Below are 144179 nucleotides of genomic sequence, written 5' to 3'. Positions count from 1 at the left end.
TGTGTACTGGCTTGTCCTTCATGAGCTGCGGGTGCTTTGTGGTCTGGGACTGCTCTTGATCTCCCGTTCTCTCCAATACAGGGGATGCACGTGAGGCTCCAGAGAGCTGAAGAAGGAATGAATGGCAAGGCTTCCTTGGTAGACACCTGTTATATTTCACAGTGTCTGGCCTGAAACAGGTGAAAAATATCAGCTGCTAACATCCATCCCTGCACAGTTCTGAGGGTGCATTGCTAAGCGGGCAGATTGACAAAACGGGGTTCAGGAGGGATACAAAATGGCACCTGGGACGTTTCCGGTACGATGCGCTGAACTGACCATCAGGGCGTTCATTACATTCACTTCCTCAGCTCTTAAAGGGAAAACTGGCAGCTGAGATGAAAGCTTCACAATTTGTCAATTGCTCATAATTGATCTAAAATCACTGTATCTAATCAATGGTAACGGCATGTCCTTTATTCCTCAACATATATAGTCTATCCTTCAGATATCTCCAATCCTTAAATGGAGAGATGCATTCCAAAGTATTTTTCTTTTACAGAAGGCCTGGGAGGGGTGCCTGGGTGGCTCAGTCGATTGAGGGGCTGACTTCAGCTCAGGTCGTCATCGCATGGTTCGTGAGCTCGAGCCCCGCATCGGGCTCTGTGCTGACAGCACAGAGCCTTCTTCGGATCCTCTGTCTCCCTCTCTCTCTGCCCCTGCCCTGCTTGTTCTCTCTCTCTCTCTCTCTCAAAAATAAATAAAACACATTTAAAAAAATAAAGAAGGTCTGTGAGGATACTTTTCAGGATCGTGTTGGGCTCGAATCTGTCCTCCACCCCACTCACAGCTTCTGTTCATCTTTGTGCATACACATAATCTGTTTTATAAATCTCTGATCCTAAGTCTGTTAAATGGGGCAGGGGTCCTTACTCCCTAGGTTTAATTCCACCTTTTCTTCCAGTGTCTCTGCTGTTACTTTCTTACCTCGCATACATCCATATTTCTTCCACCCTTGGTCTTTTCCTAAAACTTCTGTCTATAGACCAAGAGGAAAATTGGCAAGGAACCCAAAACTTGGAATAAAGACATCCAATTCTAAACCCACCTTGGCCTCCTCACTTCTTTCCCCTGCACCTGGCTTTGCCTTTTGCAAAAATGAGGGGCTCAGAGTAGGTCGGCCCAGGGTCCTTTGCTGCTCTACTGTCACCCTCTTTCTACCAGGGAAAGCTCTGCCAAAAGAGCTTGTTTCTTTCAAGGGTTTCTTATCCAAACTTTTCAACAATTGAATCTTGTCGGTCCCTTTTTTGGGCAAAATAAATAAATAAATAAATAAACCATGTTTCTTGACACTCAGAAAAAAAGTATTTCAAGAACATACCTGATTATTCCTTTGCCCTCCTGTTGGAATGGCAACCGTTGGAGAAGAAAACAGAAGATTGTAAGGATCCCTTCAGAAGATGGGAATTTACTTCTTCCCCCTTTATGACACTGAGCAGGTCACGTGACCTTGATGATTTGATTTTTCTCCTCTCCAAAGGTAGAAATAGTGCTTTCTCTGGCCTATGTCAGAGTAGTTTTGGAAGATCCCAAAGGAGGATGTGTATCAAAAGAGTTCGCAGCCCAGAAGTACTTAAGTGACAGTCACTGTCTCCAGTCCGTATCTCTACAGCCCGTGCGTGATTTGGCTACAAGTTTGATTGTTGGAAATCACAGATTGGGTCATACCATTTCCTGGCTCCCGTCCACCTTCAGGATGGCGGTGGCTACCCGTCCGTCCCCACCTTCATCTCCTACGTCTTCCCCACCCAACAAGGAGCCTGTTCCCCAGCCACAGAGTCATCTTGTGGTCTCGGACAATGTCATGTTCTGTACATCTGCACACCTACACTTTCATATTCTTTTCCCTCTGCCTGGAGTCTCCTTTACTACTCTTCCCATCTGGTTAAATACTTCTTTTCCTTTTAGTAACTCGGTTTGTACGAAGACCTCCTCCCCGTCTTTTGTGTAAACAACAACAAGACACTACAAATATAGTTGAATTCTCCTGGTCGTCTTCACTGATCTCATTTCCTTTTCTCCCCAAAAGTAAACACTCTTCAACATGGCGATAATCAGTCCCTCGAGTAATGTTTATGAATGCCTAAATATGCGTGTTGCCATAGAAGTTGTGTTGTTAAGCATGCTTTAAAATTTATATGTATGTTATCAGAGTGGAGGCCTAAAGATCAAAATGCTTGAAAACCCAAGTTTTTCTCCATAATGTATTTGGCAGGAAAATGTGTCTTCACCTGAACCCATGAGGTGGCAAAACATGGCCGGAACTGATGTGCAGCTACTCAATATTCATGTTTTTTTTTTTTCCCTACAGAAATATTAGTATGTTTGGTTTTATAGTGCTGGCCCAGATTCTGCCGAGGGTGTTATCAAAATACAGATCTATGTCTCTGTGAAATGGAAAAAAAAAAATTCTAAAACACATCTGGCCCCCAAAGGTTTTGGAAAAGGAATTTGGACTGGGATGTTTTTGTGATCAATCCATGTTGATTCATAAAGCTCTAGTGCATTCATTTTAACAGCTTTAACAGCGTGGTAATATTACACTGTATAATATGGCTCGATTTACTTATTCAGCCTCCGGTTCACGGACATTTAGGGTATTTCCAATTTTTGGCAATTCCAAACAGCGCTGCAATATGACTCTTGAGTATGAATCTTTGTACAATGAATAGAAATTTTCTAAAAGTAGAGGTGGTGATGCCTAGGGCATATGCTTTTCTAGTTTTATTAGTTATCGCCGAATTGTTCTCCAAAATGGCTGTTTCAATAGAGACATGAACTGTTAGGTCATGGAAGATTCCCGGGCTCCACATCCTGGCAAACACGGGGGATCTGTGGTCTAGGAAATGGTCGATTTTTGTACCGTCTTCATGCATGCTCAAAATGAACACTTCCTCCCTAATTTTGAGGGTACAAGGTTCTATATATTTCATTCTATCACACTCAGTAATTATGTTGTTTGAATATTCTAGATCTTTATTATTTTGTTCCTGAGATATCAGTTACTGGGAGAGGCATATTAATTTCTCCTGGTATGATGTTAGATTCTTCAGCTTTTTATTGCAATTTTGTCATTTCTTTTATATAATTTCAAGATATATAATTGGATAAATGTACGTTCTGAATTGCAATACCTTCTTGATGCATTCTTTTTCCCTGTAATGCTTTTGGACTTCAGTTTATTTTCTCAATATTAAAATAGCTACACCATCTTTCTTTTGGTTCGTTTTGCCTAACATATATTTTCTCAACCTTTCACTTCCAAGTTTAATAAGTGATTATATTTCTCTCTCTCTCATCCAATCTGACAACTTATCTTTTAATTTGGAAAGTTAAACATTTATATTTATTAGGACTACTGACATATTGAGATTTGTTTATAATTTCTTACTTTATGTATTCTATTTATTATGGTTTTTAAATATTTTTTCTTTCTGTCTTTTTATTGGATGGGTGAAATATTTTCCATTTCCTTTTTCTCTAAGCTATAACTTAACCATCCTATTGCCATGCTTATATCATCTTTTATATTTGATTAAATGCACTCAAAAATAAAAATCAATACCTCTTCTCACTCCTGGATTAAGAGAAAGGCCCTCATTTTAAATATTATTGTTCAAAATTTCAATACTACATTGTTTCTGGGTGTGTGTGTCTGTGTGTGTGTGTGTGTGTGTGTGTGTGTGCATGCACCTTTCTGACATGCACCTGTTAGTTATTCATTCAACAAGGTTCTGTTTCTAGTATATTCTTATTTGTCTGGAAGGCATTTATTTCACCTTCACATTTGCATGCCAGTTTGGCTGGTTATAGAATTCTTGATAGATTCTTCCTCTGTCCTGCAATCTGAAGACATGTTCTCTGCTCTGACTCAGTTGACTGTTGTTATTGCCAATTACACAGGTCATACAACATCTGTCCTCCAGTTCACCAATGCACCTGATTTGAGTCTGCTATTTGACTTCTCCTTCGAGATTTGAATATCACAGTTCTAGGGGCGCCTGGGTGGCTCTGTCGGTTGAGTGTCTGACTTCGGCTCAGGTCATGATCTGGCAGTCCGTGAGTTCTAGCCCCGTGTCGGGCTCTATGCTGACTGCTCAGAGCCTGGAGCCTGTTTCAGATTCTGTGTCTCCCTCTCTCTCTGACCCTCCCCTGTTCATGCTCTGTCTCTCTCTGTCTCAAAAATAAATAAACGTTAAAAAAAATTAAAAAAAAATAAAGAAGAATATCACAGTTCTAATTCTTACTTTTATAATTTATGTTTGGTTCCTTCTTACATGTTCTGTTTCTTTTCTGTGTATCTAGTTCTTTTTGTTTCCTGAACCTTTATTTTTATCAGTCAACTACTTTTTGGTCTTTAGTAGATTGGTGTTAACTGAATTTCTTTGGTAGTTTGTCCTGTGATGAAAATGCCACTTGCCAAATAGACCAAAATAATTATTCATTTGTTTGATCTCACATCACACATATACAATACTCTCAGAAAGACAAATCCTACACCCTTACCGGCAACATAATTACTAAGTACCTGGAGATTTTACTTATGATCATATTTAACCTTTTACCTTCCCCAATTTATTTTAGACTTGCTGTATGCATTACATCTATATCTTGAAATAACATCACAATTTCTGTGTTCAACATTTATTCATGTTTTAAGTCATTTAAATGGATAAGAACACTGTATTATACACCGAAATACTTGCCATTTCTGCCCTTCCAAGTTTTCCTCTAACATTAATCTTTGGCTGTTCCTATAAACAATTTCCTTTAGCAATCCTTTAAAAGATTTACCAATGACACCTTCTCTTAGTTTACCTTTATCTGGGAATGTCTCTATTTCGTCTTTATTTCTGGTGGATGTAAAATCCTAGGTAGATAGTTCTTTTCTTTCAACACGTAAGAAATGTTGTGGTATTGCTTTCTAGCTTCAACATAATTCCTGAGTGTGACAGAATGAAGTATATAGAACCTTGTACCTTTGAAATTAAAGATTGAAAGTTGCTCTGTGAGGAGCGCCTGGGTGGCTCAGTCGGTTAAGCGTCTGACTTTGGCTCAGGTCATGATCTCATGGTCCGTGAGTTCGAGCCCCGCGTCTGTCTCTCTCTGTCTCAAAAATAATAAAATAAACATTAAAAAAAAAAGTCGCTCCGTGATCGATGGAAAATCCAGTCCTCTTGAATTTTTTTTTGTATGTACTTATTTCCCTCTCTAACTGCTCTAGAGTTTTGTTGTTGTGTTTGTTTGTTTGTTGGTTTGGTCATCTATCTTCAGTTTTCAGCATTTTGTTTTGTTTTGTTTGGCTTGTTGTTTTTGAACTTGCTTTGTTAACGATTTTTTCAAGTTTTGATTTAAATTCCAGTTAGGTAACATACAATGCAGTATTAATTACAGGGGTGATTTAGTGATTCAGCACACACACGTACACGCACACACATTTGGCCCGTTTCCGTAATTTGGCTACTGTAGATGTGTTGCAATAAACATAGGTGCATGCATCCCTTTGAATCAGTGTTTTGTATTTTGGGGGTAAATACCCACTAGTGTGATTGCTGGATTGTAGGGTAGTTCTATTTATAACTTTTTGAGGAAATGCCATAGTGTTTTCCACAGTGGCTGTACCAGTTTGCCCTCCTACCAACAGTGTAAGAGGGTTCCCCTTCCTCCACAACTTTGCCAGCACCTGTTGTTTCCTGTGTTGTTGATTTTGGCCATTCTGACAGGTGTGTGGTGATTTCTCCGTGTAGTTTTAATTTGCATTTCCCTGATGGTGAGTGATGCTGAGCGTCTTTTTTAAATGTCTATGGGCCATCTGGATGTCTTCTTTGGAGAAATGCCTGTTCATGTTTTCTGCTCAGTTTTAATTGAATTATTCGTGTTTTGGGGTGTTGAGTTTGTGTTCTGTGTTCAGCACTGTAAGCCATATTTCTCGGCATGGTTTTCTTTCTGCTTATCTTGCTTCAGTTTTGCGGAACTACCTGAATCTAGAAATCGATGTCTCAAAATTGAGCGTGACTTTAGAGCCATAGTTTCTTCAAACATTTATTTCCATACCTATTTCTCTTCTTCTAGGCTTCCGATGGCATGAAATCACAGCCTTAAAACTTTTCCATGGGTCCCTGAGTCTCTGCTTATTTTGAAACTTTTCTCTCTGTTCTTTGGACTGTGTGATTTCTAGTCATCTTTAAGTATGCTAATTGTTTCTTATTTTATCTCCATTATGCTCCTGAGACAGTTTAGTGAATTCTTTTATTTTCTGTATTGAATTTATCAGTTCTAAATGTCCATTTTGTACCTTTTTATTGCTTCATTTTTTTCCTCAGAACTTAAAAAAAAAAGTTATAATGTTTGTACATTTTTGACAGAGAGAGAGAGAGACAGAGCATGAGCGGGGGAGGGGCAGAGAGAGAGGGAGACACAGAATCCGAAGCAGGTTCCAGGCTCTGAGTTGTCAGCACAGAGCCTGACATGGGGCCCAAACTCACAAGCTGTGAGATCATGACCTGATCCGAAGTCAGACGCTCAACCTACTGAGCCACCCAGGCGTCCCTTCCCCAGAACTTTTATCTTTACATTTGTTTCAAGAGTGTTCATCTTTGGGGCTCCCGGGTGGCTCAGTCGGTTAAGCGTCCGACTTCGGCTTCAGGTCATGATCTCTCAGTCTGTGAGTTCCAGCCCCGTGTCGGGCTCTGTGCTGACAGCTCGGAGCCTGGAACCTGCTTCGGATTCTGTGTCTCCTTCTCTCTCTGCACCTCCGTTGCTCACACTCTGTCTGTCTCTTTCTCAAAAATAAATAGACATTAAAAAAAATTTAAAAAAAAGAGTGTTCATCTTTGCTTCAAGGATGATTTTACAATAGTTGCTTTAAAGACTTTGGTAATTCCAACATCTGGCTGATTTTGGAGTCAGAATCTGATGATTGTCTTAGCCCTTTGAGATTGGTCAGATGTGTGTGTGTGTGTGTGTGTGTGTGTGTTGTTTTTGTACATCAAGCACTTTTGGAGGGTATCCTGGATATTTGAATCTTATTTTGTGAGATGCTGGATTCTGCTAATATCCCCTGGACAATATTGATTTTGTTTTAACAGGCAATCACCTGATTTGCCTGACCCTGCAAGTTCGATCTGACCTTCTGTGGTTGGTGTTGTTAATGTCAGTTAAGTTTTCAGCCTTTAAAGTCTTTGCCGTGGTGTTTGGTCTGTCTGTGCCTGTACCACCCAGGGGTTAGTCTGGGGTTTCGTCTCTGGTTTATTTCACAGGCCAGTTCTGAGAGCTTGGGCTATGCTTCTTGGGCTCTGCTTCGTCTAAGCAGTAGCCAGGAGGGAATCTTGGACTTATGCAAGTGCATATGTAGAAACCAGGTGTCCCCTTCTCAGACCTCAGCTCTCCAGACTTTTCTCAACACGAGCTTCCAGAGGCCGGTTTTCCCAGTCCCTCTGGCCAGAAAGATAGGATTCTTTATAGATATTAGCCCTGCCAGGCCATTGGCTAATTGCATGTAACTGGGGCCACCTTCGGTGTATTGTAGTGAGAAAAGAAACCAAGGATTTTCTCCAAACTACATGGACCTCTTTTTTTGGCACCCCCTGGGCAGAGAGCAGGGTGTCATCTCAGGGTTTGGGATATCTGTGGGATATCAGTTCCGCTCCAGGGATTGCCCTCAGAATGTGACTGAGAGAGAAAAACAGATTTCTAAGAAGGGGAGGGGAAATTTTTCCCAGACTCTCTGACATGTACGGATTTACTGTCTCCATCCTCGGGCTAGAAATAGAGGATTTCCACAGAAGTTTTCCTTTCCATGCCCACTGCACACTTGGTGATGTGACCCATCCTTGAATCAAAGCAGGGAGGTGAAGGGGGTGGGGCGGAAATAATCCCAAACCTGCAAACACCATTCCTGTCATGGAAAGTTACTCACGTGGTTACTTCAGTTTATAACGACCTCTTATTGTCCAATTTCCAGAATCTTCGGCTAGTTTTATTTTGTATTCTGTTCAAACATTTGAATTGCTATCAGACGACGGTTGACTTATTCCATCTTGGCCAACACCAGGAGATTTATTTTTTTTTATCATTATTTTATGGTTAAGAATTGCTTTGAGAAGTTTTGATCTAATTTTGCTTTTAAGTATATAAAATCTTTCCCCAAAATAAACATTACAGGACAGAGATGTGACGGGTCGAACTGTGTCCCCTTAAAGTTCATGTGTTGACGCCCTTACCCCCACCCGGGATCTCAGAATGTGACTGTATCTGGAGGCGGAGATTTTCAAGAGGAGAATAAATTAAAATAAGACTGTTAGAGTGGTCCCTAATCCAGTTGGGCTGGATTGAGAGGAAATTTGGACCCAGAGAGGCACAAGGGATGTGCCTATGCTGAGAGATCACGTGAAGGGGCAAAATGACCCTCCCCTCTGCAAGGGGAGAAGCCTCGAGAAACCAAACCGATCGACCTCTTGATCTTGGACTTCCGGGCTCCAGAGCTATGAAAGGATGCACTCCTGTTTTTCCAGCCACCTAGGCTGTGCCACTTTGTTATGGCCACCCTAGCAAGCTGAAACAAGAAGAGTGCCTTCTATCTGCCTTGTCTCCTGCTCATTGCCCATTGGCTCAGTGCCTGTACTGTTAGTATTTATCTTCCTACATGCCAGTGGTCTTCCACAGGACTTGGCTCTCCGTTATTCGCAACAGCATCTCAAGTTGGTAATTTTATGTCTAATTTTATCGATAAAGACACTCTTCCGGCCGGTGAGCAGGACGGCTGGCCTCCAACCCGTGGCCACACGGTGCAAATGCCTCCTGCTACATTGCACCGCTAAGTAAAACCCTCACGCAAATAGGAAGAAGGTAAATGAACAGGAGTAAGATTCCCTAGGCTCTCATTTAACTGCAGCTCAAAAGCTTAAGAGTAATAAAAAAATGTCATTTTAATTCACCAATCTTTCCCCCGCCGCCCCCAAACCGTGGTTCATGCAGCCAGGGCGGTGCAGATCCCTTCCTGAAAAATTTTGACAAACTCCAAGCACCATTCAGAAACGTGAAGGGTTCTCAGCGGGACCTTGTTATTCTGAACATTAATACAAAGCCATTCCGTAAAATACAATACAACTTGATTTTGTATGGCACCCCATTCAAGTAGGAGCCCCAATGGAAGCTTACGCATCCTGTTTTTAATCATATTTGAGTGATTTAATTTCAAACACACAACCACTTTTGCCTAATGCAACCTGCATTTGAAGAAAGGCTCCTTCGTGACAACCGAGTGAGAGAATGGCAAGGGTTTTATTCTGACTCTGACTCAATAGGCCACATTTTACCTCTGATGAGGGCATATAAATACCACCTAGGGGAGGGTGAGTGATGGGTGGCATGTGATTTTCCATTTTCCCCCCTCTCTGAAGTACTTATGTGCTAAAATTATAGTATTGAATAACAACAACAACAAAAAAAAAACCCCAGAAATGCTTTAGTTGTTTTTTTTCCCTCTTTCCTTGAAAAAAAAAAATGTTCTGTTTATTCTCTGATGATAGAAAAGCAGCTTGGTAAGGTGAAGTAAACAGTGGATTGAGATGCTTGGCTTTTCCTCCAGAGTCTGCCAACTCACTGACCAACTTTGTGTCTTGGACACATTTTCTTCCCTCGTATTCAGTTTCCAGACCCTAGAGAAGCAAACCTTCACACTTTGGGGTGTCCACTCTCTATCACGCCTGTTTATTAACACAGATCACCGTTGAGCTCCTTCTGAGAAGGTTTAGTCTCTGAGTGCTTAGAAGAATCCACGGATGCATTACACTTGGGTTACAGATACTCCACAGAAAGCTCCTGTTTCGATAGACATGGCGAGCTAAAGATAATGTTTGGGAATCAGGGGAGGCAGTGCACCGGTGGAAAGGTAGCATTAACACATAGAGTTGACAGCACAAATAAAGCTTCCTTATCCTTACAATTTAAGGTAGAACCTTTCTGCTTCCAGTTCTGCTTCTTTAGACACTCTTAGCATTACTGGTTTCCTTCCATAACTCTACACCTCAAGGCTGGAGAAGAGGAAGGTCCTCCTCCGAGAAACACCCCCCACCCCCCAAGTGAAGCCATGGCAAGTATTCTCAGATGTGGGCAACGCACAGGCATATTGTCTGCAGTTTGGTTTGCATAATTCGGAGAACAGAAACTACTGGATGTATTTATCCTACAGGAAATCTATGACTTCTGTTTGTCTGCTTACTTGGTCTTCTACTCCCCAACAATCTCAATTCTCCCCATTACTGTGGAGCAGGACAGCGGTTGACCCGTCTGAGGATCTTATTTCCTTAAGTAATTATCAGTTGCCTTCATGAAGAGATAAACAGTAGATGAAGACTCCGCAGAACCTTCCAGCACTGCTGCCCTAGACCCTCTCTCCCCAGTCCCAGGCGGTGGCTGCTGGCTCAAGTCCTGGCCTAGATCCTGACCCTTGGATGAGGCAACGTTGTATGGCTCCGTGGCCATGCATGTCGGCTCTTGTTTTCACAGGCTTTGATTCTTATCACTTTATATGTGGCTTTTGGCTCAGTCCCAAATCTCTATCTAGTTTATTCGGCTTCTGGCTGCTTTGAGCCAAATACCAGCCTCCCAACTGGGCCCAGCAACTCAGAACCCAACCCCAGCCACTGGCCCACTTTTCTCTGCCCCCAATCCCTACAGACGGGGTTTTCTTAGATAACACCTCCCAACTGTCATCTAAATACTCTTCCAAGAATGAATCCTAAATCTTTGACAAGGTGAAAGTTAAGACCTCTTAGCTAATAGAGTACCGTTCGGGAACTATGTGTTTTTTTCCCCCAAACAAACCACAGCCAATATTTCAATTCTCCACACCAACTGGGGTGCCTGATAATTCAGTTCAATTCTGACACTAACTACCTAAAGTTAATATAGATCCAGCAGGTTAAAGGCTCAGTCCCACAAGACTGTCTTCTTTTCAGACACCAGCTGCAAGCAGGATCTCCAGACTAACCACACTTGGTCCCAGCCAACGACAAATGTGGGGCTTCCCGCAACCTCCCTTCTCAGGTTCCACAATCTTCTAGAACAACTGACAGAACTCAGGAAAGCATTTATGTTTACTGGTTTACTGTAAAGGATACAACATACATAAAGACAGCCAGATAGAGGTACATCAGACAAGGTATTGGGGAGGGGTGCAGGATAGAGTTTTAATGCCCTTTTAGGATGCTCCATTCTCCTAGCACACCCGTGTGTTCACCAACACAGAAGCTTCCCAGAACCCCACCGTTAGAAGTTTTTATGTCAGCACCATACTTTCTTGATGATTACAGCTTTGGAAGACAGCTGGAGGTCTGGAATTGCGATGCGTCCAGCCTTGGTTTTCTTTTTCAACATCACTTTGGCTATTTAGGGTCTTCTCTGGCTCCATACACATTTTAGAATTGTTGGTCCTAGCTCGGTGAAGAATGCTGGCATTATTTTGGTAGAACACGACAAGGATGTCCACTCTCACCACTGTTGTTCGGCATAGTACTTGAAGTCCTAGCTTCAGTGATCAGACAACAAAAAGAAATGAAAGGCGCAAAAACTGGCAAGCAGAAAGTAACACTTTCATTCTTCGCAGATGGCATGATACTCCACGTGGAAAACCCGAAAGATTCCACCAAAGATCTGCTAGAACTGATACATGAATTCAGCAAAGTCACAGGGTATAAAATCAACATAAAGAAATTGGTTGCATTTCTATACACCAATAATGAAGCAGCGAGAGAAATCAGGAATCTTTCCCATTTATATTTGCTCCAAAAGCCATAAGATACCTAGGAACAAACCTAACCAAAAGGATAAAAGATCTGTATGTTGAAAATTATAGGAAACTTATGAATGAAATGGAAAAAGACATAAATAAATGGAAAAACGTTCCATGCTCATGGACTGGAAGAACAAATACTGTTAAAATGTTTATACTACCCAAGGCAATCTATACACTCAAAGCCTGTAGAAGTTTTTAGAGATGTGATTAATTGAACCTTTGACCACTGTGACCTAACTCAATCTCCAGCTTCTGTCCTTTCCAGGGGAGGTCAAAAAGTAGGGCTGAAGATTCCAGTCCTCAGATACCAGCTTGGCCTTTCTGGCAACCAGCCCCCGTCTCAAAGCTATGTAGTTTCCCTCCTCCCATGAGTTATCTCAATAAAATACAAAAGGCACTCTCATCACTCAGGAAGGCTTTAGGAGCATTATTGTATCAGATATTGGGACAGAGACTAATTAAAAAAAAATATTATACCACAGGAACCTAATACAAATTTAAACTCATGGTGAATTACAAGGTTGAATCTCCAAGATTCCGGAGAGGAATCTGTGTCACTGGTCAGAGGAGAAATACTTCCCCAATTTGCAGGACCCTGGGGCTGCAGGAACCAACAAGGGGCTTAGCTGAGGGAAGCACAATTGTGGTGAACACAGGGATACTGTCAGTCTCCAAGATTTCCTGAGGGCTTACTGTCCTATTATATTCCAAGTGCTAGTCAAAGCTGCGAGATTATACCTGGGAACAAGATAAAGCACCTGTCCTCCAGCAGCTGGGTCCTAGCTGCAGGAGGTGTGCAATTCTTGTGCTGTGTCTTCAGGTTGCCTTAGGAGAATCCGTCCAGCTGTAGGGTGAGGCATCTCAGAAGGAAAGGGTGGGTGAGAGGAGCACGAGCCATAGATTAGTGCCAGGAACTGAAAGAGAAGGTACCGGATCCATTAATGGGACCTAGAGCGACCTCACTGTGGGACTTGGATGTCCAAGACTTGGATCTCCATTCCCTCTGCCAGAAAAGCCAAACAGCAGGATGCCCACATGAGCTTGGACCCCTCTGGGGACAACTGCCCCCCATTAAATGAAGAACACTCCTGAGGAAAGGGGGGCACCAACTCCACCATCTGTCCAGGTCTCGTACCCCTTCCTTGTCCTCACATCACTGAGATCATACTGGCCTGTTCCTTCAACAAATCAAGCACATTCTTGACCTGGGACATTTGCATCAAACAGTTTCCTTCCGATACTCTCCCCCCACCAATATTCAAGTAGTTCACTCACATAGTGTATTTAGATCTTGACTCAAGCATGGCCCAGAGCATCATTCCCTGCCTACCATGTGTCAGGTATACTCTCCTCCCCCCATACAACATATCCCTACACTCTCACTCCTGGCTTCCTTTTCACATTACAACTTGATTTATATCTATTTGCACCATCTAGGACGACTTTATCTGGAAAGTTTTGTGTTTATTTTGTTTGTGAGCATAGTAGCTAACACAATATACTTACCTAGCTATTTGATAAATGATAGTGGTTCTCATGTATATAGATAGTTGTGTCCTATGCAATGTGACTCAGGGACTCGGGTCAAAGACTACTGTGCTAAAGAAGTGATCATGGCTTCTTACAGTCCATCCATAGGGTGGTTGGTGGCCTGAGAGCTTTGCTTCACTGGAGCTATGGTACCCATAACATCTTTTGTCTTTTGGTTTGAAATGGGAGATACTGAGACAGAGGCCACTGACAGGGAGTATCTGTGGAAAAGCGATTTCTAGATCCCAGTAGAGTGTGGGTGTACAAGTTTCTTCTGCTGAGGGCATAAAAAGAGTACCCAAGAGTTTCAGTGCTTGGAAAGCATTGGGTCATGAGGCCCAGAGGTACTGTGGTTCCTCCAGCTTTTTTTTTTTTGAAACCCTCCAGAGCTTGTACAAATGGCTGAGAATCCAGTTTTCCTTACATAATGTGTCTCTCTACACGAAACCCTCCATGTTTTGAGTAAATTGAAAGGGTCTCTTGTTTCTTGAAAACCAAGAAATCCTAACAACACTTTCATGCTTTATGTGGGTTTTCAGGCTTGGTAATACCAAGATATGTTTGGGTTACAGACAGAAGTAGAGACAATGAATAAAGACAGAAAATCTGAATTAGAGGGGGGGAAGTTAATGAACATCTTGAGGACCTGGCACATACTATTAATTGTGGGTGTAAATGATCACATTTGATTTTCACATACATGCGGCTAGGATGGTTTTGGAAATAAAAAGAATGTCCTACAAACCGGCTTCACGAATAGGGGAATCTATCTCATGTACAGGGAGTCCAGGTTTAGGGTAGGTACAGAGCATGATCAGGGACTGAGCTTTAGCTGTGTCCTGTTCTTTTGACCCTATCTGGTGTGACAGCTTCATCCTCAGGGCAGCTACGTCTTTGGTCATTTGATAGATTGCAGAATTTCTGAGGCAGCTGGCTTTCAGGGGAGGCAAGGGATAGGGCTACAACCCTACGTCACAGCCAGCCTTTACCTACCTCGAGCTCTGGGTTTTTGAACTCCTTGCTCTACACAGGGACGAGATGACCATTATTTACTGTGATGGCTCAAGTGCTCTTGTATGTGGGGGGGTCTTCTCTGCCCCTTCGTGTTACAGAAGTTGCATGGGGTAGATCTGGATACTCGAATCAAAGACGGGTTCTTTTTGAAAGAAGGAAGCGAGGAAGGGATATATCATCACCATTTCACATATGAGAAAATTGAGACCCAGTGAGATTACACATCATGTTCATACAATAGTAATTGACCATATGATTAAATGTTAGATTGACAGTTCGGTCTATTCTAAGGCTTGTATTTATCGCATAAGGGAAAAAGTAGGGAGGGGGCAAGAGAGGAGGGGGACTAAAAGAGGGAAAAATAAGAGACGGAGAACAAGCAAGAAGTAAGGAAGTCACAAGCTTCCTTCCCCAGCAGGCCTTGCTATGCACCCGGGCCAGCTTAAGAACCAACTGTCACCATGTGGTTTTCCAGTTCATTACTCCTTGGCATCAGCAAGTTCTCATTTGTGAGAAGAAAACAATGACTTTAAAAGGCTCATAAAGATTCTTGGACATCAACAGAGGCTTCCTCAAACATAATTTCATTACGTTTGGAGAAAAGCGAATCTGCTTTTTTCAGAGACAATCTTTGCTTCCAGATATATTAATTTACAAATGAACAGAAAACAAGTGTCCTGTGGTTGGCTAACCTCCAGATATTAGAGGAAGAAGATCACTGGAGTCATTCAACTGAAGTCAAACATAATGGAGATTTCCATGCCCGACTTTTAAAGAAGCTTCCAGACTTATGATTTCATTCCGAAGTTGGACCTCTTGGTACCTGAGGCTAGTAATATTTTAAGAAGGAGGAAGTTTTCTTTCTGTCCTATGGGACAGCCTAACCTGTTTCTTTCTGCTAAGATATCATCATTACCTGGGTGTCATCGGTTGGGATTGAGTGTGGGCTGGGGATTGTCAGTGGGCAAACCCTGTGGGCCACAGTGCCAGAGCCAAGGGTGGTGTCCAATGGTGTGAGCATGTAGGCCTGATTGGGCAGGTGAGTTGCATTCACAAGGCTTTAGATGGCAGGTCTTACTCAACATTCAAAGTCAGACCTGCAGGTGGTTTGGCTGTTTTGGGGAGTCCCATATTTGACTAGTGTTGCAGGAACCAATGTTTCTCAGAACAAGTCTGAAAGGAGCCAGGTAGGTGTCCAGAGCTCTTGATAATTAGGACAAGATTCTGGGAACATGCTCTCGTCAGAAGGTCTATGCTCTGAGCCAGAAGGATGAATATTAAGGACACCACTGCCCAGAGGGAATACTTCATATCCAATGCCCAAACTCCTATTGTACCAATGCATTCGCTAGTTGGTAGCCAAATCTCCTTCCAGAGTCATCTGAATTTGACCTTATGCATATATTTTATTGGCTTCATCATGTGCTTCAGTTCCCTTCATTGTAAAATGGAGATGACACACACAACTCATGTGATTTCTGTGAGTTGAGATGTCTGGAGTAAAATAATGGAGATAAGCAAAAACACTTAGAAGGTTGCATGACATATGACAAATAATAACAGTTAATAAGTAAAAAAATTAAAAAAAATCCTAGCAATTAATGTAATTATTAGTAACACCAAAACCTACATATTAGTCCGCTTGAGATGCCATGGCAAAATAGCATAGCCTGAGTCACTTAAAAAACAGACATTTGTTTCTCCCAGTTCTGAAAGCTAGACGTCCAAGATCAAGTTGTCATCTGACTCAGTGTTTTCTCGGAGCCTGTTATGTGCTTACAGATGGCTGCCCTCTTGCTGTGCTCTCTCATGGCAGAGGGTGGGGGTTGAGGGTGGGGAAGAGAGAGAAAGAGAGAGGAAGCTCTCTTCTGTCTGTTTATATATGAGCACTAATTTTTATCAGACAAGTGCTCGGCCTCATGAACTATCTCTCGAAGGTCCTATCTCCTAATACCATCACACCGAGGAGTAGGAATTCAACATATGAATTTTGGGAGTACACAAACATTCAGTGCATAACTACATATATACACACATATACACATAAATGTTCCTACAATACACCCTGACTAAGACTATCCAGTTTTCCAAGCCTTCCAGAGGTGCTTAGCATGGTAAAATGGTATTGTAAGTGGAAGGATTAATCCCATCTAAAAGGCTGCACTTGAGCCTATGTTCTCCAGAGTTCCCTCCAGGGATTTGTCAAAGTTAGCGTGAGCTATGTGACACTAGTTGCAAATCCACGTCGAGTAGTCTAGAAGCATGACTGCCTGGAAGAAACTTTGCACTGAGAAATGGCAGAAGCTCCTCACTCTGGTAATCTATGCAACTTGTCCCGGGATTGCTTTGGAAAACATTTGTGCTTCAATTGCCTTATTTTATTGGTCATAAAGTTGGCTCGTTCCAACTGGAAAGTAGGTGTAGAAAATGGAACAACATTTGTTGTGGAAATCACCCCCCACTCAGGACAATTGCCATCTTCTTCCTTTTCTATTGCTTGAATTAGTAAGTTATTTTCTCTCAGGAAGCATTTTTAGTTATCATTTAGTTACCTGTCTATGGTAAACATTATTAATATTCCACAAAAATATTTTCTACAAAATCCTGAAGAAACCACAACATCTCTTAACACAAAGCTCCCCACTGACTACTGCCAATGGACACTTGCAAACCAGCACACAACAAAATTCCTATATATGTTGAAGTACTTACTGATGGGCCTGGAGGATAGGCACTTCACATCTTGGATTTGGTGAAGTCTCAGAGATTTCAGAAATGTCTGGATGAATGGAAAGATCAGTGGAAAGATTACAGGTGTTAGAATTAGATAATTACTTGAATCCTGATTGTCTCACATCTAAACACTATGGCTTTGAGTAAATCAAGGCAATTATTTATGACTCAGTTGTTTCATATGATGGTAAGAAAAAAAAAATATTACCTACCCACAGATGTGGTCTTAGGTGATATTGTTTGCCAAGACTTTGGTACGAGAGAGTATAGATAAATATCAGTTATTTTCTACCATAAGCTACTCTTGTATCTGGTGTGGGCTCAGTTTTTATCTCTGGTAAAAAATTAATTGAACATTTCTAGACTATGATGACCAAACCCACACAAAACTTTCTATTACTATTGATATTTTGAAGAAAGGCCCAATTCTGGTAATATCTGAGTTACTTTTATTGGACTTACCCTAATGGCAGTAATAATTACAACTCTGGAAGAAAAAATTCAATGTTTTGCAGTGTTGGACAGCAAGCAAAAGTAGGCAGATATGCATCTTGAAATGAGAGATAAATTAGATGAGTTCTACATTTAGCCAGCTTTTTCTGCATAGATGTTGGGGAAGAAAACTCAGACATAAAAGAATAATAGCGCTACTGGGCCAAACAGAAAGAAGTGTGAACTTAGGACTGGAAATTGATGGGAATTTGAATGGAATGAAATGACCCAAATATAGGAAGCCCCAAATCTTTGATCAAGAGTTTAGTAAAAGCTATGAACTTTTTACTGAAAACACAGAACCACTATGCCAAAAGAACAAGGACTACATCTAAGGACTAAGCAAACAAACCACCACCACCAACAACAAAAATAAACTGGCCCTAGAAAGGCATAAATCCATTCCAAGGTAATCTTCTAGTAATTTAATTGTCTGCCACGAAACCAAATCAAACCAAACCACAACAAAAACTTCAACATTGTTATGAGGAACATAACAAAATCCAGAGTGTCTACATGAATCCACAATATCATGTATACAATAAAAATTCACTGAACATATACCAAGAAGAGGGAAATATGGTTAATAATCAAGAGAAAATATAGACAAGAGAAGCAGACTGACAGATGACTGGAGTATTAGATTAATGGAGAAGGACTTTAATACAGATGTTACAACGATCTTAAAGAAATTACAAAAAAGAAAAGAGTAAAAGAATCAGTAAACATTTTAGCATTCTGAGGAGACACATAAAAACTATAAGAAATAACCTAATGAAAATTTTGGAATAGAAAACACAATATATAAAGCAATAGCTCAATAACTGACCTAAAAGCAGTTTGAATACATCAGGGAAAGACCTGTGAACAGATCAGTATAATGTGAAGCCCAGAAAAAAGAAAATATTAAAATATTTAAACACAGCTTCAGCAACATGTGGAATGATATGAAATTGTCTACTATGGATGTAGTTAAAGTCCCAAAAGAAGAGGAGAAAGAAAGGTGGAAAAATAAATGAAGAAATAAATAATGACCAGAAATATTCAAATTTGGAGGAAAAAAAATGAATTCACAGGTGCAAGAAGCTCAGGAAATCCTAAGCAGATAGCATAGTCAAACTGCTGCAAACAATTAATAAAGAGAAAATCATAGAGTGCCCACAGGAAAATAAATACTAATTACAGGGGAAAAAATACAATAATCAAGACCAATTTTTAATTAGATATGATGGAGGTCAGGAGGCTCTGAAATTGAATCTTTAAAGTGCTGAAAAAAGATGTCAATTCAGATTTCCATATCTAGTAAAAATATCAGTCAAAAATAAAAGTATGTTTAGGATATTTCGTATTTTTAAAAAATCTGAGTAAACTCATCACTGGCAAACTCACAGAATAAGAAATGCTAAACACATTTCCTCAGGCAGAGGACAATAATATCAGGTGGAAATTCTGATTTACACAAAGTAAGAAAGAATGCCAGAACTAGTATATATGTGGCAAAATAAAAATGAAAAATTTAAATCAATTTTTAATAACTTCGATAAATAATTGAATGTGTAAAGCAAAAATGAGATAAATAATGTGACATTTTACAACACAGGCAGAAGTAAAATGTATGACAACAGCAGCAGAAGAATGAGAAAGGGAACACAGACTATGGCATTATATGGTTCTTACCCTATATTTAAAGTTATACAGTATTTTAAAATAGACCAGGGGAAGTTATTGCAAGACCAATGAAGATAATAAAAAATAAAATATAGAGATAAGGTCAGTAGATGCTAATTAAAAAAATGGAATAATAACAAATATTCAATTAATTAAAAAAACAGGTCTGGGGAAGAGAAACAAAACAGATGAGACAGATGGAAAACAAATAGAAGTATATTTAAATTTTTTTTTTAACGTTTATTTATTTTTGAGACAGAGAGAGACAGAGCATGAACGGGGGAGGTCAGAGAGAGAGGGAGACACAGAATCTGAAACAGGCTCCAGGCTCTGAGCCATCAGCACAGAGCCTGACACGGGGCTTGAACTCATGAACCGCGAGATCATGACCTGGGCCGAAGTTGGACACTTAACCGACTGAGCCACCCAGGTGACCCTAAATAGAAGTATATTTAAATCTAATCATGCTGGGGCGACTGGGTGGCTCATTCGATGAAGCCTCCAACTTGGGCTCAGGTCATGAACTCACAGCCTGTGAGTTCAAGCCCTGCATCGGGCTCTGTGCTGACAGCTCAGAGCCTGGAGCCTGCTTCGGATTCTGTGTGTGTGTGTCTCTCTCTCTGCCCCTCCCCAACTTGCACTTCATCTCTCTTTCTCCCTCTCTCTCTCTCTCTCTCCCTCTCTCTCTCTCTCTCAAAAATAAATAACATTAAAAAAATCTAACCATGCTGATAATTACACATAAATACAAATAAAACCAACAAACCAAATAAAAAGTAGATATTCTCATAATAGATAAAAAATAGATAATATATATAAAAATATAGTTGGTTTTCTCACAAAAACCAACTTTATACTGACAAAGAAACATTCCAAATATGAAGATGCTAATAGATGAAAAGGAAATAGAGAGAACAGACGAAAATGAAACAGAAATATTTAAATATGTGAATGACAGCTGAAGTAGTGCTCAGAGGAAAATTTTTAGGGTCAAATTCTGATACTAGAAATGAAGAGAGTTATAAAATTAGTGATAGAAACTTCCATCTTAAAAAAAAACTAGAACAAGAAGAGTAACTAAGGCAAAGTAAGAAGTAACAACTAGGGGTGCCTAGGTGGCTTAGTTGGTTGAGCGTCTGGCTTTGGCTCAGGTCATGATCTCACAGTTTGTGAGTTCGAGCCCCGCGTCAGCTCTGTGCTGATAGCTCAGAGCCTGGAGCCTGCTTCGGATTCTGTGTCTCCCTCTCTCTCTACCCCTCCCCCGCTCATGCTCTGTCTCTCTCTCTCTCTCTTTCTCTCTGTCTCTCAAAGCTAAATGTTAAAAACAAAGAAGTAAAAACTAAAAGCTGATAAATATATATGAATACCAGTATCAGAAATAAAAAGTAAGAAATGTTAAATATCCTGTAGTTCTATGAGCATCAAGAGAATAATAAGAAAACAAATGGAACAACTTAATTAAAATTCATTTGACATTTGGAAGAGATAGGCAGTATTTTGAAAGACAAAAACGAGGGGCACCTGGGTGGCTCAGTCGGTTAAGCGGCCGACTTCGGCTCAGGTCATGATCTCGGGTCCGTGAGTTCGAGCCCCGCGTCAGGCTCTGTGCTGACAGCTCAGAGCCTGGAGCCTGTTTCAGATTCTGTGTCTCCCTCTCTCTGACCCTCCCCCGTTCATGCTCTGTCTCTCTCTGTCTCAAAAATAAATAAACGTTAAAAAAAAATTAAAAAAAAAAAAGAAAAAAGAAAGACAAAAACTATCAAAGCTTACAAAAGAAGGAACAGAAAACTTGACTATGTCTACATTTACTAGATCAATTGAATAAATATTTCAAAATTTCCACAAAGAAAATTCTGGATTGACACTATTGCACTGATTAATTTTACCAAACATTAAGTTTACAATTAACAACTCAATAGAAAATAGGAGAGAAACAAACATTGTCAATTCATTTTATTATCTCAGAATTAATCTGATAAATGAAGCAGGCAAAAATATTACCAAACAAGAGTGATTAACCCAGAAGCATAGAAGCGAAAATTCATAACAATTTTTTCTGAAAATAAAATCCAGCAAAGAGCAATACAACACGAGCAAGAGTGATTTATTTTAAGAATGCAAGGTTGGTTTAATATTTGAGAACCAATTAATAAAATTTACCACATGCAGGACAAAGGATTTAATTAAACTCAGTAGGCACTCATGATTAATTTTTTAAATCCTTCAACAAATTAGAAATACAAAGAAACTTCCTTAATCTATAAAGGGCTTTTATGAAAATACTTCCATACTAAGTACATAACTAAGGTAATATTTACTTAATGAATTATTGATTGTTTTACTATTAAGATTAGAAATACAATAAGGATGTTCACTTTTAGCTCTCTTTTTCAACATTATACTGTGGGTCCTTGCATGTACTGGGCCTGAAAAATAAATGAGTGCCTTTAAGATGAGCACAAAAGAAGTTAAATTGTCCTAATTCATAGATAACTTGATTCTTGGCATAAATAATCCTAAAAAATCTAAAACCAAATAAAAACCCCAAAATACTTGCATTAAAAGTTTTTAATGTTATTTTTTAATGTTTATTTATTTTTGACAGAGAGAGAGAGAGAGAGAGAGAGAGAGAGAGAGTGAGAGCACATGAGTAGGGGAGGGGCAGAGAGAGAGGGAGACACAGAATCTGAAATAGGCTCCAGGCTCTGAGCTGTCAGCACAGAGCCCGATATGGGGCTCGAACTCACGGACAGTGAGATCATGACCCGAGCTGAAGTCAGACGCTCAACCAACTGAGTCACCCAGGAACCCCCAAAGTACTTGCATTAATAGGAAAATTTAGCAAGGTCTCAGGGTACAAGGTCAAACTAAGACATTTGGATTTCTATATATTTGAAAGAAACAATTAGAAAATAAGATTTGATAATCACCATTTATAATAACATCAACATACAAAATATATGCAAATATATTTTCCAATAACAAGCAAGACTTTTACTTGGAAAACTGACAAACATTACTGAGAGACCTAAGTAAATGGAGAGATGTACTATACTCATGGATGGGAAGACCCATTGATGTGTCAATTATCTTCAAATTGACTGCCAGATCTAATACAATTAGAATTCTATATGATTTTATTATAAAAATTGATAAGCTGATTCTAAAACTTATATGGAAATTAAAATAATCTTTAAAGAAAAGAATGAAGTTAGAGAACCCATAGTCTATAATTGCAAGTCTTTCTAAGCTATGATGTTCTGATTATTGTGTTATTGGAGTAAGAACAGAAAAAATATTTTATGAGAATGTAATAAGAAATCCAGAAACAGATCCACAAATATATGGTTAACTGATTTTTGGCCAAGTCATTGCACAATACAGTGGGATAAAGAAAGTCTTTTCAAGAAATGATGCTAGAGAAATCAGACAATTACATGAAATGATTAAGGGATCTTACATCACACCACACACAAAAATTATTTTGAGATGAACCATAGAACTAAATGCAAGACAAAACTCTAAAGATTCTGGAAGAAAACAAAAGAACAATGTTGTCATCTTTCTTTGAATACAAAAAGGACTAAACAGAGGGGAAAAGTCATCAAATTAGACTTTATCTAAATGAATTACTTCTTGTCACCAAAAGACACCTAAGCAAATAAAAAGGCAAGCCACGGAGTGGGAATAAAACATTTCAATACACATATCTGACAAAAGACTTATACCCAGAATATATAAAGAACTTCTGCACATCAAAATAAAAAGATTACAATCCAAAGAAAATGGGCAAGAGACAAATATCTATTTCACAAAAGAAGATAAGCAAATGAAAAAAAAGGACATTCAAAGGTGCTCAAAAATATTTGTCACCCAAGAAACAGAAATTAAATCCACAATAAAACCCTCTACACACACTCTGGAGTGACTGAAATGAAAATAACTGACAACTCAAATGGAATACTACTTGGTGATGAAAAAGAATGAAATCCTGCCATTGGCAACAACGTGGATGGAACTGGAGGGTATTATGCTGAGTGAAATAAGTCAGTCGGGGGAAGACAGATATCATATGATTTCACTCATGTGCGTAATTTGAGAACCTCAACTGATGAACATAGGGGAAGGGAAGGAAAAATAAGATAAAAACAGAGAGGGAGGCAAACCATATGAGGCTCCTAAATACAGAGAACAAACTGAGGGTTTCTGAAGGGGAGGTGAGTGGGGGGATGGATTAAATGGGTGACGGGCATTAAGGAGGGTACTTTTCAGGATGAGCACTGGGTGTGATATTGTAAGAGATGAATCACTGTGTTCTCCCCCTGAAGCCAAGACTACACTGTATGTTAACTAACCCAAATATAAAAAATAAGAAAAAGAAAAAAATGTGAAATCAAGCTCTTCTTTCACAGAAAAATTGAAATAAAAAAATAAAATATAAAGTAAAATAAAATAATAAACTAATAAAATAAACTAATAAAATAAAATAAAATAAAACTGACAACTCCAGATAGCAAGAGGATGAGTAGCAACTGGATTGTGTATATTTTGGGAGGAACATAAAATGGCACAGCCATTTTGGGGAACTGTTGAATAGTATCTTTGACTGTTAAGCTTTCACCTATTCTATGAACCAGCCACAATTCCTAGAGGTTTATGAGAGAGAAGTGATAACATAGGCCTACAAAAAGATGTGTATCAACATTTTCCAAGCAGCTTTATTGATTATACTCAAAAACTAAAAGCAACCCCAATGTTTATCATCAGGGGAGTAGATAAACTGATTTTGGTATACTCTTAGAATGCTATGATGATAAAAATAACAGAGTAATACAGAAAGAAGGAAAGAAAGAAAGAAAGAAAGAAAGAAAGAAAGAAAGAAGAAAGGGAGGAAGGGAAGAAGGAAGGAAGGAAGGAAGGAAGGAAGGAAGGAAAAGAAAGAAAGAAAGAAAGAAAGAAAGAAAGAAAGAAAGAAAGAAGAGGGGGAGGGAAGGAGGAAGGAAGGGAAGAAGGAAGGAAGGAAGGAAAGAAAGAAAAAAAGAGAGAAAGAGAGGGAGAGAGGAAGGGAGGGAGGGAGGAAGGGAGGAAGAGAGAGAAAGAAAGAAGGAAGGGAAGGGAAAGGAAGGGAAGGGAAGGGAAGGGAAGGGAAGGGAAGAAAGACATACTACTATGGGTAATTATCAGAAACCTTTATATTCAGTGAAAGAAGCCAGATATGAAAAAGTGAATAACTTATCATTTCCTTCATATAAAAATTTATCTGAAGGTTAAGCTCATTTAAAGTTTAAGAATGGGCACATCTACATTTGGGAATAAGCCTAAGGGCAGCTTTTATTTTATTTTATTTTATTTTATTTTATTTTATTTTATTTATTTTATTTTATTTTATTTTATTTTATTTTATTTTATTTATTTTATTTTATTTTATTTTATTTTATTATTTATTTTATTTTTTTAAAGTTTATTTATTTTGAGAGAGAGAGGCAGAGAGAGAGAGAGACAGAGAGAGAGAGAGCACACATGTGCAAGTGGGGGACGGGTAGAGAGAGTGAGGAGAGAGAGAATCCCAAGCAGGCTCAGCACTGCCAGGGCAGACACCAATTCAGGGCTTGAACCCTGAATCTCATGGAACCATGAGATCATGACCCAAACCAAAGTCAGACGCTTGACCCACTGAGCCACCCAGGTGCCCTGGCAGCTTTTAGTTTTAAGACTACGTGGGGACTGATGGCAAATGATCATGAGAAAATGCTCTGTGAGGATGAAATTTCCACATCTTCTTTGGTGCATTAATTATTTTTTGCTGGGGCACAAGCCACCAAGGAATGAGTAGCCTACATAATATTGATGCAATTCTCCCACGTTTTCAGGGCTTGTTAAGGTGGTTCTTTGACTCTGTAACATGTACTGGGGTTACCAGATGTCTGGACTGTTTTCTTCCGGCATAACAGTTACGGAAGCAGGGTCCTTGAGGGCTGGGTCTGGAACAATCACAGCCTGACTTCTGCCAAGTTCTACTGATCAAACGAAATCACATCCAGATCCAGAGGAAGGAAAATAGAGTTCATCTTTTGACGTAGGGGGTCGCAGGTACATATAGGGACAGGAGAGACTGTTGGCAGATTTTTGGAGAACACTTAAGACAGTTGAAGTTTTGGTTTCATGGGTGTATATATTCATCTGAGTTTATCCAACTCTACTTTTAAGATAAATTTAAGATAAATAAGATAAATTTCTGTGCATCTCATTGTATGCAAATTAAAGCTGAAGCACCACGGAGTTGGTAGTGATTTTTTTTAATATAATTTATTGTCAAATTGGCTAACATACAGCATGTAAAGTGCGCTCTTGGTTTTTGGCGTAGATTCCCGTGGTTCATCGCTTACATACAGCCCCCAGTGCTCATCCCAAAAAGTTGACAGTGATGATTTAAGTTCTCACCTCAACCGTGATTAGCTGAGAATAGGAAAAAAAATAAATAAGGGAGGCCAAAGCTTCTAGGAATGCATATCAAAGTCCATTCGTTTCCTAAAGATGTATTTATTCTTGTTTTCCAGGATCTGCTAAAAGGATCAAAGACCGTCTGAACACCTAAGGGAAAATTAAACTTTCTCATTAGGTCTGTACTTGGAATATGCTGGGAGAGAGGGGTCTTGTATGATTTGCCCCTTTTCCCTCCCTGAATTTTCAGGGACATAGAAAAAAGACTGGCGTCCAGTTTGGGGAAACGACATGCTGTAAAGATGAACCGTTGGCATTGAACTCTGCCACTCCGTAGTTGTGCAGACTTGGATAAGGGGGGGGGCAGTTCTCTGTGCCTCACCTTCCCCAGCAGAATTAGAGGGGGTCATGCAAAAGGGCTAGTGATGGACATGTACTGGGGAGCCAGGATGTGAGGTAGTAGGAATGTGATGAAAGATAAAAACAGAGAGAGAGAGAGAGAGAGGGAGGGAGAGATCCCGTAACTCAGGAGCTGCAGATACTCTCAGTCTTACTCATGGCCCCCTTCCTTCCATTCAGGACCCTACAACCACACACACGTAGCTGTTCTGCATCTGGGGGGGGGGGCTCAGTTAGCTTCACATAGACTCTGAGTATCTGCATTCTCGTCATCATAGAATCATGTGCGGAAATGCGAGTCATCCTCAGACACAACTTTATCATTATTAGGCCTGTCTATGAAAGAATGGATTCCCCAGGAAAGAGCGGCTCTCTAATCACTACGGGTATTAAGTGACAGAAGGGTCAATCACTTTTCAAATTTTGCTCCTTAATGTTGCCGGAAGAAGGTGGGCTTGAAATCTGGTTCACAGATTCACTATCCGTGTGCCCTTGGCTCCATCAGCCTGGTGAACGTCAGTTTCCTCACCCACAAAATGGGGATAATAATAATCACATCAAGGAGCTGGCTTCAGGACTAGTGTGATATATATCAAGTACCTAGTCCTTAGTGAATGTGCGATGTACTTATCATCACTACACTTACTGTTGGGAAACCCCCACCATGTGTCAAACCCAGTGCGGGAATCGGCAACCCACTGGGCGCACAGACATGGCAAGATACGATCGCAGTACAGAGAGGCAAAAGATGTGTGAAGTGTGGAAACAACTCTACAAGTGCAACCAGAAAAAAAGCAACTGCCTGGGTAATTATGAAGTAAAACCAAAAATTAAAAACAAGGAGTGCTCAGTTATATTTGATTGTTAAATTGGAAAGATGAGCACAGTGCTTGAAAAGCACTCTGAGATGTTTATGTTGGGTACGCTCGCAAATACAGACTTGGGGTGTTAAATGTGGCGAAGGTTTTAACAGAAAGAGAACAGACTGTGGAAGACAACCAGATGATGTTTCGACTATTTGGCCGCAGCTTTGTCTGGGTGACCTCAGGTAATCGAGAGACCTACTCTGTGCCTCAGATAACCTGGTGTGGTCGGTGGGAAAAATTCAACCTCTGTCAGCATGTCGGGTGGGAGGGTTGTGTGGGTTAATATGTGGAAAGTCCTTCAGCAAAGCAGCAGACATAGCTGAATAAATGTCTGGTCCCTCCTTTTAGGAGATGACTTGGGTCATGCGGCGGTGAGGGTGGCTTTAGTACAAACAGCAGAGGAACTAAGAGTGGCCTGAACAATCGGAACACCTTTAGCATCTCCCGTAATCAGTCCAAAGCTAAGAGAATAGAACTGATGGACTCAGCGGCTCAATGATGTCAGCAAAAGCCTGGCTTCTTCTGCGGTTCTGCTCAGCCCCTTGAAGCCGGTTGACCGCATCTGTCAACTGCACTTGATATCGCCAGGGCACCTGCACACATCGTGTCCTTGCACCACGACGCCAGGAGAAGGGGATTTCCTCCTACATGTCTCATATATCTTCCCATAATGCAGTGGCTCCCAAGGGTTTTGGACCCAGGACCCCGAAGAGCATATTATTTTGTGCATTTATTTATGCACATATTATTATTAACAGAATGTTATTTTTATACACGTGTGTGTTTATGTGATATATATTAGCACACATGAACGTGCATATATATATATATATATATATATATATATATATACATATATATAATTTACTGCAATAGAAATTAAAACCGATGATTTAAAGGTATTTATTTTAAAAATAATAAAAGCGAACCCACTGTATATTAATGAAAGTAACATTTTAATAACAAACAACCACAGTTTCTAAACCAAAAACTATAGGTTCTTATTGTTGTTTTTAAATAAATAATAAGTGAGAAGTGGTATTGCTTTTTTCTCTTCCTTCCTTCCTCCCTCCCTCCCTTTCCTTCGTTACCTCTTTCCTTTTCATTCCCCTCCCCCTCCCCTCCCCTCCCTTCCTCTCCCCTCCCCTCCCTTTTGCTCCCCTCCCCTCCCTTTTGCTCCCCTCCCCTCCCCTCCCCTCCCCTTCCCTCCCCTCCCCTCCCTCCCCTCCCCTTCCCTCCCCTCCCCTCCCCTTCCCTTCCCTTCCCTTCCCTTCCTCTCTTTCTTTATTTCAAACCTCTTTAATATCTGGCTCAACAGAACACAGCCAGATTCTCATACCAGCTTCTGCCTGCAAACTCATGGGATTGCTGTGTTGGTTGAAGCATATGAAGAAAATCTGGCCTGATGCAGATATGGAAGCGAGTAAAGGAGAAATATTTTAGTAGTCTTTTCGGATGATTCTAGATAGTTTTCTTTTCTACTAGGCCAAAACTCAGCAAGTGGCAGTATCTGAAAAGTTGCAATGTGGATTCTGAAACCATACTGATGAACTTCTTACATTGTTTCATTATCCCCCTTGCACTTTGACTGGATATTTTACCTACACGCAATCTTGTAACATCGTGCATTGGTTGTTTGGAAAATACTGCTTTATTGAGTTATGGAGAACTTCTAAATGTTGACATATTTCATTAAACAATATTTAAAATCAAGCCACTGCTCATATCATCCAAAAAAAAAAAAAGTCTTTAATCATCGGGAAACTGTCAAGCTCATGGTAAAAGGCACAAGTGTACAAAACAATTCTTTTTTTTTTCTTAAAAGTTCAAATTTTGTCATTGGCAACAAATACTATCAGCTGCTTGGCTCAAAAGCAGAAGACTCACCTTGGTCATTTTCACAAAAATAGCTGCCAAATACTCAAATTGAATAGCTGTAGCTTCTCGGTGATTCCCTGAATCACAAATGGTGACCCATGGAAAAAGCAGCTGGTCTGATCTGTGAGTCAACTGCATCCATACTTTCCCCAGTTCACGGGGCAATGCAGCAGAAGGGCCCTACACACACCGCCCATTTTGTCACGCAGAATATTCGTTGAGAGTCAAGACCCTATACGGTTAATTTTTGCAGCTTCATCAAAGACGTGCTGAAGGAAAACAAGCTCGGCACCCGCAGTTTTACCCTCCGTGTCTCCCGCAACCTCAGTGCACATTTCAACACGGTGACAGAGAGAAACAGCATCTTAGTGTCAGGAACATAATCGTGCCGCCGACAAAGCCAGGAGGCGTCACACTTTGAGTTCCGCCCTGTATGTTACCGGTAGGAGGAACCAGCTTCATGTAAGGATACCTCCTAAGAGAGGCAATAACATTACATACTAAAAGATTGATTGAATACATTTCATTAAAACACCTTCTCTCTGGGCTTTCTTAGAGTAAAACTGGATATATTTTTTTAAATGATAACAATTACTATCTTTTATTTATTAAAATGCTAACACGTTTTTATTATGGAAATTTAGACATATAAAAAAGTCAAGATAAAAGAAAATTAAGTGATACCCCCCCCAGCTAGAGATGAATTCTGTTAATATTTTAGCAAGCACCTTTTCTTTCTTCCTATGCATTTATGCTATTTTGCAATCTGCCTTTTTCTTTCTTTCTTTCTTTCTTTCTTTCTTTCTTTCTTTCTTTCTTTCCTTCTTTCTTTCTTTCCTTCTTTCCTTCTTTCCTTTCTTTCTTTTACTTAACAATGTCTCATGAACATTTTTTCATATGATTAAATATTTATGGGCGACATCACTCTAAATTATTCAGGTCCCCTTCTGACAGGACGTCACGTTCTGCCTGCAATGCAGTGGTGCTGGGTTGCTCGGTGAGACGGTTTTGAGAATCGGAGGCCTGGCGTCTTAGGATTTCTTCCTTGTGATGAGGACGTTTACTGATGAAGGTGCCGCCCTGAGTCCTCGCAGCCTTTTGACAACTGCTGCTTACTCGGAGACGTCCCGTGTCTGGGCTGCACGTCCTTGTCTTTGATTTTCTTCCCCATAATCCCCTAGGTCCGGTTACACCTGCCTGGCTGGGCAAGGCATCCTCTGAATCTTTCTGTCACCAGCCTCTCCTTCCCGGTCTCCTTCTCATGTTGGTACAAAGTATCCCTTTTCCATGGTATTTTCTCCTCCTCACCTTTTAAACCCTGCATTTCCATGACTCTCCTGAGCTCCTGTTGGTAAACCCAAGTAGCACAGTCCACAGTAAGGGTTCTCGCTGCCTTCTACCTTGATTTTCCTTCCTCTCTTTACCTAGACCTCCCCCTTTCCCTTCAGTCCGCTGGGGACCACAGAGCACACTGGGGCAGCTTGTGGTTTTCCCAAATTTCCACAACATTTGCAGTTCTACATGTGCTTCCGGAAACTTCATATTTCCCCCAAGAAAAAGTGCAAAACATATGTTCCTCCCCTTGAAAGTGGGCGGGCTTTTGTGGCTACTTTCAATGTGGCAAGAGGGACTATTGCATTGGTTGCAAGGCCGAGGTAGAAAAGGAGGGACAGTTTCCCCCTGACTCTCTCTCTTCGGACATATACCCTTGGAGCCCTGGGTCAGCATCTAAGAAGCCTGGCTGCCACGAAGCCTACTTGCTGGAAGGACGACACAGAGGTGGAGGGAGGATTGGATGCCCCAAGTGCCTCATCTTTTGCAGGAACCAGCTGTTGGAGTCTCCTGGCCAGATGTACAAGTGAGCAAACCTTCTAAGGATTCTAGTTCCAGATACCGACCTGGCTCTGCTGACCCTGAGCAGGGCAGACACAGACTGACCCACTGAGCCCTGTCCTCACTAAGATTGGTGAGCCAAATAAAAGCTATTGTTGATTAAACCACTAGAGTTTGAAATGTTGTTGCTATTTTTATTTGTTTTTGTTTGCTCGTCTGCTCTCGGAATGGTTTTTAATGTAGCAATGGATAAGCAGAGACCACATTCTGCCCCTTCTTTCCATCATTCTACAGCAGATAAACAGTCCTCCAACCGGCCCAACCAATCTTGAATAACTCAGGCCATGTTCTCACATAAAATCATCCACACATTCTCTTCACTGTTCTAGCAGCCCTGCGTACCTCAAGCACTTATGCTCTTGGTCTGTCTTCCGCCCATGCTCTCATCTTTTTATTCTTTTAAATAAATATTATTGGACTCAGATGCAATCATTTATTTAATATATGCATGTTAAGGAGTATAATAAAAAATGAGCAATCCCGAGCCAGAACATTACCAATGCCATGATTTATACTTCACCGTTGCCCTGTGAACACCCCTCCAGGAGAATTTTGGATCTATTATCCTCTTTCAAAAATTATATACATTTGTTCCTAAGCAAGGTTTCTTTAGAATTATTGTGGATATCATGAAAACGCAATCATTCTTTCCATAATAGTCTACACCTATCACTTTTCAACCCACCTTACGCTTTAAGATCCACCTATGTTATAGACATCTCACGCTCATGGGTTGAAAGAAAGCAAATTGTTAAAATGTCCATACTACCCAAAGCAACCTACAGATTTGAGGCAATCCCTATAAAAATGTCAATAGCGTTTTTCACAGAACTAGAACAAATAATCCTCAAATTTGTATGGAACCACAAGAGATGCTGTATAGCCAAAGCAATCTTGAGAAAGAAGAACAAAGCTGGAGGTAATCCCAGACGCGAAGATATACTGCAGAGCTGTGGTAATCTAAACAGTAAGGTACAGCACAAAAATAGATACACAGATCAATCGAACTGGAGAGAGAGCCCAGAACTAAACCCACTCATATACGGTCAATTAATTTATGGCAAAAAAGGCAGGAGTGCACAAGACAGAGGGCACACTGTCTTCAAAAGTGGTATTGAGAAAACTGGACAGCAAGATGCACAATGGACCACTTTCTCCCACCATACACAAAAATAAACTCAAAGTGGATTAAAGACTAAATGGAAGACTTGAAACCATAAAAATCTTTTTAAAAAGATGGTAATCTCTGGGACATCCTTAGCAAACTATTTATGGATCTGTCTCCTCATGCATGGGAAATAAAAGAAAAAATAAACTATCGGGTCTACACCAGAATCAAAAGCTTTTGCAAAGGGACGGAAACCATCAACACAACAAAAAGGTAACCTAATGAATAGGAGAAAAATATTTGCAGCTGACATATATGATAAGGGGTTAATATCCAAAATATATAAAGAACTTATACAACTCAACACTGAAAAAACCCACAAACAAACAAACAAACAAACAAACAAAAAACCAATAATTCAATTAAAAAAAGGGAGAGGACCTGAACAGAAATTGTTTCAAAAGCAGACATACAGATGGCCAACGGGCAAATGAAAAGATGCCCAACATCACTCATCATCAGAAAAATGCAAAGCAAAATAAAGAGTTATTACCTCACACCATTCCATGATGGCTGGCGTCAAAAAGACAAGAAGTAAAAAGTGGTGGTGAGGATGTAGAAAAAAATGGAGCCCTCGTGCACTATTGGTGGGAATGTAAAATGGTGCAGCCACCATGGAAAACAGTACCGAGGCTACTTAAAAATTAAAAATAGAAATAGGATATGATCTAGCAATTTCCCTACTGGATGTTTACCCAAAGAAAATGAAAATGGTAATCTAAAAAGATATATGCACTTCTATATTTATTGAAGCATTATTTACAATAGCCAAGATTTAGAAGTAACCTAAGTATCTGTCAACAGATGAATGGCAAGAGAAGATGTGCTATAGGTCTGCAATGGACTATTAATCAGCCATGAGGAAGGACGAGATCTTGCCATTTGGAACAACGTGGATGGACCTGAAGGATATTACGCTAAGTGAAATAAGTCAGACCAAGAAAGACAACATATGATTTCCTTTATACGTGGAATCTAAATAACAAAACCAACAAAACAAAACAACCGCAGCAACGACAAATAGAACCAGACTCGTAAATACAGAAAACAAAATGGTCATGGCCAGAAGGGAGGGGGCTGGTAAGATGGTGAAAGGGATTAAGAGGTACCCACCTCTAGTTCTAAAATAAAGAAATCTCATTGATGAAAAACACAGCAGAGGGAATATAGCCAATAATATTGTAGTAACGTTGTATGGTGACATATGGTAGCTACACTTACCGCATTGAGCATTGCATAATGTATAGGAATGTTGAATCACTATTTCGTACCCCTGAAACTAATATAATATCGTATGCCAACTCGACTTCAATAAAAAGAGATGTATCTATGTGTGTAGCAGTGATTCATTTTCACTTGTGCTTCATAATTCATTGGGCGAATCTACCTCCACGTATTTATTTATTTTCCAGTTGATGGGCACTTGAATTGGGTCCAGTTTTTCTGCTTCTGTGAGCCGTGCTTGAATAAACATTCTTATACATGTCCTAGGTCACGTGTGCCAGAGTGTATATAGCTGAGAATAACGTGTAGTATCCTTGGACGTGGAAATATCCAGTTTCATGAGATCGCGCCAGATTTCTTACCAAAGGGGTTGGGCCAGTACCGCCCCTAATGGTAAGATAGGAGGGTAATCACCAACAGTTGGCATCGCTGAGTATCTTAATTTTTATCCAGCTAGTAGTTGTAAATGGTCTAATTTATATTTAACTGGTGTCTAATTAGAGCATCTAAAGATATAGATTGGTCTCTCTATTAATTATTAATATAGTTATGTATTAACATAATATGTTATTAATTATATAGAGAGTGACATACTGTATATATCATCCATATAATTATATGTGGATATATTATACATATTACTAATTAAATGGAAGTATCTATTTATCTACAATCTATTGAGGTCTTTTGTATTTTAATGAATGAATGAATTAATTAATTTAGTATTTCCTTTTAATAGGCCTGTTCAATGCTTGCATCCATATTTCTGCTGAATTTTCAGATTTTCTTATTGACCCGGATTCGGGTGTAATACATTTTGTTTTTTTTGTTTGTTTGTTTGTTTTTTTAATTTTTTTTTTAACATTTATTTATTTTTGAGACAGAGAGAGACAGAGCATGAACGGGGGGAGGGTCAGAGAGAGAGGGAGACACAGAATCGGAAGCAGGCTCCAGGCTCCGAGCTGTCAGCACAGAGCCCGACGTGGGGCTTGAACTCGTGAACCACGAGATCGTGACCTGAGCCGAAGTCGGACACTTAACCGACTGAGCCACCCAGGCGTCCCAGGTGTAATACATTTTGGATGTGGGTCTTCTGTTAGGTTTGTTGTGTTTCAACTCTTCCAGTCTGAGGCTTGTCTTTCCATAACCTGTTTGATGCCTTTGGATGAATAAAAGTGTTTGGTTGTCATGTAATTGAATTTACAGTTGCATCCTTTATGTCATTATGTCTTTCTTTTTTACTTTTTTATGTGTTTGTTTTTCATTTATTTATTTATTTTTGTCACTATGTCCTTCTTAGTGGAGACTGGGGGGAGGCTTACGTAGGAAAACCCCTCCCTGCTTGAATGTTATTAAATCATTTTAACATTAAAAAAATTTAATGGTTATTTGTTTTTGAGAGAGAGAGGGAGACAGAGTGTGAGCAGGGGAGGGGCAGAGAGAGAAGGAGACACAGAATCCGAAGCAGGCTCCGGGCTCCGAGCTGTCAGCACAGAGCCCGACGCGGGGCTCGAACCCACGAACCGTGCGATCATGACCTGAGCCGAAATCAGACGCTTAACCAACTGAGCCACCCAGGCTCTGCATCATTTTAACATTTTTAATGTTATTGCTTACATTTTGGTCTTCAGCACATGCAGAATTCTTGTACAGTAGGGATGCGTTTCCCCCCCATATGAATAATCAAATAATCAAGACGATTTATGCCTTGGAAACCCCCCCACCCCATATCCAAAGTGCATTCTCTGTCAAGTCCCAAGTCTTAACATAAGGTTCGCTGTCTGGGCTCTTTCGTCTGTTACGTGGAACGATTTTCCTGCCTTGTGACGCGACAGGTCTCAGTTACTATACCTTTGCTACAGAACTAGAAATCTTGAGGGTCAAGCTACCCCACCTGACCTCCTCTTTCTCAGAGTGTCTTAAATATTCTCAGGCTTTCGTACTTCCATATAGATTTTAGTATCAGCTTGTCAAATTCGACCTATTGGGGATTAGATTGGATCGCATTGAATCTATAGACTACCTTGAGAAGATTTAACAGTTAAAATACCAGGCCTTTCTTTTTTTTTTTTTTTTTTTTTTTTTTTTTTTTTTTAACTATTGGTATTACTTTTTCTTCTTTTTTTTTTTAATTTTTTTTTTAACGTTTATTTATTTTTGAGACAGAGAGAGACAGAGCATGAGTGGGGGAGGGTCAGAGAGAGGGAAACACAGAATCTGAAACAGGTTCCAGGCTCTGAGCTGTCAGCACAGAGCCCGACGCGGGGCTCGAACTCACTGACCGCGAGATCATGACCTGAGCTGAAGTCGGCCGCTCAACCGACTGAGCCACCCAGGCGCCCCAATACCAGGCCTTTCTATTGCTAAAAATGTTTTGTATTTATTTTTACAGCTATCCATTTCTTTGGGTCTTTAAAAAAGCTTCAGTTAAGCTTTATTTTAATACAGGTGCACATCTTTTATAGAAGTATTTATATGTACCATATGCTTTTATTGCTATTGAAAATAAATAGTACCTTTGTTTTTTTCAGATTGAATCTAGAAATGTAATTTAAAAATATATTGATTTCATGTGCAACCATTTCCCTGAACTCTTATTTTTAACAATTTGTAGATACTTTAGAGTTCACGATATTGACAATCATGGGCCATAAAGTAATGTTTCTCCTTTCTTTTCTTTCTATATGTTAATTTTTCCCTCATTCTGTCGACTGGGATTTACAGTGCAACGTGGAACAGAAGGAGAGGAAGTGAACCTTCTTGTTTTGTTCACAATTTGAAAGGCACTTCTATATCAGCCATAACTTTTAGGTAGGTATATTTCATCACATTAAAGAAATTCCCTTCTACTCCTTGTTTGCAAAGAGTTGTGTGTGTGTGTGTGTGTGTGTGTGTGTGTGTGTGTATCACGTATGGGTGTTCAGCTTTACTATTTACATCTCATGCACCTACTGTATCACCTTTTGAGAATGACTTTTTATCACCCAGAATAATGCCTTGGAGATACACTGGTGTTGTGTGTATCAGGGTTTCACTCCTTTTTATTGCCAAGTGGAATCCCACTATGAATGCATTTACCAGTTTGCTTCTGCATTCACCCACTGAAGGGCACTTGGGTAGTTTCCAGTTTGGCTAATTACGAGCAGATCTGTTGAAAACATTCGCATAGAGGCTTTTGTGTAGATGTTTTGATTTCTCTAGGATTCATACTTCAGGGTGGGGTTGCTGGGTCACATGGCGAGTACATATAAAACTGTATAAGGGATCCTCAGTGTTTTCCAAAATGACCGCAGCCTTTTGCCTTCTCCCCAGCAATGTGGGAAAGTCCCAGTTGTAATGTATATCCCCCCCAGTTGTTGGTATTGTTCTAATTCTGGAAAGCGTGTGGTAGGGTCTCACGTGGTCTTAATTTACATTTGTCTGCTGGTTAATGGTGTCGAGCATAGCTTCATGGGCTTATTTGTCATTGGAGTGTCCTGTTGTGTGACTGTCCCCGTCTGTTGCCTATTTTTAAACAGGATTGTTTATCTTCTTACTGTTGAGTTTTGAGAAATCTTTACATATTGTGAATACAAGTCTTGTTTTTATTTTACCCCATTTCCAAGTATCTCTCTCGGCCTATTTTTTGTGTTTTCATTCTCTTAACATTTATTTTTGATGAATTCCAATTTATCCTTTTTCCTTTTATAGATCATGATTTTATGATTATGCCTAATGTCATAAGAATTAATCCTGTGATTTCCTCTTTTTAAAAATTTATTTATTTATTTATTTATTTATTTATTTATTTATTTATTTATTTAGAGAATGAGCAGGGGAGGGGCAGAGAGAGAGAGGGAGAGAGAGAAAATCATAAGCAGGCTCTGTGCAGAGTCTGACGCAAGGCTTGATCTCATGACCATGAGATCATGACCTGAGCCGAGATCAGGAGTGGGATGCTTAGAAGACTGAGCCACCCAGGTGTCCTTCCTATAATTTCTTTTGATCATTTTAAGTTTTTCATTTAGATCTTTTTTTATTAAAAAAATTTTAATAGTTATTTATTTTTGGGAGACAGAGAGACAGTGCGAGCAGGGGAGGGGCAGAGAGAGAGGGAGACACATAAACTGAAGCAGGCTCCAGGCTCTGAGATATGAGCACAGAGTCCGACGCGGGGCTCAAACTCACGGACCGTGAGATCATGACCTGAGCCGAAGTCGGACGCTTAACCGACTGAGCCACCCAGGCGCCCCTCATTGAGAACTTTGATCTAGTTAGAGTTTATTTTTGTGAAAGGGGTGAGGGTTAGGTCAAAAATTTTTTTTTTTGCATATGGATGTACAATATTTCCAAAATTATTTATTGAACAGACTATACTTTGTCCATTGAAATGCCTTTATAATTTTGATAATACCTCGAAGAGCTTTTTGTAGATTCTGTTGGATTTTGCTGCAAAGAAAACTTTCATTTCTTCCTTTCCAAGCTGTGTCCTCTTTATTTCTTCTTGCTTTATTGCACTGGGTAGGCTTCCGGTATGTTGTTGAACAGAGTGGTGAGTGGACGTCCTTGCCTTGCTTCCTATCAGTGGGGTAAGAATTCCATCTTGCACAAGTGTGAAGTTAGCTGCAGGCTTTTTTTTTTTCTATATTCTCTTTTTCAGATTAAGGAGGATTCCTTCTATTCCTAGTTTGCTGAGCTTTTTAAAAAAAATTATGAATCAGTGTTGAAATTTGTCCAATGCTGTTTTCAGTATAAATTAATACGTTCATGTAGGGTTTTTTTTTTTTTTTTTTTGCCTATATTAAAGGGGTGGAATCAATCAGGGTGTACATATTTGTACATTTGCACACATTTCTGGATTTGATTTGCTAACATTTTGTTGCAGAGATTTGGTTCTATATTTATGAACGCTGTTGTTCTGTAGTTTCTTTTGACTGCTTTTGGCAGTGGGTTAATGCTGGACTCATAAAATTAGTTGGGAAGTGTTTCTTGTCTTCTACTTTCTGAAATAGGTTGTAGAGAAATTTTAATTTCTTCTTTAAATGTTTGGCAGAATTTTCCAGTGAAATCTTTTGGCCTGGAGGGTTTCTTTTTGTCTGTTTGTTTGTTTTTGCTTTTTTTTTTTCTTTTCTCCCAGAAGGTTTCTAACTATCATATAAAGTACTTTAACAGAAGGACTATTTAAGTTGTGAATTTCAGTTTGGGGAAGCTTTTATGGTTTGCTGAAGTTTGTGGTTTCTTTGAAGAAATTGGACCATTACATTTAAATGGTCGAAATTTCTGCATGTGGAATTAGTCATAATAATCTATTATTAATATCTATGGAGTCTCATTTCAAAATATATACATGTATCAAATCATTATGTTGTATGCCTAAAACTAATGCAATGCTGTACGTCAATTATACTTCAGTAAAAACTGTGGAGTCCATAATAATGTCCTTTTTCCCCCCTGATGTCAGTAACTTGTGTTTATTTATGTATTTTTTTTTTCTACTCTTATTTGCCTGGCTGGAGGTTTATCATAATTTTTCAAGAACTACTTTGTGATTTCATTTATTTTGCTATTCTGCTTTCCATTCTATTAGCTCTGTTTTGCTTGTTTGTTTGTTTGTTTGCTTTTATATGTTTGTATCTGTTACTAGGTATATGCACATTGAGGCCTGTTGTGTCTTATAGAAACTTGATCCTTTTATCATTATGTACGTCCCTCTTTATATCTGGCAATTTTCCTTGATTTTAAGTCTATTTTGTTTGATATTAATATACCCATTCCAGTTTTCTTTTGATGAGGGTTATCAAGGTATATCTTTTTTCATTCTTTTACTTTTAAATTCCTTATGTTTTTATATTTAAAGTGAGATTTTTGTGGCCAGAAGGTAGATATCTTGTAGATAGGCACGTCTTAGTCTTACTTTTTTACTGTCAAATTTGACAGTTTCCTATAACTATCTTGCCTAAATCATTTACATTTAAAGCCATTATCTGGGGTTTTTATTTGTTTGTTTTAGACTCAAGTCTGCCATTTTATTAGTTATCATGTGTTACCTTTTTTATTCTTTTTCCCCCCTGTTGTGCCCCATTTTGGATAATTTAAATAATATTTTACCACATTCTAACCATCTACTGAGTGTTTGACTGTATCACTGTTATGGGTTCATAGTGATTGCCCAGGGGATTTCAATATTCATACTTAACATTTCACTGTCAACTTAGAATTAATGGTTTACCATTTCACCCGGAATGCCGAAAACCTACCATCATGTGAGTTCTCTTATGGCTCTCCCCTTCCTCTTGTTGCTGGCGTATACATTGTATCTGAAAACATTGAGAAACCCCATCAGGTAATGTTATATGTTTTGCACTCATTTGCCATATATATTTTAAAGATCTTAAGAGGAAATTTTTAATCTATTTGCCCAAAGTCTTGCTATTTTTGTCGCTCTTCCTTCATTCGCCATGTTCCAGGTTTTTCTCTAGGATCACTTTCCTGCCATTTGAAGAACTTACTTTAGTATGTTATTTTTAAAGACAGTCAGCTGTTGGCACATCACTTAGTGTTCTTTCCTCTGAGAATGTCTTTATTTTACCTTCATTCCTGAAAGGTATTTTCCCCTGACTATAGATTCCTGGGCTGACCACTATTTTCCTTCAGCACTTTAAAAATATTGCCCACGTTGGGGCACCTGGGTGGCCCAGTTGGACTTCGGCTCAGGTCACGATCTCACGGCTTGTGAGTTCGAGCCCCGCATCGGGCTCCGTGCTGACAGCTCAGAGCCTGCAACCTGCTTCGGATTCTGTGTCTTTCTCTCTCTCTCTGCCCCTACCCCGCTCACCCTCTGTCTCTGTCTCTCAAAAATAAATAAACATTAAAAACAAATGTAAAAATATTGCCCACCTCCTGTGCCAAACTTCCCATCTTCCACAAGATTGTTCTTTTGGAAGCCACGTGCCATGTTTCTCTGGCTGCTTTCAGAATTTTTTCTTTGTCGTACATTTTCAACAGTTTGATTTTGATGTGTCTGAGAATGGATGTCTTCAATGAGGCCCACTGGAGTCCATTTGGAAATGTGACGGACACGCCTGAGGAGGCCCATGTAGGTGAGGAGAATCTTTGGCGCTCAATGCAGATCCAGTTTCCATAAAAAGGTGGAGTAGGTGGAGAAGGAGAAGGAGGAGAAGGAGGGAGGTTTGGATAGGAAGAGCCTTGGGCTACTCTAAAAAAAGTTTGGCCAAACCAGTGGCCCGTCAGTGGAGTCCCACACCTTGCAGGAGTGGTCCTGCATTAGTCCCTCCGCCATGCTTGGTCATTGGCTGGGGACAGCCCTTGAGAAGCACGGCCTTGGCACAGAAATGGTGGTGGATCTGAAGGGACAACAGCTGGAATTCTCCATCAACTCTGCTCCCTGTAGCAGAACACCTGAACAGCACATTTTCATGGCCACAAAATCAAATTTACTTGTAGCAGGGACAAGGGCCAGTAGGGATGCCCATTATGCTACAGTCATTACTGATGACAGGGTACAGTGATCGTGTTAGAGTTGGTGAGAAGAACTCAAATTTTGACTATATATGTATATTTTAATCTTGTAAGTGTTTATTTTTGAGAGACGGAGAGAGACAGTGTGAGTTGGGGAGGGGCAGAGAGAGACAGAGACAGAGACAGAGACAGAGAGAGTGAGCCATGGAATCTGAAGCAGGCTGCAGGCTCCAAACTGTCAGCACAGAGCCCGACGTGGGGCTCAAACTCACCAACCGTGAGATCATGACCTGAGCCCGAGTCAGACACTCAACTGACTGAGCCACTCAGGGGCCCCTCTTTATATTTTAATATTTTACACAGGCAAATCCCGTATCACAGAATCTTGCATTAGGACACAAGAAATCCTTGATTTCTATATGGCAAAACTGCTTCTGATAATTTAATAACATTTCTTTTTTGTTAATATGAAATTTATTGTCAAATTGGTTTCCATACAACACCCAGTGCTCATTCCAACAGGTGCCCTCCTCAACGCCCATCACCCACTTTCCCCTCCCTCCCACCCCCCATCAACCCTCAGTTTGTTCTCAGTTTTTAAGAGTCTCTTATGGTTTGGCTCCCTCCCTCTCTAACTTTTTTTTTTCCTTCCCTTCCCCCATGGTCTTCTGTTAAGTGTCTCAGGATCCACATAAGAGTGAAAACATATGGTATCTGTCTTTCTCTGTATGATTTACTTCACTTAGCATAACACTCTCCAGTTCCATCCACGTTGCTACAAAAGACCAGATTTCCTTCTTTCTCATTGCCAAGTAGTATTCCATTGTGTATATAAACCACAGTTTCTTTATCCATTCATCAGTTGATGGACATTTAGGCTCTTTCCATCATTTGGCTATTGTTGAAAGCACTGCTATAAATGTTGGGGTACAAGTGCCCCTATGTCTCAGCACTCCTGTATCCCTTGGGTAAATTCCTAGCAGTGCTATTACTGGGTCATAGGGTAGGTCTATTTTTAATTTGGGGGGGAACCTCCACACTGTTTTCCAGAGCGGCTGCACCAGTTTGCATTCCCATCAACAGTGCGAGAGGGTTCCCGTTTCTTGATAGGACATTCTTAATACCCCATAATTGCTAACTCAATTTTTTGTTTATTTATTTATTTTGTGAGAGACACAGAGGGAGAGTGGGGGAGGGCAGAGAGAGAGACAGAGGGGAACAGAGGATCCCAAGCAGACGCTGTGCTGACAGCAGACCTGAGCCTAAGTCCGATGCTTAACCAACTGAGCCACCCAGGTACCCCAGATTTTGGCTGTACTTTTAACATAGGGCCCCAAACAGGATTTTCTTAAATTTTAGCGATAAAAGACAGGAATAGCTCAGGATTTCGGCTTGAACATCTCAGAAAAAGTCCCAGAATGAGAAACTTAAAGTTTTATTAGAATTGGAGGGAGAAAGAGAGGGAGGAAATGGACGAACTTGAATGTGGGATTCGGCATTTGTTTATAATCAGTTAAGATTTAGAACGAGAGAGTGAAGGAAAATCTTTCTAGACAGAGGGAAATGTAAGGTTAACATGAACGAGAAAGACGAAGACCCAGGGGAGTGAGGAGACTGGCGATGAACTGCGAGACCTTTATCGTAGACGGAGCTGATGTTTTCCATTGTCTGGGTCAACACAGCCACCTTGCATGTGTGTGTGATGTGACACTTAATTGGCAGCTGAAATCAAAGCTAACACTGGCGTCTTTCATGAAAATGAATCCTTCGTGGCTCAGATTTTTGAGAGTTGAAAGAGTCGTTAGAGATTCTTATTCTGTCCCCTTGGTAAGCGGAGGGGGGTGAATTGAGGTCAGGTAGGGGGAGAACATAATCTCGGCTCACAAAGCCTTTTAACCTCAAGAACAGCAATAAATCCAGCTATTCTGATGTCTTGAGTCATAGTGTTGTTTTTTTTTTTCAGTTCTAAATCTGCAGTGCCCCACCCGCGATCTCCATCAAATGTGTATCACACTGAGCACTCCAGTCACTGGACTGTCTTGGGGGGACGGGGGGAAGCTAGTCGATTATGGTTAGTGTTCCTGAGATTCCACACATGGACAGTAGTTCACCACAATGAGTACAGCCTTAAAAGATTCCCAAGATAACAGAAATAAAAGGTTTTTCTCCAGTATTCTAACCCTGCTGCCTCCTCCCCAACTGCCTGCCCAGCCCCCAATAATGGGAGAGTTAGAAGCTTCTCCACCTTATTTCCATGTTCCGTTCCCATGTTCAGTGTCCACCTTATGTACCACGTGCCACCATTGCCACGAGGCGTCCCTTATTTTTATCAACGGAAGCAACCCAACCTATTTCTGTCTAGAGACTCAAAAACGGGTGTTTGTGTTTCTCTTAGACCTCGTCAGCATCCACCTTGTATTAGAAGGTTGTGTGCATAGGGTTTCACGTCCTCACTGTCAGCTTGGCTTCTGTAACAAACAGCCCCAACGTCTCAGCGACGGAGAGGAATGTTCATTTCTCACTTGTGTCCTGTGTAGGATGTTTGTTGACTCTGCTCCAGGATGCAGCTTTGTGAGGTGAAGCCCTACTCCATATGTCTTCCCATTCTGGATCCCAGGCTTGCAGAGCGACACTTCTCTGGGAACTACCGTCGTCACGGCAGAGGGCAGAAGAGGGGTGGAGGAAACTGTGGAATGCATTTTAAAGCTTTGGCTTGGCCATAATGTCCTGTATGTCTCACAGATCCTACTGAGCCAGCCCAGAATCAATGAGGTAAGGACTACCCAGCTTCCACAGGGGGAGGAAGCAAGCCACGTGGCAATGAGCCGGGATGTATGACGGAATCTTCAAGAACGATTTTATGATCAACATGTCTTCTATACCTGGTCATGAACTCCTGGGAAACAGAACAGGGGAACAATCCCCCTCTGACCTCTCTATGGTCTAGCGATGTGGTTAATGTACAATAAGTACTCGGCAAGGGTCTGAGTACCAAACGAACACTTCTCATAGCCAAACTACTGGGTGACCTATTCTTATATGAGAAATATTCAAGCTGTCTGGATTTTTCAGTCTTCATTTATCTCCAGCAAATTGTCACTCTCTGAAGAAGCTAAATTGTTCTGGTCCCCAAATTTTCACAAAGCGTCATACTTCCTTTCTCATGACCTCCGAGTTGTGCATGTGTCGACCTCGGTGAAGGAAGCCGTGTGGCAGCATGGGAAGAGTGGTGGAAAGCGCCCAATAGCCTGGGTCTGAATGCTGGCCCTGCCAACGTCATGCTCAGTGGTCACGGAAGGTCACTTTACCCCTAAGAACCCCGACACTCAACCACAAACTGGAAGCAAGAACTCCTAACTTGCTGGCAAGTGAAGAAAACCATGTACTTGGTTCCATGGACAGTAGTTTGTGCAAAACCGTCAAACACAATGATAATTTGTGTGGTATCTCCTAATACCTAGTGCGCCTTCTTGTGGTAAATCATGTCCAGAAAGCTGTGTCTCGGGCCTCTTGTTGCCGGTCCTTGTCTTGGTTTCTTCTATGCCACGCATGGCTTCCTCAAGTGGTTTCCAGCCCCTGTCTGTCTACGTCCCGCCTGGGCCATTTTGGCAACTGTCACTCTGCTCAGTGACTCACAACCAATCATCCCCTTTAGGGAAACATACAGCGCAGGTGATTGTGACAACGCGGGCCACTGACCGGCCCCTGGGGTCTCAGTCAAGGCTCTTCCTTTCCCAGGCCTCAGTTTCCCCATGCGTATCTCGGTAATGTTGGGCAAAATGGCCTCACAATTACGTTCCTTAGAAAATTAAATCAGTTAAGCAGGGATCACGATTGCAGCTAGCCATTTTGGGGCAGCAAAGTTCCGAAACTCATTGCTGTGATTTGCTTTAGCAAGTTGGCCAGAATGTTCTATTTTAGTGGCATGACCTGGGTGGGGGAAATGAGCTGGATCGCTGTGCCTCCCTTAGCTAGATAGTGTGGTCAAATAGCCATTGGAACTCTTTTCCTATTCTCTCGCCTCTTTGTGAATGAACAGTTCAGTTTTTATAGTGAAAAGACAGTTGTGTCTCCAACACGAGCCAGCTGCTCCAGAGACTTTATCATCAGACAATTTTAAGTATAATCACCACACACTCGAGCCTGAGATCCCGTCGTATCGCATCTGGGTCTGTGCACCCGAGGTTCCTTGACTCAGACACCCGGGCTCCTAAGCATAGCTGAAGCAGGCCACCGACCTTCTTGCTCCAGAACAGACTTCATTGCCGGACGGAAGGTCGCAAAATCATCTTAAATGGAAAGAATTTAGAGTGTAACTGACCACACGGAGTTTCGCAAGGAAGGCGATACGCAGCGTGCTATGCTTGTAGAATATGGTGATCCCGGCAGCCGTCCATGGCCTCACCCAGGGGGTGGAGGGCGACTTCCCCAGGTTTCATCCCCAACTCGTGCAGGGACCAGCCGTCACTGATGACCTGTCCGCATGCCTGCCTCTTTCATTTTATTTTTCTTCTTGCTGCCCAGAGAATCGTTTAGGCCTTTACCCACGGGCGCCCCTCCAGGGCACCAGCCCGCTGGCCGTCTACACCTTTCTGTTCTCTGTGATGCCTCCGTGGACTGTAACCACACGCTTCCGGACGGACAGGTGTGGCTTCTAATAATATTTCAAAACACATGGACCTACCTCTATGCAGAAATTCTTGCATTTTTTCGGAGGACTTCCAATATAAGATCTTTGTTTGACAAAAAAATATGGGTGAAATGGGGTTGGGGGAGGAGGAGGAGAAGGAGGGAGCTGGGGATACTGCAGGGCCCAGGTGTTCAAGGTACTATGTTACAGATTTTTAGAGCTGATCCCCATCGACCAGAGAGCCTTCCTCGATTCCCACCCAGAAGTTCCTCTTGTGTCCTGTGAATCCTGACAGCAGGTTTTCTTCTTTTTCTTTCTTTCTTTTTTTTTTTTTTTGCCCTTTCCTGTGGCATTCAAAACTTTGTGTTCTATAACATAGTTGTCTCTGCTCATGGAATGTTTCTATCAATAGACCACGGACCCTCTAAAGAAGAAGGACAAGGCTAACAGTGTGCTTAAAAACGCACACGGATCTAAAATCATAACGCCCACGTTTTAGGTTCTGATCCTTACTGCCTTTGTTGATTTTAGAAAAGTTCCTGAAGCTGATTTTCTTACCGATAGGTTAGCAATGCCAACAATATGAAATTGAATGATTTTTATTTTCATTTCTTTATTGTTTGTTTGTTTATCTATTTATTTTGAGAGACAGATACAGAGTGAGCAGGGGAGGGGCAGAGAGAGAGAGAGAAGTGGGGGTGGGGAGCGGAGACAGAATCCCAAGCTGGGCTGACTGCGCAGAGCCCAATGCGGGGCTCGAACTCACAGACCGTGAGATCATGACCTGAGCTGAAACCAAGAATCAGACGCTTGACTGATGGAGGCACCCACGTTCCCCAGATTTAATGATGGTTGATTGGAGTATTGAGGTCATGGGAAAAAAGCACGTAGCCCCATGTTAAACACTCACAATTTAGCCCTTATTGTTTTTAATAATCATAAGAATTGGTGCCGGATGCTTTGCCTGAGTCGTTTCCGGTTAGTGGGGGTGGGAGCTGGGTGGCTGCCCTCAACCCTGCCCTAAGGCCCCTGGACCAAAGGCCTGAGAGTGACGGGCACTTCCTTCCCACATCTGAACCGCCTGGCCCAGGGGACAGGTTGCCTGGGAATCGCCTATTAGTATGGCTTCCAACTTTGGAACCAAATTAAGGTCCCCGAAGGAACCTGTGTGCAGGCAGCAGGCCCAAGAGGGTGACAAGGGCTGGCAGCAGGCGACCAGGTCAGGGAGGAAGGCCACTAAGTGTTGCAGGCTTCAGTGTCTACCGCTGATTAGCAGCCTGGGTCCTGTCTGAGGAACGGGTCTGGGAAGGAAAGTTGGGCTCATGCACTGATTTCACAAAGCAGTGACTCTGTGCAGCTAGGAATTAGGGTGCTGGGAGAGAAGCAGTAAAGGGGACAATGAGGTCCCTTCTCTCGTGGAGCCCATATTCCAGTCGTGGAAACGCTAAATAAGTTCACAACCAGATTTGTAAAATGTCATCAGGCAGTGGCCGGGACACGTGGTATTTCGCGGGCCACTTAACGTCCTCTGAGCCTCCAGTGCCCCGTGTGTAGAATGGGGTGATGATGCTTCCCTGCCAGTCTCAAGATGGTCGCAGGAAACAGAGAGCAAGGGTTAGGGGGACCGCACAGGTGAAGGAGTCTCCACTCACGGAGCACCTGCCACCCACAGGGACACGCGGCACCCCCACACGCGTGCTCACGTACCCCCCCCCCCACAACACTGCCAGGAAAGTAGCAGAATCTTTAATTCTACAGATGGAGACACTGCAACTCAGAGGGTCTGAGCAACTTGTCCAAGGTCACACAGCTTGTGGTTGATGGAACCCAGGGTCAAGCCAAAGTTTATGGGAACTCCGTGGTGGGTCCTTTTCTCCTAGGCTGTCTTTCACCACACGGAGGAAGGAGTTAAAGCCTGTCACATGAGGAGAGGAAAAGGTTAGCCTGGGAGGACTCCAGTTCAAGAATTTGCTCACCCCTCATCAGTGTTTTCATTGTATGTTTACTTATTTATTTTTGAGAGAGAGAAAGAGAGAGAGAGAGAGAGCAGAGGAGGGGCAAAGAAACAGAAAGAGAAGGGAGACAGAGAATCCGAAGTAGGCTCCAAGCTGTCACCACAGAGCCTGACGTGGGGCTCGAACCCATGAATCATTAAATCATGACCTGAGCTGACGTCGGACGCTTAACCAGCTGAACCACGCAGGTGCCCTAATGCCTCAGCGGTCGTAAGACCTAGAACATGAGCTGCTCAAAACTTATCTCCCCTTGTGAAGCGGGGTGTGATAATGCGGGTCCCTCAGGGCCTGAGAAGATCATATTTTCAAAGGCAATGTGGTCAGCAGGTTGTGACCTGACTCCCCCAGTCCCCCACCCCTGGTGTTCACGTCCTTGTGAAGTCATCTCCTTTTGGGTGTGGGCTAGACCTAGGACTCTTATCTAATGAAAAAAAAGTTACGGAGAGGAGAAGAATCGTCACTTCTGAGATTAGGTCACAAAAGACTGTGACTCCCGTCTTCCTGGTATTTCTCTCTCTGGTTTGTCTTCCACGCGTGTTCTGATGGAGAAGGCCACCTGGGAAGGAATTGGCCAACAGCCAGACGGTAGCTGAGGCCCCCCCAGTCCAGCACCTGAGGACTGAATCCTGCCATCACCACGTGGGGCACCTTGGAAGAGGATCCAGTCCCAGTCAAAGATGTCCGTGACCCCCCTGCCCCCGGGGGAACTTCCTTGCAGCCGTGTGCAAAACCCTGGGTAGTTGCCATGACTGCAGCCTCTTAAGAGACCTGGGCAGAGGACTCACCCAGCGAAGCCATGCAGACTCTTGGCCCGCGCGGACTAGGATGATGAGTGCAAGCCATTTTAATTGCTAAGCTTTGGGCCGCTTTGTTACGTAGTGACCGATAACTAATGCAGGTAACATGTGCATATACGATGCAATATATTATGTGCCATCTTCCAGCGGGGTCTGGGAGAGCCCCCCATCCTTAAACTCATCCATATTCTACACCCATATCTATGCTTGTTTTCATTCTGTGGGATGTACTGAAGGTCATAAATAATATCACATTTGTTCAGTTCAGACTTTGCTGCCTCGTTAGTTTATGCCACGTTTATGAACAAACATCTGGCTTTCAGAGTTTTCTGGATTTGAAGATCTCAGATAAACGGTCGTGGACTTTTTGCACATCCCGAGAGACGTTGCCAGGATCAAAGATTAAGGTGCTTGAGGGACATACTTAAAAAAAAAAAAAAGAAGGAAAAGCCCTGTGGTAGCTCGTTCCTGCTGTACCTGACAGTGAACTATCAGCCTGGCCTCCAAGTAAACACGTGGTCCTCAAGCCCAGACGCTTGCCCTCCACCAGGCAGAAGGAACCAAGAATGTGGTGACCCCCACAAGCTACTCCGGGCCCATGACACTGCCTGCCAAGCTGTCGCTGAAAGAAACGTCTATTCAGTAAACATTTGCTCAGCACCTGTCATGGAACATCCTTCTGACCTCAAAGAAGGCCTGAATGATTCGCCGAAACCAGGATTCAGGCCAGTACTTGCGTGAGCCTCTCCTCATTCCGGGGCCTGATTTCCCAGGACAAAATTCAATCCTGCCGGAATGTCAGAAACCAAATCAGGAACTTCCTGAAGACCATATTGTTTGCAGGAAGGTGGGGGGTCATGCGCCAGGCGTCTTTGTCCCTGTAGGGGCCACGGCCACGGCCACGGCCACTGCCACCAGTCTGTCTAGCCTCCTGATAACGTGTCCGTGTGAGAGGGGTGTGAGCGAGCTCTTATCAGACCCCAGGCTGAGCCAGAGTGGTGGAGCGAGTCGTTCCTGATGGTCGTCGGCTGTTGTGGTTCTTGAACAAGCTGGGACCACACACGGTCCACGTCTCCATCTTTGCAGACTTCGAGAAATCATACCACTTCAGGGATTTTATTGGAAGCATATTTCAATTTTTTAATGGTTTTAGTATTTGGGAGGTGAAAACAAAAAGGGTGAGAACTCTTGATTTGTTTCTTTTCCCAAACTTCGGGCTGAGTTTTTTTTGTTTTTTTTTAATCCAAATTAGACCTTCCTGCTTTCCTGCATGTGTCAGTTACTTCGGGAGAGCTTGAAAATCCCTTTTCCACCCTTATGTACCGACACAGGAAAAGACTCCACATTTCCCTGAAGTCACCCCCAAAATCCACACACACACATACACACACACACATACACACACACTCAGACCAAAAGCTGATTTGGATTTTAAACCCAGAGTAGTGTTTAAGAATTCTGAGGGCTGGTTTTGGCAGTGGCTTAATTGTAATACTGTAACATCCCTGCAGGCAATTTTCTTTGATTTAATTAGATGAACTGTGGTATTTTTTTTTTCTTTTTGCAAAAAGGCTTTATTATGTAGAAATGAAATATGTATAAATTTAATTTTTAATCTTGTCACTACAGTGTGGGAAGAGGCAAGCTGATTCTTTTAATTTACCCTCTTTGTTTAAGAAAAAAATTAAATTAATCTTATCACAAGTGTTTATGAGTAATTGATTTGATTTTCGTACTCCAGTCAGAAGTGGAGAGAGTTAAGGCTGCCTGATCCATCCATAGCCTAAGACCCCATATGGCCATCTTTCAATAGGCAAATACTCATGGAGAGTCAACCGTGTGTCTTCTTGGAAGATGGCGGCCACATTTGGGTGAGGTGTAGGGTGCCACCTCATGATCTTTCAGACGGGAGGCTCTGTGGCAAAAGAGGGCAACACAATGGGCACGGGTCCTTGGTGGAGCACTGAAAACATACTGTTCAATCCTGGTGAGTGAGATCCATGCATCTGATCATTGGACCTTCTCTGCCGACTGCTCAGAGCTGGGTCTGGCATCAGCTGGGATTATAGACACAAAGATGTTTTATTTCTTGAAGGGCTGGTCCTATGGTTCTCAGGCTTTGGGGTATATAACAATTTACTGAAGAATTTCTTCAGAATCTGGAACTCCAGCCCCAGGGATTCAATTCGGCGGGTCTGGGTGGGGACCAGGAATTGGTCTAGGCGATTCCTATGGGCAGGAAAAACTACAGGTAGTTGGACAGTCATGGCCACCAGGAAGGATGCTTACTCTCCTCTGCAGGTATAGCCTGTGCGATCACCCTGTAGTTTTCTTTTCTTCTCTTTCTTTCCTTCCCTTCCCTTCCCTTCCCTTCCCTTCCCTTCCCTTTCCTTTCCTTTCCTTTCCTTTCCTTTCCTTTCCTTTCCTTTCCTTCTTTTCCTTTCCCTTTCCCTTTCTTTTCTTTTCTTTTCTTTTCTTTTCTTTTCTTTTCTTTTCTTTCCTTTCCTTTCCTTTCCTTCTTTTCCTTTCCCTTTCCTTTCCTTCTTTTCCTTTCCCTTTCTTTTCCTTTCCCTTTCTTTCCCTTTCCCTTTCTTTTCCTTTCCTTTCCTTTCCTTTCCTTTCCTTTCCTTTCCTTTCCTTTCCCTTTCTTCTTTTCTTTTCTTTTCTTTTCTTTCTTTCTTTTCCTTTCCTTTCCTTTCTTTTCTGTTTATTTATTTTTGAGAGAGAGAGAGAACAAGCAGCGGAGGGGCAGAGAGAGAGGGAGACACAGAATCCAAAGCAGGCTCCCGTCTCTGAGCTGTCAGCACAGAACCCAAAGTGGGGCTCAAACCCATGAACCATGAGATGGTGACCTGAGCTGAAGTTGGACTTGACCTAAGCTGAAGTCAGCCACTTAACAGACTGAGCCACCCAGGCTCCCACCCTGTGGTTTTCTTTTCTTTTTCTTTTTTTCTTTTTTAATGTTTATTTATTTTTGAGACAGAGAGACAGAGCATGAACGGGGGAGGAGCAGAGAGAGAGAGGGAGACACAGAATCCGCAGCAGGCTCCAGGCTCTGAGCTGTCAGCACAGAGCCCGACGCGGGGCTCGAACTCACGGACCATGAGATCGTGACCTGAGCCGAAGTCGGACGCTTAACCGACTGAGCCACCCAGGCGCCCCTCACCTTGTGGTTTTCAATAGAACAATCTATTAACCCTTTACATCCCATGTCTTCCTTACTCCATTTAGGTGTATATATAATCATTATATCTCATGGTATCATTTTATTACTATTTATATAATTGTATTATAATATATGATATTAATAATTACATTCCTAATTATACATAAAGCATATATGTATAACACACTATACGTATCTATAGCATAAAATACATACAATGATAGTACACATATTATATTATAACGAATATAGCACACACAGAGTAAGAAAAAATCACTTTGGTTCATTTTTGTATAAATTCTAAGTTTTTGTTTGTTTGATAAAATAGTTTTTAAGCATTTGGGGGAAAAAGTAATCATTCATTTAGACCTAGTTTTTCAACCTTGGCAATATGTGTAAGGGGTGAATAATTTTTGGAGTCATGGGGGGCTATTCTGGGCATTGACGGATGGCCAGCACCATCCCTGGCCTCTAATGCCAATACCGTTCCCCACCCTCCCGCCCCCCCCCCCCCCCCACACACACACAAAGGCGTGGCAACAAAAAAAACATTTCTAGAAATTGCCAAATGCACCCCTGTTAGGACTTCCTGCCCTTATATGCAGATGGCTAGTGACTTCAGACATGGACTTTCAAAATTACTGTCCCTCCATATCAACAGCAATCCTTTAATGTGGGGGAGTACCAGATGCTGTCTGTGGCACCGAAGTCCTGAACGACAAGCCCAGGGGCTTCACATGGTCTTTACTGAGCCAGAGAGACAGGGGACCAGAGAGCAGTTTTGGAGAAGGGAGCCGGTAACCCAGGCACGGTGGCAGGGATGTGCGAACGGCACTGAGACTTTTTGGCCCCTCCGTTGTTCCTGGTTTCTTCTGGTAAATATCAGCAGGCTCCGATGATCCCAGGGAGGCGGGCGCTGCTTCTCCTCCCACACGGGCTGGTTACCAGGGACTGTGTCAGAGTGAAAGTGGGTCTCCATTTTGGCCTGAACCTACCAAACCTTTCTGAGCACGGGGGCAAGAAGGATGCGCAGAATTGGTTTCTGAGAGGTCAGTGATGTGGCTCTTAGGAGACAAGAGGCACGGCGTGTTCTGGAAGCGGCATCGGCTAACTCCAGACTGACAGGGGGGCAGGCTCCTGTGTGATGTGGGTTCAGGACCCAAAGCCTGTGGATTTAACGGCAGTCTGCTGTCCCAGATGCCAGGGTAAGCCTGCAGCTAAGTTCATAGACCTAGTTTGTTCCCATGCACCAGTGTCCTGACAGTCTTTCTAGCAGCCACCTTTCTCAAATGCCTTCCTTTGCCACAAAGTAAAGTCACCTGTGACTTCTTCATGCTGCCCAGCAAATACTAGCAAAGCACATTTACATAGTAATACTTAAGTACCAACTGCTCCTGGAGGGAAGAATAGAGCAAGCTTACTCACAAATGCATCTCGCTGTTTATATCTAGGTATCTTCGGTAAATGACAGACAATCTGCTTTTGGGGGTACAGTTTGTTTCCAGAAAGTGGGGTATTTTAGACCCCTTTACGTGTGTGCCAAGGAAGCTCGGGGACCTCAGATGACACGTCCACGGTGACAGGGCTTGAGAAATGGCTGATTAGGCACTGGGCACCCCTACCTCACCCTACCACTCACTTCCAAATGCCTTGACTGTCTTTGGCACTAATAAAATCATCAGGACTGTCACAGGCATGGAGAGAGGCATGGATTAGTGCCTGCCCTTCTCCTCCTCCTCCAAGGAGGACGCCTCTCATGTGGGCGTCCACATTTAATTATTACACTTATAATCTTTTCCCGTATGTAATATTTATCTCTTCGAGACATGGTTGGGTGGTCACACACACGATATTTCCCGCTTAATGTATTTTCATTTCCCCACTCTCTGGGAAAAAAAAATGTTATTATGGGATTTTGCTGTATTTGGCCAAATATTGGGTTTATTGAAATGCATCATGTTTCCCTGACAGGCTGATCAGTTGTAGGGGCCGGACGGGCACATTCATCCAAATTGAAAACAGGCATTGTTTACCCAAGAGTTTGGAAGGCGGGTTCTCACACATCAGAAGCAGGAGCTAAATGGCACTGGGGTGAAAGACCCCTTGTGGTTTCCATGAAGCCACACGATCATCATGCTTCTTTTCTTCACTTGGAGGCTTGAGTGAAGCTGCTTTATCTGAGTTTGTTGTTGTTGTCGTTGTCTTTCTTAGCTTTCTCTACTTGTAATTACATTATTTTGGGGGGTATGCCTTCAGAGTTCCAAGTGCCAGCCAAAACATCTTTAAATGACACATTTTACGAGCATCCATGGGTTTACAGTTAACATGTTCACTTTAGAAGTCTGGTCAAAGTATATCCTCTCATCCTGAAACCCAAGACACCAAGTCAAAGAGAAGAATGACAGGGACTGTAGACGCCATGATTTTTCTTCGTTTGTTCGTTTTTTGGTTTTGGGTTTTGTTTTTCTCCCGCTGTCTGAGACCATGAGGATGAACTAACCGTGATCAGCTTCTGTTTGTCACCAGGCATGTTGCTACTCAGTCAGCAGGCAGTGGTAGAAGGGAAGTCTCCCCCTGAAGCAGAGGAGACGCCCCAGAGAGGCAGCTGTGGAGAATGGAGGAACAGAGGGCAGGGAGCAAAGGGACGTGGGGATTGGTTCTGTGTCTGCCAATGACTCACTAGGTGACTTTTGCTCATGGACTCTGGCTTTTCTCCTCATGAGGCTTAGCCTTGATCAGACCCTGAATACTGGACCCGGCTTTCTGCCTTTGTAACATGGAAATTAGAATTCCTCCCTCAGTAGATTCTTATAAGGACTTTTTTAAGTTTATCTATTTATTTTGAGAGAGGGAGAGGGAGAAAGTGGGGGAGGGGCAGAGAGAGGGGCAGAGAGAGAATCCCACGCATGCTCTGCACTGTCAGCTCAGAGCCCGACATAGGGCTTGAACTCGCGAACCGCGAGATCATGACCTGACTCGAAGCCAAGAATTAGGTGCTCAACCAGCTGAGCCACCCAGGCACCCCAGATTCCTAGAAGAATTAAAGGATGTTTCAACTCAAATCTTAACCCCAAGGCCATTCTCTGGGTATTGTCCCAGAAGACTCTTAAAAGATCATTGTGCCGTGTAAATGAGTTTGAGCTGAATTACTGTAAATTACCTCCAACCTTGTGGTTCCCCTGCCTAATGGCCTCCGAAGGCTCACCATTGTTCAGAAGGCAGGCCCATCCAGTTAGGGTCTGTGAGAGTTGCGGTGGCCCAGAAATATGATTTCCTTCTGCCCTCACACAAGATTGATCTGGAAGGTTGGGGAGGCCATGGCTCTGCACGTCCAGAAAGCTTTCTTAGGTGTAAACGATCTGCAGAACATCTTCGTGAAATGTGCTTCCTGAACAAAATGCTCATGCATCTTGCACGGAATCCAAAGTCTCCCATGACCTGACCCAGCGGTGCCTTCGCCTTGACTCCCTCCCACATCCCTACTCGGCTCATGCTTCCTTCCTCACTCAGCTCTGTTCTCCTTCCCAGGATGTGCTCAGACCTTCCACACTTACTGCTTTTGTTACAAGCATGGAGATCACTCCTCCCCACACCTGCCCTCAACATTTAAAACCCTTATCAGATACAATTGCATCTTGGAAGCTCCCACACCCTAAAATCACCCCTACATTCAGGTTCCTCTCTTACCATGACCACTCTTTCTGTTGTGATGCGTGTTATACAGCATTGCAATCACTTGTAGGGGTAAAAGGTCCTTTTTTAATTTAATTTTATTTTGTTTTATTTTATTTTATCTTATTTTATTTTATTTTATTTTATTTTATTTTATTTTATTTTATTTTATTTAAATCAACCTGGATTCGGCACTTGTTAGATTAAACGAACAGTCTTGTTTACATTGTATCTCGGGGACTTGGTGACTCGGTGGATGAGAGTGGCCTTAGGGGGCGATCCTGGGACTCTCGCTATCACTTACAATATGGTTTCCCTGGGGAAAAAGGACAAATGCATTCTGAGTCTCAACTCTTCCCACCAGGTAAGACGGAAGCCCATCTCCCCTTCTCCTCTGACCCTGGCAATCGGCACCACCCCCTCACTGCCTTCACATCATGAGTGGCAGACAGAAATGATGCTCTGGTCCCCACAGCTATGCAGGACATAGCATCAGGGCGGAGGGTGACAGCCAGCCAGAGAGAGAGAGAGAGGGTAAGAAGGTAGCAAACATGGAAAGTTTAGATTTTCCTGGTCCATTTGGTATCTCTACTCCTGAGCTGGAAGAGGAACCTCTTTCTAGTAACGGTTCGCCAGTTTTCCAAATGGGTGAGCTAAAGACGAAAGTGATCCAGTGAGGGATGGGGAAGAAGTCGGAAAACCTCGTTGAGCGTCCACCCTCTCTGTGTCAGGCGGCTTGGGGCTGTGTATACAACATTATAGTGAAGCTTTGAAATGCCCTAGGCAGTAGGCCTCTTACCCCCATTCTGTGGAAGAAAACCTTGAGGCTCTTCAGAGATAAAGGAACCCGCTCCAATGTCACCCGTGTCTAAATGGGCTTGCACTAGAAACTTCCTCCTACCCTTTCTAGTCTGTACCCGCTACTTTGACTTAGGAAGTAGACACTCAACGAGGTGCCTGGGTGGCTCAGTCGGTTAAGCGTCCGACTTCGGCTCACCATCTCGGGTTTGTGGGTTCGAGCCCCACGTCGGGCTCTGTGCTGACGGCTCGGATCCTGGAGCCTGCTTCGGATTCTGTGTCTCCCTCTCCCTCTTCCCCTCCCCTGCTCATGCTCATGCTCTGTCTCAAAAATAAATTAAAAAAAAATTAAAGAAAAACACAGCGTCTTTCGGGGTGTCTGGGTGGCTCAGTCACTTAAGCATCAGGCTCAGGTCATGATCTCACGGTTTGTGAGTTGGAACCCCCTGTGCTGCCAGTGCGGGGCCCGCGTGGGATTCTCTCTCTCCCTCTCTCTCTGCCCCTCCCCCACTTGTGGGAGCTTGCACACTTTCTCTCAAAATAAGCAAATAAACTACAAAAAAAGGGACAAGCTCTTTATCCTGGGATTCCCGGGGATCAGGATGGCTCCTGGCATTAGTAGGTGCTCAGTAAATGTTCGATGAAGAAAAAAAATGAATAACACAGCATGTGTTAACCATAAGTGTCACTGAATTTCAAACTATGACTTCAGCACCACGGGCTGTGCAGATAGATGGAGTTAATTTGTGATGATACGGAGACACCATTTTCTTTTCATTAAAGTCTGCATCTGGTGCCTTTGTAGCCCGTATTAAATGCCATTTGTCATGCTATGGTCTTAGAAGGGCCCCCGGACTCTGGTCCCATGAAACAAACTCTGCCCCCCACATGTCCGTGTGCTGTCATGACAGGCGATTAAAGCTAGATGGGCCCTTCAAATGAATCAGCTCCAAACCTCTCATTTTACGTGTGGGGAAACTGAGGCAGAGAGAGTACACGTGATTTATGCGTGGCCACACGGTCCCACCCTATTCCTGTCTGTTCTTAGTTTTGTTTTTTTGTTTTTGTTTTTTTCCTCCTCTGCTTTGACGGGGAACAAAAGATCGGAATTTCCACAGGGAAAGGAAGACGCGAGGCAGAGTCATCTATTTCCGTGCGAGGCGCAGGGCTAGAAATTTTACACACGTGGTCTCATTTATCCCCGCAATAACTCAGAAGGGTGGCACCGTCTTTCCAGGGCACAGATGAACAAAGGGACACACGGAGTGGTTCCACCCAGGCCTCACACCTGCTACGAGGTTAAACTCCGGTCTCGCCCACCCTCAAACCCATTCTCTTCCCTCGGCTGCTACCTCTCGCCGAGCCGTGTTTCTGAGAGACAGAGCTGGGAAGACGATCTGTTCCTTAAAGATCCCAGTGGCTCCCATCCGCTGCAGAAGACGATCCAAACTTGGGGTTGGCATTCAAGGCCCTCACAGTCAGCGCCCGGTGGTCTCGCTCAGCTCTGCCTTCTCCACACCACCCTGGCACATTGTTGCCGTGCCAGTCGGGCTTCCACTCCGGCCTCTCCTGGACCCTTGGGCTTGTGCACGTGCTGCTCTCCCATCCTGCCACTCTGGCGCCTTCCTTCTCCACCCAAGAGCGTCCTTATCTTTCTCTTCACCATCAACTCGGGGGGTGGAGCCCTGTCCCAGAGGCACCTCTCCAGCATAATTAATGTAACACCATCTGCTTTGCTCAGGATGGTTGGTTGTATATACGCGGCGAGACTTTCCCAATTGAATGCCGATGATCGTTTTATGTGTGTGCTTCTCCGTGATGCGGTAGCTTCAAGAAGACGGGGGGCATGTGATATTCATCCGTGGAACCTATGAAGCCCTTACCCCATTAGCACATAGTCGTTGTCCCCTGGCCCACTGCATCTTTCCAGCTTTCCGCAGTTAACCTTAGCACTCATCACTGGTGATCATTTCCAGTTAGCAGAACCGCTTTTCTTAGAGACTTCATGGAGTGGGTATGGCCACCCTATTGTCCCCACTTAGGAGATGAGTCAAGAGGGGCCCTCCTTGTTGAAGGTCACAAACGTAGACAGAGGAAACGCTGTGGACCCTGCCTCCAGTTTCGTATGTCAGTTTCAGCCCTCTTTCCAGAAGCGTTCAGCTGCTGGAAGAAGGCCCCCCTCCCCCGCCGACCCCGTTTTTGAGAGATGAAAAATTATATTCACTATTGTCCTAAAGTGGTTTTCATTTCTGATTACTTAATTTGCCCAGCGTTGGCTTTAACTGGTTTGCCACGGCAGGCTGTAGATGTTTGCGGTTGACTTTTTGACATTATAACACTTTTGTACAAAGGAAGCTACAGAAAGCAACAATGAAAACATTTACTAAGTATGTTTATAATCAAATATATCCCTCGGTAATTTAATTTGGAGGAAGCGGAGAGCCCGGCATTACAAACAGAGGGCTCGTTAATAATTCATAAGTCCTGAAACAGGGAAAGCTGGAACGAAGATTCAGACTCAGGCCACGACTGGCTGTTCCCTTCTGAGCCCACCGGCGCCCAGTGAGGGAGGCCTGGGGTAATCAGGTAACGGGAGCCCTCCCATGACTTCGTGTTGGTGGGTTTAAACAATATTCCTAGGAGACTGGGGTTCGAGGGGTCAGACTCAGGGGTGAGGCCAGGGAGGGGTGGGGTGAGGGCTACTGAACGGGTCCCGTCACCACCCCGCCCGTGGGCCACCGGCTCTGAGAGATGCACGTTGGAGCAAAGGATTTGGCCCGTGCAGCTGTCCGGCTGGTGTCCGAAAGTCAAAGCCTTTGCCTTTTCCGGGACCTTTGTCGTCAGACGTCTGGGAGGCAACTGATGAACACCGAAGGAATGGAAATAGGTGAAGCACCTTCCGTTCTGCCCCTGCCTCCAACTGGCCAAGCTTCAGCCCAGAAGCACACTCCGGGCTGCAGTGCGCAAACATTCCCATGCACACCCACCCTCCCCTGAGAGTCTCCCCAGCAGTCACGAGAGGCTAGCCATGCTGCCACTGGCAGCGGCCATCCTGGGTTGGTGGGGGTGGGGGGAGCCCCAGAGCGGCCGTGGCCTGATTCAATCCCAGCCCAGATCTGGGGTGCAGATGAGAGGACAAGCACACGATCCCCTCCTGGGAGTGCGTCCACGGCAAAGAGAAGAGGCAGGCGTGGTCTCACATTTGCACACATCCCAGATTGTTTCACCGTCTAAAGGGCGGGAGCAAGAGGCTTGGCCAGATTCTCCGGCACTTGGTCACTTAAGGAATCGCAAAGAGCTTAGGAGAGAAACGGGCAGAGGCTGCGAGCAGGTGGTTTACGGATGTCTTTTAAGCGTCGGGAGACACGCAGACTTTATTCTCCATGAGAGAAGTGCAAATTGCCTCTCTTGTGAGATATTTTCATCCGTCGGGTGGGCAGAGACCGAGGGGTCTCACGAAACACGACGCAGGCAGAAGGTGGGAGCTGCGGGCAGGATTTCATCACCCCCGGGGAGCACAGGGGACGGGCGGGCCACCGGGGCAGCGCGTGCAACACCAACGCTCACACTTGTCGCAGCGATGTTGTGGCGTAAAAATGAGTGTGAAGCCAGCTGAGTGTGGAATCAAACCGCAGCAAATGCCCTAGATTCTCACGAGTGGGATCGTGTTAGACACGTATGCACACACACACCGAATAGTGGACAGGTTTTAAAAAGAATGAAGACATGAGTATTTCAGTCTCCGTGGCTTCTGTGTGTATAGACACATACATATCACATATACCTGTCTTTCCTTCCACATGCAAGTATATGCGTGTATGTTTACACAGCCTAAGTCTATGTGTGTGCACGTATATAGCCACACAGACACACACAGCAGGCTGAAATGGAATGTTCCACCTGTTGAAAAGTAGACTAGTGGCGCCTGGGGGGCTCAGCTGGTTAAGCATCCGACTTCGGCTCAGGTCACCATCTCACGGTTCGTGGGTTCGAGCCCCGTGTCCGGCTCTGTGCTGACCGCTGGGAGCCTGGAGCCTGCTTCCGATTCTGTGTCTCCTTCTCTCTCTCTTCCCACCCCCCCCCACCACTCACGCTCGGTCTCTGTCTCTCCCTCTCTCAACAATAAATAAACATTAAAAAAAAAAAAAGGAAAGTGGTTTCGAGATTAGTTCAGGGGTACAGGTGCCTGGTACGTTCCCACCTGTGTAAAAATAACTCAAAAAACATATGTGTGCACACCCTCATGCCTGGTTTCCATCCAGTTGCAAAGAGCTACAGAAATCGAGGGCAGCGAGGTATCACTGCCGTATTAACTGTTGATTACAGTTACCTATTTAAACATGAGTGTTTGAAGCTTCAATTGGAATCCCCATGAAAAGAAATGTTATGCAAATAAAATTCAGGTCCCCCCTTATCTGTTTGAAGATAACCCACATCCCCAAAAGTAAGTGTTTTCTTTCTGAGTTGACTTTTATATTCTTCGTTTTTTTTTGTTTTTGTCCTTTACATGCCCTGGGTTTTCAGGCTGTCTGCAGCTCGTCACTCCTCTTGAGGATTCTCTCCTGCGTGTCCTCTGTGAAGCTCGGTGTTCAGAATGCAGTACAAAATGCCAAGTGGGCCCGGGCTGGCCCAGGCTAGAGCACAGCTGTCACCTCCCTTTCTGGAGACGCTATCTCTGTTAATATAGCCCGAGAACACAAAGTGCTGCGAGCCGTGCGATTACCGTGTGAATAGACTCTAAATGTGAACTAAGATACCAAGTAATATTCCTAACTCGCACCTGGGTCTTGTCTACTATCTTGTCTCTGTACAGTTGGTCCCTAGGACCCAAGACTGGAGCCTTACTTGACTCAGACATGCTTTCAACTTCCTGGCTTAGAACCGTTTTCCACCCACATTCCTTGTCCCCTCCCTTGCTCCATTTCAGCCACAGCCCCTCACTACGCCTCCCCTACTTCCAAAGCAGATGTGTCCTGGCTGAGCCTTGACTGTGACACGTGTACGTATTTTTTTTTTTTACCCTGTGTCACCAATGGTACCATCAGGGCGCCTCTTTCAATAAGATGCTGATTGGTCGAAAATGGCTTCCAGGAACTCAGCCTTTGTTTTGTAAAAACATTATCGCCACATTGTATAACACTTTAGAAATGTTTCAAATTTAGGCTGGCTGGTGATTTAGCAGACTAGGGGCTAGCATATGGAATCTGCTACGCTCACCAGGCTGTGGTTTTGTTGCCCGCACCACGAGGCAAGCCAAGATTAGCAACCCCAGCGACCTTCTCACATCTGAGCTGGCCAGGTCACCAGGTGTGCTTACCTCCTGGGACCAGGGGCCAAAGTCTTGTGGGCAATGGGAGAGAAAAAAAGGCAGATATCCTAAGGCAATAGGTTTCTAGTAAGTTTGGCCTTTTCTTTTTTCTTTTCTTTTCCTTTCCTTTCCTTTCCTTTCCTTTCCTTTCCTTTCCTTTCTTTCCTTTCCTTTCCTTTCCTTTCCTTTCCTTTCCTTCCCTTCCCTTCCCTTCCCTTCCCTTCCTTTCCCTTCCTTTTCCTTTCCCTTTTCTTTCTTTCTTTCTTTCTTTCTTTCTTTCTTTCTTTCTTTCCTTTTCTTTCTCTCTCTCTCCCTCCCTCCCTCCCTCCGTCCCTTCTTCTCTTCCTTCCTTCCCTTCCCGCCCCTCCCCTCCCCTCCCCTCCCCTTCCCTCTCCCTTTCCTTTCCTTTCCCTTCCCTTTCCTTAACATCTACACTGTGCCAGGGACAAAGCTCTTTAAGGTATATAAGTCCCAGGTCCTGCCCTCAAAATCTCTGTTCGTGGTCTAGTCAAGAAGACAAGAAAGGTGACACAATTTGCAGCTCAGTTTGAGTATTGCAAGGTGTGGGGAGGGTACTTGGGAATGAGGGTTTGAGAAGATAGTTGTTTTGAATGTAGAATCTTCTCCTCAGTATATTTACTAAATGAGTGTTTATTAATTTTTTTAAATGTTTATTTATTTTTTAGAGAGACACAGAGACAGAGCACGAGCAGGGGAGGGGCAGAGGGAAAGGGACACAGAATGTGAAGCAGGCTCCCGGCTCTGAGCTGTCAGCCCAGAGCCCGACGTGGGGCTTGAACTCACAAACTGTGAGATCATGACATGAGCTCAAGTCGGACACTCAACTGACTGAGCCACCCAGGCGCCCCTAATGTTTCTTTATGTTTGAGAGAGAGAGAGAGAGAGAGAGAGAGAGAGAGAGAGAGAGAGAGAGAAAGAGCACGAGTAGGTGAGGGGCAGAGAGAGAGGGGGACAGAGGATCTGAAGCAGGCTCTGTGCTGACAGCAGAGAGCCCGATGTGGGGATCAAATTCATGAACTGTGTGTGTGTGTGTGTGTGAGAGAGAGAGAGAGAGAGAGAGAGAGAGAGATTGAGAATGCACAAGCGAGGGAGAGGCAGAGAGGGAGACATAGAATCTGAAGCAGGCTCCATGCTGTGAGCTGTCAGCACAGAGCCTGACGCGGGGCTCAAACCCAAGAACTGTGAGATCATGAGCTGAGCGGAAGTCGGACGCTCAACTGACCGAGCCCCCCAGGCGCCCCGGGGATGTTTTACTTTCCACCGCGATGCAACCTGGGCGCTTTTGCAACAAAAACAGTGGCGGAAACCCAACAGCAGTGGGGAGCCCCCACCTGCTGCAGAGACGAATCTGGTGGTCGTGGTGGGGGGGGGAGGAGGTTGTCAGATCCGTGACCTTAAGGGCCCGTTGCTTCCATTTGTTCCACCTGCCCCACGCACTCCACAGTAGATGGCCAGAAGGACATTCGCCAAAGGGGTTTGTAGGGAATGACAGCACCCGGGACGGGAGCATTTCGCTGGGAGCCCGCGGAGATGGCCGTGCCGGGAATGGGTTCCTGGGGCTCAGAGCTGGGACAGAGGCCACCACCCACCCAGGGGGGCCTGAGAAGGTGGGTGAAAGAACAGGCTCCATCAAAGCTAGGAAACCACAATCCTACCTCGGGGGGTGGTGGGGGTGGTGGTGGCACAGCTGCTTTGTAATGCTCCCCTCCCCGCACCCAGCTTCTGACAGCTCTTTTCCATCCGCTAAATCCGCAAGAGAAAAGGACTCCGGTCTACCTTCTGCGGTCTCCTCACGCCTCGTAAGAATCCAGCAAATACATGTTGAGTAAATGAGCGCAGGGACGAACTGCCAAGAAGCAGGAGGGGGCGGGGGGAGAGGGATCAGGCTGAGACCTGGACGAGGAGCCAGAGCAGAGGTGTGGGGCCCACGGCCGCCGTGGATGCCGGGGTCCCCGGCTCCCTGTGACCCGGGACGGGCTCCGCGTGGCCAAGCCGGCGGGCGCCCCCGTGGAACCCGGGGATGCCCCTGCTTCTGTGGGGCCTGCTCTCATCAGAAGGGAGGCGGGCAGGTCTGGAGGGAAGCGGACCTTCTTTAAGGGAGTGGCGCTCTGGCAGCCTCGTGTTTACTGGAAGTCGAGCAAAGTGACGCCGTCAGAACAGAGTGGAAATTAGAGAGAAGGGCTGGTTCGGAGTTGGAGGGGAGAGCGGCCCACAGCGGCTCAAGCCAATAATGCCTCTATTCAGATGCCATTAGTGGGTCTGGCAGTGGTGCTCGCCATTGACTTCAGAGGACCAGGGCATGAAGGGAGGCCGATGCTAATTTGCACATAAGGAAACGCTTTTTCTCGCCGTGGATGGCTCTGTTGTGGACAGATAGAATTAGCAAGAACTTCGAAGTCGCGAAGGCAAACACATCAAAAGAGAAAGAAAGAGAGAGAAAGAAAAAAAAGAGAGAAAAAAAAGAAAGAAAAAAAAGAGAAAGAAAGAGAGAAAGAAAAAAGAAAGAAAAAAAAAAGAAAGAAAGAAAAGAGAAAGAAAGCAAGCCTCTCTTTTCTTTCCCACTTTTGCTTCCCGTTGGCCTCTCTCCCTCTTCCGTCCTGCGTTCTTTTCTACCATTTCCCTGTCCTCTCTTTTTCCTTTTGTCCTTTCCCTTGTGAGAACCTTCCGACCGCGTGAGAGTAAATAAAATTGCCCCAGAATGGCTCCTGGCATTAATAATCGATCATATTTCAATTGCAAATCCTTCTGGAGTAGGGAGCCCCCCCACGTCAGATTTAAGTGGGGTTCGGGGATCCAGAAAGCACTCACAAATCAAGGCCCGTCTTCAGAGAGCCAGGGTCTCCCTCCTGACATTCACCTGGAAGAGGCCGAGCCTGTGTGTCCCAGGGTCCCCTCTCCGGAGTCCCCAGCTGCTCGCATCCCAATTGGCTTACCTGTCAGCTCGGGTGGGTTACTGTCCCCAACCGTCTCACTGCTCATATGAGAAAGGGCTCTTCAGATGTACTTGGTTTGCTTCAGGGCTGAAACGATCAATCTCATGGGATTACCTTTATTATTATTTTTCTTTCTTGCTTGTACTCTTTGTCTTTGACTGGGAAGGTCTGTAATATTTTATTTATTTGGCAGACTAACCGGGTCTAGTGTCCCTTCAGAACTTGACACATGAAGGCATCTACCAAGCTGAGACGCCTACCTGGGTAATTGTTCCTCTTCAGGGATGGGCAAACTTTTCCCATAAAGGGCTATACAGTAAAGACGTTTGGTTTTCCAGGCCAGAAGCCCCTCCTGCCTGAAGAAAACCAGCCATAGAGAACATACGAATGGACGCGTTCCAATGAAGCATTATTGACGTAGATATTTTGTGGGCCAGGTTGGCCCAAGGGCCATGGTTTGCCAACCCCTGGTCCGCGGAGACTTTTTTCTTTTCTTGTTGTTGTTTTGATTAGAATTCCGGTTATTTAACATACAGTGTGCAATGTTAGTTGCAGGTATACAATATAGCGATTCAGCAGGTCCATACAACACCCCGGGCTCATTCCGACAAGTGTCCTCCTTAATCCCCATCACCTGTTTCATCCACCCCCTCCCCCACCTTCCCTCCGGTGACCATCCGTCTGTTCTCCATAATGAAGCGTCTGCTTCTTGGTTTGCCTCCCTCTCTCTTTTTTCCCCTTCGCTCACTTGTTTCGTTTCTTAAGTTTCACACGTGAGTGAGATCACATGGTACTTGCCTTTCTCTCGCGGACTTATTTTGCTTCGCATAATACACCCCAGCTCCCTCCGTGTCGTTGCAAATGGCAAGATTTCATTCTTTTTGTGGCTGAGTAATACTTGATCGTGTGTGCGCGTGGTAGGAGTCGCACAGCTCTGTCTATTCAGAGTCTGTGTTCTAACTCATCCAAGGGCTAAATGAATCCAGGCGTTGAACGTGAAAGGGATGTTCTAACCCTTCTCTGTCTCTACTAACATCAGAGTGCTTCGCCACAGGGCTCCAGGTGCCTGAGGACCCAGCGAGAGGGCCAAGGTCACTTTTGGTCCTCACCACCTGTGACTGTGGGGCCTCAGCCTGAGCACCAGTGGTCCTGTGCCCCAAATCCAGCATCGTGATACTTTCCTCCTGTTTCTCCACCAACAACACAGGTGGAACCTTCACGTCACTCTCCTTTTTGTGTTTTTAAGTTTGTTTATTCGGAGGGACAGAGAGAGCAGAGGAGGGGCAGAGAGAGAGGGAGAGAGAGAAAATCCCAGGCGGGCTCCGTGCTAAGAGCAGGATGTGGGGCTCGAACTCATGACCCATGAGCTCATGACCTGAGCCAAAACCAAGACTTGGACGCTTGACCGACTGAGCCATCCAGGTGCCCCAGACTTCACCCAACTTTGAACTCAGTTCTGCGAGGCAGGGACGAGGCAAACCCCGATCATTGTACCCGGTACCTGCATTCTACAAGTCCTCAACAAGTGACTCACTGATTGAATGAATAATGGCTGAGAAAGTGTTCTGAAAAAGTGTTATGAAAACATAAATTACGAAAAAACATAAATTAAAAAAAAAACCCTGTTTCTCTCTTTCCATTTCTTTTCTTTTCTTTTTTTTTAATTGTTCTTCGTGTTTATGACAGATGCTGAGGACATTAGAGGAGAAAAACACCATCCAGCTCCCTGCAAACCTGCCAGAAAGGTGGGTAGATGGACAGATAGAGACACAGGTTCAGTTCTGTGAAAAGGGATAATAGATTATTCTATTGAAAACCACAGGGTGGGAGCCTGGGGGTCTCAATCCGTGAAGTGACTGACTTCAGCTCAGGTCAAGTCCAGCTTCCGCTCAGGTCATGATCTCACAGTTCGTGAGTTCGAGCCCGGCTTCGGGCCCTGTGCCGACAGCTCGGAGCCTGGAGCCTGCTTCGGATTCTGTGTCTCCCTCTCTCTCTGCCCCTCCCCTGTTCACGCTCTGTGTCTCTCTGTCTCTCAAGAGACTGGTAGTTCTTTGTTGATGTTTGACCTCTGTCGGTGCTTTTTCCTTCAGAACCGGGACTGTTCTCTTTCTCACCTAGGTATCCACACTGGGCTGACCTCGTCCTCTGCATGCAATTCCCTGTGAGACCGTCACAGGATTACAGCTATCAGGTTGAAGCTGTTCCCCCAGGCCTGCATTATTGAAAGAAGACCATAACACCAGCAGCGGTACCCACATTCAAGTTCATCTTAGCATGATCCCACCGCTAGATCATTAGATCACGATCCATGAGGGCAAGATCTCACTTGTTTGTACAGTGAACTAGTATTTTTTATACATGCATATTCGAAATCACATACACATGTATAGGCGCTTTTATTCAGAGGGAGAAAAGATATACAGTTACACAGACACAGGAAAAAATGGATATATGGATGTATGGAAAGATGGATGGATGGATGGATGGATGGATGGAATTTATGAAAAGGCAAAGCCTTAGAAATTAGCTAATTATCCAACTTATCTAAGCTCACTATATTTCCTATTTTTATAACCTACGTTCCCTTTGGTTAAATGTGAATCTAAACATTAATTTTATACTCTCTCATATGTTAATTTGAGGAAAAAAATTAATTTTCAAAAACTGAAGTGTTTGGAGAATTGTAATGTACAATATAGGCATAGTATAGATTTGTGTTTTTTTTAACCTTGATCATTTGATTGCTGTCTGAAAATGTCCAAGAAATTTATGATTATCACCGAGAATAAACTGCTACTATTATAATTAATGTAATCTGGAATTCATATAAATTAATTTTTTTTTTTTTTTTTTTTTTTTGTTTTTGCTTTACGTCTGTTCTGGTTGGTGGTTTGTCTTTTCTCTGCCAGGTTACTATTCACCTTTTCTGTTATGCTCATGTTTTAACACTGGTTCAGACTGTACACTTGTAGAAAGAGTAAAAAAAAAATCCTCTAGTGATAGTGAATTTTGAATATGAGGCTGGATTTTAAATTACCAAGTGCTCTGCCTGCTTGTCTTAACACCGAATTCAGTTCCAGGTATTGGATACAATTCTCTCTGGAGTCTTCCCCAAACGGGCAAGAATCGGTTTCAGATAAGTCGTTATTGTTTGCATGGCCCAACTTCTATTTAATTGGAAAAATAGACTCAGGAAAGTTGTTCTCACTCATTACTCAGGGACGCCTTGTGTTCCTGGGAAAAAGGTGTTCCGCGCCATTTGAAAAATGGTGCAGAAACCGAGCTCCGAAAGGGCATACGCGCTCTAGGACATGAATGGATTAAAAGCAAGGGAAGAATAAAAAGAAATGCTACAAAGGAAGAAGGGGGTTGCCAGGATCACCTGTGGAGTGTAGAAAGCACAAACAGGAGAAGAAACAGAGGCCAGACTACCCGCTAACTGGCTGTGTGATTTGCGACAAATCTCTGACCAACAGAAAGTCATCTTAGGATGGATGGATGGGAGGCTGGGAGGGAGATGGGGAGGAAGAGAGAGGGAAGGAGAGGGGAAGTAAGGGGGCAGGGAGGGGAAGAGGGAGAGAAGGAAAAGGGGAGGGAGGGGGAAGGACCTGGTCCCGGGAAGGGAGGGGGAGGGAGGAGGGAAGGTGGGTGGTGAGTGAAAGCCTAAGTAATTCAGGTAATCTACCTGGCTCAAAGTCCTATCTCTGCTTCCAGGTCCTATTGTAAACTCCGTAATCACATGCTAATATCCTACCAGCCACGGGAACCTGTGGAATGTCCCATTTTCCCCACCCCCTTCCAGAGCTCTGTTCTACTGACGTGTGGTTCCAGTCACAGTCACATTCAATATACCTGCCTAGTCATCTCCACCCACTGAAACACCGCAGGCGGAAAACAGCTTTAATTTACTCTTTTTTTTTTTTTTTTTTTTAATTTGAGTGTAGTTGACACACGATGTTACATTCGTTTCAGGTGTACAACTTAGGGACTCAACAACTGTGTACATTATGCTACACTCACCACAGGGTTAGCCTCTTTGTCACCATGCAACATTATTGCAACACCACTGGCTGTATTCTCTACGCGTGTCTTTTATTCCCGTGACTCAGTCGTTCCATAATTGGGAGACTGTATCTCCTTCACCCCTACATCCATTTGGTCTATCTCCCCACCGCCCTCTCCTCTGGCAACCTTCAGTTTGATCTCTGTATCTATAGGTCTGATTCTGCTTTTTGTTTCTTTATTCATTTTGTTCTGTTGTTTAGTTTCCACGTGGACGTGAAGTCATACGGTCTTTGTCTTTCTCTGCCCGATTTATTTCACTTAGTGTAATGCCCCCTAGGCCCATCCATGTTGTCCAGAAGGCAAGATCTCATCCTTTTGCATGGTTGAGTAATATTTCATTGTGTATATACCACTTCTTCCTTATCCATTCATTTATCAGTGGACACTAGGGTTGCGTCCGTATCTTGGCTATTATTAATAATGTTGCAATAAACATAGGAATGCATATATCTTTTCAAATGGCAATGCGTGTATCTTTTTGAATTACTCAATAGTGGGCGTACTGGGTCATATGATATTTGCAATTCACATTCTGCAGACAACTGGACTGTAATCTGTCCATGGCTAAGGGAAGCTCATTTTATGAGTCAGACTGATCCTTTGTGCCCAAGCCCGTGCTCTGGCTACAGAATACATATTTTCTGAATGGTGTAAGGTTCTTGCGTGTCAAAGCCAGGAAAAGAATGGCAAAATAGACACGGTCTATAGATTGTTCACTAACTGTGAATTTTCGTGAGTTTTCGAATTACAAAAGCACTATTTGACTATTATGGAAAAAAAAAAAAAAACCTTGGGCTTCAGAACAATAAAGAGACGAAAATACAAATCACCCATAATCTCACAAGTATGAGAACATACTATTTGTCCTTTAGAGTTCTCTATGTGTGCTTGTGTTTGTTTACATTATAGAGACTGTACTGAATATCAACTTTTATGTGGGCTTTTTCCACTCAGTTTTGTGTTGCAGACATTTATGCAAACGTTCACATCATTTTAAAACCCAACTTTTTATGACCAACCGTCCACTGTGACTACAGAAGAATTTGCCATTCACCTGTCATTGTGGTTGAGGCTCTTACATTGCTGTCGCTGTTGATTTTATAAAACAAAAACAAAAACAAAAACAAAAACAAAAAACACTCCAGCGCTTGTCTTCTGGCAAACTCTGGTCTCCGTTTCTTTTCCCCGGAACACTTTCCTCCCTCCAACTTTATCTTCTCAGGGGCCTGAGAGTTTCCTCTTCAGGGAAGGGTTTCTCGGTCCTTCAAAATACAATCAGTGGCTTTTTACACGACGGGTCGGACACCTCCGTCGATGTCCCTTAGTTCATGTGTACCGGATGTTTTGACCCATGTGCGTTACTGTCCACCCAGCTACCCGGGTTCTCTCTAGGTGAACGTGGACGGTCTTTCCCTGCCCACTTTCCGAGCTCAGCTACCGAGGAAAGACACCAGTGCTCACTTGGTGACAATCATGGATGTAAATTGATACAATGCGGTGATCTACATGCAAAATGCCTGGAATAGAAGCCGGCGTACTGAAAGGTGTGGGTACAGCCTCAGTACCTAGCGTGGTGCCTGGCCCTTAGAGCTCAGGAATTATTCATTGAATAAAACGGCCAGGGTTTAATTTTGTTAACATTAACATCATAAGGCCCTTTGCTTAATGGATATGCTAATAAAATTGTTATTTATAATGAGATTTTGCATCTACTATAGAGTGTTTATTTATAGATCTCACCTTCACATATAGTTTCGGGTTTTATAAATCGAACCTTATTTTATCTAGAAGACTCTCATATCACTACAAAAAAAGACTTTAGAGACAGTCTAATAATTGCCGTATGTTCAGGGAGAAAGGCTCTTTTCATCATCCAAAAATGAAGTTAGTTAATTGAATGGTTATGATGGCTACAGAAGGGGTTTATAAAAGTCACAATTAAGAGGAGCCCACTGTAAGAAAAGGCAAAATGTAATTTCTTAGCCTCCCATAAGCTGCGTTTTCAATGCACAGATTTAAGAAAAGTCCCTTTCCAAATCCTCTTTTGTCCCACATGAAAGGGATGATGACTTTTACGCAGCAGACTTCGGGCTTTAAAAAAAAAAAAAAGAGAGAGAGAGAGAAATAAAAGGAATGTTTACTGTAAGTGGAACATCGTGGGCTTTGTTATAGCAGCTTCATGCCATACCCTTCCAGCTGTTTTGATTTAGCCCTCCACTTCCAATAAAACTTATGTTTGATTTCAAGGGGCGATCCATAATTAACTTTTCAACTGGTGGCAGGGGTTTCTTTCGGTGCCACCAACAGTGTGGAACTCGGCCTCACAAAAATAAAAGTAATGATGAGCGGCCCGGTGAGAACACTTTCGCTGGGCCCAGTGAGGGTTGCGCCCCGCAGAGTTTTCACGGGGACGGAGACCTTCTGGGGTTCGGCTTGACCCGCACGGGGAGAAGCGGGTCATGTGACAAAGGTGACTCTCAGATGTTCCCTCCTTTGTCGAGGATAGATGCTTGCGGGTTACCAGATGGTGACAGAGAGGGGAGAGAGAGACAGAGACAGAGTGAGGCAGAGAGATACATGCACTCGTATCTCAATCTGTCCATCTACCCGCCTTCCTGGCAGGTTTGTAGGAAGCTGGACAGTGTTTTTCTCCTCTAATGTCCTCAGCATATGTCATAAACACAAAGAACAATTAAAAAAAAAAGAAAAGAAATGGAAAGAGAGAAAGCAGGTTTTTATTTTTTAATTTATTTAAAAAAATTTTTTTAATGTTTATTTATTTTTGAGACAAAGAGAGACAGAGCACGAGCAGGGGAGGGGCAGAGAGAGAGGGAGACACAGAATCGGAAACAGGCTCCAGGCTCTGAGCTGTCAGCACAGAGCCCGACGTGGGGCTCGAACCCATGAACTGTAGGATCATGACCTGAGCTGATGTCTGACGCTTAACTACTAAGCCACCCAGGTGCCCCTAGAGAAGGCATGTTTTTCTCCAGAGCCTCCTGAGTGTGGAGGTAAAGAGAGAGGGAGGTTGAGACAGTAAGAAGGAGAAGTCAGAGTGAGAGAAAGAGTGGTGCATCTTCTCCTTGGACACAAAGAGCCCATGCAGAGGCACCCTAGTGTTTGCCAGTGACACTGGGTGAGTGTGCTTTTCCCCACACTGTGGACCCTGACCACTGGTCTGGATGCCGAGATTGCCTGGATCTTCCCACGCACACACGGACCCTGGGACCCACATTGCAGTCACTCTCCAGAGAAAATGGGCACCAGGAAGAACTCGGGGTTTAAGAGCTCCCCATGGGGACCCAAAGTCTCTTTCTGGAAGTCGTTGCCCTCAGCAGGCAGGCCCCTAGATAAGTCATGGCCAGGCAGCTGGGTGCAGCCTCTGAGCCATGGCAAACACTTCCCTGGTCGGTGATTGGGTGAGTGGGGACAGGTACCACCCTGGCATCAGGCCAGCCTGGGTTTTAGCCCCCTCTTTGTGCTTTCCTGCCTCTGACTCTTGGAGCAACTCTCTGGACCCTCCTGTGCCCTCACCTCTCTGCCTGAGATAGGTTAGGTGGGGGAGAAATGAGGTTATGTTCACAGGACACCCAGAGTGCTCTCTGACACAGTGGGCATTTCTTACTTCCCATTAACATTGATCAGGTTTGTGAAACTTGGACCCCTGGGATCCCCAGCGCCCCAGTTTATTCCTGCCCTTTAATTTATGAATAAAGCGAGTCTTCATCTCATGAGAGAAATAGAAATCCCAGCTTTCTCTCCTCCTTAAACTCCATCTGGAGCTCCTGGCCTACAATGGCTTCCCTCCCTCCCTCCCTAGCCTTCCATCACCTCTGCTTCCTCTGGTCCAACTTACCTAAAATACATACCCAAGAGATACGAACACGGGGTTCAACCATATGCCAGCTGTGCAATCTTGGGCAACATATCTATGCCTCAGGCTTGCCACTTGTGAATTGTGGATACGGATGGTGCCTACCTTATTTTTTTTCTATTGTAATGGTATTTTCTTTTCTGTTACTTGTGTAAGTTCCTTAGCAAGAAGCACATGCCATGTTCACATTCAACAAGTATCGATACCCTCGCTGCACTCTGTTGTGTGTACCCACATAAAATTGCACACAAAAGGGCGAAACATTCACATGTCTGAGTCACTTCTGTGTTATAGTAGTTGGTGCTGGCACACAGCGGGTCACTAGTGTGACCCAGGCAGTGCTACTGATTTGCTCAATGGAGAATCCATTTTCCACTATGGCTCCAAGCGAGAGATGCTCCTTCCCTTCCAGAGGGGCTAATACTGCCCTTCCAGTTACCCTGCCACCTCAAGACAATGGTGCCACCACAGCCACGTGGGTGCTGAGTTTCTCCTAGGACCTTTGTTCTCAACACGTCAAGCAGAGGGCTGGCCGTTTGCAGAGGGTAAAGGAGGAACGTGAGGCTGTATGTAGAAATTCGCTTTATTAACGCCTTCCTTTTAGCCAAGTGTTGAGTAGAGAATGTGGCTTAATACAAATGGGGGCACTGAAGCAAGGGTGCCCTTTTTAGCCCAGCTCCACGGTAAGGGGACAGGACAGACCAGAAGACAATGGAGAAGGCAGAGTGGCTCAGCACGGACACAAATCCCTGGCAGCCCATGTTATTTTAGGAGGGGAAATGGAGAGTGACATTGAACTCGTGATGTATCAGCACATTGAGAAACCACACGAAATCCTCGTAATGAGAGCATATGTCATTCCCCACACCCTCTTTGGTTGTCTCCACAGACTACCAGGTGAGGAAGTCCCTCCTGACCGTGTGACACACAGCTCGCTGGGCCAGGCAACTTCAACATGACTGTATCAGGGTGTTTTCACCAGAAAATAATAGGAAGCCCAACTCCACTGGACCAGGTGATATATTGCATCACACCCCAAGGAGCCCAGTGGGAGAGACGCTTCAGGTAAATCAACCCAGTGAAAGAACAAAGGATGCAGGCTGCTTCCGTTATCATATGTAGAATGCCCCAGGCCAGTCTCCCTCCAGGTTTAACGTACCTGCTTCAAAGCCCGCCTCACACACAGACCCAACAATGAGGGATGGGCCAGTGTCGTGGATTTGCTAGAACATAGGACGATCCATGGGGTAGTTTAGAAGAGCAGACATTTATGGCCTCATAGCTCTAGGACTTATAGCCCCCCTGAAACCTGTAGCAAAGAATCCCCCCTCGCTTCTTCTCCTTTCTGGGGTTTGCCAAGAGTCTTGGGCATTCTTTGGCTTACAGCTGCCTCACTCCAGTCGACCCCCGTCACCACATGGCTGTCTGGTCACTATGCATCTCTGTCTTTCATGGCCGTCTCCTCTCAGTGTCTCTCCTCCTCTCTTAATGCGAGCACCAGAAATATCGGATTAGATGTCCCCCCTACTCCAGAATGACCTCATCTTAACTTAATGAATTACATCTGCAAAATGGCACTATTTCCAAATAAGGCAACACACTGAGATACTGGGAGTCGGCACTTCAATGTGCTGTTTTGAGGACACAATTCAACCCATAGCAAGGGGTATCTCCTCTCTGTGTCACTTTTAAGAAGAGAGGAAATATTTCTTAGAAATAACAAATACTGGGGCACCTGGGTGGCTCAGTTGGTTAAGCGTCCAACATGATGTCGGCTCAGGTCACAATCTTGCAGTTCATGAGTTCAAGCCCCACATCAAGCTCTGCACTGGCAGCATAGAGCCTGCTTGGGATTCTCTCCCCCCCCCCCCCCCACTTCTGCCCCTTCCCCTGCTGTCTCTCTCTCTTTCTCTCTTTCTCTCTCTCTCAAAATAAAGAAATAAACTTAATAAAAAGAAATAACAAGTACTGTTCTCACAGGTCATTGGCCAACATTAGGTCACAGAGACCCGTCTCACCAATCACCTGCCAGAAGAACAGAGTTTCCATGATTGATTACAATTGACTCTCCCTACCCCACCCAATTTTGCTGAGGTTTAATTGACAAATAAAATTGTGTATATTTAAAGTGAACACTAAATGATTTGATATGCATATACATTGTGAAATGATCACCGCAATCGAGTTAATTAACTAGCCGTCTCTTCACACAGTTATTTTGTGTGTGTGTGTGTGTGTGTGTGTGTGTGTGTGTGTGTGAAGGCTTGAGATGTACTCTCTCAGAAAATTTCAAATATACGATAGAGTACCATTAACTATAATTATCAAGGTGCATATCAGATGCCCAGAATTTATTCATCTTGCAAATGGAAGATTACAAGATGACCAACATCTACTTGTTTTTCCCCACCGCCAGGCCTTGGCAACCGCTATTCTACTCTGTTTCTATGAGTTCAAATTATTCTTTTTTCTTTCTTTCTTTTTTTTTTCAATTTCACATTTAAGTGAGATCATACAATATTTGTTTTTTTCTTTTTTTCCTGTCTGGATTATTTCACTTGGCTTGATGCCTTCCAGTTTTTTCCATGTTGTCACAAATGGCAGACTCTCCTTTTTTATGGCTGAGTAATATTCCATCACACACCATGCGTGCGTGCGTGCACACACACACACACACACACGACTTCTTTATCCTTCTGTGCAGCAAACATGAATGAGGATTATTTGTTACTCGGCATGCCGTAGGGCGAGGCGCCATCATGTTTTGTCTGGTCTCCCTGCGAGAGCCCAACCTACTTTCCTTTTCTCCCCTTGAACAAGAACACATTCTCCAGAAAGAAGTCCAAGATTCTCAGTGCCCTTCACATCTCCGTGATCTGGACCATCAAGGACTCTAATGACCACTGTTTTTCAGTCTTTGGTGAGAAACGCAGTGTTTCACTTCCCAACATGAGGCCCCTTAACCCTCCAAGGCTTAACTCCAACGCACCTCCTTGTGATGAATTCAAGATGGCTCCTCCTTCCTCTGTGCTCCTTCTTTCTGTCCTTTAGTGGCTTGGGCAGGACCCTTTGTTATATTTCTCAGACTATCGCATTCAGCTCACCCCTCGGGGCCCAGTTCGCATTTCTCTTATTTTAGAAGTGTCAGCATTGTGAGATAATTTCCCGGACTTTCTTAGACAGAGGGAATCATTTCCTATTCTTGGCTTTTCCCAGTCACTGTTCCTTCATCTATGACAACTCCCAGCATCGACGCTTACACTGATAATATCTATGTGTACATCTATTTCTCATGTTACGTCGGAGCACCTTTGGGGGACGCCTACCTATTTATCTTGGCAGTTGATTGCCCACGTGCCAGCAGCAGGAACAGAGGATCTTGGGAAACAGGTCACTGCCAACTGCTGTGCTATGTGCCCAAATAGAGCCCTGAGAAACTTACGCAAGACAGAGAGGAAGCCAAGAAGGGTGGTTAGCTATACGTGCCTGAGAAATGTCACCGAAGCTTGGAAGCCTGGATTTCACACCCACTGCCTTATTTAACCCTTACGGGACTCTCGTGTGGTAACTGTCCCTTTGGTAAATTAAGAAGTCGAGACTCGGGGAAGATAAAGCCATTCTCCAAGATCCCAGAGCTGGTGTGTGACCGAACCATGGGTCAAACCCAGTTCTCCAGTTCTTATCCCATTGCCGCAACAGGCATGCTTACGACACAGCAGGGCTGGATGCTTTCTCCTTGTCTACATTCCTGGAATTTTGCTCAATGTTTGCAGGTCTGCAGAACACAGCTGGGAACAAGGCTAGGTATTAAATAGCAAGCACACAGCAAAGCTTAGATTGCTGGGCTGCCCACATGGGCTGGCTAGAAATCCAGCTGTGTATGGAAATTAGACACACACAGAAGGTTCCTGCAGTGTGTCCAGAGATTATTCAAGCAGTTGTTTTCTGGAATCATCCCCAGGGCTGTACGTTAGCTGTTGTGGGTGAGATTTTTCTTCCCCAAAGTCTTGGCTCACCATGAACAGAGGGTCAGAGAGGTGACTGGGGTGTGCAAACCCCATATCACCATTTCCTAATTCTTTTTTCCAACGTTTTTTTTTTTTTATTTTTTATTTTTTTATTTATTTTTGGGACAGAGAGAGACAGAGCATGAACGGGGGAGGGGCAGAGAGAGAGGGAGACACAGAATCGGAAAAAGGCTCCAGGCTCCGAGCCATCAGCCCAGAGCCTGACGCGGAGCTCGAACTCACGGACCGCGAGATCGTGACCTGGCTGAAGTCGGACGCTTAACCGACTGCGCCACCCAGGCGCCCCCACCATTTCCTAATTCTTATCCTCAAAAATACCGGAGACTTCTTTTGTGCCTCGACCCCTAGTGAATGCTGCTATGGCCCAGTCCCCTTCTCCTCTCAGGGCCTGAGTTTGGAAATCCGCTTGTGGCCATAGCATGCTTAAGCAGCGTCACCCAAGGCAGCCTCCTAGAGAAAAAAAAGAAGGGCACAGCGACAGGTAGCACGCGTTTGGACCAGACTGCAGTGGCTTTGAGGCTCCGCTATGAGGCCAAGCTAGTGAGCCCCTTTGAAGATCAATTTTCTCATCCATAGAAAGGGGTGATATCTGTTATGGGATTGTTAGATGAATCACATGAGGAATTGTCCCTACAGGCCAGAGCTCTTGACCAACGCGAGCTTGGTGTGTGGGACTGTGGTCAGTAAATGGTAATTTTTACAAATAATTGTGTATAAAACGCTCAGAATTTCCAACACATAATACATATTTGATAATTATTAGTTATTTTTCAATAACAAATATGATAAGCACCTGATTACATGAGTACTAAAATAGAAACGGAAGCCATCTTTCAAGATTCCAGGAGGAGAGGGCGGGAAGGCGAAGCCCCCCAGGGTCCCAGCTGGGTCCTAAAGACTCAAGGCTGGCGACCCATAAAATCTAAAACCAATGACCATGGGTTTGGCGATGAATGCCAGCCACCACTGCCCCTGCAGCTGACGGTGACCCCGACTTTTCAACTTCAGCGACAAGACAGACCCACAGCTGTGTGCAACTGTGCATAGAGAGCGTGCACAGTCCTGGGTGTCACCTCAGATATCTAGCCTGGCTGGACAAAAATTTCCTGAGCAATAAAATATCCCAGGCTGCAGAGGATGCAGACCCCACACCTGACGCCGACCTGGAATTGCTGCTTGACCTCAGACACACTGGTGAGCTCAGCAGACAACGGCCAAGTATGTTTCCTTTTCCTTTGCTAGTTTCTGCCGCCACAAAAACAAGTCAATTTCACTGTCTATCTACCAGTCGCATGGAAACTCCAAGAAAAGCTACATTCTTGCCCTTCTCTTGACAAATCCTGACTCTGCCCTCGGACCCAGGTTTCACGGTGTCATTATGATCCCTGACATTGCCTTTCAAAGATGAAAGTGCCTGCCTGGGTGGCTTAGTCACTTGAGTGTCTGACTCTTAATTTTGGCTCAGGTCTTGATCCCAGGGCTGCGGGATCAACCCCTGCATCAGGCTCTGCACCGGGAGTAGAGACTTCTTGAGATTCCCTTTCTCTCCCTCTGCCCCTCTCCCGCTCTCACTCTTTCTCAAAGAAAAAGAAAAGGAAAGAAAAATGAAAGCACGTATTGGATTTAAGGGAGCTTGAAATTAGTGACTTTAATGAAACTAATAAGAAAGGTAACCACGATTTTGGAAAGGCCTACTGAAAAAAACTTGGGGGAAGGTGGGTCAGGTTAGGAAGATTCTGAGCTTGTGTATCCTACAAGATGCCTCCATTCTTGTCCCTTGAGAAGAGGCCATTTTGGCTGACTTTTCTCTCTGCTGGCACTCCCGCTGCTGGGGATACAGGTCAAAGGGGGACCCTGGTCCTCATGTACCCACTCTTCTCAGATCCTTCTCCTGGTCCTTACTCGCAGCCTGGGTGCACCTGCTGGATGGCCACCATCTTCCCAGATGTTAAGGGAGAGTGGAGAGGTCCTTGTCCCTCTCCCTGTGAGGCCCTCCCAGTGTCCCCACACAGAGCAAGTTGCCCCCATCCTGCACCTGAGGCTTTCCCTGCATACTTCTATTGTGCAATTGACACAACGGGCCCCCCCTGCCCTTCACCAGACTGACCCATCCATTTGCTAGGAATGCCGTAGCAAAGTCCCTCACACTGGGTGGCTTTGAACAACAGGAATTTATTCTTGCAGATCTGGAGGCCGGAAGTTTGACGTCCAGGTGTGGGCAGGGTGGATTCCTTCTGAGGCTGGCGGGGGAGAATCTGCTTCTGCCTCTCCCTAACTTCTGGGGGGTTCTGGCTATCTTTAGTGCTCATTGGCCTGTACAAGCATCACTCCGATTTCTGCCTTCCTCTTCATGTGACGGTGTCCCTGAGTGGGCATCTGTGGCCAAACTTACCCTTTTTAGAAAGACACACTTCATATTGGATTGGCACCTAGGCTGATGGCCTCAACTTAACTTAATCACCTGCAAAGTCCTTATTTCCATATACGGTCATATTCATAGGTACTGGCATCAGGACTTCAACATATCTGGGGGGGGGGGGGGACACGGTGATGATGATGCAAAGTGACCCCTGGTAAGACACTCTGGGCGCAGCGCTGCTCATGGTCGTGGCCAATTAAGTGTTGACTGAATGAGTGGACGAATGAGCGAATGCCAGGAGTCTGTGTTTCCTTGTCCCCGTGTGGTGCACTCATCCAGTGCCTGATGGATAGAGCAGTTTTTGGCAAAGTTTGCTCTGAAAGGAACAATAGCCTTTCGCTGATACAGGGAACAACCCTTCAAAGCAGGAGGATCCTTCCTCCCGCGCTCTTTTCCCGGCACTGAAGCAGCATCTGCGCTCTGGGCGCCTGTTCAAAGGACACCTTCTTGCCCCGGCTTCTACCGCACAAGCGTCATGCGCGAGGCCGACAGCAGGGATCTCACCTCCAGACTCCGGCTGGCTCCGTGTGCCGACTCCGGACGTGGGAATCGTTGGCTTTTAATTAGAGTCCCCTTTGGCACTCAGTTCCCTCGCGGCTCATCTGTAGCAGGAGTGACGTTTATTGGCTGAGTGCGTTTAGCTAAAGCAGTGAGGGTTGGAGTACATTTTGCCCTGTTAAGGCCTGGGTTCAAGGGGAGCCTCGAAGCAGAAAGGAACTCCCTGTTGGAGGCCAGACTCCCAAAGCCAGCCCTGGGCCTCAGACGACCGTGCAGGAGAGCCTAACCTTGCACAAGGTGCTTGTTGGAAAGGAGCTCGACATTAAAGGCTGAGAAGGAGGAAGCCTCTTTACTCTCTCCCCAGGCACGAGGCCTCTTGCTGGGGGTCAAATCCCAGGTAAACAGACAGCAGGCTGGGGAGAGGGGGCTGCCTGCACATTCCTGAGCCCTTCCTGACTCCTGTGCACACACAGGCTTGGCCCTCAGAGCCCTCATCTTCAAACATTCTCTATAGAAATAGTTTCACAAAACTATTCACCTTTCTGGCTGCTGCTAAAATGACAGCTTGCTTACTTACAGAAAGAAAAGGGAGGAAAAAAATATGTTTGCCAAGTTTGGAAATGGAAGGCCCCTTTCCAGTGTGTGCACTCATTCAACAAACAGAAACTGGGCCGCGTGCAGCCGTGGGACACAGAGGGGACAAGTTTCCGGGCCTAGGACAGCTCAGTAAGCTTTCTGGGGCTCATTTTCTTTTTTTTTTTTTTTTAATTTTTAATGTTTACTTATTTTTGAGAGCGAGAGACAGAGTGTGAGTGGGGGAGGGGCAGAGAGAGAGAGGGAGACACAGAATGGGAAGCAGGCTCCAGGCTTTGAGCTGTCAGCACAGAGCCCGACGTGGGGCTCGAACTCACGGACCATGAGATCATGACCTGAGCCGAAGTCGGACAGTTAACCAACTGAGCCACCCAGGCGCCCCACTGGGGCTCAGTTTCTTAACTGGGGAATGGAACAGAGGAATATCTGACTCACACCCACATTTCTGGAAGGATCATAAGGAGCACGGGGATGGAAATGGACGAGTCTGTGAACTGGCAGGGAGACGCACATCTGGTTGTAAATGTCCTTGTGTTGGATTCCTGAGTGTCACAAGGAAGCCATGTCTCTTGTTCTCTAGGGAACCCGATACGGACTCAGCATCCATTGTTCACATAACACAGTGTCACTCCCAGACCAGGTGCATGGCGGGGAGGTGGGAGGAGGTCCTGGCCCTCTCTCACCTTGTCTCTTCCTCCTCCCCTCTCTCCTGTGTGTGCGTAGATGGTAAACTAAATAGCTGTGGGATGCTGTGCCCTGTGCCTCTGCCTGGACATCTGGCTTTTCCAATTTCTCCATCTTTTTGGGGGGGGGTGCAACTCCACGTGTGGCCTCCAGTCCATTCGAAACTGCTACTAACCCAGGAGGACATACATGCAGAAATTGAGGGGAAGCATTTAGAAACGTTTCTAGCAATTTGACCCAGCTCGGCTATCCAATGTGATTCGGCGGCCTGACAAGACTTGGTATACAGGATGTGTGGTTAGCGCAAGGTGAACACTGGCGGGGAGGGGGAGGGGGGGTGGTTTCAAAATCAAGAATTTCAAGATGGCGGCCACAGAGATAACACCGAGGGCTGGGCTCCTCGGAGCTTGGGGCCCAGTGGGGCTGCACTGGCCATTGAACTCACATGGTGAGAGCTGTGTGCAGCCTGCACATCAGGACCATGCTCTGCTAGGGCTGGAGGAAAGGCTGGTTCTGCCCCCCAGAGACTTCCAGGAGCACTTCTCTGGCATGCAGCTAAGGACCCTTCTTGCCCAGCTCTTCCTTCCTTCCCGGCCTCAGTTATCAGTAACCCGCTCCTGGGGCATTCCCTTCCTGCCTCTGTCAGAGCCCTGTCCACGCCAAGACTGTTGTTAGCAGTTCAGGAGCTTCCTCTCTTCTCCACGTGACTCCGGGGAGCTCAAGGTCCAGGGAGTGTGTCTGAGTCATTCTTACAACCATTCCCTCGACGAGATTCGATGAGCAACTTACTACGTGCCCAATGCTGTGCCAGGCGAAAGGGAGGAGGGTGGGCTCTGTGCATAAGAAGTTCATAGTCTAGGTCAGAGACCGTGAAGGTTGATGTGCAAGGACATCCAAGGGCAAAGGGGGGTGGGCAGCTGGGGAAGCAGAGGAGGAGATCCAGCCCTGCCTGTGTGATTCGGGGAATTTCTCCGAGGAAGCCTCCGTGTGTAGCAACCACTCAAAGGGCAGGAAAGGAGGGAGTGAGGAGCAGTGAGGAACAGTGAGGAACGATGGCTCCAACATGGGGAACCTGTAACTCTCACTCATGGAAAGTCCAAAGCAGACATTCCCACTGGCGAGTTTCTCCACTGCAAGGGATGATTCAGGCTCTTGACTCGAACCCTCTGACTTCATCCTCTTGAAAACATGGTCTCCTAGACCTCCACACCCACCTGCATTGAGCCAGAAAAAAGGAAGGAGCAAGAGGAATCGCGTGTGGAAGGTGTTCCCGGACCAGGTCTAGAAAGGAGCTCATTCCTTCTTTGGCATCCTATGTTCTAGAACTCAGTCCCGGCCCGCTGCAAGGGGTCTGGGTAACACAGCCTGGCTGTGTGCACAGGAAGAAGACGAAATGATGAACAGCTAAGCTCTCTCTCAGGGGGAGATAATGCTGTCTATTCTGTGAATGTGCCCGTGGGGGGTTAGCGGTTGGGGGGCGGGGAGAGGGGAGAGATCATTTCTAGCTGTAGAACTTGGAACGGCCATAGAACATAGATGGATTTTGACACCTTATAAGGCAAGTCAGATTGGGACATACGGCGGTAAGCTTGCAGTTATGCAGGCATCAGCGTCGTCTTTCCTTTTGGAAAGAGCCAAACCAAGGAGAAAGATCATCTATTAGGAAGACGAGTTGGTGCAAAATTCCAGAATACTCAGGATGCTGGGCTTGCTTGTCTTCTCTCAACACTGTCCAGGGCTGAGATCTACTCGTTGGAGCCTCGTGAGGCTCCCAGGATGTAGAGCAGGGGGAGAGCACAGCCCACGTCTGATGGAGGAGGGGACAGGCTGAGAGCAGGGCGGTGGCTGTCCCAGGGCACTTGCATCGGTCAGAGGGAACGGCAGACCCAAGCCCTTTATCCTTAAATCCAGACCTCTCCACCACTCCCCTTGCTTCAAAAGAGCCCGGAGCATCGGGGAGCCTTATCCTCAGTATCATTAAGGGTTTTAAGGTTCAAGCCAATCAGGCTTCTGAAGTTTATTGCATTTCCATTTGTCCCATTCAGATAATAAAGCACGCAAAGTAAGACCAAATTAAAATTTGAAGCATGGTTACACTATTAAAATATTTTGACTGCCCTTTAGCTGTTCTCGCCAGCTTCTGATCTTATCTTGCTGGCATTTAAATTGCAGTGGGCACAGATTTAAAGGGACAGTACCTGCCCTGACGTACAGACCAGGGTATCCCGGGCAACACCACATCACGGGCTTCAGGGCCAGGCTTCAGGGAATCCGTAGAGGATCTAGCCCCAGCTTTCCCAGACTTCTGGGCGAAGAAGGCACTTCCCCAGGCATGATGTGAGGCAGCCGGGCATGCTACCGGGAAAGGAAGGACATATTTGCAAAGCTTATCATCACGGTAATGATAATGACTGTTCACCTATTCCCAACGTGCTTGCACATCCAACAGCTCATCTGTTCTTTGAAAAACAGCCCGGAGCCTAGGAAAAGGCCTATCACGTAGTAGGTGCACGAGTATAGTCAAGGTGGTGGATGAGAGACTCCGTGGAAATAAATATAATGTGTGTTATCATCCTCATGGTAGATGCATGGACACCGCTGGTCAGTGTTCCAGTTCCTTGCCGAAGGACGCGTATGGCTGGCCTGGCGATAGAATCAGATCCCTGAATGTGGGCCCAGTGCTCTTTCTTCGCTTCTGCTCCACGCTTCTCCAAGTGTAGGGCCGTACAAGACGGGACCCCAGATGGCTTCAGGCCGTGCGTGACAATGGCATCAGAGAGCATCAAATCTCGTCATGAAAAATGTCTGTCGTTTCCAACTTTATTTCAGTTGCTTCAAGGAGAAAGAAAGCTTCAGATGGGGGCCCATGTACATATATATTATTAACATCTTTCTACACAGACTTCGAGGACCCCTCCTTAATAGAGAGGTAACAAGCCATAGACCCAAGCCTTGGCAAGCAACAGCATCGTGCTAGAATTTCATAGCGATGTTTCATTCTCGTTGTCTTCATTTTACCTTCTTCTCTAACGTATGACATGGGACACTGTGTCCCCTTAAAAAAAATGCAACATAGAGCGTGTGCAAAAAATTCATCCAGTAAAGAAAACTGTATTCTATTAAAGGGAACAATGATGAGACAATAATATAAATGATAGATGAGACATAGCAAAAGTCATGAAAGTCATCTAGTTTGGGGATAGGAGTTTGGAAATCACTGCTTTGTATCAAGGTACCCTCTCCAACAAACCATAAAAGGCCCCCAAGTCTTTGATAAGAATAAAAGGTAGAGAGTCACAGACCGGGCCACATGTGAGTCCTACCTGATGTGGGGAGATTAATGCATGATATTTGTAAGTCCTGATCAGTCTAACTGTTCTCCATGTCCTTTTTTTTTTTTAAAGTTTATTCATTTATTTTGAGAGACAGTGTGTTAGCAGAGAAGGGCAGAGAGGGAGGGAGAGAAAGAGGATCTCAAGCAGACTTCACACTGTCAGCGCAGAGCATGATGTGGGGCTCAAACCCACGAACTGTGAGATCATGACATGAGCCGAAATCAAGAGTCGGACGCTTAACCACCGACCCACTCAGGTGCCCCTGGTCTCTATGTCCTTAATACAAGGACACGCCATTTCCTCCATGAAGGCTTTGAAATTTCCCCTAACCAGGGCTGGTCATCATCTTTATGAAGTCTCCAGAACCATTTACCTGTACCATTTGCAGGGCAACCGAACGGCTTTGCCTGTTTTCAGGTTCTCTCTGTGTGTTCCTCATTTTCTTTGACAGTCTTCTTGAGGGAAGTCCTGTAACCAGCAGCCTTATTTTCTTCCCATGTGCACCAAAGTGAGTCAGTGCCATCACTTCTGGGCTAGAGAGATTGTCTCCTAAAGGTCTCTAGATGGACAGACAACTGGGACCTCAGATGCTTGTCAGAGGGCTTGCTCTGGACTGAAGTTGGTCTTTGCGGGGAAGCAAAGAGAAGCCACCAAAGCCTTGGGGAAGTGACTAAGTTCCTGGACTCGCTAAGTGCGAATCCCTGGCCTCACCTGAGTTTCTTCTGTCCTTTTCTGGGATGGTCCCGAAAGTCTTCACGACTTCCCGCTAAGGACCACTCAGCGCTCTGATGCAGACTGGCCTCCAGGAAGCACGCCCGCTCCAGCATGACTGGCGAAAGGGAGCAGAGCTGAGGATCACGGCACAAACCATCGTTCACCCCAGAGGGAAAGACATCGTAGGGCAAAGGACCTGCATGTGCAAAGGATCGGAGACATGAGGCGGTTTTGCTCATTGAAGGAGTGTGGACACTTTCAGCGCCGTAGAGCAAAAAGTTGAGGGTCGAACAAGAAGGGGTGGGGTGTACCCTCACAGGGACAGTAGGTGAAGCTATGGGGTTGAATCCTTATTCCAAACCTTGCCGGAATCCCCTGGCGATGTTTCAGCGACGCAAGGGCATGCTCAGATCACGGTCAGCGTGGCAAGTTTATTCCAGCAGCCGTGGAGTGAGAGGTGGTGGGTTGGGGGTGGGGATGAGCCAGGAGGCTGGGAGAACCCACTTGGATTTCCAATCTGGAGCAGGAGCAGAGAGGATGGGGACGATGGGGGCGGTGGGCAAAGGGACGCACCAGGAGGCCTGTTGTATGGAGCTCTACCTTAGACACGTATTCATACTGACCCACTAGAATATTCGGCAACCGTTTCTCCAGAACGGAGCAGCGATTGAACAATAATTAAATTCGCTGTTTTAAGCCCATAGCCGTAGAGTTTATTTATAATTGGAGCCACAGTTTGAATGCACTTTAAATGCAAAGAGGAGCTTTAACCGTCAAGTTATTATATTACTCAAGAGTTTAATTAATAACACACTAATTGTAGAAGCCAACATCAAGAGTCACACCATATTGTTCCTATTACGTTTGGAAACTGTTTGAAGTGATTTGGTAATTAAAAAAATGAACTTCGGAATACAGCCTTATCTTCTCGTTGATATGGAGAGTCTTTATGTTTGTGCGTTCTAGTACTTTTTAAGATCTTGGGTTTAATGATGAAGAGCCTCTGAATAATGCCTTTAGAATAGATATATGCATACATATTGAAGCAAGTCAGATGCTTGGATGTCATTGGTTACAAAGGCAGCTATCAAAAAGTTAAAGAAAATAGTAAAATAACAACAACAACAACAAAATACATCGGTAAGATGAGAGCCGAAAAGGGACTTCAGGCTTGATCTGTTTTACCCTCAAGCCCACTTCCCATCTGTGAAAATCGAGGTGAGTGAAGTCGAAGAGTTGGCTCAAGAATGGCCAAGCAAGCGGGCCACATGTCTTGGTCCCAAAGTATTCTTCCACTTCTGAAATTCAACGGCTGCCTCCACGTCTGCCTACCGACAAGAATACCCTCTCTTTCGTTCTCTCCCTCGACAAACACAAACTCAACTAAAAGAGAGTGGGAGTGACCCATTCGCCAGCTGTCTTCTCATGGGCTGCACACCCAGACAGCGGGCCGGACTTGGCCCTGGCAACCTCGGTTCCCTGGTCATCGTACCGTAGCTGAGATGTGGTCTCCCCTTGGTCTCAGGGAGGATCTCTCAAGCACAGAGCAAAACAGCCACTGGGATGAAGCAGAGTCTGTGCTCTGGCACCTGATGGGAGGGCTCGCTTGGAGAATGGTTGGATATGAGGTCCTTGTGTAGGTTAGGACACATTTCCAAGGACTTTGACTGTCATGCTAAATAATTACGAGTCTAGCCATCAAGCATTGGGAGCTGATAGAGAGCATTCTACAGGGGAATGCCATGGTTAGCTTTGGTTTTAGAAAGATCACTGCGCATCCTGTGGAGAAGGGCCTGGAAGGAAAGGTGCCAGCAGCGGAGCAACCAACGAGGGTGTTGTCACACTAGTCCAGGGGAAGGAACTTGCCAGAAGGAGTTCCTCATTTGACAGGAGGGTGTTGAACAGAAACGTCAACAAGTTACTAAACATGTCTGAGCAAAGCTCCCAAGTCTAAAGAGAGAACCGCATGAAGTAAACACTGATGGCTCTGGAGAGATGTCCTGATTCCTTCCTGGAGGACACCGAATCCAGAAATACCGAATCAGAGGGATAAGGGAGAGAAACTTAGATTCTGGGCACAGAGAGGTTAAGGAATTTATCTAAAACCGCACGGCCAGTTACTGATCCGGATACAAACCCCTCCATTAACTCGTACCCTGTACCTTCTAATGTTTCCGTACGAGTTATGTCTCATGACGCATCAGGGCATGGATGCAGACCGGGAAGCCTCTCTCAAGTGAAAAGCTCACTTAACTAAACTTGTGGGTTAGCTCATTTGAGTCCTCCAGAAAAAAAACGCATAAATGGGGTTGAATCTCACAAACAGGGTCTTGAGTGAAAGAAGCCAGACACAACAGAGCACAGGCTGTGTGATTTCAACCACACAAAGGACAAGAACAGACACAGCCACTATGGGCTGGCAGAAGCCTGGCCCATAATGGGAGCTCCATGAAGGGCTGGGTCAGCTCCCTGCTTCTTGCACATTCTTTATCCACGTGGCCTGGTTGGGATGAAGGAGTTCAAGACTTAGATGCCTAGGACTGGAGGATGCCCGCCTTGGCCACCAGCTCTGCCCGGCCCCATCCAGAGCTCGGCTGAGACCTTCACCCCAGCCCCCCCTGCAGATGCCCCAGCCAGCCTTTCATTCTGCATCTGTATCTGCCAGAGGGACCTGTAACCCCTCTGCTAGAAGTCCATCATTAACGGGAGCCCGGTCTGAACATCCTCAAATACTACAAAATGCCGCCTTGATTCCTAACAGCTTCCTTGCCTGATAAATAGAGTTGATAATGATTGCCTTTCTTATCTCCCAGAGCTCCTGTAAAAAATCATAGGAGATTCTAAATGTGAAAGCCTTTTGTCTCCTCCAAAGAGGTAGACAATCGTAAGGATGAGCCTCCATCACTCGGTGCGGTGCTTGTCTGTTCATACGTCTGCCTCCCCCGAGACTTCCAGCTCTGAGGTGAGGAGTGGGTGGCCTTCCTCCCTGCACCTTTGGAACCTGGGACACACACTGTCACAGAGCTGTTGAATGAGAAATACCGGAAGGAACAGACTCCCGCATCACCCAGGCTCTCCATGCTTTAGGAAGAAATGACGCATGATGAGAGCATCGCCCCCACCCCCTCCAGCCCTTATAAATCGTCAGCGTGTTTTCACTGAGTTGGACAATACATGCCCTGGACATCGAGATGTATATTAGGGACCATAAACAGTAATAAATGATGACATCGTGATAACCGCGGAATATCGATGCTAAAACAGGAAAAACAGTATCTTATTACTGGCTCGGGTGACCTAGAAATCAGAGGTGCATTTTCCACATTAGGAATTAGATTAGGAAATTGACAGTACGGTAAGTTTGAACAGAAACGAGGTTCAGCAATCCTGCAGAATGTTAAAGGCATGGCGATGCGTCCACGTGCCAGAGTGTGGCACTTCGCGATGTTTCTAGTGTTACAGGAACCTTATCAGCTGTGGAAAGAGCATCCGTAGGTTTGAGTCAGCAGGTATGCATTATTACCCGTTTTAAACCTGACCTGATGGCGTCCATTTCAAAACTTGTAGATTTAAAACGATGCCATGTTCTCTAATTTACCAGTGTTCAGGTCACACACGTATGGCTTGTAAGTTCCTAATGAGTTACAAAGTCCTGTCATCTTATTTAGTAGGCTATGGTGCGAGAAAGCCGCGCAGAGCAGATACAGGAAGAAACAGAAAGAAGGCATCCGATCTCTTCTCTCTGGAGTTGTAATTTATGAGAATAGGAAAAGTGATGTGTTTGATAAGCAATTCCACTCACTCTGGGCCGAAGTGGAGTTGATATCATTCATAGATACGGGTCAGTACGGTTTATTCGCCCCGTGCCAATGTTTGGTTAGGCATTCGGGTTTCAAAATATTCGGCCTCAAAATGCAGTGCACACACTTTTGAAATCCATTTTCCACCGCGGGCCTCTGAATGGGATGCAAACCCGATAAAGGTCTCATGGGTGAAATTTGAAATTTGTCCCATTTGATGTGAATCCAATAGGATTTATAATAGCAACAACAAAGACGGTCCAAATTTTCCGATTTTAAATGGGAACGTTTAGAAGACGTCGCCCCAATGTAGCCCCGAGGACTAAGGTCTTTCAGCCACAGAGCTGATAGGGAGGAACCGGAGATAATACGAGCTTCCCCTGGCTCACTGGAGTTCAAGCTCGGTGACAGGAGGCCGGGGTCAACATGAAAACTTCTGGAAAACAGGAAAGAGGTGTCACTCCTGTACCTGATCTTTGGCCAACCGTGGAACTTCACAGCTCTCGTTTCATCCTGCCCTCAGCTCAGGCTGTGGAGCGGGGGGCACTGAAACTTTGGAAGTTGCCTGGTTGTCCTTGCCAGGGTCTCGCGGCAACCCGGTGTGATTCCAAAACCCAGGCTTCTCCAAGGAGTCACTTCCTGAGAACCTGCTGCCCGCCAGCCACGTGATGGTGAACTTCCAACCAAGTGGAAGCCCTGGGCGGAGGTGGTGGTGGGCATGGGGGTGGTGAAAGGCCGCGCCGGGGATAATCGGATGAGGACGGCAGAGGCAAGTCAGAGTTGCCCCAGCCGAACTGCAGACCCGCATATATGTCAGCCCTGCCACTGGGAACATGGGGCCCCATCACCCCACTTAGCAGAGGGGCAGACCTCCATTCCAGGGAAATGGATGGGCCCGAACGACACTTGGCCCGGAATCACCAGCGTTCACCTCCCGTGAAAACAGCTCCGGGACGCCGGTTCTCAGAGTTTGTAACAGACCCCAAGTAGGGGGCAGAGGCTGGACAGTGCACAGAAATCCCCGTGGTCACGTCCCTGCTTCTCTCCTTCTTTGAGGAGCTCTCCTCTCCCTGAGCCTCGGCCTTATGAGCCGGCTCGTCACAGGGATTGACCTAACACGCCCGCCCCCCATCCTCACATGCCTACCTCCCAAATGACTGCTCCGGGCCCGTGATCTCACTCAGGCCAGCTAGGAACCTCACTCGGGATTTCTCACCTGGGGCCGGGGGACTGTGAGCCCGGGGCTGTCCTGGTGACCTAGCTGCTATTTCAGGACCAGCCAGTGCAGCCGGTAAAGGGAAAGCGGAGGGGCAAGAGGCAGGAGGTCCGGCGCTTTGCACGAGTCCCCCGACTCCAGCCTTCCCAGCTGCTCCGTAGCTTTGCCTTGGGATGTGAGCCAGGGCACGGCCCCCTCTTCGCTCAGGCTAATTCTCACTGTGTTCCCATCACTAGCAACTAAAATTGTTCTCAATCGTAGGAGTCCGTCAGCCTTCGTTCACCGGGCTGACCCGGGGGCATGGGACGGGAGGGGCGAGGGGGTCAGGTGCGTGGACAGAACCGTAGAACCCAGCAGGGCAGAACTCATCCCTACTCAGAGTCCTCCAGAAGTCAGCGGTATCAGCATCGCTTAGGAACTTAACAGAAACACAGAGCCCCAGACGTACTATAGACTCTGCATTTTCACAAGATCCTCTAGAGATTCATAGAACATCAAACTGAGAGAAGCACTTATCCTTATGACAATAGAATCACTTATTGATTTAGCAGAATCAACCAGAGCAGCCAGTGGGACAAAGAGGAAAATCCAGCTTCTCTGCAGGTGCTCGGTTTTTGTTTTTTTTTTTAAGTTTATTTGTTTATTTAGAGAGAGGGAGCTCGAGCAGGTAGGAGTAGAGAGAGAGGGAGAGGGAGAGCGAGTCCTAAGCAGGCTCTGCACTGTCAGTGCAGAGCCTGATGCGGGGCTTGAACTCACAAACGGTGAGATCATGACCTGAGCCCAAATCAAGAGGCGGACGCTAATCGACTGAGCCACCCAGACATCCTTGTAGGTGCTTGTTAACTGAGAGACAGTGATGTGGATTCAGGATACAAGGCCCCTCGAATCCCCTCTTGTGCACTTGGCCCACTGTATAGATGGGAAGACTGAGGCCCAGGGAACTACAGCGAAGCCCGTGAAGTCTCACGGTCCAGGGAAGGAGAGCTTCCTCCAATCTCGTTGTGAAGTTAGGCCAGATTGCTATGCTCTCTGGTCTTTCTTACCACAGAAAACTTTCCCTTGCCCTCGTGTGTTCAGTGCTGCGTACAGGGTCAGACGTGCACATGGAGTTCAAGGCTGCTCCAAGCGGCCTCGTCTGCCCTGGAGTGAGGAAGGCTTCCCTGCCCCAGCGGAGCGTTCATTGCTCCGCTGTGCTTGGGCTACAGTTTCACCCTCAGTAATTCATTCTTCAAGAATCTCCAGTAGCTTCATAAATCTGGAAAGCAATAAAATCATCAACTTTTCTTAAGCTTAAATTAAGTTCAGATTCTTCTGTTCCATTTAAGTAATAGCAAAAGGGATGCTTTCTTTGCAGTCCCACACATACTTATGGGCGACTCGTGGCACCAAGACCTTTCTCCTGTCCTTCCAGCAGCGAGGCCATGACTTGCTCCGTATTTGCACAGAAATTTAGGGCTTATAAAGTCCTATCCAAATTTGACCTCACTGTATGCAACCGGGTGATGGACGCGAGAAGCTTTTTGGCGTTGATGTTCAGGTGCTAGTTAATATGATGCTCATATTAATGCTGATAATCGTGTCCCATGAATAGTAGTGATGACGATAATAACCCTGATGGACCAGGTATTCAAATGTTTGTTGAGTTGATGAACATAAAAGTATTCATTATCGATGGCTTAGTTCTCACATCTAGACCCTGGGAGAGTTGCCTTAACCCAAAGTTAAAACGAATGCACGGAAACACAGCAGACTCTAAACATGTCCATGTCCAAGCCCTGGTTCTCGTGACTATGTTACCTTCAATGGCGAAAGGGAATTTGTAGGTGTGATGTAGGATATGGACCCAAGATGATCCTGGATTATCCAGGCGGACCCAACCTAATCACATGAATCTCAAAAAGAGGAGAACCTTTCCCAGTTTGAACAGAGAGATAGATGTGAACACAGATGAGAGCCATGTTGTGCCGCGGCTTTGACGATGAAGGCAAGGGTCATGAGCCGGGAACATGGACGTCCTCTAGGAGCGGGAAAGTGCAGAGAAACAAATTCTACCCTCAATTTCCACCCCCCCCCCCCAAGTCAGCCCTACTTCCTGATCTTAGCCTAGCGAAATGTTAGGCTTCTAATCTATAACTGTAAGATGATACGTTTTTATTGTTTAAGCCACCAAGGTCATGATTTGTTACAGCAGCCATAGGAAGCAGATACAGCTACATTATCATGCGTTCTGTGCCTTAGCTCAGGAAATGGCATAAGTGAGGCACAGCAGAGTTTACGATCCTAAAAACGATTCATTTCTGGGAGTGGGGCAGATGGAGAGGGTGCTGTATCAGATTCCAATTTGCTGACTAGCCTTGTGCGGTGCTTGGGAATCACGCTGCCTGGGTTCAAGTTCCAGCTGTGCCGCTAACAAGTTGTATGACCTTGTGCAAGGTACCCAGCCCCTCTGTGCCTCAGTTCCCCTAAATGAGGAGTAGGAATAATAACGATATCGATACTCTGGTTCTGTGTGAAGATTGGATGAGTTACCATAGTGCTTGGTCCATAGTCCTTGCTTATGCATTTTGAACTCTATTTCTAAATCGATTTTAGAAACCTCAGTTGAACCTAAACACTTACCGGGGGAAGAACAAGAAAAAGGTTTGAAACTTTTGGAATATGGAGAGAACAATTCATCGGGTCAGATTCAAATCGAAGCTCAGCCAACGAAGGGCAGTTTACCTAACTTTTTTGGTCTTCGGTTTTTTTCTCCCAAAAGACAGTGAAACCACCCAACGGAGTTACTGCAAGATCGACATGTGTTCACACAGGGGGATCTACCTGTCTAATCGATTTGGGGGCCAGCCACCACATGTGCCATAAATCTTAACCTCCCTGTCCCTACATCAGGAGGTGTGTGTGCCCTACCGGCTTCTCCAGCGGCCAGGAGTCGTGTGGAAATTGTTTCTTAAAGTCTAGCCCCTTGCGTGCACAACATCGTAATCGAATGACTTCATTGCACATACCAATTATTTATCATAACAATCAAAGGCCAGCAGCAGGTTACAACCCACGTGGCAAATGGCGCCCCAGGACTTGGGCAATTGCAGCTGTGGTCGTGAGGGTGGTGCTCCCGGTCGCTGGGGATCCAACTTCTAGCCACCTTACATAATGAGCCCACCCCCCCACCCCTGCAATCTGAAAGGACACTTGTTTTCAGGAGCACAGGTAGAGAATGCCTGGCTTTATATAGAGGAGGCACAGTTGGGCAAGAGATTAGCTAAAAACCAAAGGGGTAGGTTGCTCCTTGGATGATTAGCATGTCTAAATACCCACCCGACAGCCAAGGGATGTGCTGTCCTCAAAGGAGAGAAGGACTTTGGACCGCTGTGCCGAAGGGTTCTGCGGGGCCACTGTGGTTTCTGGGGGGTGGTGGAGGGGGGTGGCGGGCACGGCAGCGGATTTTCAGAACCACGGGGGTTGTTCTAACCTGGGAACTGGGCCGTCGCCACTCTGCACAGGTGTTCACCTGAGCCACGCTGGACTCCATTTGTAGGGGAGCGCCCGCTTACAAGGAACGTGTGAGGTGCATCCTTTCTCGATGACCCCCCCCCACTCCGTCACCCTCTCCTACTCCTCCCCAGATCACTCTGCAGCCCAGGATCTCACATGGCCGACCTTCAGCTGGCTTAAGCGTCTTAGCATCTAGGGGCACCTGCGTGGCTCAGTCGGTGAAGCGGCCGATTCCTGATCTCGGCTCAGGTCACGATCTCATGGTTTCATGACTTTGAGCCCCGCCACGGGCTCTGAGCTGGCAGTGCGGAGCCTGCTCGGGATTCTCTCTCCCTCTCACTGCCCCTCTCCCCACCTCTCAAGATAAATAAATACACAAACATTTGTTTAAAAAACTTAAAAAAAAAACATTCGGAGCATCTGTGACCGAGGCAGACAACAACGGAAGGTGGTGGAAGGAGGCCCTTGTAGGAGAATCGGTTCAGTTACGTGCAGATATGGGAGATGTGAATTATGGGGGCACGAAGGACACTAGCACAGAGGCAGGGGCCTCAAAGAACCACCTCAGATATAGAGCTTGACAAGGAGTCAGGAGGCCCTGGCTTCAGTCCTTTGGGAGTCACTTTGGGTCGCTGAATCTCAGTTTCCACATCTGTAAAATGGGCACGATCATCACCACCCGGAGGCACTGTTACGCTTATGATACACAATCTACGTAACCTCTCTAGCATGCTGCCTACCACGGAAAGGTACACGGTATCAGGCCCTCTGACCCTCACCTGGGGCTGAGGTAGTGGGGGTAGGGTGGGGATTGCTTGATCTGGCATCGCAGTAACTGGGTAAAATTCCCACCACCTAGCCACCAAGGGGTGATTTGGAAATGATGGCCACACCCGCAGACTGATGCTTCTATGGCACAGATGTGCATGACCATGAGACAAAATTGCATAACATGATGACACACTGTGGGTTTGCATCGAGCTCTGATCTCTTTTCATGAGCATCTGGGAAACCTCCTGGCGGGTGTCACTCAGGAGGATGTCTCTTTTCTGGCTCTGTCTGGATATCCCTGTGCTGTCCACGTTCTGCGAGGTTTCCTGATGCTGTGCCGGATCCCTCCTTGGACAACGGTTTTGGTGTCCCAGGGCCTGGGGCATCAGCACTGAGAATTTTCCTTCTTTGGAGTTCTTCATTTCACACAGAGAGGACGGTCTCCATGAAGTAAATTTCTAAGGGGGCACCCCTCCTCTGGATTACTTTCTCCGTGGAATGACAACACTGTGGCCACAGAATAGACTCCCTCTGTTTGTAGCATCGTCTCTGTCCTTCTCACCCTGACTTTCTCTGCACCTTCCCTTCCTGCCTGTGCCACCCAACACCTTTCAGTCACTTGTCAGTCCTGGCCTAGCCGAAGGACCTTTTCAGAGCTTCTTTCTCTAAGCTCAGGGCTTGGGGTTTGGTTACCTGGAGATGGTTCCATGTTACTTTGAACTTTGCATATATAAGAGTTTGAAAAATCAAATATCTATCCATCTATCATCTATCTATGTATCTATGTGTCTATGTATCAATGTATCTATCCATCCATCCATCCATCCACCCACCCGTCTGCCAGCCCCCAATCTGTCTAAACATTCATCCATCCATCCATCCATCCATCCATCCATCCATCCACCCTACCCATCCATCCACCTATCCATCCATCCACCCATCCATCCATTCATCCATCCATCCATCCATCCATCCAGCCATCCATCCATCCATCCACCCTACCCATCCAACCACCCATCCATCCATCCATCCATCCATCCATCCATCCATCTACCCTACCCATCCATCCACCCATCCATTCATCCATCCATCCATCCATCCATCCATCCATCCATCCACCCTACCCATCCATCCATCCATCCATTCATCCATCCATCCACCCTTCCATCCATCCATCCATCCATCCATCCATCCATCCATTCATCCATTCACCCATCCATCCATCCATCCATCCATCCATCCACCCATCCACCCATTCACCCATCCATCCATCCACCCATCCATCTGTCCATCCATCCATCCGTCCATCCACCCTACCCATCCATCCACCCATCCACCCATCCATCCATCCACCCATCCATCCATCCGTCCATCCATCCACATACATGATTTAACATTGAGATAGGACTAGAGGCATTTTGATAGAGAAAGCAAACCTCTGCCCCACCCCTCTCCACACCCAATGCCCAAGATTTAAAAATATTTAGCTGTTTTGTCTGTTACTTGTCTCTATGTTTATGATAACCTGCTAAGAGAGCTACATGTTACATGCATCTCAGGCTTTACCTGTGAACCTCCCACCATGTAAAATGAACTCTGTGCCTTTGAATAGTCTCTGTGCACACTCACGAATGCACACATTTCATGTGTCTCCATACCCAAAGTGCTGCTCAGGTCTGGTTTGAAGCAGTATTTAACACGGTATCATGATGACTGTGTCAGTGATAGTCTCCCAGAGCCACCAGGTGTGCAGTGATGGTGGTGGTCGTGGCCCCCTCCTCCTGCCGTCCCACTGAGTAAAGCATGACTTCATCTGTTGAAGCTTATTTCTTTGGTTTTGTACACTTAGCATCAGTTCAGCCCCAGAATTTCTCCTATACATACACCTCTGCTTCAGTCAGAGAAGGCGGGCATCTCTGTTCTATTTTGTTCTAGGAAATAACTTTTCTGCAACTTTCTGTGCCCCTGTGTTGGTCTGGACCTTATCTTCTGTAAACCACACGGATGTCACCCTACAGCTCCCCCCCTGGGATTTCCCTGCACGGCTCCCCTGTTTTGGGTTCCCCTTCTTCAGTTTCCCAGGCTTCCCTGATTCTTGGCTTTCTTGGTCTCGTTTCGAGCACACACTCTCCAGTCATTCCTAGAAAAAAGGGCAGAGAAGACATTTCTCAAAATATTCTCATCCAACCTTCCCACTTGGTTTGTGGTTTGGCATCCAGGTACGGAATTCTGGGTTGACTACCCTGCCCTTGGAATTCTATAGATGTTGATCTACCAAGTTCTACATCCCAGGGTGGCTGTTGAGAAGCCCATGGCTCATGACGTCCCCATGAGGTGACTGCCATCTTCTCGTTCTTGCTCTTTGGATGTGTTTAGATTCTTGATTTGAAGGGGCACATGCACCCCAATGTTTGTAGCAGCACTATCGACAATAGCCAAAGTATGGAAAGAGCCCAAAAGCCCATGGACTGATGGCCGGATGAATGGATAAAGAAGATGTTCTGTATTGGTGTAATGGAATATTTCTCGGTGACCAGAAAGAATGAAATATTGCCATTTGCAACAGTGTGGAGGGTATTAAGCTAAGCGAAATAAGTCAGTCAGAGAAAGACAAATATCATATGATTTCACTCATTTGTGGAATTTAAGACACACAACAGATGAACATAAGGGAAGGGAAGGAAAAATAAGATAAAAACACAGAGGGAGGCAAACATTAGACTCTCTTAAATACAGAGAACTGAGGGTTACTGGTGGGGTATTGAGTGGGGGAATGGGCTAAATGGATGATGGGCATTAAGGAGGGCACCTGTTGGGATGAGCACTGGGTGTTGTATTAAGTGATGAATCACTAAATTCTACTCCTGAAACCAATACTAACTTGAATTAAAAAAAAAAATAAATTTATTAAAATTTTTTTTTACTGTTTTTTACTTATTTTGAGAGAGAGAGAAAGAGAGAGGGAGATAGAGAGAGAGAGAACAAGCAGGGAAGGGGCAGAGAGAGGGACAGAGAGACAGAGAGAGAGAATCCTAAGCAGGCTCCGAGCTATCAGTGCAGAGTCCGACGTGGGGCATGAACTCACAAATGGTGAGATCGTGACCTGAGCTGAAATCAAGAGTCAGGCACTTACCCCACTGAGCCACCCAGGCACCCCTAAACAGATCAATTTTTTTTTAAGTACCAATTTGGCTAAAAACTAGAATATCACATTTTTTTTAAACAAAAACAAAAAGAATCTTCCCATTATCTCCATTGTTCTGAAAATAACAGTTTCTGCTGGAGCCTTTCTACATGGGCACACAGGACACTCAAAGGGGACGCTTCTGTTGGTTTTTGATGATTTTTTTTCATTCCTGAAGAGTGTGAGTGACTTCTGTGCTTTTTGGAAACAGTTGCTTCCGATTCTGAGAAATATTTCCTAAGTGTTTTCCAAAATGTTTTATGTGTTACACAATATGGCAGACACACGTCTCATACACCTTTAAGATTGAGCTGAATTGTTAACACGATCTCCATCTCAAGTGTAGGCAATCATTCAATAGGACTGTAAAGCCATGATCTCATGGTTCATGAGTTCGAGCCCCGCCTTGGGCTCACGGCTGTCAGTGTGGAGCCTGCTTGGGAGGCTCTGTCCCCCTCTCTCTGGCACTATTAAGCGTCCCCTCCAACTGCGAGACTCCCCCGGGACCTGGTTTCAACATCCTCTCCGCACGCCGCCCGGTAGGTCACGGGCAGGTACCCTCGGGTCCGCGGTCAGCTTTGTTCTGACTCACAGCGTTCCCACCTTGAATGTCTGCTCAGCGCTGAGTTTTGGGGCCCGTGCTTATTTTTATGTTTTCATTACAGGTTGCCACTGGATTCTCATAAGGCAAATTGGCCCCAACTCTCTTAAAAAACAAACAGCCTCTCCTAGTGCTTCAAAATAATTATCTCCAAAAGGGAGCAAGGCAGCCCATCCATTGTCAGTCCTAAATGACATCATGGCTGGTGTGCAGTATTTAGAAGATTAATAACATCTGCTTTTTAAATCACGGTTGGTCGCAGACCCCGGAGCTCGCATCAAACATATGGGGTATTTTGTATGCATGATGTGCAGGCAAACTCTACACGGCCAAGGCCACATGCTAGAGAAAACGCTGGAATAACAACACTGACTTGCCTTTATTGAAGGCCTTATAAGACATGGCATGTCCTGACTCCGTAAAGGTGCTACGCCTCTCTTCACCGAAGTCAGCCCGCAGGCTTAAAGAATTGTGATTCCCGCTTAGCTTAAAGAAAATCGAAAGAGCCAAGAGATTTAACAACTTAGCCAATTTGTGCCCGGGAGTAAGTGATGAAGCCGGGGTTCAACCCCGAGGAGCTCTGATTCCAGCCTGGATTCCAGGGCTCGCGAGCCTTCGCCCTGCTCGCAAATTTGGGTCAACAGGGTCACACGTTTACAGAGCGTCCCCGAGGGGACAGGGCCATTCCCTCACTCACGCGTATCTGTTCAGCGTCCCGTGCCCGGTTGAACACACCCCAGAGAGTGGAGCTTGGCCAGAGCCACGATCCCATCCTTGGAGAAGGATCTGCGTTCGTTTCCTGGCTTTGCGGGATGTGGCTCTCATGACGACTGATCCAGAATCTGCAGCAAATCTCTGCTGACGGGTACTCAGAGACAGAGCGCAAGTGAACGACTGCATTTTGAAGCCCGTCTGTCTGGGGTTTGTTTTTGGTTTTGTTTTGTTTTGTGTTGTTTTGTTCAGGGTTAGAGAAATTGGCAGGCCGCCTTGAGTGTTTCAAGCGGGTTTCAATGAACGAGCAAAGGAAAGAGCTTGTCAAAAACAATGAGCACGGGCACAATTTCTAACCGTGTCCGGGGCAAAATGGTCGTTCTGACAACTTGAAAGAAATGGATAAAAAAAGCCAGGCGTGGTACCTTCACTTTTCTCCTGCAGGGGAGGGATGGGCCCGGGGACTGTGCTGGGAGCCAGGGATGGTGTCTGCAGACCCCCCCCAAGTCTGAGAGGAGCGAGGTCTGCCTCTGCCTGGGTCACTGGAAGGCATCTGCTCATAGCTTCAATCCCACGTTTCAGACCATCCTCCCAGCTCTCCAGGAAACTGGGAGGCGAAGGATAGGGGATGAAAATTGAGTGCGTTTGCAACTGTTTTGCCCACGTCACCTAAGCTACTGACACCATTTGAACACGTGGGTCTTGTACCAGTTGGCAGGGGAGAAAGGAGCCGGGAATGAAGAGTAGCTCTGGGCACCCCGGCTGCTCTGCCCCAGGGGCTCTGCCAGGGCCGATCGCGGGATTCCCGTGGCAGGCAAGCGGCTCGGAGCGTGGACCGCGACATCCAGAAGGGCCTGGGCCTCGCTTCTTGTTCGCTTCACCAACACGTGGGGTGCTCCCCTCTGTATCAGTCACTGGAGGCCGTGGGACAAGATTCACCTGCTCCCTGTCCTCATGACCCCTTTGCACTCCTGAGGGAGACTAAGGAAAAACCGGTAAAGGCACAAATTAATCAAAGGACTGCAAGGAGAGTCGGGGGCTTTGGAGGGGACAAGAAAGGCCAGTGAGGCAAGCTGCTTCTGCGGAGTGGTCGGGAGGGGCTCTCTGAAGAAGCAACGTTTCAACTGAGACCACAAAGGAAAAAGGAGGCCAGCCAGGCAAGAAAGGGAGAACTCCGCAGGAAGAGAAGAGCTTGCCCACACCTGGGCGGGGAGGGATAAAGTCACAGAAGGACTGGGTCTCAGCAAGGAGGTCAGAGTGCTGGGGGAGGTCAGGGACTGGGTTGTGGGGGGCTTTGTACAACGGGGGCAACGAGGGTGGCGTTTTAACCAGGGGACTCCATGCACCAGGGACCAGCAAATCCTACCTACCACTGGTTTTGGTAAATAAAGTTTTATTGGAGGCGCCTGGGTGGCTTTAAAGTTTTAAAGTCGGCTAAGGGTCCGACTTCGGCTCAGGTCATGATCTCGCGGGTTGTGAGTTCGAGCCCCGCGTCGGGTTCTGTGCTGACAGCTCAGAGCCTGGAGCCTGTTTCAGATTCTGTGTCTCCCTCTCTCCGACCCTCCCCCGTTCATGCTCTGTCTCTCTCTGTCTCAAAAGTAAATAAACGTTAAAAAAAAAAATAAAGTTTTATTGGCACACAGCCACACCCATTTGGATGCCCACTGTCTATGTTGCCATGCAGCTTCGAAGGGCAGAGTCGAGGAGTTGTGACAAAAAGCCGAAGATATTTGCCATCCGGCCCTTTATAGAAAAAGCATACAGGAAGACGTCTACGCCACGAGACCTGGGGTGAACTCGACTCCTTTGAACATCGGTTTCTCATCTATGAAACAAGGAACTGGGAACAGGTGAATTTCATGGTATGCGAATTCTATCTCAGTGAAGCTGTTAAAATAATGAAAATGCTGAGGATGTGGACGTGATAACGCTCCACAAAGGGGCGAAGGAGGTAGGAAGTCACAATCACACGGCAGATTGGCACGTGGACGGACCGACAGTGTCTGCTGTCTTGGTCTGATTAGCAGCCGGTAAAGCAAAGTCTTTTCATCCTTCCCTTCTCCATACACTGTGGTTTAGAGAGGTTAAGTCACCAGCCTGAGGCTGCACAGCACTCAATAATGGGTGTAGGATCTCAGCCCCCGCCCCCGGGCCCCCAGGGCCTTTTCCTGTGCCTTCCAGATCACTGTGACCTGCCAAGGCGGGGTAGAGACTGGGAGGTGGGAGTGAGTCGTAGGGACCAGTTTGGGTGAAGCTGGAGGGAATGCGTTTCACGTCTTCCCCTCCCCCCCCACCCCCACCCCCCGTCTGGTTTCAGGCTGTGAGAATTCTCACTGCCCCGTGTTTCACTTTGAGCTGGGCGCTCATGGGAGCTCTGTACTTCGCGTGAAATCTGGCCTGACTTTTGGTCGGTCGGGGGCGAAACCGTCAGAAACTGCTGAGTGGGGCGCAGTCACAGGGCCCCATCAAAGGCGCTGGCCGGGGCTCCCAGACCTGGCTCTAAGGCCGGCCAGCCCACAGCTTCCTCTGGGCCAGGACGCCGTCAGCTCGTTTCGTTTCAAGTTTCGGCTCCCCTCCTTTCAAGTTTCGCTCTTGAGCGGTTCACACAGAACCTTCTCGCCCTGTCTCTGTGGGCCGGTCTCTGCCGTGAGACGCGGTCTGAGAAGTCAGTGGTCCGGTCGGTGCCGAGTCGACCGGACCTGGGTCTGAGGGTCTGAGTCTGGCTCTCTGCCCCCAGATGACGAGATCTGAGGGCCCCCCCCCAAGCGCAGATGCCCCTCCAGGCCTCAGCCTGCCCCTTGGGAAAGCGAGGGCCGGGGCTCCGGGCTCGAAAGGTCTTCTGGGTTCTTCTAATCTGCCAGGCCTGCTGGGAAGCCGCACCTGTAAAGCCTCACTTTTTCCATCCTTTTACAGATCTGAAACACGCTTTCGAGCTTTCCTAGTTTCCCTGTCTCCTTTTACAACGGAGAAAACAAAGCTCAGAGATGCTAAAGGGCTGTTGCAGGCCATCAAGGAAGTTCGTGGCGGCACAGGGACCCGGATCTGCCTCCACGGGCTCCTTGGGCGGTGCCCCACGCCCGCATCTGCGTCCCACCCGCCGGTACCCACCGCTGCCCCGCGTCACCTTTGATTTGAGCCTTTCTTGTAAACAAAAACACGAGAAAGGGGCTTCGTTAATACCTATTACACCTTCGAGAAGTTAACAGCAATTTTCTTTGCTGCAGCCTGGCGACGTTCCCAAACATCTGGTCAGGGCCGGGCAGGCCTGGCCCTCCCGCTCCTCGGAGGAACAGTTGGGACTGCGAAAGCCTGGAGCCTTGGGGCTCCCTCGGGACGGGTGCTACCCAACGCGCTGTCTGCAAGGCTCGCTTCACTTCCACAACACCTGCTTTCCGGAGCCGAGCTGCCACTCAATCCCAGGCCATTGGAGCATGGGAAGGCGGGAACAGGGGAGGAACGCGGCGCTGTGGCCGGGGAGACGACATGGCATGGGGGAGAGGGGCCCGGTTGGCGGGGGGCAAGGGGAGAGACGTGGAGTTCAACACGCACACGCGTCACGAAGACGGCTTTGGAGTTAAGGAAAGGCGAGGTGCTCGGAGCCCTCTCTGCCCAGGCTCAGTGGGTCTGCACCCCGTGGTGCTTTAATTCAGTCTCCCTCTGGCCTGGGGCACCCTTAGGGGCAAGGCAGCCCCTGTCTGAATGCGACAGACCCATCCAGGCTGGGGCTCCGATCCAAATTTCTTTGGACTGTAGGCAGATCACCCTGCACAGCACAGCAGACACAAGCCGTGCTGGGGTCGGGGGGGGGGGGTCTACCTGCTGAGAGACAGAACCAGAGGCCTGGGTCCCTCTCTTCTAGTCGAGGCAGGAAGGCGAGGAGGGCAGACGTTTAACAAAAAAGAGAAAAGACGAGAGAAAAAGGGGTTTTGGTATTTATAAAGGAATGGGGAGGGGGAGTAGGGAGAGGGGAGAGAATCTCGGGTGCGTGTGGGGAGCAGAGGAGAAGCATCCGGCCCTGGGGGACGTGGGGGGCAGCCAGGAAGGCTCAGTGGTGGATGAGTGTCTGAGCTGAGTCTCTACAGGACGGCAGGGGTCAGCCAGGAGCGAAGCGAGGGGCTGACCAGACCAAACGCAGTGAGTGAATTTGGAGAAACGATAAACCTCATGTGAAGCACCCACCAGAGTCCTCCAAAAATGTCTGCTGCAAATATTGTCACGTTATCTAAAAGACAGCAGGTGCCCTTGGGCGTGGCGGGGCCCCTGGACTTCATTTTTCCTGTGGCTTCAATGCAATTCGTTCCCACACACTGAGAATGCGCCACGCAGAAAGCCCTGTAACCGGGAGTAGAGGGACCACGAAGACGTAAATGAAGGCTCTCGTGGAAGTCACTGGTGGTTGCTACCCAAATGCCACCTGGCCACCTCTTTTCGATTAATAGACCACACTTTGGTTTGCAACAATAGCACTCCCAATCTCAGGGGGTGAATCTTAAAGTTTATTTATTTTGAGAGAGAGAGAGAGAGAGACAGAGAGAGATGCAGAGAGAGGGAGAGAGAGAAAGAGAATCCCAAGCAGGTTCGGCACTGTCACAGTAAGGAGTCTGATGCAGGGCTCAAACTCACGAACGGTGAGAGCACGCCCTGAGCCAAAATGAAGAGTCAGGCGCTCAACTGACTAAGCCACCCAGGAGCCTCCAAAGGGTGAATCTTGATCAGTAATAGGCCAGTTGGGTCCATTGATTTGGCTTTGCCAGAGACACATCCCAGTCTTCTGGGGATGTGGGGTGTAGTCATGTGACACAGTTCTGGCCAATGGAATTTCTAGGGAAACACTGGTCCAGCAGTATAAATAGAGCTCCCCAGCAGACCCCAATTGCCTCCAGTTCCCAAGCACTAATAAACCGCGATGCAATTTAGAAACAATCAGCAGCCGCAAACCCCACCAAACTCTAGACCTGAAACCAAAAAATATAACTCAGGGGCACTTTACAAAAAAATAGATATAATTATATACAACGTGATAGTAGTCTCAAGTGTAGAAGCAAGTGATTGGATATTTATATATATTCCAGAATGATCACCGGAATAAATCTGGTTTTCATCCATCACCATACGTACTTACAAAGGTTTGTTTTGTGTTGATTTTTCTCTGCAATGAGGGCTTAAAGATTTAAGTTGAAGTTTCTCATAGCGACTTCTAATTACGTGACATATTATTATTACCTACGGTCACCATGCTGTACATTGCATACCCGTGACATTTATGTTATAGCTGGAAGTCTGTACCTTTTGATCCCTTTCACCTGTTTTACCAACCCCCGCCCCCCAGCCTCTGGCCACCACCAAGCTGCTGGGCGCCTATAGGCTCAGTTTTCATGTGCAGCATCACTGTTTTCAGCTGAGAGACTCATGGAAAATCAGAGAGCTTCATCAAGCCTCCCTTTGTTTTTTGGCATGACTAGAATAAAAATGCCCGAGCCACAAAGGTCGATTTGGAGGTATGGATGGACCATTTTCACGTGTAAACGCTAAAAGCATTTTCCAAAAATGTCATTTTGTGTTTTGAGACAGAGAGACAGAGAGAGAGAGAGAGAAAGAGAAAGCGTGAGAGGGACAGAAGGGCAGAGGGAGAGAGGGAGAATCTTAAGCAGGCTCCAAGCCCAGCACAGAGCCCGATGTGGGGCTCGATTCCATGACCCTGGGATCATGACCTGAGCCAAAATCAAGAGTCAGATGCTCAACCGACTGAGCCACCCAGGCGCCCCCCAAAAATGTCACTCTTAATAATATTATGGTGTTATTCCCTAAGCTATTCAGTGTCATTATTATAATTACTCTTTATGTTTGTCAGTTCATTGTATTTTTTCTATATTGTAACTATTAAACCATAATGGCATATTACCAAACCCCAGTGTTTTCTACTAACTCTTCAAAAAAATAATTTGAGTCTTTTTCATAACATTTTTGAAGTAAAATGGGTCTGGGCACTGACAACTTTTTTCACAGTTTTTATCAATGTTATTAATTTTATATTCTGTGCCATGCAACATTAGTTACATTTCTTTACCTAGCAATATCTTTAGCAGAGAAAAAATTAATGAACGAAATCAAACATGTATATTTTTATTGACGCATAATTGACATATAACATTGTATTAGTTTTAGGTTTACAACATGATGATTCGATATGTGTTATACTGAGAAATGATCACGATATGTGTGGTTGCCATTCATCACCACACAAAGCTACTTTTTTTGTTCTTGTGATGAGAACATTTACATTTACCCTCTTGGAAGGTTTCACGTATGCAGTATCATGGGCTATAGTCACCATGCTTTACATTACAGTTGCACGCCTTGTTTATTTTATTACTGGAAATCTGTACCTCTTGACGCCCTTCACTCATTTCATCCAACCCCCATCCCCTGTGGACCTGACAATGACCATTCCCTTCTCTTATATTTTATACAAACTTGGTCTTACTAAATTCCTAGGTAAACATACACTCTTCTGGATTAAAGACTTTGCATGTGAACCAGATGAGCCTGGCAACCAGTGGGTTTTAGATTAAGCTTGAGCGAGGGTGTTGTCACAATCTGGCAAATTCTCCCCATGAAAGTGTGTGCTGTCATGATCGCTAAAGTTCTTTTTCATATATTTCAGCATCCTTTCCTGTCTTCCAGCAAAATGGTAGAACTAGTACCTAGCCAATCAATTATGTGCTCAATCGGTTTGAGTTGGAACGATTTCCCACTCGTGAAAGTAATAAATATTATTGAAATACCTAGCAAATAAGCTTTGGATAAATGCAGAAACATTCTAGAGTGCACAGAACACCTTCTAGATGGGAAAGCAGGTCTTAAAGAAGTGATTGTGGCTCTGAATGTTACGAAGGAAGGTACAGCATACTACAGAGCATGCTCTAAAACTGCAGTCCATGACACTTGTGCACTACGCTAAGCTATCCTGGCACAGGAATTCGAGGGTAAAATCTCATCAGAGACCAAAGAAACCAGTTTGGTCCTCTTAGAGGACCCTTCCTCCTCCTCGTCCAGGACAATCTATAACCATGTATTTTGTTTCTTCCTATGAAAACATCATCTCTCTTCTCACTTTCCCTATTTCCCTGTTTGAATGCCTGACCTTCCAGACAGACCTAAGCTTGATAAGAGTGGGAGCCTGTGTATCCTACCTGCCACCAGTTCTATGGCCTCAGGAAGGGCTGAGACTTCCCTTTGGCTGGTGGCCGCCATTTTGCTTCTCTCCTCTGTACTGTTCTGTAAGAGGCAGAGAGCCTCTTCCTGCCCCTTTTTCTCAAGTGGCTTTCTGTCCCTAAGCCTCCCACAACCTTTCTGTAGAAGTTTACATATTATTGAGACCCCAATCTCCCACATTTTAGCCAAAGTTCAAATGGTGAGTCATCTGTTGAGTTTAGATCAAGCTGATTTGAAGCCTAATGTTTCCAGATAACATTTTTCTTTGTGTCTGATAACTTTGTGTAGTGGGTGAGTAGAGGAAGCTGTGATATCCAAAAGCCGTGATCAGGAATTGCCACATAATTTGGAAACATGAAACTTGTACTCCCCTTTCAAGAGTCCCTTCTCAGAGCCTTATATATCACTAGAGATGAATATAGTGCAGGGAGACAAATAAACACTGAGCATATGGGTTTCTTTTGTCCCTCTTTGATACTCATCACAAAAAAGACTGGGCCAGCAATCTGTTACCCACAGGACACAGCCTCCAAAGATATTTTGTGATAAATCAGCTGAGTTTGGAAGTTGTGAAGGCCTAACTACAAATGTGCAGAGTAGGGCTTGGTCAAGGTGGGTCATGAGGATGTGGGTGGTTTCCAGAGCCGGGAACAAACGACAGCACTTTGGAAAGATTCACGAATGATCGAAGCTAAGGTCTCACATCTTCCCTTCCAATGGCCACGCAGTTGGGACCATGGAGAACAAGAGAGAATCCTATCTCGGCATTTTCCTTTCCCCTTTCTCCCATGTTTTCAGGTGGGTGGTTAGCTGGAGAGAAAGACTACAGACTTCACCCATCGGTATTCCCAGACATATTTTTAACATCCCAATTAAGTGATGTGTTGCTAACAGACCTGGCAAGTTAAGAGGAGGGATGCCGATTGGGCCGTGTACTGTGTGAATCAAGACTGACATCATTTCTTATAAAAACCTGTTTATTTGTTTTCAATATTTATTCCTTGTTTTACGTTATGTGTACTTTTTTTTAAATGCATTTCATATCATTCATGAAAAGAAGCAGGGGAAAAGGTTAAGAATTAGTAACAGAAATAAATGTAAGATCTTAAGCGACGCCTAGAAGAACACTTTAAGATACTGTCTACCCACTTTCTGGATAAGGGAAGCATCCGACTAGGGGAACAAGAGCTGGGGTTGAGCGTTGGTCTGCAGTTGGCCTACACTAAAGTCCGTGCTGCTTGTGATATCGCAAGCTTCCCAAGGGAGCTCTTGTCTCCCCGACAACCGTGGCGACTCTGGATTTCACTACAACATGGTAGTTCCAGGGTAGAGCACCCACCGGTGGTCAAAATAAAACACAACTCTTTGGTAGATTAAATACTCTACTCATCAATAGCAATCCCTAAATGTGGGATGAATACACACACACACACACACACACACACACACACACACATTGGTCTTTGCCACTGATTCCTGACACAGAGCTCCTGAAACTCCTATAATTTTCTGGGTGATAGGGATGTCTTTGGTTCTAACACGGCAACTCTGCATGGGCTCATGATGGCTCCTGGGTGGAGGCCGATCACCAGAAGGACCGAACCATGATTAGAAGCTTAGAGTTTTCAGCCCCATCCACATCCTCCAGGGAGGGGAGAGGGACTGCAAATAGACTTAATAATTGATTATGTGCATGTGAAGAGGCCTCCGTAAAATCCTGATTATAGGGGCCCCGAGCGCTTCTGGTTGGATGCACACATCCATGTACCTGCACTACAACATACCCCAACTCCACAGGGATAGAGGCTCCTGCACTCGGGCTCCCCACTCCTGGACCCCCCTCTCTGTGTCCCTTCATCTGGCTGACACTCAGGAAGCACACGAAAGGAGGAGGACTGGGTTTGCCCTTCCATTGCATAGATTTTCCAGAACACTCACTGTGTAAGCGTGGTTTTTCCCATTTGCTTAATTCATTCAGCAAATATTTAATGGATGTCTAATATCTCAAAAATTGCACATCTTAGAGCCAATGAAAATGATTGTTAGGTAATTTTAGGAAATGCTCGATCATTTTTTGGTATCAGAGACATCTGGTTCCATACATGGCAGGAGGCATCACTCCGGAGGACCAGTCAGGTCAGCTTTCATAAGGCTCTCGGTGTCCCATTAAATCTAGTTATTCTGTACACCTGTTCGGCCTTAAAATCCATGTATAACTACCAGAGATTCAATAAAAAAAGTTTCATCTTTTCTGGTATAGGATGACGTTTTCAAAAAGAAGGAGGGAAGGCTTGTTAAAAGATACTGTTCTGAGGGCTCATTCAGCCAGCTGAGTGCCTTTGTTCAAGGCATTGGACCTTTTGAAGGTTCTGGACTGTCACCTTCAAAACAGAATATTAATAATAGAAATATCAATAATGCCTCTGTCACGTGATTGTTTCGAGAACTTACCTGAGATCCTGGCATCAAAATCCTTAACAAAATGCCCGGCTCTCTATAAATTAGGCAAAAGCAAAGCCCAGATTTGTCACATTGATTACATTAACTAGCAAATGTGGAAAAACCAAGCAATGCATATTGAAAATTGCTGTATATATTTACTTTTCATCGTAGCTGTTTCTATCTGTCTGTGTAGCAAGCTAGTTATCTATCTCTCATCTTCTTCCAGAAATAATTTAATGTGGTCTATTTAATATTATTATCTTGTTTTATGATTCATTTTCTAGTCAACCTTATCCAGACACATTATTTTCTAGAAATAATAATTATAGTGATTTCAGTATAAAATACAGTATACATGTATTGTTGGTTTCCTTCTAAGAGGCTGTCAGCTACTTGGAGGTATAATTGCTATACCACTGACATGAATTTACAAGGCTGGAAACCGTAAGGTGAACTCTCTAGGCATTCGTAGACTCATACTTCAAAGGACTAGAACAGCAAGAAAGTCTACATTTAAAAGAACAAATCATGAGAAGTTAATATACTACCTTTGCATCCAAACTTCCATCATGTCCTTGGATATAAAAATTCTATGTGCCAGGTAGACTTTTCCTAATGAATCCTGCTCAGAGTGAACGAGGGGGACAGGGATTGGTCTGCCAAAGGTTACAGGGCTTTGAAACACACTGAGTCAGAGTGGGAGAAGAGATCCGCGAACAATCTGGTCTCATTTCACTATCAAAGGGAGACTTGCCTTCCTTAACATTTCTGGGAAAGGGTCATCTAGACCTTGGTTGACTACTCAGAGTAACAGGGAGCCCATTACTGAACAAGGATCATCAGTCCATGGTTAGGTATCACTGTTAGGAAACGTTCTACCGTGAACTGGAAGGAGGGTGACCATAGTCGGGAAGATTTGTGTGTTAACGGTCTCAGTCACTTACAAGTCACTTGGCAAGTAATTTTTTTCCCACCGGGGCCAACTGCAAATGGGGAGAGAAACAGGCTACTCTGGAAAGTCCACGGCGTCACGTGAGGTCACCGGTATAACGTGCCAGTACGGCTTAGCACCTGGCGTCTCCTGACTTTGCCTCCCTTTGGCTTGAAATCTTGCTAGTTAGCAGCCATTAAAGTTTGGGAACTTTCTCATAAAAATGTAATCATAATCAAGACAAAAACAGGGAGGCAACCCAGATGAGAGTCTTAAATACAAAGAGCAGAGAATTTGCTGGAGGGGGGAGGTAGGGTGGGGGGGGTTGGGTTAAATGGGTGATGGGCATTAAGGAGGGTACTTTTGGGGATGAGCACTGGGTGTCAAATGTAAGGCATAAAGCACTGGGTTCTACTCCTGAAGCCAAGACTACATTGTACGTTAACTAACTTGAATTTAAATGAAACAATACAAAATAAAATAAAATAAAATAAAATAATAAAACAAAACAAAACAAAATAAAATAATAAAACAAAATAAAATAAAATAAATAAAATAAAATAAAATAATAAAACAAAACAAAACAAAACAAAATAATAAAACAAAACAAAACAAAACAAAATAAAATAAAATAAATAAAATAAAATAAAATAATAAAACAAAACAAAATAAAATAATAAAACAAAACAAAACAAAATAAAATAAAATAAATAAAATAAAATAAAATAATAAAGTAAAACAAAATAAAATAAAATAAAATAATAAAATAAAACAAAACAAAATAAAATAATAAAATAAAACAAAACAAAATAAAATAAAATAATAAAATAATAAAACAAAACAAAATAAAATAAAATAATAAAATAAAATAAAATAATAAAACAAAATAAAATAATAAAACAAAACAAAATAAAATAAAATAATAAAATAAAATAAAGTAATAATAATTCAAAACAAAACAAAAACTGGAGTTGTCCCTTCTTGTCCTAAGGAAGCCTCCTGGAGCAGAGAAGCCTCTGCCCTCTGTAGACAGGACCGGCATTCTGCCTGTGCCTCCAAGCCCCACACAGCCAATGCAATAATAGGTATTGAGGTTTGTGACCTCTAATGTGTAAAACAGACTGCGTGTCCTTCTAGATCACTTTCCAAAGGTCAACTTGGACCTTCCATTGACCTGAAAACCACTCCAGCAGCCTACCTTTACAAATGTTTCGTTGGCGCCCCCAGTCAGCGTCCTGGGGATGATCAGAGCCACAGGGCGGTGCCCTCTCCTGTGGCTGCTGAGGACCACCCCTCCCCCACCCCCCGCCCCAGCTTCCCTCAGACCTGCCCTCATGTGAAACCAGGTTAACACATGTCCTAGGCTTGTCCTCAGGGAAATTTTGCAAACCCCTTGCTTTAGAAGGTGGCTGACTAAGTGTTATCAATTCATACTGAAATTTACACTCTCCTCCTCCCTCTGGTCCCATCAAACACTGTGGAACATTCTGCCGTTTGTTCTCGAGCAAGAGGAGGATGCCTATGTCGCTGGTGGTATTGGGTTTCACATGTGGGCCAAGGAAGGTCTCGGAGGGTCTGCTCTTCTCCGTGTGGGGGATGTCTCTCCCTCTGACACCTTACAGCACAGTCAGAGGGCTCAGACTCAGCTGGGGTCTTCAGGGAAGCCCAGGTCTGGAGGCTAGCTGCCATACTAACTCCCCTCCCCCAATGAATCCCATGGAAAATAATCATAATCATAATCATAATCATAGATTTGTTGGCTGTTTGCCCTGAACTGTTGTCACACCGAGCCCTTTGGAGCAAAGTGAAGAAGGGTGATGCTCAAGGGCAGGTGTTAGCCGATGACCTGTGGTAGGAGCTTAGGCACCAGGAGCTGGAGAGCTGGTAATATGCCAGGACTCTCATGGGGTTCTAGGCAATCACACGGAGTCCCTTACGCTGGGCCATCCTTCCAGTTTACCATCAGCCCTTCATTCACTGGTGCACTGAGCGTCTACTTAGCGTCAGGCCCTTCTTGGGTGCTCAGAAGACATACATTAGTGAATAAAACAGATCTAGGTCTCTGCCCTTGGGGAGCTCCCATTCCAGGGAAGAGAAAGATCAACGATAACGCAACAACATGGTGCATCATAGAGTCCAGGTGTGGCACAATAGGAGAGGTAGTGTTGGCCAGGGGGGTTATGAGTGTGGTGCGGACGGGCATGAACGGGGTTAGGCAAAGAGGATTTACAGAAGCAGTCAGGTGGTTGTTAGTGGGGTGGGGCTCGGGCTATGATGGTACAGTTCCCGATTTTCCCGTCTTGGCTCGAGTAATCACCTTTCTGAGCGTCCTTGTCTACGAAAGGAAGATAACGCAAGGCTTCCTCACAGAGGGCAGGGAAGATCGAGTGAGAAGGGTCATCACGACACCCTCATTTAATGTGTTGGCTCCTTGTTAGCCCCTTCGTGTTGCAGGTGTGGAGACTGACCCACACAGAAGAGGCACAGCTTTCCCCAAGGGCAGACGTGGTGGGACCCGAGCTGGAGGCACAGGCTGCAGGTATGTCACAGTCCATCATAAACCGTAATGACCAACGTGCAACTGGTTTGTGTCCTTTGGGTGCTGTGCGCAGGCCGTCTTCTGCCCCGCTCACCTCTGCTTTGGGGCCCTAACGACACGACACCTCAGCACGGCCAGGGGGCAGCCCTCTTAGATACCCGGCAGAACCTTGAGGAATAATGTTTGATCAGTCAGTCTCTTGTGTGAGGCATGGAAAGCCTTTCTCTCAGGCCCTGGCCTTCTGAGCAGAAAGGACAGCTGCTTGCTGATTGGCGTCCACGTGATCTTATATATAATTAAAAACACATTAAGTCCCCCACCCGAGTTCTCCTTGGACCACATGGCCCCAGCGTGTTGAATTCCCACAGGGTCCCTTTTCAACCCTTTTAGCCTGTCTGTCACTCCTTGACCCTTCTCCTCCTTCCTGGGAAGGACAAGCACTGGAGAAAAGGCAGTGCGCTGTTGTAGGGGAGGAGGGGAAGGGGAGGGAAGAGGGAAGGGAATGGAGTCTTTCAGGGAATTCCCTGCATCCTTAGTTAAGATTCTTGCCTGAGAGTGGATCCAAGGACAGGGCAGTGCTGTGCAGACCTGGGATTTCCTCCCCACCCCTTTGATTATGACTGTTGTTATTTCTTTCCTATCCCTCTGGCATCAGCGTGGCCAGCATGCTAAAGTCTTTGTTTACACCAGAAAAGGTGATGGCTGCTTTATTCGCGTCTCTACTCCATTCATTTCCTCATCTACCTTATTGAAGGTCTCCTGGGCTCTGCCACAGGCCTAGAAGAAACAGGAAAAGAAAGAAAGAACAGGGAAGGGTGGTAGCAAGCACGGGGTGCCACAGAACCAAGAAAGGGGTAAAAGACTGCCCACAAGAGAAGGGTGGACAGAGGAGGACATACAGGGGAAGCAAAGCATGAGCTGACACTCGGTGGGTGAGAAAGAATTAGCCTAACAGAGACGATGAGGAAGACAGAGAAGCGGGTGTGAAGACTGACAGGTAAGCAGGACCGTGGCTTGTAGGTGAGGGCTGGGACCGACTGTGTGAGGGAAGATAGTGATGGGGACCCAGACGTCGGGGCTGCCTAAGGAGGGGCTTTGGAGGAAAAGGAAGCGGGTTGGGGTCAATGCTGAAGCCAACAGGCAGGCACCGAAGGGTTTCAAGGAGGAAAGGGAGAGGATGAGTTTTGTATTTGTGGAGATTTCTCTGACTCCATGTAGATAACAGAGAAGAGGGGAACGGGAACAGAGAACGGTCAGATAACATACTTCTGCAAAACTCAGGAAGAGATGTAACGGTGACCTGAACCAAAGCGATGGTAGTTTGGCTGGAAGGGAAGGGTTTGACTGCAGGGAAATTTGTGGTGGGTGCCCTCCATGAAATGGAACCGTTTGTATCAGTCAGTTTAGGTTATGCTAAGAGTAACAAACATTCCCCAAACCGCAGTGGTTCATGGCAACAAAGATTTATCTGTGGTTCCTATTTATGTTCCTCATGGGACTGACAGGGGTTCTGCGGCTCTGCGACATGCCCTTGACATCTGGGTCACACCACTTTTATAGAAGAGAAAGCCAAGAGAGACATACAAGGATTCTGAAAACCTCTGTTGAGAACCAGCACCCATCACTCCCATGCATGTCTTCTTGGCCAAAGCAAGCCATGTGACCAAGGCTGGCATAACCATGGTGGGGAGGACTCTAGCTTTTGCCATAACTGTTTTTTTTTAAGAGGGGACAGAACAGGTTTTCACAACCATATAACCTATCACCATCTGCTACATTGGTCACACACAGAGTCACCTTCCTTCTTTACTCACACAAAATGCACTCAACTTTTCTCAAAAGTCCTAGCCCATCCCTGTGTCAGACTCAAACTCCAATAGCTGTTGTTAGTCAATATATCACGTCTGCAGAGAGCTCCTTCTGAATAAGAGTAGGAGTTCCATCGTGACCCTGACCTCCATGACCATGCAACTATGTTAGAGGGAGAGGAGCAGGTTGAGGGCAGTATCGCTTCTGTTTAAGAAGAGCAGGGCTTGGGGCGCCTGGGTGGCTCAGTCAGTTGAGTGTCCGACTTCGGCTCAGGTCATGATCTGGCGGTCTGTGAGTTCGAGCCCCGTGTCGGGCTCTGTGCTGACAGCTCAGAGCCTGGAGCCTGTTTCAGATTCTGTGTCTCCCTCTCTCTCTGCCCCTCCCCCACTCATGCTCTCTCTCTCTCTCTCTCTCTCTCTCTCTCTTTCTGTCAAAAATAAATAAACATAAAAAAATAGAAGACCAGGGGCACTGGGTGGCTCAGTGAAGCATCCAACTCGTGATCTCAGCTCAGGTAATGATCCTATGGTCACGAGATCGAGCTCCACGCGGGGCACTGAGCAGACAGTGCAGAGCCTGCTTGGGATTCCCTCTCTCTGCCCCTCCCCTGCTTGTGCCCTTGCTCTTTAAATAAATAAATGAAAATAAAGAAATCAAGAAAGAAATCAATCAATCAATAAATAAAAGCAGAGTCAGAAGAACCCATGACATTAGTACTTACCAATTCTGAAATTATACTGGACACATACAATGAGGACCCTCTACCTGGAGGTAGGGGGTGTTCTTAATTGAGCCCAGCTTCTCCTCCTTGGGAGGAGCCCCACAGCCCATCATTTTCCACAGCTCTTGGAGGGCGAAGCATAAATTCTGAGGTGGTGTCAGAGATGTTTAAGAGAGCTTGGTTAATAAAGAGTTTAATTTTTGTAACATTTTGACCCAGAATACTCTCAACTAGTTTAGATTGTTTATGAGTTCAGGGTATGTGTGTGTGTGTGTGTGTGTGTGCTTAAAAGGATATTTATAACAGCAAGCTCAGGGCACCTGGGTGGCTCAGTGAGTTGCGTGTCTGACTTCGGCTTGTGTCATGATCTCGTGGTTTGTGGGTTCGGACCCCACATTGGGCTCACTGCTGTCAGCACAGAGCCCGCTTTGGGTCCTCTGTTTCCCTCTCTCTCTCCCCTTCCCCTGCTTGCACTCTCTCAAAAATACAAATACAATACAATGCAACACAATAGAATACAATGCAATGCAATGCAATGCAATGCGATGCGATCCGATGCGATGCGATACGATACAATACAATACAATACAATACAATACAATACAATACAATACAACAGCAAGTTCAAGCTTAGTTGCAAGGTGGAAAGTCATACTCAAACTCTGGTGTCCGTGTATCCTACATCAAATTGATTTTTAAAGTGATTTTTAACTCTTCCTTTGGACATTGACATGACCCCTGAGATCTCCCCAGGCACTGCAAATGGGTGTTGGGAACACAAACCCAGTTTTGAGAAGAGAAGGAAATGCAAGTCTACTTTTCCGAGATTCTGGGCCAGACTTGACCTGCTGTGAGCGTCCCTGTTTCTGCAGGTGCAGGACGGCCCGTGGTCCTCGTGCGTCTTCTCTCCAGCGGTGTCTCCCACAGGCAGGTTTCCACATGAACAAGGGTAGATGTTCTCAGGATTTCTATCATCCCCTGCAGGTGCATGTGAATAGCAGCTATAATTCAGTGACCTGGTTCCGGGCTGGAAGGGAAGTTCAGTCACAACTTTAAAAAGGAAAGCTTACTCAGTGCCCCATCCCTTTGCAAACATAAAAGTATAGTATTGGGGCCACTCAAGCCTAACCGTGTCCCCAGTTAAAATTTACAATGGTTCATTTCTGGGACACCTGTGGCTCTGTTGGTTGGTGTCCGACTCTTGATTTCAGCTCAGGTCATGGTTTTATGGTTCATAGGGTCAAGCTCTGCCTTGGGCTCTGTGCTGATAGTGACGAACCTGCTTGGGATTCTAAATAAATAAATAAATAAATAAATAAATAAATGTATGTTTAAAAAATATTTAAAAAAATAAAATTGTGAATCTCCTCTTCTTTCATCAAAGAGAGAGGGAAAATTTATGATTTCACAATGGCAGACATGATGGATGGATGGCCATTTATAAACATTCCACTTAGCCCACCACATATCACAGCCCCCTGGCATTTAGACAGGGCCATCGAGCTGCCTCTGGACATGGGCTGTGCACAGAATTGGCACTTGACGTTTCTGGAGAAAATGTGGAAGATTCTCTGTTCAGCCTCCTAGAGCGATCACTTGACCTACTGTGGTGAATGAAAAGATGCTCTGTCCAGATGAAGCAGGTAAGATGGGATCTCTGTGACTCTAGATCCCTGGATGAAATCCCGCACTGAGCTGCATGGGACATACAGCTTGACCAAGAGAAGCCGTCCCGGGTTATGCCCTCGCCATCAAGATCTGGGAGTGTTTGTTACCGGGCAGTCTTGTCTAGGCTTTTCTGACTGATACTGAGAATCAAGAGTTCTACTCTGGCCCATGAAGCACAATTGGATCACTTCTCTTTCAAAACAGTACTTTATAGTTCATTTGGTTTAAAAATCCTCCAATGGCATTAAGAGAAAATAACACCCTGGGAAGGGAAGCTATGGGTCAAAATTATATAGCACATCGGATAAGACTGGAATATGATCCAGTCCTCAGGCTCCTGTCCCACACTGCAATTAAAATGAGGACTTTCCTTTTTTTTTTTTTAACCTAATAGAGCCAGTCACATGCTTGATATCACATTCAATATTCAAAATTACGCAAATGGTTTCAACATCAGCTACTCTGTCCCAATTAAAATTAAACTATTTGTACTACATACATATTTATACAATCATCCCCTCTGACTAGATGTAGTCATATGCATAGTCACCCAAGCTACATCATGTATTGTCTGAACAAACAGACGCAGGAGAAGGACAGGTTGGTATTGGGGGCTGGGGCTGGCGTCTCCACTAGGCAGGCAGTTAATTTAAAGTTTAAAAAATGGATTTTCAACAGCTGATACATGGCAGATTTAATAACCTGACATTTTTTTCTCGCTCTCTTCCTAGATAGTCCGTTCAACTTTGACTGGACCTGTTGCGGGATGGTTTGATTACCATAGTGTGCACCCTCTGGCGTTATTTAAAAAAGCGAATCCCTAATCCCTGCTTAATTTTATGAACTGTCAAAACGATTCTAAATATCTCCTCTGTTTGCATTTTCACCTCGGGACAGGGGTCCAGAGGTACGGATCGGGTGTGCAACAGTGGACTTCAGGCAATTTTCATCTCTTAATGCCTGTAGCGTGAAAAGCTGAATTTGTAATAATCACCAGATTATCTCTAAAGATCGCTCTGTTGTACCTGCAAAATGGTGCAGCGGGAAAATGCAAAAGGTATGGAAGAAAGTAATTGATGAGAGGCAGGAGATGATTGGTCTTCCTGACCCCTGATGGAAAAAGAAAAAAAAAAATCTCCCCAAGACGAATGTTGGTAATTTCTGTTAAATGTTGTTTGGAATGCGCAATGCCACAATCCTGCCTGAGAGCCAAAGATGGCCTTCTGCCCCCACAGGCAGCTCATGCGCTGGGGCATAAGGGCTTGGGGGGGGGTGTAATTCCCAAAATGGGTCCAGAAGAGGAGGTGGGACCTGAGCCCAGCAAAATTTAGAGAGTAGCCCCTGCAGAAAATATCAAATCCAACAACGCGGGAGTGCCCCTGGCACATGACCTGGAAGGGGCCCCAAACTGGCTTGTTTCCCTTTTCCTTTCTTCTCCCCCCTGGAGACCGTTAGGCTGGAAATGCAGGAGGAAGGCCATGGTCAGAGGGCAGCATGCTTCCAGGTACTGTGTGACTTTGGGCAAATCCTACGCTCTCCGTCTCCAGGTTTCTGTCTCTGCACCTGACAGTTGAGGGCGGAAGGTTCCACCCACACCGTAGAACACAGGGAATCCGAGCCCCTCCTCCTCTTCTTTGCAAGCTGGATTTGCAGTCCTCCATCCATGATTCTTTGAACCCTCAGTCTGTATGGCAGAGGTCAGACTGGGGAGAGTATAGCATGACCCTGGCTTCTGTGCCTCTAATCTTCGGGAAAGGAAAAAAGATTGAGTGTAACTATAGGCAAGAAAGGGTTATGTATCTGGGAGGATCCTGTTTTCCCTCCAAAACACAAAACCTGTGGTTTTAAAGACGTTTAAACAATCACGCAGGCAGAAGACTCTTGTAGAATCACTCCTCGCCTCAAAACGCTAAGAGCGGATGTTCTAGGTAATAGAACTTCCCGGAAAAATCAAGGAAAGTTTTCTTAGAAATCCTGCTGCCCCTTACAGCTCACTAGCCAGAGAAGCCAGAATGTAAAGGAAGGCAATTACTCTTTTTCAAGACTGATAGAGGAGGAAAAGTCAGACTTTTCGTTTATGCACTTGTAAATAATTACAATAAATCCCAGACTGACCTGTGTTCCTGTATTGTGTCACTTTTCCCCAGAGAAAAAGCCAATCCCTTTCTAGTTCTGATGAACTGAATCAGGCCAAACACAACCTTCTGCCTGACAACACCTTGCAGGTGCCCTCGTGGAAGGCCAGGCAGGAGGCCTGGGTTCACTAGCTAGAATCTTCTAAAGGGCATGCTCGGTATATGAGTCCTCCTGTGCCAGAATGTTTTAAAGGGTATCCTTGTTGGTGGTTGCTGTTGTTGTTGTTGTTGTTGTTGTTGTTGTTGTTGTTTTGTGGGTTTTTTTTCAACCTGTGGAATTTAAATCCATTTTAACTTTGAATCTGTGAAATCTTCGGGTCCTTCTATCAGATTCTCCTAAATAGGGACTTGGCTGTGAAATCTTCGTGGTGCAAGCTAAAACTGACCCCAAACAATCAGAAGGCAGGAAGTTTCTGAGGCAACCGGTATGATGCATTTTCGTATGCCTTATTTTTTTAGAATATGCTGCAATGATAAATTACTAAGCCACTTCTCTTCTTATGATGAACGTTCGCGGAAGGAGGACATTTATATCACTTCTCCGCGAAAGCATCGCCATTGTTACCACCTTGAATGTTGGGCAATAACTAACCGCGACTCTGTACAGTTGCTTTAAAACATTATAGTTTGTAAAGTGCTTTTAATACACAGTACATCATACCAACAGCGTGGCTTAACATTGTTTTATTGACTAATAAAATGTTTTAAATAACGTTAACAATATTTAATATTTAATAATATTAATACTATTTAACAGTTCACTCGTATTAAAGTAATGGATGAGGGGAACACTGCTATAAACCAGACACCGTGTAGGTGTTTTATGTAATCTTGTTCCATTTTTCACAGCAATACCAAAAGAGTGGTCTTAGAAAGTCGTTATGGAATAGACTAAGGAAATGAAGCTCAGAGAAAGTCGGTGCATGGCCCAGGTCACACACCCAGTAAATGACAGAGGCAGAGGCACAAAATCAGGTCCTCAGATGCCAAGTGAAATAATTTTTACGGTGCATAATATTAGCCAAGTTAAAAAAAAGTGTATATATATATATATATATATATATATATATATCCTTTGCAAATTACACAACCCCCTAAGTTCTACCATTTGTACAAACTCCAACGGTTTTGGAGAATAAATTGTTACTTTGAGGTCTGAAGGCTTATTCGGTACAATAAAGACTTCTACCTTTTCTAAAACATAGAAAGGGAAAATTAAAAACAAAATGATCTGGAAAGCGAGTCGAACGTGAGTTCTCATTAGAGAGCGCAAAATCCTTTCTTTTCGGAGGAGGCATTTTGTACATCATCACGTGGGAGATACGTGTGCAAATTTTGTACTGCTGGGGCCCGGTGTGAACATATGGGCCCATTAATCATGAAATATTGATTGTGGATTGAAACTATGGAACAGGTTCCATGACACATGGGTTTGTTTTGTTGGTCTGAAGTGTTGAGTAAAATAACACAGAAGCCATGTTAACATTCATCCCCAACTCTCCTTTTGTTAGCAGGTTACTGCTCACCCAATTCACATATCCTCAGGTTTATGAATTATTAATCAAAAGAGCTAAAAAGTCAATCCAATCTGGTTAGATACTGTAGTTCTTGTGGCTTCCAAACTTTTAAATAATGAATGGTTTCATCACTTCCCCAGTGGATGTCAAGCAAGAAGAATGTGTAGAATCAAAATCCCACTGGGTAACAGAAGCAACATAGTCAAAAAAAGTAGTAATTTTTAATAATAGCAACTCCAACCTATTGTATCATCACTGCCATTCTCGAGAGAGATCATTTCAGAATGGGAAGGAGAGGTGTCTTGAAAAAAAGGGCTTTATGGGATCAAATATTGCCAGAAAAAGCAATATAACATAAGGGAGTTGGTAGAGGATATGAATACATCCACACAAATACGTTATATTGTAAAAAAAAAAAAAAAAAAAAAAAAGAAAGAAAGAAAGAAAAGAAAGAAAGAAAAAAGCATGCCTTTGCTGTTCCTAATTCTTCAAAAGGAAAATGTACCTTTAATTATTCCTTATATTGGAGGAATTCTCTGATGAACACCTCTTGGTGAATGAGAACTTGGGGAAAACAGCATAGAATAAAAGGGAGAAATAAATGGGGTTCTTAGATTGGCCGGATTATCATGAACCATGGGACTCAGTGCCGACAGGGAGGTATTTAGTGGGCAATAACAGAAAAAAAAAAAAAAGACCAACTCAGAAATAACTACTTGTAGCGGGTGGGGATGTGGTAGAGAAACGCAGACTCTAGGTAAGAACGTGAGAGGAAGAAAAGTAATATTAGCAAGTACCGAAGCGTGACGAGGGATTGATAGGTGAAGGCATGTGGGACCAAAATCAAAACAAATGGTTTTAGAACTCTGTGCTATTGCAGAGGAATCGGTTGAGCCACGTTGCCTCGATGGAGGCGGGGGCGCCAGTGAAGGCGAGGACCAGGTGGCTGAGACGGAGGCAGCCCTGAGGGCGTCTCGTCCAGTTCCCCCTGTCCACCGTCCTGCAGGCTAAACACTTCCTTCACGCTGCAAATGTCAATTCACGCTGATAATCCCATTTGCAATAAAAGTTCCCAGTCCCTCCAGAAGGTCCTCACCGGTGAGAGGAATCCCGGGCCACCTTGAGAACGGGTTGTATGCATTTGACTAAGTGACTGGGCTGTCCCTGGGGATGATGTCTTTCCAGTGTCGTCATGACGTCTTTCCAAGGCAAGCGGGAAATAGGTGTGCCTTCACGATCAACCAAACTTTTGCCCCAAACCCGTTGGGTAGCTTTTTGGTAAAATGTGCTCAAATATGCATGGATTAATAACAAGCCCAAACCCTATTATTTTTTCCCTTTTTCCTAAGTTAGGACTGCTATAAAAAAATACAAGTTATTCAGTTGCATTTGAATTTCAGATGAGCAATATATTTTTAAGTATATGTGGTCTCAAATAATGCATGAAACACACTTATACTAAGAAAAAAAGTCCTGGGCTCTCTGGGATTCTAATTTAACTGGGTGTCCTGTATTTTAATTTGCAACCCTACCCTAAACCTCAACTCAAATCTCAAGATATCCTCGTCTTCTGAAGTTGGTTCACGTGGACACAATCTTAATGAAAATGCCACGTATAAATAACTTAGGTTTAAAATATATGTGACCACTGCATCCCCTTGCTCCTTTTCTGTCTCTCCCCTTATTTCCCTTTCTTCTACTTTTACGGAGCAGATGTGCCTGCATCTACGTGCTGCTCGTGAGGGTATAAAACTGAATCAGACCCAGCCCTTTTCTTGGAAAAGCTCCCAGCCTCTTGAAAGAAAAAGGCATGCAGATACCATTGGTCAAAAAGGAATATTTTAATAGAATTTTTGTCCTCCCTTCATCCCTCCCTTCCTTCCTTCTTTCCTTCCTTCTCTCCCTCCCTCCCTCCCTCCCTCCTTCCTCCCTCCCTCCCCCTTTCCTTCCTCCTTTTTCCCTTCCTTCCTCCCTTCCTCCCTTCCCTTCCTCCCTTCCTCCCTTCCTTCCTTCCTTCCTTCCTCCCTTCCTTCCTTCTTTCCTTCCTTCTCTCCCTCCCTCCCTCCCTCCCTCCCCCTTTCCTTCCTCCCTTCCTCCCTTTCCTTCCTCCTTTTTTCCCCGTCCTTCCTCCTTTCCTCCTTTTCCTTCCTTCCTCCCTTCCTCCCTTCCTCCCTTCCTTCCTTCCTTCCTTCCTTCCTTCCTTCCATCCATCATCCACCCATCTATATTCCATCTATCCATTCATCATCCATCCATCATCCATCCATCCATCCATCCATCCATCATCCATCCATCCAACACTCCTTCCATCCACCTATCCTCCATCTAAATCTGATTCATGGAAGAACCTACTGATTCTGCTTCAAAAAGGAATCTTGCGGGGCACCTGGGTGGCTCAGTCGGTTAAGCGTCCGACTCTTGGTTTCAGCTCAGGTCAGGATCTTGCTCTTCGTGAGTTCCGGCCCCACATCAGGCTCCACGCTGAGAGTGCGGGGCCTGCTTGGGATTCTCTCTCTCTCCCTCTCTCTGCTCCTCCCCCACTCACTCTCTCTGTCTCTAAATAAACTACATTAAAATTTTTTTTTTTTAAATAGAAGGACTCTTGCCACAGCCTTACAATGTATCTTTAAAGCAGAGATCCCATTTAGGGGTGATAAAACCAAGTCTCCGTGAAGTTCCTAAGCACAGTAGACCTCTGATATGCAGCAGGTTCGGGATAGAAATCCTGACCCTCGAGATACACTTCATTTTGATATGTAACAAGAGACAGAGTTAAAGGCGCACTTCACCACCTTCTCTGCTTCTGACTTTTTTTTTTCTCTTTCTCACAGAACCTCTGCCCCCTCATGTGCCAACGCTCACACATTTCTCTCTCTTGACATCTGTGGCATTGGGCCCTGTGACTCCTGTCACCTGTGCCAGGCGGCCTCCTTCCCCTCCCCCGCCTTCCTCGGCTGGGTCTCTGACCGCAGGGGCTGAGAGTCTGGCCTCTGAGCACCACTTTCTCAGCGGGGCACTTCCTTCTGCACGCTGCTCGGGCAAGTTGTTTATCTCTCCCAGGGATAGTAACAGAGATCGTATCTGTGGAACTCTATCTGTCTGGGCACAGATGTCTGCCTCCGTGGCAGCCGCTTCATCTCCCTGCTGGGCCTCACCTTCCAGAAGCCTTCTTCTTCCTCCCCCAGGGCCCCTCCTCCATCTTGCAGAAGATTAGCTGAAACACAGCAGGGCAGAGCAAGGGGAGCGCTGAGGCCATTCGGGCCCCGCCCTTCCTGGCCTCCCCGCAGCTACTCAGATACTGGTTCCTGCTGGGCCGCCCGTGAGGAGGGGGCCGAGGGGAGGTGGCAGAGGCCCCGATGGTAGCCAGGAGAGCAGCTCATGGAAGGACTTGCCCGCCCGGGTGGCCGCGGGGAGGAGAGCCTTGGGCCTGCGGCTGTCCACTGGCACTTTCTGCGGTGACAGAAAAATTCCCGGCCTGCTCTGTCCGGTGCAGTAGCCTTCAGCCCCACGTGGAGGCCGAGCGCTTGAAACGCGGCCAGGGGGACTGAGACATGGGATTGTTAACCTGATTCTAGTTACTCAAAAATGAAATCTAAATAACCACCGGTGGCTCGTCACCACCAAATCAGGCAGCAGCACGGAGGCAGAACCTGCTGCGAGACACTCATGCGGAAGGGTGCACCCTTCGGGCTGTGAAACCAGCTCCCTTCTGAGCCCCGCTAGTGCTAGGAAGAGTCATCGGCTTGCTCGCTCTTAATTCGTTGGCTTCCCCGTCTGCGCAGAGTGATTGATAATCCCGACGTGTTGGAAGGACCCAGTGAAATAACTGAGGGTAACGGTCATAATCAATGAAATGATCGATGACAGCAGGTGTCAGCCTTAGAATAAGCATCGCGGCTTTGTCAGGACTCTGTGTTCTTCGGACGCCTTTTGTTTGGGACTTTTGCACACTTGGCAAAGCTCCAAACAAATGGAAGCCTCGGCGCGACTGTCGGTGTCCCGGTGCTTAATCGCCACGCTTTGGACGCCCCGAGAGAAGCGGCATAGTGACGTGGATAGAGAAACTCATCGGTGTCCGAACGCCCCGAGTTTCCATCCCGTAGAAGCGATGACCACGGGCGGGTCACGGAACCTCTTGGGGATCCTGCGTCCCCATCAGTGAAATAGAATCATGATGCTCATGGCATCAGGCTGTCAGCAGCGATGACAGGAGGTCCTGTGTTTGAAGTGCCAAACCAAGTGCCCACGGCACCCACGAAATGTCAGTCCCTGTCTCTCCCCACGGAAAACAACCATTGATTTTGATGACACATTTAGGATGAATGGTAGCCTTTGAATGCCTGACTAAGGGCTACTGGGAACGTTACAAACGAAAATTCTGTGGGTCTGATTGCAGTTCTCATTCTCTTATTGAATGCAGGGAGAACTTTGGCTGTTTCCAAACCCCTGTCAAATGCCTCGACATTTCTAGACTAAAGTCACTCGTCTCCAGTAGGTTTATTTACATGCAGCAAGGCAAAGTTTCCAGCTTTTAAGGAAAGAGCCTTTCAAAATCATATTAAAAAGACCTCAAAAGCTTTTCGAGGCATCAAACAGCCCTTAAAATAATATTTTGATAATTTAATTGTAAATAAATCAGGAACATGTGGGTTACAATTTCCATTAAAACGCACATGACTTTTAAAATCAGGGAGCCAGGGTTTTACTGAACTCAGAGCATTTGAGAAAAGCTTTGCGACACGGGGCAGGGCTCCGACGGAGTGGGGTGCACCCTGCTCTGCCTTGTTAGTATGACACCAAAGGGAATTTTAGCTGGGCATTTTCAGCCTTCACCAGGTCTGATTTGAAATGGCCTGCATGCCCCATCCTTGGACAACCGAGCACAGGGAGCCCGGAACCTCAATAGAAGAGAAAAGCAAAGGGCCGCCGACTAAGTGGATGGCAGAACAGAGCGACTGGGCTTTTGGAGGCAGCTCTGCCCCTTCGGTCCTGTGGAAAGGACAAGAAGGTCTGGCCATGGGCCCCATCAGCAGGTAGAGTGACTGAGTTCATCCACAGGCCACTGCTGAGCACAGATGTGCCGGGCAGGGCCAGGGAGCCGCCTGGTGTGGAGATGGCCAGGGTGTCTGTTCTCGTGCACACGTCGCAGGCACGTTCAGACAGAGACACGCACGTGCACACACACTCTAGCGTGACCTGTGGGGGGGGGGGGCGGAGACTGGGGAGGCTGTCAGCATGCTGCTGGAACTGACCCACTGCCTTGTCTCCATTTGACCTTGGGCACGTGTCTTCTATCTTTTAAATGCACTGGAGGCCACAAGCTAGAGTGGGGACTGGAGCCCCGTCCTGCCCTCCCCCTCCTCCCCCTTCTCTTCCTCTCCTCTCCTTCTTCTTCTGAGCTCTTTTGTTCCTCCCCCCCCCCTCCCTCCTTTTTCTCTCTCCACTTCTCTGTGTCTCCCCGCTCCTCCTCCTCTCTCTTCGTCTCTCTTTCCCTCCCTTGCTCCCCACCGAGTCCCTCCCCGAAGCACATCCGGGATGTATCATGCGTCCCAGTCCAATGAACCTCGGTGTCCTTTGGTGCTCCAGGAATGTCAGCGTGTCTGCCCGTCCTCACCCCCACTGCTTGACACTCGGGCCGCATCCCACACTTGATGACTGTGTCAGGCGATGGGGCACGCCGGCACACGACGGGAGGCCCCAGGTTCGAGAGGGAGCACGGCCGGTACGAGGCTCCCAGTGAGTGATGTGGCTGAACGATGGGACTTTTTCGAGGAGGAGAAACTTGCCCGCGGACCCGCCTGGGGAAGCAAGGGGAGGGGGGGAGCAGGACGAGACGGACCTGCTAATTACAGGCGTTCAGACCACGGGATGGTCCCACGTGAGGCCTTGCAGGCTCTGTCCATGCACCGCTGGGTTGGTAAGAGGAGAGTAGAATGGCCTGGGTTGACCGCCCGGCTCCTGCATCTTCCACTGGCTGGTTGTCGGTAAAAGCAACCTTCCCAGGACCCCAGGGTCTAGTCTTCATTTCTTAAAGGGGCATTTGGGGAAAGCTCGTCCACGGGGTTCATCTGAAACTGTCTGAAGAGAAACAGCGCCCATCACCAGCTGCCACGGCTGTGCGGTATGGTGTGGGCGAGGTGTCCACAGCTGTAGGACTCGGCTGCCCCGTGGATGCCGTCCTCTGCGTGGACGCCCCAGTGTCCTCTCTGTGGGGTCCGGGTTTGGTGTCGCCCTCAGCGCCAGGAGGAGGGCGCAAGGAATTGCAGATGGGAGTCTTGATTGCGAGTGCCCGGTGAGGACAGCTTGGGGACCCCGTGTCACATGACACGGAAGGGGAAGTGACCACAACGGGGGTGGCGGCGATGACTGGTGCTGGCCACCACGCTGCTCTGTGCTGGATGCCTTCCTGCCTCATTTTATTTTCTCCAGAATCCTGGGCCCTTCATCATACCCACTCCCCAGATGAGGAAACTGAGTCTCTGTGGGGTTTTATGGACTCACAGAAAGACACACGAATAGGATGCAGTGGGTGCTAGAACCACAGTCCTTACCACCATCGAGGAAGCTGCTTGTCGCGAGGCTCGGAAGAAGAGAAATACAGTGGAGCCTCGGATTGCGAGGAACTTGTTCTGCCAGCGTCCCTCAAGAGGAGCAAACGCTTCCACTAAATTCTAACTTGATAAATAAGCGATGCCTCGCAATACGAACAGTACGTGTCACCGAACGTCACGTGCTCACAACTGAGCCAATGGTTCTTGAAATTCGCTTTGATACACAAGTGCTCTGGGTTACGAGCATGTTTCTGGAACGAATTATGCTCACAAACCAAGCTTCTGCTGTATATCCAAATGATGACCACCCCTAGAGATCTGCTCAAAGATATTTTTTTATTAAGGCTATGATGACCCACACTCAGCAATAACACTAAAATATTGATACGGATCCATTAATCATTGACGGTACTGATAATCCCAGTGATGCGCAACACAGCTCAGCTTCTGCGGTCAAGTTTAGCCCCGGCTCGCTCATCAAGGTCTGCTAGGTTTGGGGGCTGGTCGTGTTGACGTAACACTGATCTATCTTGAGTCCCGTGTTCACACAAATTTGCATACTGAATCTTAAAACACATTATTTTTAGGTGTGTGTCCATATTTCACTTGTCAAATGGATACAAAATTCCTCTGCCGGCCCAGGCCTCCCTTCCAAGAACGACTTGTCCTTCCGGAGTCAGACCCCTCCCTGCTTTCTCCGAAAAGCCACCCCAAGGGCAACACCACGTCTTCCTCCCTTCCTCACCACTGACTGGACTCAGAGACACCGCCTCTGTCACTACTGTCCCCTCGACTGTCTCCAAATTCCAACTTGGGCAGGGGATGCGGGGGGAGGAGGCACAGCATGGGTTTGGACCAATGCTTGGCTCTGCTATTTTTGATCTCAGTGACATAGCACGGGCCAGTGGGCCTTCATGCCCCTGGGCTTTCTTGTCTGCCCCGTGGACATCAGTAGTTCCCTATGGAGCTCTAAGACACGTGACATGGATAGTGCCTACACAGGTCCCGGCCCTCACAGGGGAAGGGCCCCCTCCCCCACCCCGCCCTCCCAGATGCAGACTCTGTTCATGAACCCACCAATACCCCCCAGGGCAGAATAGACTGGAGACAAGGTGAACGTGGACAGACAGATGTGGCTCCACCCCTCTGGTACGCAAGCACAGAGGGCCAGAAAGAGGGCAAGGTTCAGAATATTCTAGAGCTTTGGATGTCTCACGTCTAGAGAGAAAAATACCTGCGGTTCAGGATAATGGTAAAAATTAAATGAGCTACCTACCACTTTCTCCCAAGGCCTAGCACTTCAGGAAGGCCGCCACTGTGTGAAAACAGTGTTTATTCTCTCTTGTCTTTCCCAGACCTGTGTTTGAACAAAGGCGACAAAGAAGCGGTCAGGGAAAGAAGTGGGGGGACCTGGTCCTCCCACTCATGGCCCACCTCCTGGTTCAGAGAGCCCTTCAACAAATATAATTTTGTATAACCCTGACAACAATCTCAGGGGGAAGCTAAGACGCTCACTTTGCAGATCTAGAAACTGAGGCCCCGCCCATTTCCATGGTCCGCCAAAGTTGCCCACAACCTGGGACTGTGGGGTCCCTGGGAGGGCTGCTGCTCACAGACGTCCCGCCTTGCAGTGGAGTTCCAGCTGGGGCTCTGTGGGTTCAGAGCCAAGGTCACAGATGTTGAGAACATCCCCTGTCTAGAAACAGGATATACTTGGGGCCAGAGCAGGGACTGACCAGTAATCTTCTCTTTTGTAGGTTTCATCTATCTAAAGATGAAAAGAAAAAAAAAATCCAATAACCTTCCCCTCGGTGTCTTCCCTCCCAAATTCATTCTTCAATTCTTGGCTGAAGTGTCAGGCTGTGCTCACTGCAGGGATAGGTAGAATCTGCGAGGTAACTCTCTGCCTCTGAGCAGCGGGCATGGGAAAGGAAGAAGATTCCAGCACCCCCCGCCATATTTCACCCACCGCCCCCACCCGCCCAGACCCTGTCCTCCCATCTCACTGCTGTGTCTTTGCTTCGGTTGTTCCTGTGAGGTGATGGCGCCTCTCCACCACTCCAGCTCTGCCCTCAGCCTCTCCCTCGTCGAGTTTCCCCTACCCTATACTGCCCCTTTGCTGCGTTCCCCAGCTATTCCACAGCCACATCTGTCACTCTCCACTTCAGGATGAGACTAGGGATTTAATGAATTCCAGTTTCTGACTCTCTCTTCTACATTCTCTCCGGAGTCTCCAGGGCTCTCCAAAAGGCCCAGCATCTCCTCGGCAGTGGGGACCCAGCCATTTGATTCCGGGTCTTGTCTGCCTCCAAATGGCTCTGCCCTGGCCTCTACTGGTGCTGACCAGGGCTAGCCACAACCTCGGCCTCTGTCGTTCACCCCCAAATGCCAGTGTCCCATAGAGCCAGGCCCTCTGACCTCTGATCTTTGGCTCTGCATCTCAGCTCCCAGTACCCTCCTCCCAGGCAACTGGGGGTGCCCTGGCTGCACGTGCTTCTCCAGGCTAGTGGCAAGAGGAGGAAGCTGTTCCAATGTCCACCTTGGCCCCTTTGGCCCCAAAAAGGCAGGGTCACTCCTTTCTTGCTCTGGGGCATGACCTCGGGCTTCCAAGGGCACTTGCCCACTTACCAGCCCCCGGCCCCTAGCCCTGCCCTTCCACATGTGACTGACTTCTCTCTGGATCACAGTTTTCTCATTTGGAAAAGATGTGATTGAAGCATATGTTTGTAAGGTCCTCTCCTGCTTCTATTACCTCTTTTTAAATGACCTAATATTTGGGATATTTTTTTCTTCAAGTGATCTCAGACTTGCTTGAGACCCAGGGACTGACTTTGAAAACCACCCTGGGGTGGGGGGGGATCTGTATGAATTAATCCTCCAGTCAAAGTTTCATCAATGACCCGGATGAATGTGAAGACAATCACATCCAAAGTTCGCACAGCCCGGAGGGAGAATAAGGCAGTAGGTCTTAGGATACCGTCTTCACAAGGATGCCAAGAAACTGGAATGAGGAGCTAAATTTGAGTAGACTTTCCTCCTAGAGGAAATGATAGCTGAGCTGGGTATGAAAGAATATTTTCCTTAGAGGAAAGTGATGATGTTTAAGTTGTAGCGGGGCAGACACCGGGGACACCAGATTCCTGCTTTCAAATGTCACAGATCCCACGCTTACCACATCCAGCAGGCAAAAGAAACCAGCTTTGATCTCAAGGCCATGGCCAGGAGCAGTGCTGGGCATTGCTCTGAGGTAGATGTCCGGTCTCAGAAAGGGTCATTTTACAGCAGGAAAAACCTGTCATCCATTCAATTGGCATGTGTGCCCACAGGAGCTGCTCTGGCAGGCTTCAAGGAAGCAGCAGTGATCAGGGTGGGCCCACCTTTTCCCACCCAAGTGAACCTTCTGGAGGTAGGGGTCACGTGATAGGACACGGGTAAATGCATGCTTAAACAGGACATCGTGACACAGGTAAGCCGGTACAGGAACAGCACATGATGGTAGCTAGGCGTGCCCAGTGCGTGATTATACGCAGGTAGGTGGGTACATAAATTGCATGTGATAGAACCCAGGTAAATATGTGCATACACAGTTCAGCACCGCCCACGTAAGCGTGCACATAAATAGCACATAATGGCACACAGGTACACACCTTCCTAAACGGTACATGATCACATACACGTAAGTGAGTTCGCAAACGGTGCACGACCGCATGTACACGAGAAGCCTCTGATAATACACGGGCTAGAGGTGTATAGAGACAGTGCATAATCACACACGGAAACATGCAGACAGGGGCACCTGGGGGGCTCAGTCGGTTGAGCGTCTGCCTCCTGGTTTCGGCTCAGGTCCTGATCTCAAGGTTTCACGAGTTCGAGCCCCGCGTGGAGCTCTGTGCTGACAGGGCGGAGCCTGCTTGGGATTCTCTTTCTCTCCCTGTCTCTCTCTCTCTCTCTGTCCCTCCTCCATGCATGCTGTCTCCATCTCTCTCAAATAAACAAAACCCTCAAAAAATGAATTGATAAATATGTCTATTTAATAATAAACGACATGCATGTAGATAGCACATAATGGCACACAGATAAACAAACATATACATAAAGGGGACATGGGGGCACATACATAAGTCAACAGGTATGTGAGGAATAGACAACCACACACAGGCAAACAGCGGTCAGTGCCGTGAAGGGGATGAATAAGATGTGGTCCCGGGATAGGGAGTGAATGCAGGTGACAGCGGTGGCGTGGTGAGGGGCCACTGCAGGTGGGCCGTCAGGGAAGGCGTTCCTGAAGGGTACCCCCTGAACTGAGACCAAGGGGCTAAGCAGCCATGCCCAGAGCTGCCGCTCGGGCCAGAGAGCTCACATTCACCACCTCTGAGGCTGGACAAACTCTAACGCTCTTAAGGACAGAGTCGCCATGGTTGGAGATCGAACCTCTGCTTACAGAGATGAGGGGCAGGGAGAGTAGGTTAGAAATACGGGCAAACACCAACTCCTGCAGCTCCTAAACTTACCAGGAGAGTGGCCGTAATGGACTGGTGACGTGGTGAGCTTCCCATCAGCTGGGGGATGCAAAGGCAGAATGGCCACGGGTGAGGCACGTCCAAGAGGCAGTTCGATATTAGATGAGGGAGACCGAGGAAGGAATGTAAGAAGGATGGCTTCGAGCCCGGTCCATTCTTGAGACCAACATGTTCTCTTTCCTGGCCTGGGAGACATCTGAAGATTTGCCTCCTGGCAGATCGGATGGGTCACATTTTGTCAACATGGAGGCACAGCCACCAAGGAGGGCGGGGCGGGTTCAGTGCAAATGACAACCAAACAGAGGCCGGGGACGTGGTGTCGGCGTGGGCATCGGCGGGGCCAGTGCTGGGGCTCGTGTGAGACTGGACCCTAACAGCACCCACAGTGCCTCCTCCTACGGACTCCTGGAATCATTAAAAAAGAAAGAAAGAAAGAAAGAAACGAGAAAGAGCTAGTGCTAGACCTGCCGGTATTTTAGGCTCATGAGATGTTAGAATATAAACGCACTTTGAAACACAGCACCGTCCCTTTTGATATAGCAAAACGCTCTCTCCGCTAGACTGGGACTTTGGTACGATGCCGGAAGCCAAAAGTGCTGCTTGGCTCCTCTCCCGATGGCAGATTACCACGATCAATTTAGTCTTGGTTCAAAAACTCTTTTAGTTCTGCTATGCTGAAGTCAAATGGACTTCTATCATTATTTATTTAATTTCTTTTCGGCCCAAGATGCTCGGTAAAATGCAGAATGGGGTTGAGAGTGGAATCACATTTGGGAGAGGAGGCTTCCTAGTTACTTGGTACTGAAGATTTCCCCAAGAAAAGAATCCATGACCAAGGACAAGAGTTCAGCGGTGAGGACCCACCTCCCCCTCTACCACTCTGCAATGAAATAGAAACAAATATGGACCATATCAGCCTTCATCCACGTTCCAGACTCTCACGTGTATTTACTCCCGCGTCACTGATACGTCATGTGGACACATCTGCGTCTCCGCGGCCAATTTTCCATTCGGCACGTGTGCTTCCTTGAACAGGGCAGAACCTCCGTGAGCCTCGATTTCCAGTCCGTGAAATAGGAACGAGGTGCGTGCCACCCTCAGAGAGAGGATGTGGGGGTTGGTCTGGGTGGTCCCAGAGGCCCCACCGACCCTAGGTGGCCAAACCCTCTCCCTTGGCTTCTACGATACTGCGTAGCTCACTCCACGTTGACGGAGATGTCCGATCGTGCTCTGGTTCTGGAAAGATAGTCTAATCTATGGATCGTGAAGTCTTGCTGGAATGGAGGTGTTGTCTTCATTGTCATGTCAGGACACTTGAGACTTCTGTGTTTAAGACACTTTCTATAATACAGTAAGGAGCAGAATTTTTATTTTTTTTTTCCCAAACCAAGCTCGCTTGGCACCAATGGCCACGCTTTGTCCGGTCACCATAATGGCCCCCAAGAGACATGTGTGGAGCGTTTGATCTAGTGGCACTCAGTTACAGCAAGAAGCTATCGGCTGGCCTCCTGGAATCTGTCCGTGCCTGCCAGGCGTCCTGCCCCCACCCCTTGCTAGGCTGTCTGATGAGGACCCCACTCCATCTGGTGAGATCTGGGAACCTCTGGTCCTGTTACCAAATCACCCCCCCTGGCCCCTATATCTAGAAGTCTCCCGGGAGGGAGGACCAGGGTAATAACCACGCTAATGACAAAGCGTTAACCGAAGACCCGGTAACCTCTTGGTTTCCTCCCTTCCCATGGCCGTGGTAATGAAGCCGGGCAGGCACTGGGGAAGTAACAGGATCCAGCTTGGGGTGAGCTAAGAGGTGGTTTGTGGTCAGGCGCCCAGCAGATGGGTTCAAATTACCTGGCTTTAGTTTCCAATAATTGGTGGGCTGGGTTACCCTCCAGCTCAGGGGACCTGGGTCTATACAGCTCTGGTCATCAACCCAGAAGGAAAAGAGACCCTCCCCAACAGGAGACCCTGCAGGCAGAAGTGGGGGGGCACAAGGGATGCCCCAGTGATTCAAGGAGACTGGTGGGCCAGAGTCCTCAGCCAGCCTGGAAGGCTTCTCATAATCTTCTCACAGATGTTACAAAGGCTTTCGCCAGAAGATGGGAAAGAGCGGCGATCAGGAGAGCCCAGATCTGGTCATACATCCGCATTTTAGTTTTCAACTATCAGAATGTTTATGTGCACGCACATATTTCCAAATGGCGGCTCAGGCAAGCCAGCAGGCACCTAGCTGTGGGTCTACTCACAGTCTTGCTAACGGCTAGATTTTACTGGGGGCCTTGTGGACGCCAGGCTGTGTGTTTTACACGCAGGAGCTTATATAATGTGAAAGTGACCTCCATGGGGCACAGACTCCTACAGCCCGCAGCTCACGGTTGTGCATGTTGACGGCAAGAGGGGTGAACAGGTGTCAGCTGTTCCCACGGCTCCTTGTGGACAGCTGGACAATGCTCCCAACCCCGTACATGTGAAGCCGTCTCCCTCACCCAACTCGCTGTCTCTGCCAAGGAAAGACTCTTCACCTCCTCTCTTGGCAATGCTAAGGTCTCCCCCCGGCATCTGCACCCACGGCACCTTCCCCCAGTCTCCCCGGCATGCGATAAACCATTCAGCTGTTCACCCGCTTATTCGTTCGTGCAGAAGCGTGTCCCCAAGCCTGCTCTTCTCTTCTGCCTGGCATTAGCCTGGCAGATCCCGGATGCTCGATGACCACTTTTTGGCCGAATCAATAAGCGAGAACATCATGATTAATGAGACAGGGCGCTTCGGTCGAAAGCCCGCGCGCAGCCCGGTGAGGAAAATGGAAATATACACAAATCTACAATACACCGGGACCGTCCATTTTGCAAAGACGATGGTAAGGGGAATTACCACAGTGAGGATAAATGAAGTCGTGTGTGCAGAAAAGCGAAGTGTCTTACACCTCATTGGGCGTGCACGCATGTACGTTCCGTGGCCAGGTCGGCGTGGCTTCCCCCGTAGACTGCTGTTTCCAGGGCTGGAAGGGAAACGAACATATGCACCCGTGTGCACGTGTGCGTATGTGCGTTTGTATCTTCAATCCTTGGCATCCCCGGGGCCCCTGGTTCACACCTGGCTGTATCCTTGGTGCCCAGCCTCCGATGGGTGCTTAAAGAAAGCAAACCAAGGGCTGAGATCAAGATAGGAGACAGTTAAAATGTCACCCCAAAGCTTCCTGGGGGCTTTAGAAAGGCGGCACGAGTTATTTTGTATTCTGAGTTTGTTCTAAGAAGTGCTCTCTGACAGATCATCTGGGAACAAGACCAAGAGGAAATATAGCTGTCTTGCTCCTACCTGCTGCGAGCTCTAAGCCACAGCTCTCCCAGAAACTTCCCAGAGAGGAAGAGGCACTGGCTGGCTGGGAAGGGCAGTTGGCTGGGACCTGGGAAGCACCACTGTCCGCAGAATGGGGGTGATCTCAGCCTTAGTGGGGCCACCGGGGAGCAATCTGACATAATCCGTGAAGCTAGCTCTTAGTCAGTTGTCTGGCCCACAGGACAGACCCCTGACCTTGATGACCCTCAGTTTCCACATCTGCAGAATGGGACGAATAAGCCACCAATGAGAGAATGACCCCTGAGTCAACCTGAGAGACTGTTAAGTGCTACGGAGGTGCGGTCTGATTTGCCACCTTACAGTGTGTGCCTTTCTAACGCCTGACCTTACCGCGAATGCGAACCTTGCCCTTCTGGCGCATTATGTAATTGTCACGGCCAACTGAACAATTCTCACATCAAGGCTGTCTACGTTACTGAGGTGGCCACTGGGAGAGCTCGGGCCCCCAGACAGTTAAACCACGCTGGGGCCACCTGGTACTTGAAGCACTTCAAGGGCCTTCATAAAACTGTTGGGTGACCACAAACCCAACCACGGGTTCCTGAGGAGCCCGGGCGAGCAGCGCCGCTAACACCGCGGGAGAAAGGGGATGACACAGCGTTTTGGGGCTCCCGGCCTCGGGCAGGCTACAGGTCCCGGTTATCAGCTTCTCACAGAGTCCTGCGTGGAAAGTCCCACCTGGCCGAGGGCTCTGGCTCTCTGCCCCTCTCTGCCTGTGCCTGGGCTGTTCCCTCAGGGGCTGCACGCCTTGAACCCTTAATGTTTTAAGGAGTCTCAGTGTCTTTGGGTTTCAAGGGGATGGGCTTTTCAGCCGACAGCAGCCATCGCTGGTCTTTCTTGGGCAGCCTTAAGAGGGCAGAGGGGAAGCAGAGAAGAGCCAGGAACCAGGCGGGGCATCCCCCGGTGAGATGTCTTAGCAAGGTCTTGGTCACTGCAGGTCTTGGACATCTGGGGACAGAGCCCTGGAATATACTGACGCCACCTGTTTCCTCCCTAAATCTTAGATCGCTTCCCTCAGACCCCCCCCCACACACACACCCGCCCTGAACATCCCTCGACCACCCTGTTCTTTTCTTCTTGGCACACCAGAGAGTTCAGATTGCTTAGTGAATCACAACATGGCCTGGGGAATCAAGGCCTGGGTTGGAATCCCAGCACTACCACGTGCTGGTCATGTGGTTTGGACAGCTCATCTGACGTCCCTGACTGTCCATCCTGTTTCAGTTGATTTGGAGGCGGCGGCGGGGGGGGGGGGCGGTTGCTGAGACTCTGCATTAAAACCAACCAGACAACCCAGGGATTATGTTGGCACCAGCCCAAGAACCACACTGAGAACCCCTGCCCTGGGGGGTGGGGGGGTCCCTGGGTGAAGATCAGAGGTTTAGACGCCCCCGGGAAACAAACAAAAAAAGGTATTATTACCTGTGTGCATTTCAAGATAAGTGTCCTAGAGTCCCGGCGGGACCTCTGACCCCCAAATCAACCTAGAGCCAGAATGTAGTAGTAGAAAGAGAGGGGGTCTGGTTGTGCCTCTGGGTATGGGGCCTGCAGTCCTAGAACAATGCACAGCCCTGCTGGATGGAGGGGGGCGGCTAGGGAAGCTGTTGGGGAGAACAGGGGTCTCCCCTGGAAACCCAGGCATGCGGGTTGACAGCAAGGCATCAGCACGGTGCCGTGCCGGGAAAAAGCGGGAGACACCAAGAGGGTCTGGCGGAGGGCTGGACGGTAGGAGCTCCCGCTGTCCAAGCCAGTGACGTCAGAGGCTCCGAGGGCAGTTCCTTGGAGTGACGGCTGCGGGGGGAGTGGACAAGTCTAACTGATGAAGATCAAGAGGGCCTGGACTTTGCAGAAGTAGGACCTGAGGTGTTCCTGGAATAACATAGGCACGTTTATTCTCAAGCGGAGCTGATGGCGGTAGATGCAGGAAGATTCCAGGAACTGCAGAACCCACACGGTTCCCAGCCTCCCTCCTGCCCCGTCCGTGGGCCTTGCCGAGTAAGCGCCCCTCTGTGTCGACACCCGCCCAGGACCCATTGCCGGTCTTTACTGGAAGACGCGTTTCACTTCAGGGTTTTTGTTTGGTGACATGCCACCCTAAGAGTCAAAGGCTAGCCCCCAGGGGCCTGTGGGAGTCCCATCCTTCGGGGTGGGAAGCTCAGAGACCCTCATCTTGCCGCACCGTGTAGGAGACACAGCGAAGGGGGACGGCCAGCCGGCAAACACAAACTTGGCTGAAACGCCGACGCACAAGGCACACCCCACTGTCAAACTTCTGCCGGATGCCTCCAAGAAATGAAAGAGAGCCGGGCTGCTCTGTGGGGCTCAGTGGCCCTGCCCTTGCTGCCTAAGGAAGCGGGCAATGAGGGAGGAGAGACAGGGGAGAAAATGGCAGAAAACACATAGGCCAGTCCAATCCCGGGCTGGTTTATTGAGCGCCTATCGTGGGCTGTGACTGCCCCCGGAGGGCATAAAGGAAGAGGGTCTCGGGACCAGAGCCCAGTTTATGGTGGTCCTGGCCTCGTGACCTTCCATTCGGGGTGAGAGACCCCAGAGCAATTAGGACTGTCCTGGGCCACTCCTCCGCCCCGAGGGACACATTCCTGAAAGTCATTCTCTGAGCCTCAGTCTCCCATGTTCAAGATGACGGTAACCAACTTCTCTCCATCCAGGCTCTGTCTACAGGAAGCCGAGGAGATAAAAGGAGGGAGCAAGCACAGAGAACAGGTTTCGTAAACCATAACTCCTCGTAGGAGGTGGGCTTTGTACTCAGGGCTTCCAGGGCCGACAATATGCACACGAGGAGTCCCCTTCTGTTTCCCTTGTAAGCATCTGAAAAATTAAAATAAAATAAAATAAAATAAACGTTGACGGTTTCTTCTTTTCATCTAAACACAGAGGCCACCAACCACTCCTTGAAAAAGAGTGAGCTTCGCAATATGAATTCGCAGCCCGTCTTTGATGCCTTGGGGGCCGCATGCGCTTTGGCATGGGGAATGTTTTGGATTCAGAATGGTAAGATGTTGCCGGCTCGGCGTCATTTAACACGCCCAGTGGGGCTGGGGGCAGCACCCTGCAATCAGGCGCATTAATATTTCTGCAGGAAGATGTCTGAATGTGAGCCCAAAGTGGGATAAATAAGGACTATAAATAGCCTTGTGTCAGTTCAGGTCAACGTTGGCTGCTAAATGGGTTCAGGAGAGGTCAGCTGTTGCAGCCAAACACGTCACAAAAGTTAGGCGTTTCAGGGTGTTGGGGCTAAGCAGTTGTGGATGTGTGATAACCAACAGCGTTGACCGGGTACCCCTCCAGCCCCCATGTTGAGTGTGCCAGGCACCGTCTCTCAAGGCAGGCCTTGTTACTACCCCCCCATGCTGTGACAGGGAACCCGAGGCGTAGAGAGGATCGTGAGGGCGGCAGCTAGCGTGGTGAGGTCTAGTCTCCTCTACTTCCAGAGCTTCCATTGTGAACCAAGGCATCAGACCCAAATCCTAGGACCGTCAAGCCAGAGCTGCAGAAATGGTCTGAGGACCAACGTGGTTCACAGGGATGCAGAAAACAGCTTACTCTGGAACTCCCAAGTTTCACGAGGACCTCCTTCCGCCCAAGAAGAGAGGGTAAGGTTAAGAGAAGGAAAATCAGAAGAGGAGTAAAATGTAGACGCACCGTTTTCCCCCCGAAGGGTCAAGAAATCAGGACTCCTAGGTCCAATTCACCTGGACTTCTTACCTCCAAGGACCACGTAGTCTCCTCCTTACCTTTCTTGCCCCTGTCCCAGTGTGAGAACCTCCCGACTCCCCTGTCTCCAGATGATCTCCTTCTGACTTTCTTCACATCACTGTTAGATTTCTACTCCTAAAGGGTATCTCTGAACGTGGCATTTCTCTGCTGAAAATACCCCGGGGTCCCTGCTCTCCACCGAAGTTCAAATGCTTTGCACTGGCCTCCAAGGGTCCCCGTGTGCTACATGCCTCCTCCGGTCAACCAAAGCGCGTGATGTCACCGGATAGGCCCCCGTTTTTCCACGCCAGATTCTATTGCCACTTCTGTTTTGTTTTGTCTAGTTTTCAGTGGCGTTCTCTTGCACTTTAAGGAAAAGCCTGCCTGGATTTTAAAGCCCAGCTCAAATACTACTTTTCCAAAGAAGACCTGCTTATTGCACGAAAGATGGAAGGAAGCCTGCGTATTCGCAACTCACACGCTCTTGCTTTTCCTTCTTTTCCAGCAGTTTCAGGTGCCTCTTCAGTTAGAACCATTCCTTCAGGTCTACTTGGTTTAATACGGTACGCTGGGCTCCACGTTACTAATGAAATTATTACCACCTATCGTATAATCTGGTCCATGGGCACCATGTTATATGGACTAAATGGAACTCAACGGGATGCAACTACAAAGCAACATTAGTTAAGCTCTAGAACACTTGGGTTGCAAATCTAGTTCCGTTTTCCTAGGTTCCTGCCCTCCGGTTTTCAGATAACAGCCCTCTTATTAGCATACTGCTTTTCAAGGATTTCCCCTAGTCTCTGGTAACAAGAAATCCAATTTCAAAGGATTCTTTATAGAGAGCTATTTACCTTTTCCACCTCCCCTCTATCTGTAGTTAATACATTGTACCCAATCAGTTCCTCTCTGGAAAACTCACAACGCTTACGAACAAAAAAGGAAAGGAAATCATTTACTTCTTTTCGCTCTGTGCCACTCTAAACGCCACCACCCTGTCCGTTTTCTCAGCCATGTGTACCACCAGGATCTGCGATGGCCCTGTCGACTTTCTTGGCTTGTAGTTACCAGCTCACGAGATGTCCAAGATGCTCGCCAACAACGGGTCCTTGTTTTCTCTATTCATGCGTGCTTGGGTCAGTCAGGTGTACAATGTCTCGAAGTAGACTTCTTAGGCTCTGGCATTGGATTCTGTCTGAAAGTTGAAGGGTGTCCTAGCAATTCGATCTTTAGTGATGGTCGGGGGAGTTGAGGAGTTGCACTCTTTAAGTTAAAAATGGCTTTTCTGGAAGAAGAGCTCAGACTTTCTATGATTCTTCAGATGAGCAAGAGGCTTCAGTGCTGGATTTTTTTTTAAAGCTTTTATTTATTTTTTTGAGACAGAGAGAGACAGAGCCTGAATGGGGAAGGGTCAGAGAGAGGGAGACACAGAATCCGAAACAGGCTCCAGGCTCTGAGCTGTCGGCACAGAGCCCGACGCGGGGCTCGAACTCACGGACCGCGAGATCGTGACCTGAGCCGAAGTCGGACGTTCAACCGACTGAGCCACCCAGGCGCCCTTCAGTGTTGGATTTAATCATAGAAAGAGTCTTTCCTTTCCGTCTTGTCTCTTGGGTCTTCTGGCATTTCTGCCAACTTCACAATCCATAGGAAGTTTACAACAGGAAACCCCCGTAGCACAGAGGGCTCTCCTGGTTATTCCCGATAATTCCTACAAACATCTCATCTTCCACTGGTTCCTTAACATCCTGTGCTGCCTTTCACTTTTAGTCCCGTTCTTTTTTTTTTTTTTTTTTAGAAATGTTTATTTATTTTTGCAAGAGAGAGAGAGAGGGAGACACCAAATCTGAAGCAGGATCCAGGCCCGGAGCTGTCAGCACAGTGCCCGATGCGGGGCTCGAACTCATGAACTGCCAGATCACGACCTGAGCCAACTGACACTTAACCAACTGAGCCATGCGGGCGCCCCTCGGTCCAGTTCTGATTAGGAAGACACCCTAACCATCAACATGTTCCCAGGAGCCAAATGACAGACATGGACCCTTAGCCTGTTCAGAAGTTCGGGAGCTTTGGCCAGCCTCGGGTAGCCACATCAGGATTGCTGGGATGGCCTTGGGAGCTGGGTCTGCCTATCCTACTGTCTGCACCCTGTCCCCACCTCCTCAGTCCCTGCTCATATAATACTAACACTGTGTATCTCTAAGGGATGTGAGCTTACACATACTTTAATTTCGGGTTTCTGTTGTTTGTTTGGCTGCCTTGTTCAAGAAACTTTTTTCAAAGTTTATTTATTTATTTTGAGAGAGAGAGAGTGAGAGCACACATAAGCAGAGGGGTTGGCGGAGACAGAGGGAGAGAGAGAGAGCGAGAGAGAGAGCAAGAGAGAGAGAGAGAGAGAGAATGCCAAATAGGCTCCATGATGTCTACACAGAGCCCGACACGGGGCTCAGTCTCACCGACCTTGAGATCATGGCCTCAGCCGAAATCAAGAGTTGAAGTGTACCTTACTGAGCCACACAGGCACCCCACATATAATTTTTTTTTTGAGAGATATAGAGGGAGCGAGAGAGAGAGAGAGAGAGAGAGAGAGACAGAATCCCAAGCAAACTCCATACTCAGAGTGTGGTCTGACTTGGGCCTCAATCCCAGGTTCCTGGGAGCATGACCTGAGCTGGAATCATCAGCCAGCTGAGCCATCCAGGCACCCCTCAAGGAGCTTTTCACATTGACTAGAGCTTTGATAATATATATGAACCAATTTTCCTGAAAAACTTCTTTGTTTTATGTTTTTTTATTTTATTTTTTTTTTTGAGAGAGAGACAGAGACAGAGCGTGAGTGGGGGAGGGTCAGAGAGAGAGGGAGACAAAGAATCCGAAGCAGGCTCCAGGCTCCGAGCTGTCAGCACAGAGCCTGACGCGGGGCTCAAACCCACGAAGCGTGAGATCATGACCTGAGCCGAAGTCGGACGCCCAACTGATTGAGCCACTCAGGCGCCCCTGAAAAACTTACTCTTCTAAAATAAAATGTCTCTTCTGGATCTGTTTCTGATCCATGCTTTTATTCGCCACGTGTCAGATTCTGTCCAACAATAGCGACACAATTGTGCTGTTGTTGTGTCTGTATGAAAGCTCTACTTTGGGCCAGACCCCGTGGCTCCCATTGGAGTTACAGAGGTGAATAAGTCCTGGTTATCCCCGACCTCAAGAACCTCCTAGTCCAGAAGACGAAATTGACACGGGCTCATTATAACCGACTTAGACCTTCTCTTTTTCATCCTCTCTTGGAGACATCGGGAGGGGCCTCCTGACCCACCTCCCAAGGCTTCATTGAGCATATGGGCAACACCAGCATGCCTTTCCTTGTGGAGTTTGGGGCATCAGGAGTGGGAGTTCTTCTGCCTGTCACTAAAGCAGAGACAACATGAGTGGGTACAACTGACATGTTTCTTCCTTTTGGGAGTGTGGGTGCCTGCAACATTTTCTTTTCTTTCTCCCTTCCAGAAGTGCGGCCGGGAAAATGCCAATGAGGAGTGGGTGGTTCCAACCACAGCCATCCAACCGGCCACCCTGAATCTTCTAAATCTTAAACATCTATGTTGATACGGGGCTGGGAAGATCAGACAATATGCTGCTTGCTCCCTTGCCCATATTGGAAGACGCTCGGAGCATTGCCAGAACAGGCTACTGAGATCATACAGATCTTTATGCTAACAGAATGCCAATACTGATTCTAAGACTAACACTAGCACAGGCTAAGAATACAGCTTTATGTTCCTATACTTGAGTCTTGCAGCTCAAACTTCACTTTCCTCATGGCAAGTTTCCCAGCTTCCTCTTCCCAATGTTGTTGGCACCCTCTCCGCTTCCTATCGTGACCCCGTACTTCCTCTTGTGACTCCCATACTTGTCCTTCCAGCACATCCCTTACCCATACAGGTATGTGTTTAATGTCTGTGTCCACCATTAGCCCGTCAGCTTTGTTTGGAGTAGGAGGGGGTCTTTTTCATCACTGTTCTTCCAGAGTCTAGTGTGGGTCCTGACACAGAGTAGGTGTTTAATATTTAATATGTATTTGCATAGTTGAAACAGGATTCAACATTTTGTTCGGTGACCACAATGACCTTTTAAGCTACGCAAAATGGACTTTATTACCCCAGCATACAGACGAGGAAACAGATTCTGGGCTGGTGACTGAGATCAAGCCAAAGCTCTAGAACCTATGTTTTCCAATTATCAATATTCCACCCCCCCAAAAAAAAAATATATATATATATATATATTTAATCTTTGGGAAGACAACTGTTTGGAAGTCATTGCCTATGGGATTAAAACTGGGGGGGGGGGTCATTGAGGATCGTTTTAAACAATCATTTTATGAAAATAAGCCATTGTTTACTAAGGTGGTTTGGAGAATATAGGTCATAAACAAGAAGGGATGACAGTCCCTCAATTTCCTTTCTGTACATTTGTGGGGGACATGTGACATGTTAGCTCACTGAGTGGTTCTCAGGGACAAATACAGTCTCAAGGTTGTAAGATTTGGGGAGACTGTCTCGGTGTCAGATGATGGGAATTTATCTCCATGACGTAGCCATTTTGAGAGCCTGTCTCTGTGTCACAGTGGTGGGGGCTTATTTCCACGACATCTTCATTTTCAGTGCCCCTTCACTGTAGCTCTGGGAACTCCCTAGAAATCATCTGAAAGTTCAGCAGCAAATGTTTTGAAAAGATGTTTTCTAAGACGTCTGCTTTTCCAACATTATTTCCCTAGGAGAGAGAGTTCAAAAGCTCTAGTCTATGCCCCTCCACTTTCCAGATTGCTAGGTCTCTGAAAATCCTCTTTCAAAAGGTTCATCTTGATCAGGTCCCAGACTCTGTCCTTGTAGATTTACAGCCTAGAATGTGGGCCAGGTGCTTTAGATTTGTCTTTCAAATTATCCAGGCAACTGGTTCATCAGGGGAAAAAAGTCGTCCCTCAGAAACAGAAGAATTTTGGGATATGCCCAATGGGTGTCCATGCCTATTGGTACCAAATAACTACCTAGATCCATTGACGTGCTACCTTCAGGTGCAACACCTGTGAGGTGATGGAGGGGTGACCTACAAACCTGGAAGCTTTCTTTTTTTAATGCAAAGTCTCTTTAACAAAATACACCTTTGCCTAACCGTCCGTGTCCTCTAGCCAACTTCCCACGTGGAGAGATTTAAAACAGCATGCCCCACTCCCAGGGTTTCTCACCCCCAATTTCACGTAGGTGACCCCATCCTGCTGCGGTGAAAGGTCTACTCTGATCATTTGTAGAAGAACACGTTGTAAACTTTTAAAACATATAAGATTCCTTAATTGGGGTTCTGTTTTTAGAAATTTAGTCTGCAACATATAATACTAAAAAATCATAAAAATAGTGGGGTCCCTGGGTGGCTCAGTCGGTTAAGCATCTTGACTTCAGCTCAGGTCACGATCTCACGGTGTGTGGGTTTGAGCCCCGCGTCAGGCTCTGTACTGACAGCTCAGAGCCTGGAACCTGATTCTGTGTCTCCCTCTCTCTCTCTGCCCCTCCCCCAGAGAGGCTTGTCTCTCTCTCTCTCTCTCTCTCTCTCTCTCAAAAATAAATAAAAAGTAAAATAAATAAAATTTAAAAATCATTGTTTCCACAAACACGTCATAAATGTGTAAAACTGATCCTCCCATCTCTGTGTGAACAAAAGGAGCTCAACTGTGGTTCCGGCTGGATCCAGGGGTCAGAGTGGGGTTAGTATGATGCCCCTTGAAACTCTTGTGTACCATCTACCTGAGTTCTATTTCATTTGGAATCCAGACTCACCACGCACTCAGTGCGGCATTCTCCCATGATGCGTGCCTTACTCTCTGGAACTCTCTGGGGCATGCCGTCACAGCCCCGTCTCATCCATCTTTGACTGTTGGGTTTTGGTAGCGGACTTTTAGTTTCCAGTGGGGGAAAAAGACTCCTCTCTCTTTCTCTTGGTGCCTGGCGTGTGAGGCTGTCTTAAGAACAGCTTAAGAACAAATCGCTAGGCTTAGCAACCTAGACAGCTAGTTGGATGTTGGTGTCTGGATGGGATGGTGTGGAGACTGCCGATAGGGGGCCACGGAAGATGGAGGCCTCTGTATGAATGAGCTTTATAATTCATTGACCAAGCAAACGTCCGCCAGCAGGCTTTGCCCTCCTCCTGGAATTACGGATGATCATCTCGAGAACTTCAGCCAAGGCCAGTCCAGGAATGCATGTTGGAACTGTGGTAGGTCTCTGGAGACCGGGCCATTTATTCCTTGTGCACCGAGTACCTCATTCATACTTTCAATCCCTCATTCGTAACTCCAACATTTGAGCATCTACTTTGTACCAGAAGGTACTGTTTGTTTAGGCGCTGAATATATAGAGATGGATAACTTAGTTTTGTTCCAAAATAACCTCGCGAGGCAATCAAGCATGCATATAATGGAGTAGAATGAGAAGCACAGTGATTTCTAGTTTTATGTTCCCTTTTTCATTCCCTACAGGGCCTAGGCTCCAATGCGCTCCTTCTTCAATGATATCAAATACCAATGGCCATTCTGTTTTTGGCCAAGCTCCCAAGGTGAGGATGCAAGTAGGGGTGGAAGGATCCCGGACTAGGAAACACGAGAGCGACGAGGAGGGCTTTTGCTCTACTTCTGCCCGACACACACGTGCCTGCAAACTAGCCGAGTCCCAGCTCCGAGTTTCATTTTCTCAGCTGTGAAATGGGGCTACTGGTAATTGTTCCTGTCACTGAGTCAAACAAGATATCTATTTTTTTTTTTCAGTGAAAGAACTTTGAAAAGTCTACAATGCAACACAAATGTGGGGCAATGGTATTCAACAGTTCTGTACAGCCACCTGGAGCCTCAGACGAACCGGTGACAAGGAGTGAGGAGACAAGAAGGCAACGGGTAGTGAGTCATTTGCCAGCCACTCAGAAGATGTCGAAGCCACTCTAGGAAATGCGCAAACCTACGACATTTTTCCAAAAATGTAAGGGAGTTCACAGACTCCCCGGTGGCCCAATGAAGGAACACTAGACAACTCTGGAGGCCCTGTGGAGAGCAATCAGTCAAAGGCAGTATCTGGGAACTCAGAGGGATGGCCAACT

This window comes from Panthera leo, chromosome B3 (assembly GCF_018350215.1).
Source record: "Panthera leo isolate Ple1 chromosome B3, P.leo_Ple1_pat1.1, whole genome shotgun sequence".
Taxonomy (NCBI): Eukaryota; Metazoa; Chordata; class Mammalia; order Carnivora; family Felidae; genus Panthera; species Panthera leo.
The sequence above is the reverse complement of the archived record's forward strand: the minus strand, read 5'-3'. Positions refer to the sequence as shown.